This window comes from Capra hircus, chromosome 26 (assembly GCF_001704415.2).
Source record: "Capra hircus breed San Clemente chromosome 26, ASM170441v1, whole genome shotgun sequence".
NCBI classification, from domain to species: domain Eukaryota; kingdom Metazoa; phylum Chordata; class Mammalia; order Artiodactyla; family Bovidae; genus Capra; species Capra hircus.
This window is the reverse complement of record NC_030833.1, coordinates 47,165,194-47,309,372: the sequence shown is the minus strand read 5'-3', so window position 1 is coordinate 47,309,372 and position 144,179 is coordinate 47,165,194. Positions and strand designations below refer to the sequence as shown.

Here is a 144,179-nt window from a genome sequence, read left to right as displayed (position 1 = left end):
CTGCTCCAAAGAGGCAGGGGTGGAGGGAGCTGGGGTAGGGCTAGGATGGGGAATGTCAGCACATATGTAATTTTGGTAAAGGGAGAAATACATGTAATCAAGCACACATTTTTGCCGAAATTTTCTGCTGGTCTCCTGAAGCTCCTGATGTCACAAGGAATAGTCATCACTATGAAGGATTTTAGTGCTTTTCTAAATACAAGAAGATACAAGAACTGGGCTCATAAAATTGGCTCCTGAAATCTCTAACCATCTGAAAACTTGTCTTGGCAGTCCTTTGCCCCCACACTCTGATGAGTGCAGAGTGCCTCATTTCTGCTCTCCACCCTGAACTCCTTTCAGGGTCAGCGGCAACGCACCTGATTTAATCCTTCTAGAGGTAGATAGCAAGTGTCTATGGAAAGTATCAGTTTGCAGTTGACAATGATGAACAAATATAAATTATCAAATCTTTGACTTTCTTCTCTAGACTATTAACTTGTAATTGAGAAATTCTTTCCCTAAAAATTTCAAGGTAAGCCCAAAATAAATAAGCCCAGTGCAATCTTTTATATTAAATTGTGTTAATATTTCAATTCAAATAATTTCACAGACACTACCCTTTGTTCCTTTATGTAGAGAATTTCTTCATGAAAATATTTCATGTAACAAAATTCAATATATATTATCTGTTTATGTGAGTTTATTGAATATTTTGCCAAACTTAGGAGCTGGAGAAAATAAGAACACTTGTAAAGTTGTTTTTTTTTTTTTTTTCTATTTGGTACAGAAAACATTTTATCCAATTGAAAAATCGGAGCTCAAGCAAAAGATTTTTTTCTATAAGTTATTCTGAAGAGTTCATCTAGAATTTCAAAATAAAATTTTACTCTTTTCACTTTATCTTTTAGCTTGTTCAATCCCCTAATAATTTTGTAGGGCTGTATTTATATATATTTTTCCTCTATGTAGTCTTTATTTGTAATAATTATAATTCACTAGAAACTCCAAAATTGATATTTTTTGGTGGTGTACTCACTGAATTATTTTATTGAGGATTCCAAGGTTATATTTTTTAAACAAAATTCAACCGTATTTTGAACACTAGTTTGTAGAAAGATTATTTTAAGACCCTAAATGGGTCATCAAAGGCTCTATTTCTAACATTTATTTAATGAAAGTGAAAGTGTTAGTCTCTCTGTCATGTCTGATTCTTTGTGACCCCATGGACTATAGCCCGCCAGACACCCCTGTTCGTGGAAGTTTCTAGGTAAGAATATCAGAGTGGGCTGCCATTTCCTTGTCCAGGGTATGTTCCCAACCTACAGAAGGAACACATGTTCCTTATGTCTCCTGCATTGACAGACGGGTTCTTTATCACTAGTACCACGTGGGAAGCCCTGAATAATGAAAGCACACTGCAAAAGAGTGTGCTTAAACATGTTTAGCTTCAAAAATGTGTAGGTAACCTCACTTTGAATGGAATACAATATTGCACTCCATGAGTTACATGTAACTACCTTACGCACGTTTTATGCAGCTGCATGTGTTAAATATTTGTTTGAGGGCATAGTCTTAGTAGTGTAACTAGTCACGTCTATGATTGGTGCTACTGCTACGTTAGCAATTTTATCTTCTACTTTGCATGTGGTCAATGATAAAATTACAGTAAATGACAACAAATATTACATGTGAATACCAATTTTCTCGAGAATTGCAAGTTTTAGTTTTTACTTTTGCAGTGTATGTGTACTTTTGGGGGGGTCAGCTGTTCATTGCTGTAGAAAGGGTTTATGGTTAAAATTAAATAAGCACTAAAATACTAAATCAATAAATTAATATTCATTATAGATTATACCAAAGAATAAATGGCAAGTGCTGTGTTATAAGAAGTGTCAGGCTATTCTATATGCTCTATAGCAGGATTGTTGGATCTGTATTTCCTATACTTATTTTACATCCACCCAAACTGTAATTCTCTCATTTTCACAATAACCCCACCTGCTACCATCTGTGCCTTGCGATTTCAAGTATCTCACAGACTATGGCAGAGACTATGACCCCATCTGCCTGGTCAGCTAAGTGGGCAGTCTTAGATGATGGCTTTGAATACTTCAATCACTATGTTCTTTTTAAACAGTGGAGGGCTGTATGTGCTGTCTATGAAATACTGCTGGAGTTACCTTGTCTAGAAGGGATCAGGAAAAGAGATGTGTCTTCTAGCTTATTTATTACTTATTTAACCATAAGGTGAGAAAATTGTTTTTCACCCATTTGTGTTTTCACAACTGGAGTTACAAAGTGGAGATCTAGCAAAATAATCCTGATGTGTTTTTATCTGTCTACTAATAGTAACATTTTGTTAATTATTGAGAAATCTGAGGCAAAAGCTAAACAAAAAGTGACATCAGAAATATAAGGGACTAGGACTGTGCAGGACAAAAAAAATGTGTGATCTTCCCAGATGCAATATACTTCACTCAATGCCAAGAATGTCTTAACCATTCATTTAATAATATATACCACATTTTTTCCAATTAATAAAATAAAAATAAAAATTTGGATTTTGCTATTGTACCTTTTTTTTCCCCTCAAAGAGAGAGATGTAAAAGTTTGATTCAGTGTTAATTTTTAAGTTTAATTCCTTTTCTTTAGCTAATTTGTAAGTGTTCATAGCACTTTCTTTTAAAACCTACGTGGAGTTTTTAAACAGTCTGGAATCTGTGGAAGCCTGGGGAAGCTGCCCAAGTTTGAGAAAGGGAAATTGTTCAGAACGCATCTGCTTCCACCACCTCAGTTTCAACTGAGGAGACGAAAAAGGCCAAGAAGAAGGGACAAGCCTAAAGTCTCAACCAAAAAAGAGCCCAGAGCTGTTCACCCACAGTGCCCCAGCTTTCCCATTTTCAGAGGAGCAAGTGGCCTTTGAATTCTACCCGTGGTGACATGGGTCTCCGACTCTTCTAGGGAGTCCAGATCTACTACTACCTTCCCCCACCCACAGGGAATGCATTGGAGAGTTATGGATGGACCCATTCTCCCTGACCATTAGCACCATCCTAAAAGCCTGCCCTTGGAAAGGGGGCTGAAAGTTGGCTCTGAAAATTCCTCCCAGAAGAGGTCAGCTTTTAGCTGCCTGCTCCATCTGGAGAGGTCCTAGCATTCGGACCTGAGGCTATGGCAGGATCGCTTCAGAGCTGGTGGTTAGGGGAACAACCAAGCTGAGACAGGACAGGTCCAAGCAATCCGGGCTGGGCAGGGGTTTTTCTCAGGGCGTATTCCTAGCTGCTTTACCTGTCAGCTGGTTCTGGACAATACGAGTGGCACTTGGTAGAGTCTTGGGCCCTCTTCTGCTCTCTCTGACTTGGAGAAGCATGACAGGTATGCACTCTGTCCCTCCGTGAGGATGCTGAGCTCGTTGCAGCCAGTGGCTCAGGGTTCTTGGCATCATGCTTCAGGTACTCTTCAGCCTCCTGGGCATGCCTCACAGCGTGTTCCTGTTCACTTTGCCTTTCAAGTCACAAAAAACTTAATGCTTGTCCTCTCTCTCTTCCTGTCTTATCGGCTTTTTGTCACGCACTCTTGCTGCCTGATTTTCCTAACTTTCCTAACGTAGCAGTACATTTCTACAAACAAAATTTAAATCATTCTTGTCTTCCCAGCAAAACCCCAGTTATCTTCTATTTTCTCTCCTGAGAATTTTTCTGCTGCTATATATTCAAAGAGTAGTGGTAATGATATCATTTAACATTTGCTTAGAGATTACTATTTATGAAGCACCATTCTAGGTGATTTCCATACACTGATTCACTTAGTTCTATAGCAATGTGGATTGTACAGCTCTACAGACATGTTTATGAATGATGAAAGTGAAGACAGAGAGGATAAATGACCTGCCCAAGTTTGCAGATATTCAGGGACAGAACCAAGATTTATTCCACATACTCTGATTGAAGAATCTGTTATTAAGCAATGTATGTTGTGTGCTTGTGTAAAGCTACGTACATATGAGGGTGTGTGTGTATGTGTGTTTAGGTGGTAAGTGTATATGTATATCTTGATGCTGAATACAAAGAAGTAGAGCAAAAGGTAATTTTACATTCTAAGTCAGGTTAAGTTTTTTTCAATTTTTTTATTTGCTTGTTATTGGTATAAATTTGTTTCGTTTCTAAATATGTAACAATAAAATGTCTCACACATCAGGGTTACTCAATCTCCTTAGAGCCTACATATGAGTACCACCATGCTAGAGAAACACTTGAACTTCATAATGACAAAGATTATCCGTTTTTTACCAGATTGGGTGTTACACAAGGTCCACTTGATCAGACCAAAACTCTGGGCCCTCCCTTCATTCACCAAAGAACTCTGAGGAAAGGATAATCCTGCCAAAGAAAGTAACATGACAATAGACTTAAGTCCAGTAAGGAGTGAGGGGCAGATGGCATACATGCAATAATACTGCTTCAAAAATTGTATTATGACATCCGAAATTTGTAAATGATAGAATACTATTTAAATATCTATTTATTTTTAAAAAATTCATATGAAAAGAGACTTCAAAATAATATTTAGGTTCAAAACTTGTAATTTTTAAACTAAATTTCATCCAACCTTGTCCTTAAATGGTTCAACATGAAATGCAGTATAAAGTTTTTTTATAATGCCCCATATACATTTATAACACACAATAACATTTAGATTCATGTAGGATGTCCCTGGCGGCTCGGTGGGTAAGAATCCATCTGCAATGCAGGAGACCTGGATTCGATCCCTGGGTTAGGAAGATCCCCTCAAGGAGGGCATGGCAACCAACTCCAGTGTTCTTGCCTGCAGAATCCCCATGGGCAGACGAGCCTGGTGGGCTGCAGTCTATGGGGTCGCAAAGTGTCAAACATGACTGAGCAGCTAAGCACAGCACACACAGCGCCCTTAAATTTTAGCCTGTTACCTTAAATGGTTCTAAAATTTTAAAAATATTTGTATTCTCAGATAATTAATGTCAATAAACTTAGTCCTTGAATACTGACACATATAAAAGGTTAATGATTAAGTTCCTGTCAACCAGGATTTATATACAGACAAATGCATTAGTCTGATATAATTATGATTCAAGGTGCCAGTTTTGCCCTAACACATAACTAAGATGTATAATACAGTAACACCATAAATAGAAAAGAATCAACTAGTATGTTTTAATAAAAGCCTGTAAATTAACCACAGTTTAAAGGGAACTCAGTAAATTACTTCAGAAAACCCATTTGTTTAATGATCATGAGCTAGAATCTGATTAACCCAGTATGTCAACTATTAATATCTTACATATGCAAAATTGATGTAACTAGAATAGAAATAGAATAACTAGAATAGAAAATGAATAACTAGAATAGAAACGTGTTATATATGTTAGGAAACATAAAACACATGAACTATAAAGAAAACCTGAAATATATGTTATAATTTTTGTTTTCTGTCTCATTTTTAGAAATACATTTTTAGAAGCCGTGTCTTATCAGGTTTCTATTTCAAAGACTATAGCTGTGAAGAGGCTAGGATGTAAAACTCTTTTTGAAACCATTCCTTCAAAATGATTAAAACATTTCAGTATTAAAAATAAAAGCAAACGGTTATTTTAATGTACTTACCAAAATTCAATGAATCATAAAGCATAGCATTTGAGACAGTTTTATTTTTTTACAGCATGGTTTTACCTTGTCTTATTCAGGTTGCCTGAACTGGTTGTTGCTCAAATGTCTATCATCTTCACATGCTTTAGACTTCAGTTTAAATATCATTTCACCAGATCACTCTGTCTTGTCATACTGTCTGAAGTAAGTGCCATTTCCCAGAGTTGTTATCTTAGGCTCTGACACAATCTCTTAAAAGTCAATTTCCTTGCAAGTTTATAAATAGTTTTTTCTCACTGTGTTTCCCCTTACTAGAATGTAACTACTTGAGAATAGTTACACAATAATGTTTCATTGACATCCAAGTAACAGAAAGTTTCCCATGGGCTAACATAAATTTAGCAAAGAATAATTGCTATATGAATTGTTGTTGTTGTTCAGGCACTAAGTCTTGTCTGACTTTTTGTGACCCCCAAGAGCTGCAATACCTCAGGCTCCTTTGTCCTCCACTATCTCCTAGAGTTTGCTCAAATTCACGTCAATTTGCTCAAACTGAGTCAGTGATGTTACCTAACCATCTCATCCTCTGCTGCTCCCTTCTTTTGCCTTCAATCTTTCCCATCATCAGGCTCTTTCCCAGTGTGCCAGTTCTTCACATAAGATGGCCAAATTATTGGAGCTTTAGCTTCAACATCAGTCCTTCCAAAAAATATTCAGGGTTGATTTTTTCTAATATGAATGTTTACCAAAAACAAACAAAAAAGTTAAGTACCCAGAAAGGGTGGAGAGGGGCATTATATCAATACTATAAGACAGAGTGAGAAAAACTTGAATAATTGCCCATGTGTTTATGACATAGTCTTATTCATCCATGGGGATTATTGATATTTTTGTAAAATGAAGCCTGGAACTGAAAAATTAGTTGTACATATTTTTTCAGCATGGAATTTGATTTACTTTCAAGATGTTTTACTATGAAACTAATTTTATAAATGTGTACCCACATTTACAGTCTACTGTTTTATGGTTTATTTGTGTTTTTGTTATTGTTGTTGTCATATTAGAAAAATATCTTCACATCTCATGCATCACAGATAAATCTTACCATGTTATTGTAGTCTATTAATTTCTGTGGGTGCAAACTCAGAACAATGCTTGGTTCACAGCAGGTACTTATAAATCGCTGCTGAATGGGTAAAAAAGTAAGTGCATGATTGAATGCAATTGTCTCCTACTGTCATCCCCTTTAATAATGAATTTGTGCTAATAGCTTAATTTCCTGGATTAATGCTTACCTATCTCCTATTGGAAACTATCAACTTAACATCTTTTGTCTCAAAATTATAGTATCCAGGCTCTTGGGGCATTGCAGGTAGGCCTTTCACAATCTGTCCCCCAATTTTTCTACACCTTGTACAACTGAAGAGAAACCACATTGTTAGTAGGGCTCATATTTCCCTGCTTTGGGTATATATTAATTCTGATTCCCTCTTTTTTCACTTTTTACTTCTCTTGTGAAATTTATCAACTGCCAGAGCCCTATCGAAGATCTCAGTGGTCTTTGAAGATGTCTCAGGACTTCTTCCTGTCTTTTCCGCTCCCTGATTCTCTTCAGTGGTTGACACAGTTCTGATAATTTATTATAGTCTGCCTTAAATTATAATTATTAATACACGTGGGCAAAAACCTACTGATCTCAACTGGTAAACTTTCCAAGAACAGGGATTTGCATCTCTGATTCTTTGTGTCTTCCACACAACTTACCTGAGATTTAGATATTTTAAAGATTTTGACTGGCAGTATTTAATTCAAATTGTTAGCACCTTTCACATCTATATACCAAGCTGAAAGTACTCTGTAAAAATTATAATAAAAAATATCAATTTTATAGTAGATTTAATGTCATTGTAGTTAAGAGTAGTTACACAGTAATATTCCATTAGTAAAGATCTGAGAATAAAATTCTACTTTTCAAACAAAGATCAAAATATGTATCTGTAAAATTAGATGTTAAGGTTTCCATGATGAGTTTGCAAACTATATGGCAAAGTGTGAAGTAAAATTTTGAATGTAACAATTCATACTTTTGGACCCATTAACACTTTATATCAGAATCAATTTCAGGTGAATTAGACAATTTGGTTTAAATTTTCTAATTTAAAAATAAATAGAAGTGAACATCAGATGTCTGTACTAAATACATTTTCAGTTTAAAGGAATAAAAATAAATGCAAGTATTTTCAGTGTATAATAATTTAATAATTATGTCAAATGGTATAAGATGAAAGTGTATGGGGAGGCAAATTTTTGCATCTGTCCTCTTAGGGGTTTTCTCCTGCACAAATTTCACATGCCTTTATAGAGGTTTGAACAAAGAGAAACATATGTGAAAAAGTAACTTAGCCATTTTGTTGTTTCATCACTAAGTCATGTCTGATGCTTTTGTGAGCCCATTGACTATAGCCTGCCAGGCTCCTCTGTCTATGACACTACCTAGGCAAGAATACTGGAGTGGGTTGCCATTTCCTTCTGCAGGGGATCTTCTTGACCCAGAGATAGAATCCGCATCTTCTGCGTTGCAGATGGATTCTTACCCTGAGCCACCTAAACCGTGTTGAGAGGCTAAATGAAGATAAAAATTTCTTTTTCAAATTATAAACTTTACTTTTTTCTGGATTATTTGGCAGCTTTAATTTTTTTAATTTTATATTAGAGTTGATATACAGTGTTATGTTAGTTTTGGTTGTAACAGAAAATTGATTCATTTTTTCAGATTCTTTTCCCATGTAGATTACTACAGGATGTTGAATAGAGTTCCCTATGCCATATAGTAGGTCCTTGTTATCTATATTATATATAGTCGTATGTCTGTGTTAATCTCAAATTCATAATTTAGAGGATAAGAATTATTCTAACAAAGTCACCTTATAGAGAATTTCCTTGGTTTCAGTTTTCTTTCCTGTTGATATTAATATTAAGAATATTATGTTTCTCCTGGAACAGGGAGACTATTTTTCACATGGAAATTTCATCTCCTACTTTTTAGAAAAAGAAGAAAGTTTAGAGTGTTCTTTGTATATTTGTAGTTTTTATTTTGTGTGTGACTTCAGCTCAAAAGTGACATGTTTTGAGGCATTCTGCAACCTCCAAAGGCATGCTATGAGCTGAGAAAGCAAATTTACAAAAAAATGCAACCAATACAATATTGTTAACATGTAAAACATTATAGAATAGATAAAAGTTGGGATTTTCCCAACCTAGGGATCAAACACCAGTCTCCTGTATTGCAGGCACATTGTTTAATGTTAAGATAACCATAAAGGATGGTTATCATAATCCTTTAAGAAGGATATTCATATATACAGTCACATCCTTACATACACATCCTGCACCCACATTCTTACATGTACATAGACATACACATTTTTGTTGTTCAGTTGCCAAGCGGTGTCCGACTCTTTGTGACCCCGTTGACTGCAGCACACATGGATAGAAAACAATAGGAATACCAAGCTTATTAGAACCTTCAACTACTTACCTATTTCAAAAATACAAATTTTAAAATGTCATGTGAGGTTTTAAAAAGATAAAACAACAGATAATAAAATTTTTTAAAGTTTATTTGAGCATTCGTTGATTCAAACAGGGCAAGACCAAACTGGAAATTCTTAGGAACATTCCACTAACAGGAGTTTGAAGAGAGAATTTTATGGAGAAAAGACATATTCAAAGTAAGGACTTTATTGACTAGCTATAGCTCAAAGCTTCATTGGCTGTTTGTGACTGGTTATCCTTGGGTTTGATTTCATAACCTCAGGGCATTCACAGAAGTAGATTTTGTTTTGCTTATAGGCAGCCTCAGAGTCAGAGCAGTATCAGTCTCAGTTTAACATCCTCCTTATTTAATTAGTTTAATGATTTTTACCTATGAATTTAGCTATGCTTTTCTGTGAGACTAGCTAAATCTCGGAAAGTTGGAGAGCAATGGATGGCATTGTTAGTCATTAGGATAGTATATATCCCAATATACTAAAATATATCCTAAGGTGGAAGGGTTAGTCACTCAGCTGTGTACTACTCTTTGTGACCCCATGGACCATAGCCCACCAGTCTCTACTGTCCATGAAATTCTCCAGGCAAGCATACTGGAGTGGGTTGCCATTCCTTTCTCCAGGGGATCTTCCCAACCCAGGGATCAAACACCAGTCTCCTGTATTGTAGGCCTATTCTTTACTATTAAGATAACCATAAGGATGGTTATCATAATCCTTAGGAAAGATATCCATATATGCAGTCCCCTTCACCCACATCCTTACATACACGTAGACGTACACATTGTCGTTTAGTTGCCAAGTGGTGTCCGACTCTTTGTGACCCTGTGGAGGGCAGCACACCAGGCTTCCCTGTCCGTCACCATTTCCTGGCGTTTACCCGAGTTCATGTCCATTGAATCAGTGATGCCATCCAACCATCTCATGTTCTGTTGCCCCCTTCTCCTCTGCCCTCAGTCTTTCCCAGCATCAGGGTCTTTTCCAATGAGCTGGCTGTCTGCATCAGAAAGAAAATATGCTTGATGATGTGTATGACACCTTAAAAAGTAGAGAGTCTCATTCATGTAGTCAAACATATTTTCTTTTTAACAGAGAAGCAAAGTTGATTCCACTTTTGTCATTTTACCCCCATTATATACTAAGGTTTTACTTGGGCTTTGCCAATTTAAATGCAGAGATTCATTGAACCACTGGAGGTAAAGAAAAACCTTAAAAAAGTATGTAAGAATTCTACAGTATTTTTTAATTGCCAATTACAAAGCATAATCTGTTATCTACAGGAATTCTTACATTTCCTCAGAATTTGTTAAATGTAATATGGCTGTTTTTCTGAGAAAGTATGCAATAAAGTCTGAGTAATCTCTGAAATATACCTCAGCTGACTTTCACTTAAGTTTGCATAAGATAAATCATTTTTGTAGATCTTTGTATTTAAAAGGCTTTTAGAACTTGTGAAGCAGTTTCCATCTTGCAAAAAACAATAATTTTTTCTAATAAATGCTCTCTCATGCAAAGACAATCTAAAAGAAAAATGTCTAATAGTATACATGTTTAAATCCTGCCTTTATTTTAATATACATAAACTCCATCTCTCCTTTTTTTGCACCTTTGAATTTTTGTTATGTTCTAACAATACCATAAATATCCTATAAAATGTAATTTAAAAAAATGATGTGTTCTATGTGAGCTTTCTCAGTAGGAAAAAGTAATGATGAGATGTGCACTCTTGAACTATGCCAAAAATAATTTCATGGACTTATTGTAGCATGCTGAGTATTAGAAGGCCTTTTAGATTTCAAACTGGTATTGTAATGATTTATAATATCCAAATACTCTGAAGTGGCCATTCATTGAGCATCTTGTTATGCAAAATAGTCACTAACCTTTCTGCAAAGTCATATATTAATCGCTTTGTTCACAAACAAAGCCCTGTTCACTTAACAGCTTTTTCTAGAAATTTATGCCTATCTTTGACTAAGTTAAAACTATTTAAAAAAAATCAAAGACCATTCCTTAATTTAAACATGTTTTTTGCTTTATCTTGAAAAAAAAATCATAATATTTTGGTTAGATGTTTACCTAGGTTTAAAAATGACCTTGATAAATATAGTGACTAAGAATTTCTTTTCATAAAAAATGTATTTTCTTTTGGTCTATTCAACTTCTCTATTATATACTAGAGTTTTTGCTTGAAATATAAACTTATTCTTCTGATTAACAATAACTATTACGTATTTCTTTGTTTGTTGTTTTTTAGTCTCTAAGTTGTGTCTGACTCTTTGTGGAGTCAGAGTGGACTGTAGCCCATTAGGCTACTCTCTCCTAGAAAACAGTACTGGAGTGGGTTGTAGTTCCCTTCCCCAGGGGATCTTCTCTGACCTAGGGATTGAACCCCAGTCTGCCACACTGAAGGCAGATTCCGTATCACTGAGCCACCAGGGAAGTCTGGTGGTTTATATTTCTTATGTCACTAAAACTACAATTTTAAGGGCTTTTAAGAAAAATGAATGCAATATAAAACTTTCGATTTTTTTTTTTTTTTTAGAATCTCTGGGTTTTTATGCAGATAAATGGTCATGAAATCTATTTCATGACAACCAGGAGGAATTTATGTTATCTTCTCTAAAAGGTTTGAAGTGAAATATTCAAAACAGTTTTCCAATTTAAATGGTTTTATCACTTAAATTCAAGGAGGTATTTTCTATCACTGAAAGAGTCTTACTTTAACTCCTTTCTGGTTAAATCCACTTATGATATGACAGTTTTGTGACACAGATCACCGCTACTCAGCCATCCCACATCCTGAACACAGCATCCTTTCCCAGACCAGTAATCAAATCCTCATTCACATAAATGTTCACTATCAAATGACTGCTGTTAACTCTTGAGTTGAAGCCAGTGTCCACTTCTGTTTTAAAACTACATGGTCTTGAATCACAGATCTGTAAGACATATTAGAAATGGTCAGGTACAACATACTGACTTTATAAATCAATAAATAAGAGCATAGTTTGATAGAGAACTTTGTCAAATGCCAAACAGTAAAGTGGGCTGACAACGCTCCTTCCACGGTATGATTCTGCTTTACTATATCATGACTTAAAACGTGAAGGGATTTTATGAAACTGGATGGAGTAGTTGTGATGATTATTAAAAAAATGAAATAATCGCAATGCACACTGTTGTATTTTTATCAATTTTAACTTCTTTAGTGTTTATATTGGATTCAGAATTCAAAGTGTCACTCTATTATGAATGGAGTTTTCAGAGATTGAAATTCCATTCTTGAAACATAACAATCTTTTACCTTAATAAATATCAAACAGCTTTCTTATTCAGGTATTGTCAAGGTAGAGTGGTTGTTTAATTAGATCACACCATAAATGTGTCTATGGTTGTGCATTTATTTACTGGCACTGTTTAGGAGCTGAAATGCAGTTAAACTATCTCATTGATTGAATACTGCATTACTACATCCCAGGTATTACAGAGGTCAACCAAGAATAAGACTTTAAAAAGCAAACAGTTTTCATAGTTAGTAATTCTAGTATTAGTTTGTGTTCATTAGATAACATGTTTCCAAAGAGCTGTGTGACGTTGTGTGTGTGCCTGGAGTGCTGCAGTCCATGGTGTTGCAGAGTCAGACATGACTGAGTGGCTGAATTGAACTGAACTGAACATAGACCTCTAGGGGAGGTATTATCAAAGTATCAATCTAGAAAATTAGGTTTTAAATTTTTTTTATAGTCATGATAAATGAACTACCTCAGGAGCTGGTACTAACCTTAGATGTCACTTTTATTCTACCCCTTAATTTTAATAAATGTAGAAATTATTTTTTTTAAAACTGCACTCTGGATATAAGCTCTGATTTATAACTTCTCAAAACTAGGACTGATGATGTAAGTATTAAATTGAAATTTTAAGTAATTATTTGACCTTTGAAAGTATAATGATAACATATAGGCACAATCAAACAAAACTGAATTTTTTATATATAATTTATATTTGCTAAAATTGTTCAAATTTTCCATTTCATTCAACTGTTGTCTCCATGTCTGGAGGTATTCAATACCTTAAATATTAATTTTTAAACCTTCTTCACTTTCTTTTATATTTTATAATGTATAATCATTACTCAGAAACCCCTGAGCAACACCACTGTATTGCCAAATAGACCCAAAGTACAGTGAAATGTGATTTATTTAGATTGGAATTAATTGAGGGTTTAGCGTTATTCAGAAGTGAATAGCAACTTTCTAGGGAAAACCTGAGTCATTTTTCATCTATGGCAGTGTACTCAGAGCCTATGTACATTAAGGAAATCACTATAATATTTGTCCTTTTAGTACAATCATTGTTGATTAAAAAAGATAAAGTGGCATATCCTTTTTAGAGCTTTTATTAAAGTCTGTTACGAAATTATCTATGTCAGGAGTTTCCAAAATACATTCCATGAGGCCATAGAGCTATACAGAAATATCACAGATACTGCCAAGGAACCAAAGTGGGCTTGGCAGGTGCAGGTATAAATATTGAAGACCATAACAAGCCCCATCTATAATCTCACTACAAAGATTCAACTGATATATTTTATATACTGATGTTAAGCTTATATTTATTGTGAAAAAATAGATTAACATACTGCTTAATTTAAAAAAAAGGAAACTGTCCTAATTTATTTTTTCCTTAAAGTTATATATTCCCTCGTTCCTAAAGATGTATAAAATTCACTTTTATGCATTCTTAATTTTTATTTTATATACAAATCTTAATATGTTCAAGTAAACACAATATTTTTAAAATTTCAATTGTGTGCTCTAAATTTTTATAAAAAATTATGTCCTTTTGCATGTTATTTACCTTCTGCTATTTAATGTAGATCATTTTAGAAGTACTATTTCAAAATGTAATTTTTATGCATTTATCTCTACTTATTCAGTAGTTTACAAGCAAAGTTTAGTTTTGAGAAACAAATCATTATTTTTGTGCTTTATAAACGAAGAGCATTTGTCAACCTCAGATCTACTTCAGAATTTCAAGGGAACATGTTTAGGTGTTTCAAACAAACTATAGCTGTTTCCATTTATGTGCGTCTGTATTTCCTCCTATATATATATACATACATACATCAATGCAGTGCTAATAGAACTGTAAGAACTATGAATAATTAAAACAAAGTTTTCAATTTTGAAGAAGATTAAAATTTAGTAGCAGTAATGACACTAGCTAAAATGTCTTAGGAGTTTTCATTACATTAACATAAATCATCCATTTCATCTTTCATAAAGCATAGGTACAAAATTTGTGAACCTAAAGGAAATAACAGTATTCTTTAACATTCTGAAAACTAAAATTGCTATAGACCCAGAAGTAATCTTCAATCTATATAGTTGTTCTTAATTGTCCTGCATCTATTTACCATACTATAAAAACCATATTTTTAGTGTCACTAAAGGAGAATTTATACTGTGCTTCCTTATTAGGACTCTGGTCACATGGCATAAAATTTGCAGATGAGAGTGAAATTTTGTTTTTCATGTAAAGAACATTTATGGAGCATTTGTGTTGGTATGCATTCTGAGAGTTAAGTTTTCAATCAGAAATGTGACGCTTCCAAAACTTAAGTTGCTGTTGCTGCTAAGTCGCTTCAGTCGTGTCTGACTCTGTGCGACGCCATACACGGCAGCCCATGAGGCTCCCCCGTCCCTGGGATTCTCCAGGCAAGAACACTGGAGTGGGTTGCTTTCCTTCTCCAATGCATGAAAGTGAAAAGTGAAAGCGAAGTCGCTCAGTGGTGTCCGATTCTTAGCGACCGCATGGACTGCGGCCCACCAGGCTCCTTCGTCCGTGGGATTTTCCAGGCAAGAGTGCTAGAGTGGGGTGCCATTGCCTTCTCCGAAACTTAAGTTATGACTGCACAATTTACTTGTCAGAATTTGCATTAATTCATTGTAAACCTAAGTATAATCTATTAGAAAATGAACTGCTCCTATGTTCTGTATCTGAATAAAGTCTTTGCTTTGATGTGTCATTGATCAATAACTCTGTCCTATAGGAAAATGGAAGCATTATTCACTAGACACAATTGAAGTTGCCAGGATCACTGGATGAGGGAAAGACAAGACACAAGGGTGAGTAATGTTTATGTTTTTTCTTAAAATTTCATAATATTTTCCTTCTCTTTTGGAGAAGGACAATACATAGCAGCTATATTTTAAGTTTATTATCTATATACAGAGTTTAACTTTTAGGCATTATCTGAGTCATCAAAGCCAGAAAGAGAGAAACAAGTTAATCACAGAATTTATAAAACTCTTTCCCCAGAGGAAGTGAAAGACCAGTATTTTTCTTTTAATTCATTTAAAACAAGCAAGCATTCAGCCCATTTAGATTTTTTTTCTTCATTGATTGTCTCATTCTCTTGGAGGACATTCTGGCAGTACGGTCGTAGACACATTGAATCCATCATCATGTGTCAAAGGGCCATCAGGTCGATGGCTCGTTTTGAACTTTACTGTTTCAGAAAACCATAGCAGAGTATTATAGGCAGAAGTTTGACATTTTCAGGATGAAAATCAATTTTCTTTTATGTATTTTTGAAGTGAAGCTTGTGCTTTGATTGTAGAAGAAATAGCTTTTGGAAGTTTAGAGTAACAAAATAGGAATTAAGATATAATTTGGCTAATAATAGCTTCAGTGAAAGCAAAGAGAAGTGTATTTTGTGCTCTAATAATATTTTAAATCTGTGGAAATAGAACCAAAGATAGAAACTTATGGAAATAGGTAAAGAAATAGACAATTTCTTTCAAATTGAGATAGCAATGGATGAAACTTACATTTAAAGACCTCAATTAAAAGTAGAATATGATGATTTAGAAAAACAAGTGTTTTTAAAGAAGAAATACATGAATCTGCAATTCATGAAAAAAAATTGTCTGTATACACATGCCTGTTTATTATTGAAATCCTCTCACTCCTAGCAGAATGTGGGTTACTGAAAGATAGAGAGCCTGTCTCTCTTGTCCACCACTGTATTTATAGCATCTATCTTATTGCTGGGGTGTAGTAGGTACTTCATGAATGTCTGCTACATCAATATTTTAAAAGATTAACAATAGCAACAAATTTGCAATGTTATAATTTTACTATAAAATTATAAATGTGACATTAAAAGCCATTTAGTGAGAGAATTTATAGAATTTTGAAAATAGAGAGTTGAAGTAATTTTCTCTTGTCAGTAATTATGAATTCATTTTTAAGATAATCTTTAGTTTTAAAAGTGCTGCTTTAGGTGTATACATAAGATATGTCTGTAAGTATATTTAAATGTACATGAGACCTTATAATTCCAACAATAGCATTGTTCCTCATATAGGTATATTTAAATTTCTGTTGAACCATATATTTCAGATGATACACTTTCACATTAAAAAAAATTAATTTTCATTTTGTTAATGACTTCATAAAATCTTGAAAATAATCATTAGAAAGACTACTTTCCGGTCCTAAAGTTTCTTGCTATTCGTAGTCCACGATAAATTCCAGTGAATTTTCTCTCTGACTATTCCAAGAAAATGTGTGTATAGCTTATTATTTCAATTATTAGCATATATTAACGTACAAAGTCATGTGTTTGCATATGTGCGTAGGTAGAGGTAGGCGGGTATTCTTAGAGCAGGTTTAGTTTCTAGCACAAACACTGTCATATGTAATCACTCTTAGTTCTCTGCCTTTCAGTATAATAAATTCCATGAGGCATGAGAATAAGTATTTTTCATGTGCCTCTCTCTACCTAACTTGTATGGTAGAAGTCTGTTCAAATATTGAATAATAAGGATGAGGCTATTATAGTTCTGTTTATATATAAAAAGATTATCCTTAAAATATAGAACATATTTTAATTTTCCCTTTTTGAGATTTTAGGGAAATTCTTTGTGTGTGTGTTCGTGTGTGTGCGTGTGAGTGTGTGTGTGCGTGCACGTGTGTGTCTGTGTGTGCGTGCACATGCATGCATCCTGACTTTAGTGTAAAGAATATTTGTTTATTTCCTTGGGTAACTGGTAACACTTTTGGCACTCCTCTGCAACAAATTACCAGGGATATAATCAAGTTTGAAAAGGACTTTAGTAATTTTGCAAAAGCTTCCTCAATATGTATTTCAACTACTTGTTTGATAAGCTGTTACCTTCCCTATGCTCAGATTTTATTATTTATTTTTTATCTTAAAGCACTGTGTATATCTTATTTATATATTACAAATAATTTTATAATTATTAAATAAATATGCTTAGCAGGTAAGGTATTCAAGGACATATTCCATTTATAGGTATTACTAATAGTGTTTTCAATTGTACTAATAGGACAAGGAAACAAACTTGGAACACAGAGAATATTTTAGAGACCATCAATGAAGGAACTTTATGAGAAATAGGTGAAATCTGTACCACTGCCAAATTGTGGGATAAAGTTCCCTGTGTACTTCATTTAGTACCAAGGGCCAAAGTACTCAGGCTTCACTTGTCAGAAGACTTTTGCCCACTTAAAAAATGAAGTTGGAAGAACAAAAGACAAAGTTTTAAACTGGAGTCTGACTCCAAAATCATAATAGGTTCTACTACACTGTGCTGTCTCTCCTCTTAACGATCGCAAGTCATTTGGGGTTATAGTAAATGAGTTGCATGATTTATAAATCTGAGGCTACGGATCTTTACATACTGAATTTACCTTTGTAAGATAATCCTAGATAGTCTCTTTGGATTATGCGTGTGTTAAATTAATTATAATTTTGTTTGTATCACGTATTAGGTTAAATGAATGAAATAACAAAGTAAACTTCACATTTTTAAGCCTTTGGGAAAATAATATATTTTGAGTTAGCACCTTTTTACATGATCAACATGTTTACTTACGTTGAAGGAAAAATGTCTAAAAGAATATAAATGAAGCAAACTGTATTTTTTTAAGGGAAGAACTGAACAAAGCAGTAATGTAAGAACTAATCAGAAAATATAGGAATTAGTTTCTACATCTAAATGGGTTATTAATTGTGCAATAAATCATATTAATGTGCCTAAACCTGGTATTACGTATTACTGGCTCAATTTATATTAGATTTTTTTTTTTGCTCACAGTGTCCATTTTTTAAAAATTAATTTATTTTTTAGTGTAAGGAAAATTATTTTACAGAATTTTGTTGTTTTCTGTCAAATCTTAACATGAATCAGCCATAGGTATACATATATCCCCTCTCTTTTGAACCAACCTCCCTTCTCCCTTTAAGTAATTGGGCTTCCCTGGTGACTCAGACAGCGTAGCATCTACCTTCAATGCAGGAGACCTGGGTTCAACCCCTGGGTCAGGAAGATCCTCTGTAGGAGAAAATGGCAATCCACTCCAGTATTTCTCCCTGGGAAATTCTACGGATAGTGGAGCCTGGCAGGCACCAGACCATTAGGTTGCAAAGAGGCATGGGTAAGCAACTAACACACACAAGTAATTTTAAATGTCTGATTGTAAATTTTCCCCTCAAGTACATTTGCTGTTGTTTTGATGCTAATTACCCACATCACTGAGATAATTACTGCCTTACTTGTTTATAGTACATGGTACATTGCTACTTTTACCTGAAGGAAGATTAAGTGGTCCTTTTACCATGGGTCAGTTTGCTAAGGGGCTTAATTGTATAAGAGAAAATCACTAGAATAATATGTCAATTCACAGAGAGTTAAACATTATCAAAAGAGGGCAGTACTTTAAAGGAGAAACTGCAATTCATTTTTTTTTTTTTTCCACACACTTCACTAAAGCAACAATTGGCCAACCTGGTGATCCTCGGGTAACTAGGCATGAAATGCAGCCCATTAAAAATTTCCAGTGATCAAGAATATTGGGGAACATGAAAATTAGTAATACATAATAGGAATGCATGTAATAGGAATCACAGGCTCTGAGGAGGTCTGTCTTAAGAAAATTATTTAATTTTATTTCTCTAACTTATTTGACCTAACAATTTGAATAACTGTTGTTTTGACCAATTTAATAACAAGATTTAGTAAGCTTTTCAAAGGGCCAGATACTAAATATCTGTGACTTTGTGGGATACGTATGTATATGTGTGTGTGTGTGTGTGTGTGTGTGTGTGTGTACACACACACAGTCGCTCAATCGTGTCTGACTCTTTGCAACCCCATGGACTGTAGCCTACCAGGCTCCTTTGTCCATGGGATTTTCCAGGCAAGAGTACTGGAGTGGGTTGTTATTTCCTTCTCCAGGGGATCTTTCTGACCCAGGGATCGAACCTGGGTCTCCTACATTGTAGGCAGATGCTTTACCATCTGAGCCACCAGAGAAGTCACCAATATATATATTAGTCTCAAGGGTAATTACTCAGTCTTTGTAGTACAACAGTGGCCTTCAGTTCAGTTCAGTTCAGTCGCTCAGTCGTATCCGACTCTTTGCGACCCCATGAATCGCAGCACACCAGGCCTCCCTGTCCATCACCAGCTCCCGGAGTTCACTCAGACTCACGTCCATCGAGTCAGTGATGCCATCCAGCCATCTCATCCTCTGTCGTCTCCTTCTCCTCCTGTCCCCAATCCCTCCCAGCATCAGAGTCTTTTCCAATGAGTCAACTCTACGCATAAGGTGTCCAAAGTACTGGAGTTTCAGCTTTAGCATCATTCCTTCCAAAGAAATCCCAGGGCTGATCTTCTTCAGAATGGACTGGTTGGATCTCCTTGCAGTCCAAGGGACTCTCAAGAGCCTTCTCTAACACCACGGTTCAAATGCATCAATTCTTTGGCACTCAGCCTTCTTCACAGTCCAACTCTCATATCCATACATGACCACAGGAAAAACCATAGCCTGGACTAGGCAGACCTTAGTCGGCAAAGTAATGTCTCTGCTTTTCAATATGCTGTCTAGGTTGGTCATAACCTTTCCTCCGAGGAGTAAACGTCTTTTAATTTCATGGCTTTAGTCACCATCTGCAGTGATTTTGGAGCCAAAAAAATAAAGTCTGACACTGTTTCTACTGTTTCCCCAATGCCATGATCTTCGTTTTCTGAATGTTGAGCTTTAAGCCAACTTTTTCACTCTCCACTTTCACTTTCATCAAGAGGCTTTTTAACTCCTCTGCACTTTCTGCCATAAGGGTGGTGTCATCTGTATATCTGAGGTTATTGATATTTCTCCTGGCAATCTTAATTCCAGCTTGTGTTTCTTCCAGTCCAGCATTCCTCATGATGTACTCTGGATATAAGTTAAATAAGCGGGGTGACAATATACAGCCTTGACGTACTCCTTTTCCTATTTGGAACCAGTCTGTTGTTCCATGTCCAGTTTTAACTGTTGCTTCCTGAATAGTGGCCTTAGATCATACATAAACTGCATGTGTTCCAGTACCTCTTTGCCAACAGAGCCAGTGGGCTAGATTTGGCCTGTGTGCAGTAGTTTGTTAACCCTGTTAATGATATGCATGGGTGCTTTCTGGAAATCTTTATTCTTGAGATCCTTTTATATTCATAAAGACCAACTCTCTAAAAGTTAAGATTCAAGGAGATAACTCATCCTCTTTTCTGACTATAATTTTTGACAAGTATGTAGCAGTATAGAAGGACACAATGAAGGCAATTATTTTTTACAGCAAAATCACCTTATCAACTGTGGTACTCATGGCTATCACACCAATATCACTCCAATATCAGGATCTGTTCTATGCACTGGGCAGCTAAAGAAAATCACATTATTAATTAAAAATGACCACATACTCTTTCTTCCCCCTTGTAGCTTTGTGCTCTACTGGAAGTGATGGTGATAATTTTGCAGAGGGCAGGAAATAGAGCTAGTACACCCACAAAAATTAAAATATGTGATACAAATGCTTCATGAGCAGTGAAACAAGGAGATTCAAAGGAGAAAATGGTTTGGTCACAGATATCAGGAAAGCATCTGTATAAGAGACACTGTTTCAGTTAAGGTTGAAGGATTATACCTAGACTTCAACAGAGAGTGTTACAGAAGATAAGGTAATGAGAAAGCAATGTTGCTAGATGCAAGGGCGGAAACAAGGGAAAGGTCATGGCACTGGGAAAAGCAAGTTGCTTTTGCAGCAAATATTCAAGATAGGAATGTGTAAGACTGCAAAGTAAGTCTGCATCACCAAGACATTTAATCCAACAAAAATGCCCTGCCCCTGAAGGATATTAGCATTGTGAAAACACGTTTATTCCTTGATTAATGGAATTAATCTGCCCTCAGGTAAATGTGTATGATGCATATGCATATATTACCTAATGATGCTGTTGATATTATCTGTTCTAAGTTATGACATAAAGCACACTTAACATGCTTTAAGTTGTTTTAGGGGTTTCAGAGACTGGAAAAAAAGAAAAAAAGCATTATCTGGATATTTCAGAATTGATAACTGCTGCCTTTGACGCAATGGCACCCCACTCCAGCACTCTTGCCTGGAAAATCCCATGGACGGAGGAGCCTGGTGGGCTGCAGTCCATGGGGTCGCTAAGAGTCGGACATGACTGAGTGACTTTCACTTTTCACTTTCATATATTGGAGAAGGAGGTGGCAACCCACTCCAGTTTTCTTGCCTGGAGAATCCCAGGGATGGTGGAGCCTGGTGGGCTGCCATCTATGGGGTCGCACAGAGTCGGACACGACTGAAGTGACTTAGCAGCAGCAGCCTTTGCTGATGTTGTGCCCAAGCTTAAAGCAAGAAGAGAAAAAGATGCACCAAACGTAGTGACTCTTTACTGGGGGAAAGCCAAACTTACCAGAACCATATATTTCCAGAATCAAACTTTCCACCAATCAGGTGTTTCCATTTATATTTTGTGACACACAAATAGATTAAATGGCCACTGCTTTTTCTAGAGTACATAGGGAAAATAGCTATTTGGCTTTTCTCCCTTTCATGTAGGAAGTGAAGGGGTACCAGAGGATTTAGAGAAGTTTTAAAGATTCACACAGAAACAACTATAGGAATTCTTAAGTATTTTATAAGAATTTTCAAAAGATGATTTTAGCCAAATTATAATTTATTTTATTTCCAATAATAATAAATCTGATAACTTTATTGAGAAAATATTTTCTGAAATAAAGTAAATAGATATATCAGAGCCAAGCAATATGGCTGGAATGTGTTAGACTAGGATGTGACCAAATATTCAAAGCTTTTCTGTTTGAAATTATATTAGCATCTACTTAGACTGAATACTTATTTGTGATTTATGAGTAGCATATTATAGTGTGAAATTGGTATAAAACTTCTGAGGAGTTGCAGTCAGAAGATCTGAAATATAATCTAAAGCCCACTGTTTACTAGCTGTTTAGCCTTACTAAAGTCATTTAGCCACACAGGACATCAGCCTACCTTTCATCATTTCTAAAATGAGGGTGATAATAATTGCCCTTCACTATGTGTGGGTTTGTCGCAAGACCAAAATGAGGTGATATTTTTTAAATTGTTTCATCAACAGCAAAACACTCTAATGCTTCTCTCCCTTGCTCGCTTTCTCTTTTTTTTTTTTTCTTTCCTGCTCATATATTTCACACATAAACTCTCCCTCTCAAAATCTTGTGATTATGAAAGTCATCATAGTGATTATATTCAGTGCCTCTCCAATAGCTTCTGTCACTGTTTGTATTTTTTTCTTCATAGACCAAACTGAATCATGCTATTAGGTTCTCCTTCTTTAATGATTATATCTATTTCTCACTTCAAATGCTTTTATCTCTGACCCCTAGCTCCTCTGAAAGCTTTTCAGATATAGAGTTGTTCTGCTGTTTGTTTGGACATTGAGATTCATGTATCAAGAATAGGGAGGCTGGTAGAGGAGGCACTTCTGTCTTGGAATATAATTAATGGCCGGCATGACTTTTGCTTCATTAAGAACGAGGAAGGTTTCCTCTTCTTCAAGGAAACTGAGGAGCTGTGAGTCTTTGAACCATGCAAGATCAATATAGTTCCTCTTCTCTTCAATTACTAGCACTCATCACCACTAGGTGTATTAAAAATTTTAAATATTGTTGAGCTTATTCTCTGGAAGAAGACGATAAATTCATATACATATTTATATGTGATTTTGAATATAAACACTTTTAAAATAAAAGAAAATGATTAATTTACCAAAAATTTGAATAATATGCAATCTTTATGTGTGATGTTTTTAATGATTATCTATAAACACATTCCTATCTATAATTATGAGTACCTTCACATACGTTTTAAGAGTCATTAAGTGAAAGTAACAGAAAATACAACTCAAATTAGTATAAACAAAGTAAGTTTATTGACTTATGAATCTGACTTATCTAAATTTATAAGTTTAATTACAGATGAATCTAAAAGTCTAGAATTCCTCTTTAGGCTTCAGGAAAGGATTGATCCAAGGGCTTAGTGATTTTACAACCTGCCAGCTTTGATTTCATTGGTGATAGCTATATTTTAAGGCAGGCTTCCCTCATGATCTCAGTCTACGCTATCTACTCTACATGTTCCATATGGCTCTAAATTAATATTCATAGCATTTCCCTAAAAGTCCCTAATCCCGTCTGTTTAGACCATCTGTATCACATGCCTGTCTCTGAGCCAACAAATCACCATGGCCAGTACTGACTTAGCTTAGGTTATAAACTCCACCTCTGGAGACTGAAGCTCTTGAAAACAAAATGAAGTATGCCAGAATGCCAATAATCAAAGTGCACTCTATTTCCATGATAAAAAAGAATCAATTTTATGTGCGTATGTAGGTACACTTAGTATCTGGATTCTAACTTCTGATATAAAGAATAAAGACAGGCATTCTCCCAGGAACACAGGAAATAATTGTGTTGTCATGAACTATTAATATTCAGTTGAACTCCATAAAATACCCACTTGCAGGGGTCAGAATAGTAAATACTGCTGATTTCATATAGGTTAACAAATAGCAGCATTAATGGTAAACTGGGAATGATTGATTCAGCTATTCCAAAGATCATAATCATCAGTCAGTACATAGAATATCTTCCAGCATTTAACTAGCTTATTTAATATATCTTTGCGCTGATGAATCTCATTAATTTTTCTAGAAGTATGCATTTTCTTCTTTGGAGATTTCAGCAAAACTTCAACTTCTTAAGGTTAGATGGTCATTGGATACTTTATTAGAATATTTGAAGCTCAAAACAGACCTGTAGTATAATTATCCTTAAATATGTATCCAAGATACAAAAGATTTAGTATTTATGGATTGGAGTATGCATCCCTGGTCTTCTATTATTATCTGTATTAAATAGATCACTTTATTTATGGGAAAACATTTGATCTCCTCATGGATTTCTTGGGTTTGTATGTTTTTGATATCTATGCATGAGTCCTCTCTGGACACTTCTTGATGAGTCATTCCTGACTTTGTTTAGATTGACTGCTAAATCATGCAGTTGGGGCTTTAGCGAAAAATACCTATGTTCAAATCCTCTTCAGAAAACAGTAATATTTGATCTTTATTCAGAAATACATATTAAAATTTGGTTTTACAAAACTTTCTTTAAGGACTTTTGCCTTTTCATTGTATAGGCATGTTCACAGTGGCATCAGCTCATGTCCTTAGGGAATTGGTGGGAATTACCACATCTGTGGAGTAGCAACTCATGGAAAAGTTCTTGAAGAAAAAAGCAGTCATGTTACTTTCTAACAAAGGAAAGTTGTTAAAAAGATTTATTATATTACAACCTTGAATGACCTAATTGAGAAATATTTTTCTTTGTCTTGTGAGGCCTAAAATAGGTTTTGACTTTCTGATCAGTGATTGTCTTGAATATTAAATAAACATAACTAAAATTATTACATTTTTTTCCCCTTTGCTAGTGGCTAGAAACCCAGAGACAGATCTGTGGCACTCTTAGAATGGCAAGTAACACTTTTGGTGTTCATTTAATTTTGCCTATCCTTCTCCACCCTCTTCCTATGTTTTTGGTCAAAATAACACTTTTCTTAAAAAGCAAGAAGATAACTAAAAAGAACATGAAAAGCAATACCATTTGTATTGAAAGAAAGACATGATTAAAAAATAAATAGCGACAACTTCTATAGTCATACTCCACTAAAATAACCACTGTTAACATTCTAGGCATATATTCTGTAATATCTCACTAATGATTTTAATACTCATTTACAAACCGAACGCTGTCTCTCTAAGCTTCCTAAAATCTTCCTTGGAAAAACATGACACCTATTTATACTTTTACATTCATCATTATCTATATGTTGGCACTCCATCTTCTGCTCTGTACTGCCTGGAGAAGTCTTGTCCCTCCTTGGGTGGCTGTAAGAAATAAAGATGGATGTGTTACAGCAGCAGGCAGTCACTATCACAATAGGCTCAATTCAAATCCTAAGCACATCAAGAAAGTGAAGTCCCTCATTGTGCAATCTGAGAGCTGCTTCATCAATGATACTGATCGGCATAGGAGGTGGCAAAGCAGCTATTACCAGTAGCTCAGGCACCTTAACTAAATCAAACCTGGGTCTCCTGCATTGCAGGTGGATTCTTTACCAACTGAGCAATGAGGGAAGCCTTATTTAGATTTACTGGAGGAGAATTGATCAAAAGCAGAAAGATGTCCATGATATCCAAGCAGTTATTAATGCTTTTGCTTCAATTCCTATACTTATATGGGATGAAAAGTTCCTCCTTTCTATATTTCCTTTTATGACTCTTCAATTCAATTCAGTTCAGTCGCCCAGTCATGTCCTACTCTTTGTGACCCCATGAATCACAGCACACCAGGCCTCTCTGTCCATTACCAACTCCCAGAGTTTACACAAACTCATGTCCATTGAGTTGGTGATGTCATCTAGCCAACTCATCCTCTGTCATCCCCTTCTCCTCCTGTCCCCAATCCCTCCCAGCATCAGAGTCTTTTCCAATGAGTCAACTCTCACATGAGGTGGCCAAAGTATTGGAGTTTCAGCTTTAGCATCAGTCCTTCCAAAGAACACTCAGGACTGATCTCATTCAGAATGGACTGGTTGGATCTCCTTGCAGTCCAAGGGACTCTCAAGAGTCTCCTCCAACACCACAGTTCAAAAGAATCAATTCTTCGGTGCTCAGCCTTCTTCACAGTCCAGCTCTCACATCCATACATGACCACAGGAAAAACCATAGTCTTGACTAGATGGACCTTTGCTGACAAAGTAATGTCTCTACTTTTAAATATGCTGTTTAGGTTGGTCATAATTTTCCTTCCAAGGAGTAAGTGTCTTTTAATGTCATGGCTGCAATCACCATCTGCAGTGATTTTGGAGCCCCAAAAAATAAAGTCTGACACCGCTTCCATCCACTAAATACCTTCCTCGTATTGGTCTACAGCAATTGCTCAGGGATTTCCGAGTGCTGCTTTCTTCCTAAAAGGTGGGGAGTACTGTGGTATTCTATACCTTCTATTTGAAGCTGCTGACTCTTCCTTAAGTAATAATGTTAATAGTGTTCATTTATTTTGAACCAAGTGCTGAATATTTTAAACTTCTATAATCCAAATTTTGTAAAAAGAGATAAAAAATTACACAGATATTTAATTATTTTAAATTAAAAATCTATTTTTTGTGTGTGTGAAACTACTTCTCCTAGTTTTCTAAAAACTTACTTCCAAGGTCCCCTGGAGAAGGGAAAGGCTACCCACTCCAGTATTCTGACCGAGAAAGTTCCATATACCCCATGTATAGTCCATGGGGTCACAAAGAGTCGGACATGACTGAGCAACTTTCACAAGGTACCCTTAGTCTCTTTGTATATTTTATTATTTATTTTCCTCCTCATATTCTTCGTATGTATATTTACATATTTATATAATGGACTTCCCTAGTGGCTCAGCTGGTAAAGAAACCGCCTGCAGTGCAGGAGACCTGAATTCAATCCCTGGGCTGGGAAGACCCCTGGAGAAGAAAATGGCTACCTTCTCCAATATTCTGGCCTGGAGAATTTGATGGACTACATAGTCCGTGGGGGTCACAAAGTGTCGGACACGACTGAGCAACTGTCACTTTCACAGACCTTTATATATACATAAAAGTTCACATAGAACTTTACAATTGTATATTTTTAAAGTTGATTTTCTTCAACTAATATTATACTTGCTTTCTCTCTAATGTGAAATATACATATGTGTATCTGTCTCTCACCAGAGGGTTTCTAGTTTGAACCACTAAAGCTTAATAAGTTTTCATAGTTATTAAAAATAACTCATTTAGCAAATCAAAGAAAACCTATAAGATCTTATATTTCATAGACATTCTAATTTTAAATTAACTTCTACAGTCTAAAAATAAAATTTATATTTTCTTATGTATTTAAATGATATTAAAATTTTCTTTATAATAACACTTCAATTTAACTACTTGTGGTCTGAATTTTTTCTGAACATATATTGCAAATAGTGTACTTCAAACCCAAGCTAGAAATTAGACTGTATTAGAGGAAAATGTATATAGTAATGACCCATGTAATAAGCTTTTACTTTATTAAATTCTCACTCTGTGTGTACAAATTGAGTTTTAGGTTTAGTCATTTTCAGAACGTAATTCAGTTTGTAAATGTTTAAATATGCTTCTCTCCATAAGAATTTGGCAATTTCTGACTTAAGTCCATAGTCACAGTAGTTCTTTTAATGACTTGTTGGAAAAGAACCTAACTCTCTGTCTTCAATAAATGTGTATCTTGCCTAAGGCAACACTTAGGCTATAATGGCTATCATGTGGCAGAACCAGAGATGTTTATGTTCTGGAACCTCAAGAACCAATGCCCACGCAGGGTTTACTACATGAAATCAGTTATGTGGAAGACAAATGAGAAAGGAGAGTTCCTGTTATAGTTAAACCTGTTAAGATGATAAGCAAGTGAAAGGTGGTTTAGCAGAAGGCTGACTCTAGCTACTGGCACAGAGTTGCCTTCGATAATTCATAAAAGAACCTTTTCTGAGAAGAAAACCTTAATTCCGCTCATCCCAATGATGATTACAAAAATTAAGTCACTATGCAGAAAACAATTTACAGAGGTTAATTCTTACTCTAGACAGATGTAGGCCATATCAAACTATGCAGCTTGAAGAAGGAAAAAGCAGACTGGATTTCAAACTTCCGCTTGAGTTCTGATGGGCAGGATGCAATCGGGGCAGCCTTAGGATAACCAGTGCATTTGGTTCAATGTCACTCTAAATCTGGACTAATTTTGTTTTTACTGATAATCATTTCAGATATATGAAACATGTATGAGAGTAATCGATAAAATATATTGGTTGGGTGATACAAATGAACGATGATGTTCCTTTCAAAATAAGGTATTGAAATAATTGATTGTTTTGGATTTTAATCTTATGTTGTAATTTTTTAAAAAAATCACTTGCATTTTGACCCTCACTATATGCTCCTCTAATCATAAGTTTAAATATTTCAACTGAAATGAGATAATCATGGTGGTGGGAAGAAAGTGTATAACTCTAGCCCTAAACAACTCACTGAATTTATATAAGTATATTGAGGGGCTTTCCTCAAAACTCAGTTGGTAAAGACTCCACCTGTAATACATGCAAACCTGGTTAGATCCTTGGGTTAGGAAGGTCCGCTGCAAAGATGGTAACACACTTCAGCATCCTTAAATCCCATAGACAGAGGAGCCTGGCGGGCTACAGTCCATGCGGTAGCAGGAGTTGGACACAACTTAGTGACTATACAACCACCATCATAGAAATATCGCGTCCATATATATGCACATGTACACAGAAATATGCATACACTCTACACACACACACACATAATTAGGATGTATGCTTTTTATTTTATGATATAGTCCTTTAAGTTAAAATATCCAAATATTTTTCCTGTTCAAATACTAAGCGCTTTCTTAGGGCAAGCGTGAATTGTTCTTCACATGTCTGATTAAGATATTCAACTCTTCTTATTTCTTTGAACCTGTGTTCTCTATCATATTTCAAGTTTTCCTCATCTTTGGTTGGAATTGTTCCCCGTAAATATCTTTCAGTTTTCAGGTAGTCCTTCATGTACGGCCAGTATAATTTATCAGGGTAAGTGGATCTGAATGTTAATCTCACTTATTTTCAAATCTTGGCTCTAATGTGTATGAGCTTCATAATCTCTAACCTCTGCTACACTCTCCAATTTACCTGTTGTAATTTCCTCTTTATTCCTTAATAAATTATTACCAATTAGACATGAACTGAAGAATTACAAATAGGAAAAGGAGTACATCAAGGCTGAATATGGTCACCCTGCTTATTTAACTTCTATGCAGAGGACATCATGAGAAACACTGGAATGGAAGAAACGCAAGCTGGAATCAAGATTGCCGGCAGAAATATCAATAACCTCAGATATGCAGATGACACCACCCTTATGGCAGAAAGTGAAGAGGAACTGAAAAGCCTCTTGATGAAAGTGAAAGAGGAGAGTGAAAAAGTTGGCTTAAAGCTCAACATTCAGAAAATGAAGATCATGACATCCGGTCCCATCACTTTATGGGAAATAGACGGGAAACAGTGGAAAGAGTGTCAGACTTTATTTTTGGGGGCTCCAAAATCACTGCAGATGGTGACTGCAGCCATGAAATTAAAAGACACTTATTCCTTGGAAGAAAAGTTATGACCAACCTAGATAGCATATTCAAAAGCAGAGACATTACTTTGCTGACTAAGGTGTGAGAGTTGGACTGTGAAGAAGGCTGAGCACCGAAGAATTGATGCTTTTGAACTGTGATGTTGGAAAAGACTCTTGAGAGTCTCTTGGACTGCAAGGACATCCAACCAGTCCATTCTGAAGGAGATCAGCCCTGGGATTTCTTTGGAAGGAATGATGCTAAAGCTGAAGCGCCAGTACTTTGGCCACCTCATGCGAAGAGTTGACTCATTGGAAAAGACTCTGATGCTGGGAGGGATTGGGGGCAGGAGGAGAAGGGGACGACAGAGTATGAGATGGCTGGATGGCATCACGGACTCGATGGCCGTGAGTCTGAGTGAACTCTGGGAGTTGGTGATGGACAGGGAGGCCTGATGTGCTGCAATTCTTGGGGTTGCAAAGAGTCGGACATGACTGAGCAACTGAACTGAAGAATTACAAGTGTACAGTCCCTTATTTACCATTTTAAAAATTCCTGAACAATTTATTTCTTGTAATTCATCAGGTAGCAAAACTGATCCTGACCTATTGGGAGACTCATATTGACTCTATATACCCAATTAATGTACAAATATATGTTTCCCTGTAGAAATTTGTGTTTTGTTTTTTTTTTTGATTATGAGAGGCAGCCCCAAACCCTAGTGAGATGTTCTGTAATCTTCTGTATATGGACAAAATTCTTGTTGTGTAGTCACTAAGTTGTATCCAACTCTTTGTGACCCTGTGTACTATAGCCCAGCAGGTTCCTCTGTCCTTGGGATTTTCCAGGCAAAAATACTGGAGCAGGTTGCTATTTCTTTCTCCAGGGAAAATTCTGGCATTTTGACACTCACTTGTTGGCAAGATTTTCAGAAAAAAGTTTGTGAATTTATAATGGAAACAAAAGCTGATATAGCCAAACCTCTGTGTACTTGTTCATATTGAAATGCCACAACTGCATCCTAATGTCCAATTGACCCTTGAACTAAACAGTCTGAATTGTGTGAGTCAACTTATACATGTTTTCTTTCAATAAATACACTGAAACATTCTTTTGAGATTTCCAACAATTTGGAAAATAAAACTTGCAAGTGAACCACGTAGTCTAGACATATTGACAAAATTTTAAAAAATTAAGGATGTGATACACGCACAAAATATATGTAGATACTAATCTGTTTTTATATTGGCATATAATGAGTGATATTCAATATAAAATTAATAATGTGTTTTCTTACTGTTTTATTACTTTTCAAAGGATTACAATAGTATACAGTATGCTTCTCATAACTGGATAAATTCCATATCAGTCTATCATCACAGATAAGTGGTTTTAAAAAAGATAACAGTTTCAAATACTGCATTATGAATATGATGTTAATACTATATGAAACAAACATTTTTAAAAATATTTATTTATTCGGCTGTACAGGATCTTAGTTGTAGCATGTGGGATCTAGTTCCCTGACCAGGGCTCAAACCCAAGCCCCTGCTTTGGGAGCATAGGTTCTTAGCCACTGGACCACCAGGGAAGTTCCCATAAACACTTTTATAATGATTTATTTACTAATGTATAGGTGAAGCTATCGGGAAGCAATCATTGGATTACACTAGGTATCATAAAGCAATTGTATTTCTTTTTCCCTGTTGTCAATGCATAGATTAGACCTGTTAACAAGCCAGAATTTCTTTTTAATATTTATTTATTTATTTGACAATGCTAGATCTTACAGCATGTGGGATTTTTAATTGTGGCATGTGGGATCTAGTTCTCTAACCAGAATCAAACCTGGGCCCCCTGCAATGGGAAGGCGGAGTCTTAGTCACTGGACCATCAGGATAGTCCCATGAATTTCATTTGCCACATTATCTTATTGTTTATAACCAGAATTAACAATATGTATAACATCTATGGTGTTTTGTATTATATAAGACAATACTGATATAAGTATTAATAAACCATCCTATACAGATGGTGTAAACTAACATTATTGTTAAATATGGTACAGTACTATAAATGTATTTTTCTCATGATTTTTTCAATAATATTGTCTTCTTTCTAGCTCACTTTTTTGTGAGAATATAGTATGGACTACATATGTTAATTGACTTTATACTAATAGTAAGGCTTCCATTCAGCGGTAGCCTATTAATGGCTAAGGTTTGGGAGTCAAAAGTTAGACTCAGGGACTTCTCTGGCACTCCAGTGGTTAAAACACTGCCCTTCAGTTGCAGGGGTGCACAAGTTCAATCCTTGGTTGAAAAACTAAGATCTCTCAAGTTACACTGTGTGGCCAAGGGGGGGAAAAAAAGAAGGCTCAGATTTTTAACTCCATGGGATTAAGAGCCCCTAAAGGCAATGGCACCCCACTCCAGCACTCTTGCCTGGAAAATCCCATGGATGAAGGAGCCTGGTGGGCTGCAGTCTATGGGGTCGCCAAGAGTCGGACATGACTGAGCAACTTCACTTTCACTTTTCACTTTCATGCATTGGAGAAGGAAATGGCAACCCACACCAGTGTTCTTGCCTGGAGAATCCCAGGGACGGGGAGCCTCATGGGCTGCCATCTATGGGGTCGCACAGAGTCGGACATGACTGAAGCAACTTAGCAGCAGCAGCAGTAGCAGCCTCCACATTGTTTAAGAAACAGTTGCAATTCTGTCTCATCCTTTTACAAAAATCCCATATATCTGTCAATATCCATCTCAGTCCTTTCCCTGAGCCTGCTAGGATCTAAAAGAAAGCCCCAAAGTATGCTACGGGGCTTCACATATCAAGCGATAAATACCCAGTAGGGGAACTGTGGTCCCCTCCTCAGATCCTAACTGGAATTATAATGACCCTGAGCACATCTGAGAAAGAGATCATTTTCTGATCTATGTGAAGGCAGGACTGCAAACAGCCCAGCAAAAAGTAATCTGCTATGTCCAGTCTCAGCAATACCTCAGGAGTCCAATGAGAGCCCCATTGCCTTTCTCAAAAGGCTATAAGAGGCCCTTGAAAAGCTTTCCAGTCTGAACTTATAATCTTATGAGGAACAGGTGATTTTTAAAGGACAAATTCCTGTCTCAATGTGCATCAGACATCAGGATGAAGTTACAACAGCTACAGCAGCAAGATGCTACTGCCTCTTTAGATGAGATGGTCCAGACAGCCACCAATACTTTTTATAACAGAGGACAGGAGAGGAAGGCCAAGGCCAAGGAAAGGGAGAAAAGGAAAGAGATAAGACATGCCCAGATGCTTTCAGCCCTCCAGGGAAGCCCTGTAGCAAATGCTGAGTCCTTGAAGGACAAGGCATGAGGCAAATGCTTAATCTGTAGACAGGCGGGCATTGGGCCAAAGAGTGTTCAAACCATGACAAGTCTCCTAAAACAGCTTGCTACAGATGCCAACTATTGGGACATTGGGTGGCACTCTGCCCTCCAGACACGAGAGCCCCAAGGTCAAGTGCCAAGCCTTCCTTCACAGTAGTTCAACAGAACTGAAACAACCTATTCCAGCCAGCCCACCTGTCACAGATAACTATCATGGGACTGGAGCCAAGGATGTAACTGGATGTGGCAAGTAGGTCCAATAATTTCTTGGTCAACACAGGGTCAACATACTCTGTCCTGATCTCCTACTCCAGAGACTTTCCTCCCAAACCTGTACCATTTTGGGTATGACAGGAGAAACAACTACAAAAAGATTCACCTGAGCAAATCTTTGTTGCTGGGATGGACAAATATTTTCCCCTCAGTTTCTGGTGGTCCCTGAGTATTCTGTTCCCTTATTGAGAAGAGATCTTTCCATGCCTTCAAAATCTTGCAGTTATTGCAATCCTGATAGAAGATGCTTTAAAACTCTTCTCTTGGGGGCAAACTATTTTTATCAGCCACCAAGTGAAACAACTCCTGAATTGGAGAAGCCATCTATGGATGTCTGATCAAAGAATCCTCAGATATCAAGTAATGCTGATGGATAATCCAAGCCTGACTATATCCGCTTGTGAGGTTCTTAACCAAGCCACCCTCCTGCCTACCCCCGAGGATTCTCTCCCCTTTCACTCTTGCCTAGAAACCTTGGACCACTGGACAAAACCCCAAGATGGATTGTCAGAAGATCCTCTGACCAATCTTGAGGAAATCTGGTATACTGATGGAAGAAGCTTTGTCTTGGATGGAAAAACAGCCAGATATGCAGTAGTCTCAATTTTGAGACCATAGAGGATAAACCTTTGCCACAAGGTACTTCAGCCCAATTAACTGAGCTCATAGCCCTGACTCAAGCTTTAGAGCTGGGAAAAGGAAAAAGTCATTTCCACTGACTCCAAGTATGCCTTTCTGGTGTTACGTGCACATGCTGCTATTCGGAAAGAAAGAGGACACTTGACCACTCCAGTGTCCCCAGTCAAATACAGTGATCAAATCCTTAGGCTTTTGGAGACAGTTCATCTGCCCACTGAAGTTTCAGTCTCCCACTGTAAAGGACACCAAAAAGGGAGCACGGAAGTGGTATGAAAGGACCAGGCAGCCGATCAAGCAGCTAGGAAAGCAGCATTACAGAACAATGACCTAATAGGAGTGGCCACCTTTGTTCCACAGACTAATTTGCCAGAAACTCCTTCATATACTGAAGGTGAGACTCTTAAAGCTAAGAGCGAGGGCTTTCAAGAAGATCATATGGGGTGGTTCCACAAGGAGGGACTCCTTTTTCTGCCTGGGAACCTCCAATGGAAGTTGGTTAACTCCTTACATACAACCATTCATTTAGGGGAAAAGCCCCTTCAAAGATTACTAGAAAGATCCTTCAAAGAAGCAGGCCTCCAAACGATTATAAGGCAAGTGGTCTTCTCTTGTCCAACTTGCCAATTAAACAACCCCCAAGAAGCTTGAAGACTGCAGCTGAACCAGGAAGAGGTGGTAAAAAAAAAAAAAAAAAACTGCTCCGTGAAATCATTGTGAGATTTGGTCTGCCCAGGTCATTGCAAAGGGACAATGGGACATCATTTACTTCTAAGGTCACCCAAGGGGTCTTTAAAGCATTGGGGATTACTTATTATCTCCATTGTGCCTGGAGGCCTAAGTCTTCAGGAAAAGTAGAAAGAGCCAACCAATTCTTAAAATCAGTGATTGAAAAAAAAAAAAAAAAAAAAAGACAACCCAGGAGACCTCCCTGGGATGAAAAGAGGCTTTACCAGTAGGTCTCCTCCACATCTGTATTGCTTTGTTTCCTCCAAGGAACAGGATGGTCTTAGTCCCTATGAGATGCTATATGGGAGACCTTTTGTTTATGTCAGTGACCTCTACTTAGATCCAGAGGTTCAGACCCTCCAGTCATACCATGGCCATTGGGCAATTCCGACAGGATATACGCTGTGGGGGTGTCAATCAGGACCCAAAAGATTCTAAAGAGTCTTCACTATAAGCTCCAGGGACACAAGTCCTAATTAAAGTCTGGGAAGATGGGTCCCCAAAGACTCAACTTCAGCCCACATGGAAGAGCCCCTACCCTGTAATACTTTCTACCCCTACAACAGTAAAGATACCAGGACATAACTCCTGGATTCACTACTCATGAGTCAAGCCATGAAAGGAAATAGAAAAGGACTCTCAATATACCTGTGAGCCCCTGGAAGATCTCAGATACCTATTCAGAACTACAAATGAGTACCATCCTAATGAACACCCCCAAAATTAAGTTTCTGGGGATAGATTTATCAGGATAGCTCTAAAGAGTCAACACAGCTTGGCAGGAGCTGTACTCCAAAAGAGACAAGAGATAGATCTCCTGATACCTGAACAAGGAGGGACTTGAGCCATCTAGAACGAGACGTGTTGTTTCTGGGTAACTTAAGAAAGTCTAAGTTAAAGAAAGTCTCAGTCCTTAACAAAAACATTCAGACCCTATAGGATCTCAAAGAGTGAGCTGGAGAGTTCTCAGGTAGCTAAAATCTCTCTTTAGGGGATCCTTCTGGTGATGGGAAATTTGGAGTTGGCTAATGCCCCTACTAGTCCCTTTTATCACCATATTGATGCTGCTTATGATTGCTCCATATATTATCAATTGCCTAGCTGGTTTTGTCTCTGCCCAGGTCAACAAGCTACAACATCCAGTGCCAGTTCAACAAGGATATATAAAACTACAGCTGAACACAGAAAATATCACTCACTCTTAGAAGGACACTGTTATAAGGACTCTGAGGCTTGAGACTGTCAAGAGGGGAGGCCCAGTGGCCCTCATTGTCCCACTTCAGCAGGAAGTAGCCAGAGAGAACTCAATGCCCCTATTGCCAAAAAATTGGGCCTCCCATCTCTTGAGGTGGGAAAGTTAGGTAGTTTGAATAGGAAAAAGGAGTTCAAAATGGCGGTGGTTAAGAGACAAGGATGGAGAAAGCCCCTAAAAATAAAACAAAGGAAGGTCCAAGAACCAGAGTGAGAATCTCAGGTTAAAAAAACAAAAAACAAAAAAACAAACAAAAAAAAAACAGCCCTCCTGTTTGGCAGGCTCAGGGGTAGGAGAAAAAAATCACAAAAAAGAGAAGCCAAAATTGGGCCAGGGCTGTCTCTTCTCTCTGTGTCTTTTGTGTTAGCCCACCCTCGTGCATCAAGGATGTATTTTCTTTTACTTTCTAAATAAAACTAAGTTGTAACACGGGGCTGTAACACTGGTTCCTCTGAGGAAATTACACAGGGCTGTAACACTGGTCTGTCTGAGGGCTGCAACACTGGTTTGTCCGTCACTTCAAATTTTTGTTGTAACAAGACAGAATCAAGGAAGTTACAAACTCCCCTGACATTTATATTATTGTTTCCTACCATTATCTCAGTAAATATTAAGGACTTAATAAATGTCGGGTTTGGATCAGACCAGTTGCTCAGTCATGTCCGACTCTTTGTAACCCCATGAATCACAGCATGCCAGGCCTCCCTGTCCATCACCATCTCCCGGAGTTCACTCAAACTCACGTCCATAGAGTTGGTGATGCCATCCAGCCATTTCATCCTCTGTCGTCTCCTTCTCCTCCTGCCCCCAATCCCTCCCAACATCAGTCTTTTTCAATAAGTCAACTCTTTGCATGAGGTGGCCAAAGTATTGGAGTTTCAGCTTTAGCATCAGTGCTTCCAATGAATATTCAGAGTTGATTTCCTTTAGGATGGACTGGTTGGATCTCCTTGCAGTCCAAGGGACTCTCAAGAGTCTTCTCCAACACCAAACACAGTTCAAACGCATCAATTCTTCAGCACTCAGCTTTCTTCACAGTCCAACTCTCACATCCATACATGACCACTAGAAAAACCATAGCCTTGACTAGATGGACCTTTGTTGGCAAAGTAATGTCTCTGCTTTTCAATATGCTATCTAGGTTGGTCATCACTTTTCTTCCAAAGAGTAAGCGTCTTTTAATTTCATGGCTACAGTCATCATCTGCAGTGATTTTGGAGCCCCCCCAAAAAAAGTCTGATACCGTTTCCACTGTTTCCCCATCTATTTCCCATGAAGTGATGGGACCAGATGCCATGATCTTCGTTTTCTGAATATTGAGCTTTAAGCCAACTTTTTCGCTCTCATCTTTCACTGTTATCAATAGGCTTTTTAATTCCTCTTCACTTTCTGCCATAAGGGTGGTGTCATCTGCATATCTGAGGTTATTGAGATTTCTCCTGGCAATCTTGATTCCAGCTTGTGCTTCTTCCAGCCCAGCATGTTGGGTTAATGCTTATCTAAAAATATGGGAAATAATCCTAGCAAGAACAAAAGATTTATTTTTCCCCAATATTAAGCCACATTGTCATCTGAGAGAAAGTTTTGTGGGGTCACTATCAAAGTTTCACTGCAGGCTATCTCAGAATAAATTTGGAACATTCTTGAATGAATGAATGAAAATGTGAAAGTATTAGTTGCTCAAATGTGTCCAATTCTTTGTGATCCCATGGACTGGATCCCATCAGGCTCCTCTGTCCATGGAATTCTCCAGGCCAGAATACTCAAATGGGTAGCTATTCCCTTTTTCAGAGGATCTTCCCAACCCAGGAATCGAATCCTGGTCTCCTGCATTGCAGGCAGATTCTTTATGGTCTGAGCCACCAGGCAAACCCGAAACAATCTTGTTGCATGCCTAATTGCTACTTAACTGACCAGCATGGAAAGCGTTAATGACTATTATTCATATCCTTATTTATGATAACTAGTACTTATTAGTCATAGCAACAATATGGACAAGACACTAAATTTGGGGGACTTTCCTGATAGTCCAGTGGTTGAGACTCTGCATTGCTATTGCAGGGCATGTGGGTTTGATCCTTGGTCAATCAGGAGCTAAGATCCTTCAGACCACGCAGCCAAAAACAAAAACAAAGACAAAAACAGAAGAAGAAGGAAAAAAAGACGACTGAAGTTTTAATATTTTCTCATTAAAATCATTTAACAGAACACTTACTCTCACATCTCCATCTTATATGTTTTTAATCTTGAATACTTAGTGTACTCAACATTTTTGAAGAAAGTAGTCAATTGCATTTTTCTGTCACTTGAAGGAAAAAAATGCCACCATGCTTAAGTTATTTAAATGCAAATTATCAGTAGTATCAAAGTGTATCTCTTCTGGATTTGCTATATGATAGGAATTACTCTTCCATGTAAGGGAACTGAGAGAGAAAAAACTCTGCTCAATTTGACTTTTGTTTTCCCTTCTGATTTTATCTACTTAAAAAAAATATGCTGAGATCTTATGGAAGGCAAAATGACATGTATATCTTTGCTGAAAAGACAGATGTTTGGCTTTGTTCAAAACCACTGTCTTACTATTAGCTGTGATATTCAATTTATCTCCTTCAGATGGATGAAGAGATAAATTGACTGCAAATGTAAAATTGTGATTCTGAAGAGCCTCAGTTACCATCCAAACATGCATTGCACTTGATTTGCTTATTTTAATATTCAACAGCTTCAAAATATAACTGAGCACTCTTGGCTTTTTATTCCTGCTATGTGAAGCATTAACAATATTGCATTCAATGCTTGTATTACTTTCTCAGCAACTACTAGTACAACTTGAATATCAGTGATAGTTAACATTTTAAAAGATGTTTTTCTAGTTAAGTAGTTAACCTATTTAAATGAAATATCATGACATTCTCATTGCGTGGTTATGTAAGCAAGTTAGCAAACTAATCTTCCCAATTTGTGATATCATGTAAAGTATATAGCTTTGTTATGTGCGTTAACTGAATCATTTGCCTGTGGCATGTTTTGATGTAAATAGAGTTTAACTATAAGTTGCAGTGTATCTTTATTCTGAAATTTAAATGACTGAGTTTTCAGCTACTTTTTATCTTGTGGCTGCTGCCAAAAAACAAGCAACTTAAAAATTAGAGGTTATAGTTAAAAATATTTTAACTTTCAGAAATTTTAACTTTTCTGAACTTTCAGAAATTTTGTTTTAGCAGCCTGTGTATCATGAGTAAAATTATGTAAAATTCCAATAACTAAAAATTTTTTGTCATTAATTTACTTTTTTGTTCTTCCAGATGCCTGTGGATTGGCAGGTATTAGTAAATACCTGTAGCCTCTCCAGCATCCATTAGCCCCTTTTCTGTCTTTGTTCATCTCTCCTGCTTGGCCCAAATTGAACTCAGTTTATCCAGCTTGTACTGGATTTTGTTCAGAATGCTCCCAGAGTTTTGAGTGGGTCCTGAGTAGTTTAACCACTTGTATAATTCAATATGTGCCTAAGATTCTATTGGCCATAGTTCAAGAATGAAAACATAATGCCTTTCAGGTCAGTCAGAACATACTGGTCAACTGGTCCCAGTTCTGGAGCTTTGAATCTAGAAAAGATTGTAAAAGTACTTCAGGGAACTGTCAGAGTCCTGTTGGATGTTAATACTACAGAAATAGATCTGAGAAAACTGGGCATACACACCAAGGTAACCAGAATTGAAAGAGACATGTGTACCCCAATGTTCATCACAGCACTGTTTATAATAGCCAGGACATGGAAGCAACCTAGATGTCCATCAGCAGATGAATGGATAAGAAAGCTGTGGTACATATACACAATGGAGTATTACTCAGCCATTAAAACGAATACATTTGAATCAGTTCTAATGAGGTGGATGAAACTGGAGCCGATTATACAGAGTGAAGTAATCCAGAAAGGAAAACACCAATACAGTATACTAATGCATATATATAGAATTTAGAAAGATGGTAATGATAACCCTGTATGTGAGACAGCAAAAGAGACACAGATGTATAGAACAGTATTGTGGGCTCTGTGGGAGAGGGTGAGGGTGGGATGATTTGGGAGAATGGCATTGAAACATATATAATACCATATATGAAACAAATTGCCAGTCCAGGTTTGATGCATGATACTGGATGCTTGGGGCTGGTGCACTGGGACGACCCAGAGGGATGGTACGGGGAGGAAGGAGGGAGGGGGGGTTCAGGATGGGGAACATGTGTATACCTGTGGCTGATTCATGTTGATGTATGGCAAAACCAATACAATATTGTAAAGTAATTAACATCCAATTAAAATAAATAAATTTATATTAAAAAAATAAAGAAGCAAATTATCTTAATTAAAAAAGAAAGAAAGAAAGAAAAGAAAAGAAAGGGACTTTGCCCTGGTCACAATTGAAACTATCAGTTCAGTTCAGTTGCCCAGCTTTGTCTGACTCTTTGTGACCCTGTGGACTGCAGCACGCCAGGCTTCCCTGTCCATCACCAACTCCTGGAGCTTGCTCAATCTCATGTCTATTGAGTCAGTGATTCCATCCAACCATCTCATCCTCTGTTATCCCCTTCTCCTCCCACCTTCAATCTTTCCCAGCATCAGGGTATTTTCCAATGAGTCACTTCTTTGCATCAGGTGGCCAAAGTATTGTAGTTTCAGCTTTAGCATCAGTGCTTCCAATGAGGAAACTGAAACTAAACTTGATAAATATTTATCTGATAACTTGTATCTTGAATTTATTTAGTTAAATAAATAAAATTATTTAAATAAAGTTAAATAAATTTATTTGGTTAAAGAAACTGCAATATAAATGACTGACCAAATGAATTTGAATTGTTGCTTTCTGTCACTTTCAATATGAATTTCTATATATTGCAGATGGAATTGAGCATTCATTGCCTAATAATTTTCTTATCAGAAAATATTCATTATTTTATCTTATGTCTATACTTTGTAACTTCTGCTGATAATCTGAGAATTGATATTATATGTGTGAACCTGTGGATATGTTATATCATGTCTAGAACCAGGATTTTAAGACTTTGAAAGAAAGTGAAAGTGTTAATGGCTCAATTGTGTCTGACTGTGATCCCATTTCAGGCAGATTATTTACCATCTGAACCACCTCCATATAAACCAAATTTTACATGAAAATTATTGAATAAATGTTGCAGGAAGGGAAACCCCATTCCAGGGCCTAAGACTGGGCTCTTAATCCAATACTTATAAAATAAATTGTCTGCGGAGACATACATGCTGACAATGCGAGACTTTATTGAGAATGGACACCTGGGTAGAGAACAGCATAGCAAGGTGCCAACTAATAAATATAGTCACAACCTGGAAATAGAGAGTCATTTTATTTGGTGAGGATGTTTATGAATCTGAGCTCAGGTGAAAGCATCTCCGTAGCTCTGAGAAAACTGCTCCAAGGAGGCAGGAGGGGAAGTCAGGCAACATGCAAGTTTGCAGCAAGGGGAGTGGGCAGGTTGAACATCAAAGGTTAGGTTAAGGAATGTGTCATTCTCTGTATGGGAGGATGCCAGTCTCTGGGCTCACCATGTTCATGCTTTCATATGCCCCTGAGCTCTCTAGCACCAATCTTGTTTCCTTGTTCATCTTAAAGAGTGGCCCACGGCTGCTTCCTGTATTCCCGCCGCTCCTCAGCAGTTACCTTGAGGGGCGGCAGCATCCACTGGATCACAGTGTGGGGAGCCTTCACTCACATTTGGAGGCCAGAAATTCCTGATGGCTATGACATTTCTTATTTATTGATATGGCGTGAAATATCTTCATCATTTCACAAAAGGAAGCCCGGTGAACGTCTCTGCCACTGGTTCACAGTCTTGGGTTTTATGGGAATGGGGTTAGTTTGATTGCCTCTGGACAATCATTCTGAATCACGGTCCTTGCTGTGTTACACACATATCACTCAGCCAAGACGGATTCCAGTGAGAAGGATTCTGGGAGGTTGTTAGGACATATGGGCTGGCATTGATTCTCTCCTTTTGACCTTTCCAGTTGGTGGTAGCTTGTTAGTTACAGGTTCCTTATAAGGACTTCTTGTTGTAAGATAACTTATGCAAATGGTTACTATTTTGCCTGGCCAGGTTGGGTAGTTTCATCAGTGGTTCCCCTAACATAAGTACCAGAGTTATTTTTAGTATTTTTGAATTTATTTACATTTAGTTTCAATCAATTAAGAAATACTCTTGAAAAACTGCTTCATTTTAATACTTACAAATGATCATGAGGTTTCTGCCACTTAAATTACTATAAATTAATTAAATTCAGTAAAATATATTTAAGCAATATTGCCTGTTTTTTGACCATTATGTTTTATATTTGTACCAATTATTTCTAGTCTGAGAGAATCAAGGTCAAAAATTGAAATAAATTCTGTATTCCCATCAAGAGATAAAAAGCTCATATTGATGTGATGGTAAAATACCTATCCTTAAATTATATTCTTATTTAGTTTCTAAAATTTAATTAAAACTTATCTTAAAATTCTGTCATTAACTGCACTTGAGCTTCCTTTCAAGAATTCTTGCTGAGAACCCATTGTATGTCTTAGTAGAAACTTACTGAAATAGGCTTCTTTGTAAAGATTCAGTTCAGTTCAGTTCAGTTGCTCAGTCGTGTCCGACTCTTTGCGACCCCATGAATCGCAGCACGCCAGGCCTCCCTGTCCATCACCATCTCCCGGAGTTCACTCAGATTCACGTCCATCGAGTCCATGATGCCATCCAGCCATCTCATCCTTGGTCATCCCCTTCTCCTCCTGCCTCCAATCCCTCCCAGCATCAGAGTCTTTACCAATGAGTCAACTCTTCGCATGAGGTGGCCAAAGTACTGGTGTATATTATGACTTTTGAAGAGTTAAGAAAAATAAAGTTTAAGGTAATAGAGGGAATATTATTTTTCTGTGTTTCAGACAGTTTTCTGAAATGGATTTTTCTATAAAATACTGAAAGACATTTGCAGTGGTGAAACTTTTTATGCTAATCAAATTTAAGGGCTGTAACTTACTTTCAATTATAAATCTGAAAGGTTAAATTTTAATACTAATCTTAAACAGTTACTATGAAATCATGAGGTTGATCCTGTCAAGGTGGTCAATTTTTCCCTGGGTTATAAATTCAGATGTTCTCCATTAATTTAAATGAGTTAATATGATGTTATATCTCTCTTGAGTAATGGATAGATCCTATAGGATCTAGTTCACCATGTCTGAAAAATATTAATACTTTTGTTACTGTGATTTATTCTTTATTTGATTAGGTACTTCATTTTTGGGTTCATTTGTGATTAATGTTTTCTGGGTCAGTTCATGAATGTTCTTACCACATTTTAACATAATTTGTTCACCTCAAACAAATCGTTCTCATTACTTTCCTAAAATTTAGTAACGAATTTTGTTTGGGAGGATGTTGAAGACAAAGACATAGGGATAATAATTAGCACTTTCAATAATATCTGAAGATTGAGAGTGGAAATGTCCATCATTATCTGTAAGAAGCAGAGTATAATTTCTGTCAAGATGTTTTCTTTAGCTTTAAATATTTTTAAGGAACAAGATTAAATGGAACAAAAGAGGACACAGGTGGAGTTAGAGGAGAAATATTTTCTCCCCTTTGGGAAATTATATATCAGAATGCAGGAATTAGTTTATTACCTCTGTGTTATTAAGGGAGAAGCAAATTAGATATGAAAATCTCTTTAGAATTAAAGAACATCTCATGAAAGGGAGAGAGGAAAAAGAAAGACACAGAAAGAGAAAAAAGGAGTAAGAGGAGGGGAAAGAAAATGAGAAGGAAAAGAGAGATGAAGAAGAAAGGGAGGTTAGGCAAAGGGGACAAAGAGAAGATGGAGGAAATGAAGAAGAAGTATATGAGTTTATTTAAATCTGTCTCCATCATCCAGAAACAACTTTTTCTAGCACTTTGTATTTTCTAGCTTAATGCAAAATATTTTGTATCTCTAACATAAAGTTATTTTATTTTAAAATTACATGCTATTTAAAATTAAAGAAAATGAAACATTTAACATCTGTACACTTGATTCACTTTATTATAATTAATATTTTATTGTTTATTTTTCCTGTTATACAGTTGTATATAACATAATCTCAAGACTTTGTAAGAGTTATCATGAAAATTCTTAATTTTACTTTTCTTCATCATTTTCTTTATTTGTCAAAATAATAGGACATGGATTACTTATCCTCAATTGATAGCAAACCAAAGAGGTGCAAATTACAACTGTTTATTCAAAAATTATAGACATATCAATCATATAATCTGCTACTTTTTTCCTTTGAATTCTATACTTCATTTTATTTTCATTTAAATTGATAATAAAAAGATTGCTTTAAACTCTACTATTATGTAAGAATATTTTATTAGAAGTTTCTCCTAGTATTTCAGATAACAACCTTATGAGTCTTAGTTTATAGCATTTGAATACCCAAGCACAAATGGTTTATAAGAATCTTGGTTTAAAAGGCATTTGTGTGTGTGTGTATAAATGATGAGAGGAAAAAAAAAATACAGTGAATTGAGCTTTTCCTTGAATGCTATTTACTTAAGTTGGGTATAAACTTTATTATAAGCTATTGTTTATTATGTGCTTTCCAAAATGATTTTTCTTTTTACCAAAAAACCTCTTCAATGTTTTGGCTTTATTAATATATAATAAATATTAAATGAGAAATATGCATCTAATTTGAAATGATGTAACTAGACCAGTTATTAACTTTCTCTCATATATATTTAGTAGACATCTTTTCAAATGTTTTCTTATTCTTACAATATATTTTTAAAATTTTACTTAGATTTTAGATAATTAAGTGTTACATATCACTAGGCCAAGGGCTTCCCTAGTGGCTCAGTCAGGATAGAATCCACCTGCAGTGTGGGAGACCTGTGTTTGATCCCTGAGTTGGGAAGATCCCTTGGAGGAGTATACAGCAACCTACTCCAGTAATCTTGGCTGGACAATCCCCATGGACAGAGGAGCCTGGAGGGCTACAGTCCATGGGGTCACAAAGCTAGACATGACTGAGTGCTAAGCACAGCACATCATTAGACCAAAGTAATTTACATTGTTTATTGTGATTCAAATAATGCCCATGAGTAAAAATAGACCAGAGATGGAGAAGGTGTTTAACAAATCATTTGAGACAAGAATAGTTACTTGGAGTAGAGGAGAAAGTATCAAGAAAAAATAAGGTAATTGAATTCAATAATCTATTTCTAACTGGAAACGGTAGACAAAGTGGACCAAGTTCGTTAAAATGTCATATTTTGTTTATATGTGGGATTTAAATACATGTGGAATAAGAAATAAATTTGCTTAAAGGTACTAACTTCTAATTATAAAATTAATAATTCATTATTGTCCTTGTCATTGTTCAGTCACTAAGTCATGTCCAACTCTTTGCAACCCCATGGACTGTAGCATGCCAAACTCCTTTCTCCTTCACATATCCACTACCTTGTTCTTGTGACAAAACTTAGTCATTGTCTGGCTTCATTTTGTACTCCAAGGCCAAATATGTCTGCTATTTCTGTTATCACTTGACTTCCTAATTTTCAGTTTCAATCTGCTATGATAAAATGTGCATCTATTTTTGGTGTTCTAGAAAATTTTGTAATTCTTCTCGTAGAACTGGTCAACTTCTGCTTCTTTGACATTAATGGTTGGAGCATACCCTTGGATTACTGTGATGTTGAACAGTTTGTCTTGGAAACAAACTGAGATCATTATGACATTTTTGAGGTTTCACCAAGTACTGCATTTTGAACTCTTGTTGACTATGAGGGCTACTTTGTTTCTTCTAAGGGATTCTGGCCCACCATAGTAGATATAATGGTCGTCTAAATTAAATTTTCTCATTCCTGTCCATTTTTCATTTACTGATTAGTAAATTGTCAGTGTTCAGTATTGCCATCTCCTACTTTACCATGGCCAGTTTACTTTGATTCATGGACCTAACATTCTAGGGTTCCTGTGTAATATTGTTCTTTACAGCAGTGGACATTTCTCTTACCACCAGACACATCCACAACTAAGTGTTTCTGCTTTTGCTTCATTCTTTCTAGAGCTATTAGTAGTTGCCCACTGGTCTTCCCCAGTAGCATACTTGACAGCTTACAACCTGGGGGGCTCAACTTCCAATATCATATCTTTTTTTGCCTTTTCATACCGTCCATGCGGTTCTCAGGTAAGAATATTGGAGTGCGTTTCCATTTCCTCCTCCAGTGGACCATGTTTTGTTACAACTCTTCACTATGACCTGTCCATCTTGGGTAGTCTTGCAAGGCATGGCTCATAGCTTCATTGAGTTACACAAACCCTTTCACCATGACAAGACTGTGATCCCTGAAGGGGAATATACAACATGGTAACTATAGTTAATAATACTGTATTGCATATTTGAAAGTTGCTAAGAGAGTAGATTGTAAAAGTTTTCATTATATACACATACAGTTTTTGCAACTATGTATGGTGGCAAATGCTAACTAGACTTATTTTGTTGATCATTTCACAATATCTACAAATATTGCATCATTATGTTTTATATCCTAAACTATTACAGTGTTATAAATCAAACACTTGAGTAAAAGTTTATGTACTTGCTTCAATGTAGAATTAAAAAACAGAAATATTTTTTAAAGTAAAGATTACAAAATGTATTGTGATAAATATCCATCTATAAATCTACTATAAATGTTTTTCCAAAAAAATGATTGACTTTTATAGCTATACTTTTGATTTTAATCCATTCTGATATGTAGATATGACAACATAGGTTAGTCATATTTTTGAAAATAGATATAATTCTAGACTTTAAAAAAGGTGTATGATTTCAGAGTTTATTTCTGCTCTTTTTAGTTTCCATATCTTGCAGGTGAATCTTGAGCAAATGTGACTGACAGAGTCACACCCTCAGGTAGTTGTAGAATTAGGTAGGACTTCAGTTCAAAACTACTGACTTTGAACTAATTACCTCCCAGTGACTAGACTGATGTAGTCATTGAGTTATATATTTGACTGCTATCACCAAACTTTAGACTTATATATAAATGTTTAATTAATAATTATACTTTTCACTTTTTCAAAGAATTGTTGGAGATAATACTATAAATATTTTTAAATACTGATCATATTTAATCTTTAGTCTCTTGATATTTAATGACATACATTTTAATAAATATTTAAAGAAAGTAATCTTTAGTGTAATTTAGCTTCTTGTGACAGTTAAATTTTGCATATTCAGACAGATATGTATAACTATATAAATGGTTAAATATTTGCATTAAGATAGAGAGCTATATGAACTAGTCTCCCCTTATTTGTGGTTTCAGTTACTAATAGTCAGTCATGATCTAGAGATATTGAATGGAAAGTTGCAGAAACAATCAGCTCCTAAGTTTTAAACTGAGCACTGTTCTAGGTAGCATGATGAAATCTCCTGCTGTCTAGGAATGTGAATCATTCCTTTGTCCATCCAATCCAGTCTATATACACTACCAACACAGTAGTCACTTAGTAGCCATATTGGTTTTTAGATCAACTGCCATGATATTGCAGTGCTTGTGTTCAAGTAATACTTGTTTACTTAACAATGCCCTAAAGTACAAGAGTGGTGATGCTGGCGATTCGCTTATGCCAAACAGCAGCAGTGAAGTTCTCCCTTTATGTGAAAGGTGATAGTTCTCAAGAAGGAAAAAAAACATTGTTTCTTTTGCTATCACATAAAATGCATACACTATAGCCATAGTGGATGATGAATGCTTAGTTAAAATGGAAGAAAAAAAAAGTGACATTTGTGAGTGGGAATCACAAACAGAAAACATACTCTGATTGACAATGAAGTGTTGTGCCAGAAAGAACTGAGCTATAGACTGCTTCAGCAAGGCAACCCTAAGCCATTTATTGCAAACTGTATCATAGGTATGTATGTATAGAATAAAACATAATATGCATAGGGTTTGGTACTATGCAGTTTCAAAGCATCTACTGGGAGTCCTGAAATTTATCCCCTGTGGATAAGAGGAGGCTATTGTCTATGTGTGTGTGTATGCATATATCTTCTGGAGAATATACACATTCTTCTGGGGGAGACTCACTGAGATAAGGAAATAAATGGTTCAGTAGGATTTTGAAATCTCCTCCCAATGTATAATGCTTAGGATGGGGTAGTTTTCCGTCACTGAAATGCGTTGGTAGAAGTAATGGTGCCACACCATATCAGTTTGGATCATTGCATCAGCCATGTAACTCATAGCATTACCACGATATGTAGGACATTTCCTTGTCAATCCTCTTCCCTGGCAGGTGACACTTTCCAACTAACTCGTCATCTTGTATGAATTTTGCTTGTATTATATTGAAATATACTAATATGAGTCTAACATATATCACTCAGCATATTTTTGAGGTTAATTAATCTTGCTTCATGTATCAGTTATCACTTCCTTTTAATTGCTGTGTGTTATTTCCATTGTATCAATATACCACAATTTGTTTCTGTATCATCAGGTTAACTGATGTTATGGTTTTTCCATTTTGAGAGTGTTATAAATGTTTGTAAACTGTTCCACACAAATATGGAATAATCATGAATAAACGCTCGTGGTGGTGGTTTAGTCACTAAGTCGTGTCCGACTCTTGCGACCCCATGGACTGTAGCCTGCCAGACTTCTGTGTCCATGGGATTCTCCAGGTAAGAATACTGGAGTGGGTTGCTATTTCCTTCTCCAGGGAATCTTCCTGACCGAGGGATCGAATCCTGGTCTCCTGCATGGCAGGCAGATTATTTACTAACTAAGCTACAAGGGAAGTCCAAATAAACCCTTAGATGATTAACTTTTTTCTCTTGAATTGCTGTGTCATAAGGTATGTTTACATTTATAAAAATGATTGAATTTCCAGAGTGTTCATATAGTTCTCTATTGCCATTAGAAATATATGAAAAAATTGAAAGAAATGGACAAATAGATCAAAAAGCTGAGCATTCAGGACAGAGGAGCCTGGTGGGCCTTAGTCCAAGAGGTCGGAGAGTTGGGCAAAAATGTTGAGTTCAGTTTGCTGTGTATCTCTGCCAGAAAATTAATTTGGTCAATGTTTTTAATTGTAGCTGTTCTAATGACTGTGTAGTGTAATTGCGTTATGTTTATAATTTGCATTTCCCTGATGACTAAAAATATTGACTACTTCTTCATGATTATTAATCTCTAATATGTATTCTTTTGTGTTAAGCCCCCACTCATTTCTAATTGCTTTATTTTGTTTTTTATTATTGATTTGAATTGGTTGTATACATAACCTTGATAGGAATCTTTGGTCAGGTATGTGTGCTAAAAGAATTTTCTCCTAGTTTGTGTCTTGCTTGTGCATATTTTCAAATTTTCTCCTTGAGTAGTTTCCTTCTGCCTTATTTGTGCAGATTTCAGTCACCTCCTCTGAGAACCCTAATTCCTACTTCGTCAACCTACCAAGACCCTCTCCACTGTGCTTTGAGCACTCTCTATTTGTGCCCCATTTTGGAATATACCTTCAGGCAGAACGTTAAGCTTATGTGGAGCTCATCTCAATTTTCCTTTTCTTAGTGCTCACAATATGTGCTGCTGCCTCCTCTTGCCTTTCATTGAGAAACAGTCATTCAACATTTTTTCCTTGTTTTATAGTTGTCTATGGCAGACACACTGTGTGGCATGAGTTTCCCCTTAATGACTAAAAGCAGAAATTAACTTTTCTTTTTTTACAAAAAGGTTTTTATGCTGGTAAATTTTAGTAGATTAATTTTAAAAGTGATTTCATGAAGGAATTAACTGAGTCAGTGTTTCTAAAGAACTCTAATTACTTTAAAATCTGCATGTTGTTCAAGTGCAGATTTAATTAGTGATTCAGAATGTTTTCATGTTTTAATACTTGGGAATTGTTTAGAATTACTATGAAGATCATTTTAAGCATCAACAAATCACAGGAAATATTAACATTCTATGGACTTTACAGACTTATACTGTGAATAAAAATTGAAAAGATAAAATAATTTATCTTGTCCAATTTTTATGACAGAATTATGCCAATAATTTCATTTGAAATACTTAGCTCAGTCTATTTATAGATTCTCTGGTTGAATGATTTCCAAATAGATTTTACAGATAGACTTTAATGACACTGAGAAAAATGTTAGGATTTTAAACATTACATAGTTTACTGGAATAACTGAATATAATTGGAATGTTTGATATTTAAAATGTATTGACACTTTATTTGATTCATATTTGTCATAGAATAATTTAAATTCTAAATATTATAGTAGAACTGCTATTTGAACTTTTAGTAAAGAAAAATAAATTTTATTTTCAAAGTAAAAAATATTTAAAATGTTCTTCACAGACAGTACATGACTTTATTATAAGTACATTATCTTATATTATTACTTTATGGCTATAATTATATTTAAACTATTGAAGATGAAAGATTTTTAAGATAACAGAATAAATGCTTTTTAAAAAAGATATTCTTTTTTTATCTTGGACTTCTGTTCCCCTTCAAGCTGCTTGGAAGAATGACTTTAAAATCCTATTAAAATGCTGTCTTTGTCATCTTCTAATTATATTGAACATTTGCAATAATGAGTTCACGATCTGAGGTACAGTCAGCTCCCTGTCTTCTTTTTGCTCACTGGATAGAACTTCTCTATCTTCGGCTGCAAAGAATATAATCAGTCTGATTTTGGTATTGACCATCTAGTGATGTCCATGTGTGTTGTCTCTTGTGCTGTTGGAGGAGGGTGTTTGCAATGACCAGTGCGTTCTCTTGGCAAAACTATGTCGGCCTTTGCCCTGCTTAATTTTGTACTCCAAGGCCAAATTTCCTGTTACTCCAGGTATCTCTTGACCTCCTACTTTTGCATTCCAGTCCCCTATGATGAAAAATACATCTTTTTCTTTTTTTGGCACTAGTTCTAGAAGGTCTTGTAGGTCATTATAGAACCATTCAGCTTCAGCTTCTTTTGACATTAGTGGTTGGGGCATAGACTTAGATTACTGTGGTATTGAATAGCTTGCCTTGGAAATGACAAGATCATTCTGCCATTTTTGAGATTGCACCCAAGTACTGCATTTTGGACTCTTTTGTTGACTATGAGGGCTATTCCATTTCATCTAACAGATTCTTGACCACAGTAGTAGATATAATGGTCATCTGAATTAAATTCTCTCATTCTGGTACATTTAGTTCACTAATTCCTAAAATGTTGATGTTCACTCTTGTCATCTCCTGTCTGACCATTTCAATTTACCTTGATTCATGGACCTAACATTCCAGTTCCTAGTCCCTTGGACTGCAAGGAGATCCAACCAGTCCATTCTGAAGGAGATCAGCCCTGGGATTTTTTTGGAAGGAATGATGTTAAAGCTGAAACTCCAGTACTTTGGCCACCTCATGAGAAGAGTTGACTCGTTGGAAAAAACTCTGATGCTGGGAGGGATTGGGGGCAGGAGGAGAAGGGGGCGACCAAAGATCAGATGGCTGGATGGCATCACGGACTCGATGGACATGAGTCTGAGTGAACTCTGGGAGATGGTGATAACAGGGAGGCCTGGCATGCTGCGATTCATGGGGTCGCAAGGAGTCGGACACGACTGAGCGACTGAACTGAACTGAAGTGATACAATATTGTTCTTTACTGAATTTGCCTTTACTTCATCACCAGTCACATCCACAGCTGGGCATTGTTTTTGCTTTGGCTCCATCTCTTCATCATTTCTGGAGTTATTTCTCCACTGTTCTCCAATACCACACTGGGCACCTACCGACCTGGAGAGTTCATCTTTCAGTGTCATTCAAGGGATTATATCTGGTAGAGTGTGTGAAGGACTATGGACAGAAGTTTGTAACATTGTACAGGAGGTGGTGATAAAAACCATCCCCAAGAAAAAGAAATGCAAAAAGGCAAAATGGTTGTTTAAGTAGGCCTTACAAATATCTAAGAAAAGAAGAGACATGAAAGGCAAAGGAGAGAAGGAAAGATATATCCATCTGAATGCAGAGTTCCAAAGAAAGCAAGAGAGATAAGAGAGCCTTCCTAAGTGATCAATGAAAAGAAATAGAGGGAAAAAACTGAATGTGAAAGACTAGAGATCTCTTCAAAAAAATTAGAGATACCAAGGGAACATTTCATGCAAAGATGGACACAATAAAGGACAAAAAGTGTATGGACCTAACAGAAGCAGAAGATATTAAAAAGAGCTGGCAAAAATGCACAAAGAACTGTACAAAAAAGACCTTAATGACCCAGATAACCATGATGGGGGTATCACTCACCTAAAGTCAGACATCCTGGAGTGTGTAGTCAAGTGGGCCTTAGGAAGCGTCATTACAAACAAAGCTAGTGAAGGTGACTGAATTCCAGGTGTGAAAGTGCTGCACTCAATGTGCCAGCAAATTTGGAAAACTGAGCAGTTGCCACAGGACTGGAAAAGGTCAGTTTCCATTTCAATCCCAAAGAAAGGCAATGACAAAAAATGTTGAAACTGCCTCAAAACTGCTCTCATCTCACACACTAGCAAAGTAATGCTCAAAATTTTTCAAGCTGTGTGAACCAAGAACTTCCAGATGTTCAAGCTGGATTCAGAAAAGGCAGAGGAACTAGAGATTGACTTGCCAACATCCATTGGATCATAGAAAAAGCAAGAGAAAATTCCAGAAAAACATCTACTTCTGCTTCATTGACTATGCCAAATCCTTTGACTGCGTGAATCACAACAAACTGGAAAATTCTTGAAGAGATGGGAATACCAGACTACCTTACCTGGCTACTGAGAAATCTGTATGCAGTTCAAGAAGCAAGTTAGAACCACACATGGAACAAAAGACTGGTTACAAATTGGGAAAGGAATATGTCAAGGCTGTATATTGTCACTCTGCTTATTTAACTTATATGCAGAGTACATCATGCAAAATGCTAGGCTGGATCATGCACAAGCTGGAGAAATATCATTAATGTCAGATATGCAGATGATACCACCTTACAGCAGAAAGTGAAAAGGAACTAAAAAGTCTCTTGATGGAAATGAAAGGGAAGAGTGAAAAAGCTGGCTTAAAACTCAACATTCAAAAAACTAGTATCATGGTATCCAGTCCCATCACTTCATGGCAAATAAACGGGAAACAATGGAAACTTTGTTTTCTTGGGCTCTAAAATCACTGCAGATGGTGACTGCAGCCATGAAATTAAAAGAAGCTTGCTCTTGGGAAGAAAGACTGTGATAAATCTAGACAGCATATTAAAAAGCGGAGACATTACTTTGCTAACAAAAGTCTGTCTAGTCAAAGCTATGGTTTTTCCAGTAGTCATGTATGAATGTGAGAGTTGGTCCATAAAGAAAGCTGAACACCAAATAATTGATGCTTTTGAACTGTGGTGTTGGAGAATACTCTTCAGAATCCCTTGGAGTGCAAGGAGATCAAAGCAGTCAGCATTAAAGGAAATCAGTCCTGAATATTCATTGGAAGGACTGATGCTCAATTTAAAGTTCCAATACTTTGGCCACCTGATGAGAATAACAGACTCATTGGAAAAGACCCTGATGATGGGAAAGACTGAAGGCAGGAGGAAAAGGGGTCGGCATAGGATAAGATTGTTGGATGGCATCACCAACTCGAAAGACGTGAGTTTGAGCAAGCTCTGGTGTTTGAGCAAGCTTGGTGTTGGACAGGGAAACCTGGTGAGCTGTAGCCCCTGGGGTCACAAAGGGACAGACACAACTGAGCATCTGAACTGAACTGAATTATAATTAGTAAAAGTACATATGAAATCTTACTCCTTTGGGATAGTTGCTTATTTGTAATTTTCTTTTTTTAGCTACTGATAAATTACTTAGAATATTTATACATCATATAAACACAGCATCAAATTTGGTAAAATATGGCTTTATTTTAGTAACAGTTGGTTATGATCCTTTCATTATAATAAAAATATATACAGAAATCATAGTGTATTTTGACCATTATGCTATATTATTGGGGTATCTTTCTGTGGATTTACATTTCTTTAAACTTTCATTGTAGCATTTACATATCTTCTTTGATGTCTTGCCTAACTCAAATATTTTGATAATTAATAATTTCTCAAGATTTTTAATGCATAATTTAATAAAAAATATTACTCTGTTAAAAGTATTATTACAAATTACATTTGTGTTACAGAAGACTGTAACAGAACTCTATTTACAGGGATTAAACTGAGAAATTTTTTACTCCTAATGTAGTTGGCCATTGAGAACCCAGATTCCTCTGTGTTGGCTCTCCCACTGTTAGTGTATAACTTTCTTTAAATTTGAAGAGATGCAAAAACAGAAAGGCAAAATCTTCCTGCCAGTTGAGCTCTTCTCTTTTATACAAAGACAACCATGTTCAAAGGGACTTCTGCTTAGAAATCATTGACTAGATATGTCTTTTGGCTAAACTAGTTGCCAGTAAGTCTAGTTTATTAGTGTTGCTACCCAAATGGGAACCATGTATAAAGGCAAGATTATGCTAATAAATACAAGTGGTATAATGAATAATGGTTAGAAAATAGTATGTCTGCCACACAGAAAGCCAAAGAGAAATTAACTTTTTGCTGTGGATCCTTGCTGTGTCAGTGGTTACACAGAGAAAGATGAGTTAGTTTGATATTTTATTTAGTGTGCTAAGGAAAATGAAAAAATATTCCTGTTTATGGTTTTATGATTTGTAGCTTCTTTTTATTTCTCTTTCATCTTTGGTCAATATGTTTTGTTTAGTCTATATCTTTTCATTTTGCTGTCTGATGATAGGGTGACTCAGACAATCTTAAGTTTTGTAAGACTGCATACTTCACCAGATTACTATTTTTTAAAAAACAATTGATTTCTTAAAATCTCAGTGGTTAATGTTATAAATAAAGTAGAAACATTGTATAATCTGTCCCTATTTAGATTATTGTTGATACCTTGGCTAAAATATTTTATCATTTTCTGGAATTGTATGTACTTTAGCAACTTTATTAAAGGAGATTACTAATGTAACTGTCTACCAGTACTTCAGGAGATAAGTATGTTGCTTCCAAAACACAAAATAATTTAGTTCCCCTTCAGCAAAGATGTATTTTTCTCTATATTTATACATTTGAGAGAGATTATAACCCCAAGATTATTGCTCTGCATACAGTTCTATCAAAATCAAAGTACATACTATAATATCTAATGCGCAGTTTCATAATGATTATGTTCCCTTCAATACCGTGAATGGGATACAAAATCACCTGTGAATTTTTTTTAGAACCTCTTTTTCCCTTTTATCCATTATATAAACTCCAACTGTTTCATTCAAAACTCCGAAGTAAAGTTCTTCATGATCCCTAGCCTGCTTACCTCAGGGGTACCCTCTCCCTTTCTTCCTGAGTCTGCATCTGCTCCTCTGAATATTCAATGAGAGACCTGCCATTTCTCTGAGAGAATGATGGCAGATGGTGTTTTCAGGTAGGGATTAGAGAAGGGCCCGAATATAAATGTTTTACATGTCCAAGAGAGGAAATTAGTCAAGTATGGTCATGTTAAAATGTCTTAGTGTATTATAATTTGTTCATTTTTTTGTAACTCTTCACAAAGAGATGCTATTTATATGTGCCTTTTCAAAATGGGATTCTTCTACTTTTAATCAAACACATTTTTTTAATTTTTCTTCTTTTACTAAGAATAAATGGGTCTAATTTTTCTCACATGCCTCTGAATATACTTTTGAGGAAAAAAGAAATGTTGTCTATTATGTGCTCTTCTAGAACTTGGAGTATTGTAATGAATGCCCAAAATAAATGCTACTTATAATTGATATGAATTGTGGCAAATAAAAAAATGTTTGAGGCAAGTACCTGTTCATATATCCTTCTTTGTCAAAATTAAAGCACAAAAGAATGTTGACAACCTCCCACAGATTTGTATCTTGTCATATTAATAGTATTATCTGAAAAAAGACAATGACTGATTAATCATTGACTATAGCAGTTGGTCTTGATCTGTATTAAAAATCTTATCCCCAAAACCTATCCTGGTCCTAACCCTCTTCTCCAAGTATACTGATTCAAGGAGAAGAGCCATATCTGCAATAAGCCTACTTTTCCCCCCTCTGGAAAGGTAGGAGACTTTTGAGACTCCCTTGGAGTGCAAAGAGATCCAACCAGTACATTCTAAAGGAAATCAGTCCTGAGTGTTCATTGGAAGGACTGATGTTGAAGCTGAAACTCCAATACTTTGGCCATCTGATACAAAGAACTGACTCACTGGAAAAGACCCTGCTGCTGGGAAAGATTGAAGATGGGAGGAGAAGGAGATGACAGAGGATGAAATGGTTGGATAGCATCACTGAATCGATGGACATGAGTTTGAGTAACTTCTGGGAGTTGGTGATGGACAGGGAGGCCTGGTGTGCTGCAGTCCATGGGGTCACAAAGAGTCGGACATGACTGAGCAACTGAACTGAACTGAACTGAGAAATGTAGGAATCTCATTAGGTACTCCTGTGGAATAATGGATTCATCCTCATCTTAAACTTAGTCCCAATAAGACTTCCGATTAATGAGACTGAAGAGTAGCAAAAATTTCACTAGTATTTACTAGTTCTTGATTTTATATGATTCTCATTCAGACAAAGTTTGGATGCTTTCCAGCCTTAAGGATTTATTATGTGATTTTTCTTCACATAATGTATGTTGTAATAGATTTTTTTTTTTCCTGGCCACAGTAAAAAAAAAAAAAGTAGAATTCACCATGTTAAATGTTAGTTGTTTCCCAAGTTTGTATCTATTTTTTCTTGGGTTGTGAGTCAGTCCAATACAGGAAAAAAAAAAAAAATCAGATATTTTTTCTTTCACTACCTTCAGATGGATACTTGAAAATTGTCTTATGCCTAGAAACATTTCTTGGCCTATGCATGTGCACATATATTTATCATCCCCATGTAATGTTCCATCTGCAACACAGAGGTTTGGTTGTTTTTTTTTTTTTCCTTCCTACTTTGAAGACACAACCCTGGGCAATTTTTCTAGCTTCTAGTGAAAATTTGGTAATGGTTCAAATATATGTTTTACTTCATCATTGATAAGCCCTGCATTCTCAACACTAGATTCCGTTTGTGAAATTTGACAAATTTTTGAGTGAATTTCAACATCTGAAATAGTATCTACTCGCCTACCCACTAGACATGACTTTACATTTTTGACAAATTGGTTTTGATTCAAGATTAAAAAGAAATACCCAGCTAAAATTTTTAGTGATGTGATTATAGACTAAAGTTAGTGAACTCCAAAATCCCATGTAATTACTGTTTTTTGTCTGAAACACATAGCCCTCACATCTATCACCTCCTCCAAAACAGAATTCCAATATCAATGTGATCTCTATATTGTCTCTTTGCCAATGAATTTTTATTTTAAAATATCATGATAAATTACCTGTCATGGTGAAAATGAATTCCCAATACAAAAGTAAAGTGACAATGCTAATAGAAATACTTGGATGAGTCATGGTATTATTTGAGTATATTAAGAAAAAAAGTTCAGTAAGCAAAAACTAACTCATGTTATTCAGTAATCTTAAATCGTTCATGTTTGAAAAAAAATCAATACCATGAAATTAGAACTTCATTTCTAATGTCTTTAAATCATTCTTTTGCTCTTCTATCAATCATGCTATGTATCTGCATTTTCACTCTCCTCTTGCATTTCTTCCTTCTCAGTGACGCTCTCACATTCTCGTCTTTCTCCCATATACACAGAAAATTTGGCATATTAACAAACCAAAAGTAGGCAAGATGTTTCTCAGATGATTGATATAGCAAGAGATTTGAGTAGGCCATTTAAGTCCCATACATTGAGCAAATTGAGGAAAAGCTCTACAAACTTACATGTTGACTTACATAAAGTTATCTTTTGTCTTTTTACTGATACATTTATGTATTATCACTTAGATAACTATTAAACTAAGTATCTATAAAGCTACAAATATATAAATATTACTATATGTGCACAATGTAAACATCTAAAAAACTATGTGCTGTGAGGTGCTTAGTCGCTCAGTCATGTCTGACTCTGTGACACCATGGACTGCAGTCTGCCAGGCTCCTCTGTCCATAGGAATTCTCCATGCAAGAATAATAGAATAGGCTGTCATGCCCTCCTCCAGAGGATCTTCCCAACCCAGGGTTCAAACCCAAGTCTCCCACATTGCAGGTGAATTCTTTACCAACTGAGCCACCAGGAAAGATAGGGAAGCCCTATAACTCTATAAAATTACATCATCATTTAAAATAACTGCTGAGAATATCTGTACATACATTTAACTTACAGGTGCATGCATCCTCATCTATATTGCTATCCATGTACATATTTATTTATTAATAATTACAATAGAGGATGGATTCTGCATTTCTTAAAGTCTAACATTTTTTTACTAGGAAGATTATTTCAACTATGAATGTTATTCAGTGCTAGCAATGACTCTTGATAATTAGTAGATTTAATAGTACTTGTTCTTCACATTTCTAGAGTAAGATAGAACAACAGAAGCATGAGAAGTAGATGAGATGGTGAATGAATCAGTAGGTGCTAAGACAGAAATAATGAGACAAAGATAATTGCTTTTCCAGTGGTTTATTTTAGCCATCACTATTCTGGACATAGTCACAACAAGTGTTTCCAAACAATGATCTCATTCTTTTAACTTAACAAAAACGATATGCCACTTCTCATGTTTGCATGAAGTTTTAGGTTAATGTGCATAGAGTAAGTCCTGTGAATACAATAAAAGGTCACAATGTGACCTACTTGAGTAATTGTGTCCCTGTGTTATTAAAACTGAATTTGTTATTTACAAAAAGACTTGTCCTGAAAAAATGTTAGAGAATATAAAGAAACCGTAGACCTTTTGCTATGAATAGCAGGTTTCTCCTCTAAGTTGAATACAGCTTTTTCTTTTAATGAGCTTAGTTTTGCTCAAGGCATTCTTTTTCTTCCAATTTACATAAACATTTATTTTTCCCTTTTAATGTTGAATGACTTACAGGAAATTAATCCAGCAGATTAACAGTTAGAGCTTCCCCATTGGCTCAGACATACAAATGCCACCTGCAATGCAGGAGTCGCAGCAGGAGTCATGGGTTTGAACCCTGGTCAGGAAGATCCTCTGGAGAAGGAAATGGCAACCCACTCCAGTGTTCTTACCAGGAAAATCTCAAGGACAGAGTAGCCTGGAGGGCTACAGTCCATGTGGTTGCAGAGAGTTGGACATGATTTAGCAACTAAACAACAGCAGTTAAGGTGTACTTACTTTATTAATTGTTTTATTTTTAGAATCTGTATTAAAGTAAAGAAGTCATTTCACTAGCTTATACTGGAAGAATTTTTTAAACTTTCCATATAAATGACAATGACATCTAGCATTGTCATTTGAACTTCTTTTAATGAGTATTATAAAACACTAATATATATATTATATATAATGCACATATGCCAAAGCTGAGTTCTAAAAAAGCCACATTGGAAGAAAGAAATCTTCTACATCACTTCCTAGGTTTTTTTTTTTTTTTTTAATAAAAAGGTCACCTCTTGAGGTTTTTTAAGAAAATGATTTGGCCCTAATTTGTTTCTTTTTGTTTATCTGTTTGCCTTCTTGGGTCCTAGCTTTTGTTTTCATTTGGCACTATTCTACAGGCAGTTCTAATGTCATTCAGCTGTTCATAAAAGTCACATTTTAGCATTAGAAAAATATTTATAAACATGAGAAAACTAAATAAAGCTTCACTTCAGAAGTTGAATCCCTATGTTTCAGCAATAGTCTTTCTTTTTAAAAATTTTTACTTAGTATAAAGCCTGACTTTAACATTTGACTGGTTTATCAGAATAGGAATAGGAAGAATTAAGAGACCTCTGTATATTTATTTTAATAAATATTCCAACTAGAGTACATTATAAAGAAATTCAGAATCCAGAATATGAAGCAAAAATCTTTATTAAATAATTTCATGAGGTTGTCTTTCATCCTATCAAAGCTTCAACCATATTAAAAAAAAAAGGGAAATCATGCCATATATATTGACAGGGTGGCTCTTGAAGGCAATATACTTAGTCAGACAAAATATGATCTCACAAAAAATACTGTATGATCTCACTTATATGTGGGATTAGACATACCGTACTCAAAGAAGCAGGTAAGATTTGTAGTTACTGGAGGTAGGGAGTGGACAGAATGGGTGAGGGTGGTCAAAAGGTACAAACTTCAGTTATGAGTTCTGGATGTATAATGTACAGCATGATCACTATTGTTGACAATACTGTATTGTATATTTGAAAGTTGCTAAGAGTTGATTTTATAAGATCCCATAATGAGGAAGAAATCTTGTTACTCTGAGAGGTGATAGATGTAAACTAATACTGTAGTAACTATTTTGTAACAAATGTATATGTTCAATCATTATGCAAGACCCCTTAAACCTATACAAGGTACTATGTCAGTTGTATCTCAGTAAAATTGGAAAAAAAATTATCAGAAACATGCAAAAGGCCCATGGCCATCCTTCATAGATCATATCTTCTCATCTTCCCTCTATGATCTAGAATTTCTATTTCCCTTTATGATTGTGACCTTTAACTAATCACCCTTTTATTCTATGACTTGCATTATCTTCTTTATATCAGACTGGCACCATCTTCCATCAGTGGGTCCTTGAATTATTGAAAGTGAAGGAAATAAAGCTGATTAATATTAACTATTGAGTTAATTTGAGTTAATAATTGCTAACTCATAATGGAGCATGGACTATATAACCTATACAAGATTAATACCTAGAGTATACTAAAAACCTCTCAAAACTCAAGTTAAAAATAAACATTCCGATTAACTAATAAAAATTCTAATTAAATAATGAGGAAAATATGCAAAGAGGCATTTCACTGAAAAAAATACTTGGATGACAAGAACACAAGAAGGTATTGTCAGGGCAGTGTGTAATTTCCTCAATGCTGTCTCACCACAGCAAAAATTGGAAATGACAGACGGACCAGTTTTACAGACCCCTGTCAATTTCCTCAGTCACAGCAAAAAATTGAAGTGATGGATGGACCAGTGTTACAGCTTCTTGTTACAGCTCAATTTTTAGTTAGAAAGTGAAGGAAAATACATCCTCCAGGCATGAGGGCGGGTCAACCCAAAAGACGGGAGGAGAGGAGAAGCCCCTCCCCTCAATTGTGGCACCTCTTTTTGTATGTTTTTTTTTCTCCCCCGAGCCTGCACTATGTAAATTGGGCTAGCCAAGAGGGCTGCTTGTTTTACTTGAGGTCCTCACTCCGGTCCTCGGATCACCCTTTGTTCTATTTTCACAGGCTTTTCCCTTCTTTGTCTTTTAGCCACCGCCATTTGGAACTTTTTTTCCTATCCTAACTACCTAACAATATTCAACACCATGAGCCACTAGGAAAATGCAAACTATAATCACAATCAAATATTAATACATATTTACCGAATAGCTAAAATTAAATATATATATATAATATTAAATGTTCTGAGGATACAGAGAAATTGGAACACTTGTTTCTTACTGATGAGAATGTTAAATGGAACAGCCACTCTGGGTAATGGTTTAACTGTTAAAAACAAAAAACAGCTAAACCTATAATGATACTATGACCCAGAAATTGTACTGTTTTATATTTATCACAGATAAATGAAAGCCTATGTTCACATAAAAACTTGAAGATACATTTTTATAGAAAGTCTGTTCATAAAAGCAACCAAGATCCCTTTTAATAAGTGGTTGGTTACACAAACTATGGTATATCCATTGTAAGGAAGATTACTCTGCAATGAAAAGGAATGGACTATTGACATGCACAATGACCTGGATGAATCTCCAAATTCACTGAGTGGAAAAAAAAATCAATATTGAAAATTACACTGTAGAATTGCATTTAAACATTCTTGAAATAATAAAATAAGAGCAAGTGAGGAGAGAATAGTATTTGCTAGGATGGGTAAGGGACAAAATCAAAGTGAATATATCTATAAAAGAGCAAGATAAGGGATCTTTGTAGGGATGGAAATGGTTTCTCCCCACTTAGAATAAAATTTAGAATTTTTCTAGGCCTAAAGACGGATGTTATATGCCCTTGATTCCCTCAGCCACTTCATTTATTGCAACCTTCACCTTCTCCTCTCTTCTTTTAGCTCATGTTCTTCTTTCTTTGAACATATAAAACTTGTTTGTGACTCAGGGTATTCTCACTTGGTCTTCTTTCAGTGAGTAATATATATATATATATATATATATATATATATATTTATATTTAACACATAAAGCCACATTTGACCTGTGTAAGCTAATTAGTACATGCTTGTTGATTAACTGTATCAATTTTTCCAGTTTCCTTAGAAATTCTCATTAGTGACTAACCCTAAAAGTCCCTGAATTCATTAATTATAAAATTAACTTTAAAAATGTCTCTGGGTTTTGAGAGTAGTTTTTAACAAGAAGCAAAGTTTTGTTTCTTGTCTTCGTATTTTCTGAAAGACTTTGAGAACTAAATATAGAAATTATTAAGGTTTCAGCCAAAGTTGTGTATTAATTCTTGCAAATAGAGTCAAAGCTGCAAGTTAATTCACTTTATTTCTTAGACCATACTGACTTAAAAAAATTTTTTTTTTAAGATTTGAGGGGTTTTGCATAAGTTCATGAAGAAAAGGGAGTCTCTGATCTTCTTCTTCAGTTTTCTTATTAAATGCTCATTTGTTTAATTTAGCTTATAGAAAGCTTTCTGTAAAGAAAGATGTGGCTTGTTGAGTTGCTTATAATTTTTCTTAAAATCATTATAATTTTCTTCCAATGTTTTGCCTTTATATCAAAATATTTGCTAGTCACAGAGCAAGTGACAGAGTTTTTCACAATATTGGACTTACAAGATTAACTAAAACACTGTTAAAATTTACATTCCTCCTCAAAATTTTTAGTCTGAATGCCAACCAGGAACTTGTTTATCTCACTTATTCCCTGTACTCACTTTTGATTTGTTGTGTATCCAGCTTAATCTGGTTCAATAACATATTAAACTATCTATTTTGTATTATAGATCACACATCTTTCTCCTTTGGAAAGGAAATACTACCCTTATTTTAAAAAAATTATTGAAGTATAGTTGATTTACAATGTTGTGCTAGTTTCAGGTGTACAGCAAAAGTACATCACTTATACATATGCAAATATCCACTAATTTGTAGGTTATTTTCCCATACAGACTATTGACTAGAGTTCCCTGGGCTATGCAATAGGTTCTTATTAGTTATCTATCTTATATATAGTAATGTATATATATCAAACCCAATCTTCCAATTTATCTCTCCCCTTCCATCCTCTGGTAACTATAAGTTTGTTTTCTACATCTGTGACTCTACTTCTGTTGTGTAACTAACTTCATTTGTATCTTAATTTTTTTATTTTTTTAGATTCCACGCATAAGCCATATGTGTCTTGCTTACTTCACTCAATATGATAATCTCTATGTCCACACATTCTGCTGCAAATGGCATTATTTTGTTCTTTATTATAGCTGAGTAATATTCCATTGTATATTTGATGGACATTTAGGCTGCTTCCATGTCCAGGCTATTGTAAAATGTGCTACAGTGAACACTAGGATGCATGTATCTTTTCAAATTATGGTTTTCTCCAAGTATCTGCCTAAGGGTGGGATTGCCATGTCATATGGTACTTTTATTTTTAGCTTTTTAAGGGAATTCCATTCTGTTCACCATAGTGGCTGTACCAATTTGGATTCCCAAGAGTGTAGGAGGGTTCCCTTTTCTCCACATCCTTTCCAACATTTATTGTTTGCATCAACAAAATGGCCATTTTGATGATGGCCATTCTGACATGAATCTCTTGACTTCCCACTTTTGCCTTCCAATCCCCTATGATGAATAGGACATCTTTTTTTTTTTTTTTTAATGTTAGTTCTAAAAAACCTTGGAGGTCTTCACCGAATTGTTCAGCTTCAGCTTCTTCAGCCTTAGTGGTTGGGGCATAGATTTGGATTACTGTGATGTTGAATGATTTGCCTTGGAAATGAACTGAGATCATTCTATTGTTTTTGAGTTTGTACCCAAGTACTGCATTTCAGACTCTCTTGTTGAGTCTTTCTATAAGGATTACTCCATTTCTTCTAAGGGATTCTTGCCCATGGAAGTAAATTTAATGGTTATCTGAATTCAATTCTTCCATTCCTATCCATCCTGAAATATTGATGTACACTCTTACACATCTTCTGCTTGACCACATCTGATTTACCTTGATCCATGGACCTAACATTCCAGGTTTCTATACAGTACTGTTCTTGAAAACATCAGACTTTACTTTCACAACCAGAAACATCCACAATTAGACATTGTTTCCACTTGGCTTATCTTCTTCATTCTGGAGCTATTTTTCCACTCTTCTCCAGTGCATACTGACATGGGGGGCTCATCTTTCAGTGTCATATCTTTTTGCTTTTTCATACTGTTCATGGGGTTCTCAAGGCAAAAATGCTGAAGTTGTTTGCCATTCCTTCTTCAGTGGACCATGTTTGGTGGGAGATGATACCTCATTGTAGCTTTGATTTGGATTTCTAATGATTAGTGATGCTGAGCATATTTCCATGTATTTTCTGGCCATCTGTATGGTTTCTTTGGAGAAATATCTATTTAGATCTTCCACCCATTTTTCAATTCAATTTTTGGATAATGAGCTGTATGATCTGTTTGTATATTTTGGTGATGAATCCCTTCCTGATTGGTTTGTTTGCAACATCCTCATTCTTTTGTTGTTTCTCAATATCATGGCCAAGAGTATTTTCATTGTTAGTACTGCGAGTTTTTTTTTTTTTTTTTTAAGAATTCTCCTTGAAAATAATAGGCAAATTTACAAATCATAAGATTGAAAAGAAATATGGTGCTATTTCAATTTCTTGTTTAATAGAAATTGGAACATTTGCTAGAATATGTAGTAACTTGCCCCAAATAACATAACTATTTAGTTGATAGGCTTAGTTTTTTTTTTTTTTTTTACTTACAGCCTATTGATCCTTCTAGTATGTCAACATGATGTTAATTTATTATATTTATGTAAATATATTCATGAGTTGTTGTTAGCGCTAAGTTGTGTCCAACTCTTGGCAACCCCATGGACTGTAGCCCACCAGGCTTCTCTGTCCATGGGATTTCCCAGGTAAGAACACTGGAGTGGATAGCCATTTCCTTCTGCAGAGAATTTTCCTGACTCAGGGATCAAACCCATGCCTTCTGCTTGACAGGCAGATTCTTTAACATTGAGCCACCTGGGAAGTCCATTTATGTGTTAATATGCTTCCCTGGTGGCTCAGACAGTAAAGCATCTACCTGCAATGTGGGAGACCCGGTTTTGATTCCTGGGTCAGGAATATCCCCTGGAGAAGGAAATGGCAATCTACTCCAGCACTCTTGCCTGGAAAATCCCACCGACTGAGAAGCCTGATAGGCTACAGTCCATGGGGTCGTAAAGAGTCGGACACGACTGAGTGACTTCACTTTTGGACTTCCCTGGTGGCTCAGATGGTAAAGTGTCTGTCTACAATGTGGGAGACCCGGGTTTGATCCCTGGGTCAGGAAGATCCGCTGGAGAAGGAAATGGCAATCCACTCCAGTACTATTGCCTGGAAAATCCCATAGACAGAGGAGCCTAGTAGGCTACAGTCCATGGGGTCACAAAGAGTTGGACACAACTGAGCAACTTCACTTACTCACTTTATGTTATAATTATTAGTTTCATGTCACTGTTATTTATGTTTTTTTGCTCTGTGGATATCACTAGCTTAAAAGCTCAGATATGAATTTCATTGAGAGCATTTTCTTGTACTTCATTGTTCTTCAATTTGTCTCCTTGTTGTGGTCATGCTGTGATAAAGGAATGGGTTTGTAATCCCCTACCCCAATTTTGTTTAGATTTGGAGATGTCACACATTTAATATGAAAATTATGAAAAATATTTATTAATAGCACACACAAAAAAAGATTTTGGGGAGAACAAGGCAGCCTTCCAAGCAGGTTTGAAAATGGCTTGAGAGAACAGGGCAAAAAGACTGACTTTGTTTTTACTGTGTTTTGGGAAGGAACTGGGGTAAGGATTCCTAACTTCATGTGGGCTGGGGCTTTCATAGTTTGAAATTAATACCAGCTATAGTAAGACTTACCAAGATATAAGGCAGAAATGAAAGATAGGGGGAGAGTATGGAAGTTAGAAAGTGGTTAGCAATGAAACCGGGGAAGGCAATGGCACCCCACCCCAGTACTCTTGCGTGGAAAATCCAATGGATGGAGGAGCCTGGTAGGCTGCAGTCCATGGGGTCGCTAAGAGTCGGACACGACTGAGCGACTTCACTTTCATTTTTCACTTTCATGCATTAGAGAAGGAAGTGGCAACCCACTCCAGTATTCTTGCCTGGAGAATCCCAGGGATGGGGGAGCCTGGATGGCTGCCGTCTATGGGGTCACACAGAGTCGGACATGACTGGAGTGACTTAGCAGTAGCAGTAGTAATGAAATATCCTTTATTAAACTTCTGATTATTTTCTTTATAATCATTAATATTATGGTACTAGATGTTCAATCTTTAACAGTATTTAATGGGTATTTTAATAAGTCCCTTGTACTGCAAGGAGATCCAACCAGTCCATTCTGAAGGATATCAGCCCTGGGATTTCTTTGGAAGGAATGATGCTAAAGCTGAAACTCCAGTACTTTGGCCACCTCATGCGAAGAGTTGACTCATTGGAAAAGACTCTGATGCTGGGAGGGATTGAGGGCAGGATGAGAAGGGGACGAAAGAGGATGAGATGGCTGAATGGCATCACTGACTCGATGGACATGAGTCTGAGTGAACTCCGGGAGTTGGTGATGGACAGGGAGGCCTGATGTGCTGTGATTCATGGGGTCGCAAAGAGTCGGACACGACTGAGCGACTGAACTGAGCTGAACTGAATAAGGTTTCAAAAAGTAAATTAGGCTACAAAGGATAAAACTCAATGGTTGTTTAGTATATCAGTTGTTTATAAAAATAATTGCTAATGTCTTTTTTTATATGACAAGTTATTATATATACTGTATATTTAAGCATAGTTTATATTTCTAAAACTTTGAATACCTCCATTGTAGATTTTAGCTAATATTTTTCTGGTTTCTAAATACTTTATTGTCAAACAATAAAATGATGACATTAATATTAAAAATAATTCCCATATTAAAATGACTATTTTAAATATGGTATATTTTATTTTTTCCTAGAGATCAGGAGCTTTATTATAGAAGAACAAGCAACAAAGACTACTTCATATTCTTGTCAATTTGCCTTGTCCACAAGACAATGAGTTGTTGTTAGTGTGTTAAATCTAAAAGAGCAAAAAGCAAAATTTCCTAATGGCACTTAGGAGGGGCCACATAAATAACTACTGTACTAAGCTAAGATCTTGTCCTTTAATTAAAAACATGTAAGAGCTCATATTCTTATTAGGTTTTTTAAAGAGTCTGGTAAACATGCTAAACCTGCTCTCCTTAAGATTCTGTAATTTTATAAGCTTCAGAGGTTCTACCTGTGGTCTTGTCAGCACAAGTTACATGCCAAGGGTGACTATTCTAAGATTAAAAATGAGAACAAAAAATGAACAATATATTTAGAAAAATGAGCACAGATAGAAACAGTCTCTCAATCACTGGGCTGATCATGGTAATCTGTTTTGAACTGCTTAGTTAAGTCTAGCTATCTTTAAATTCTCACAAAGCATAAATATCAAATGATAACCTACCTAATATTACCTCTAAATTAAACATAATACTAAATCAGAGGACAGAAGATGGCCAAGAACCAGAGAATCAATATACATTTTTAAAGTAATGTTAATCTTAGAGAGTATGTTCTGAGATCCCAGGTGTATAATGGCTGAAAAATAAGTAGGCACAATATTCGGAGTCTGAAACAACAAATATCTCCTTTCTACAGTGATGACAGATATCACTAGTATTTTTTCCTTTGAAAGCATGATTTGGTACCTCATCAGTAAATGATCTATAGTGAGGTAAATGTTTTGAAAAGGAACAGAGTAAAGCAGAATATATAAGATCTGGTATAGGAAGGCGGAGGGTAGAGATGATTCATTTGTGTCATTAAGTAATTAACATTTAAGCCAAGACTTGAAGGGATGGAGGGGATTAGCTGTACACCTATATGGAAAAGGACCTCCAGTAAGAGTGAACAACCAGTTCAACATCTCTGATGTTGGAATGTGGATTAGTGTTTTAGAGGACTGTTAGAAGGCCCTACAGTGGAGTATTTTAAGTGTCTGGGATAGTAACAGAGGAAAGACAGAAGGGAGTGGGAGAAAGTATCATGTAGGGAATTATGGGCCATTAATGGAATTTATTCTTACTGAAATGGATAGGTGGTTGTAGAGGTAAAGAACTCTCCTGATAATGCAGGAGACTTAAGACACATGGGCTCGATTCCTGGGTTAGGATGATCCCTTGGAGGAGGGCATGGCAACTACTCCAGTCTTCTTACCTAGAGAATCCCATGGACAGAGGAACCTGATGGGCTGCATTCCATGGGTCGCACAGAGACCAACAGGACAGAAGCTACTTAGAAGCACATTCTTAAAGAAATGGGGATGCACTGCAGGATATAGAGTAGAGGACTGACATGCTATTATGTTGATTTTTAAAGCATTATTTTAATGGCTTTGATGGACTATAAAGAAAGCTGAGAATAATTGATGCTTTTGAACTATGGTGTTGGACAAGACTCTTGAGAGTCCCTTGGACTGCAAGGAAATCCAACAAGTCCATCCTAAAGTAGATCAGTCCTGGGTGTTCATTGAAAGGACTGATGTAGAAGCTGAAACTCCAATACTTTGGCCACCTGGTGCGAAGAGCTGACTCATTTGGAAAGACACTGATGCTGGGAAAGATTGAGGGCAGGAGGAGAAGGGGATGACAGAGGATGAGATGGTTAGATGGCATCACCGACTCAGTGGACGTTGGTTTGGATGGACTCTGGGAGTTGGTGATGGACAGGGAGGCCTGGCGTGCTGCGGTTCATGGAGTCGCAAAGAATCAGATACGACTGAGTGACTGAACTGAACTGAACTGATACTATACAAAGTGTTTGTAATATACTATAGGGAACCAGGGCATAGACAGGGAAAATTGATAAGATGTTAATGCTTAAATATACAGGAGCCATAATGCTGATTGGATAGGAGGTCAGCACTGGAGGGGCAGAAAAATGGTGAGATTCTACATAACTTTGGAGTTAGAGCCAGTGGGTGCTATCAGGATTTCTTGATTCATTAGATGTGGTATGTGAACAACTGAACTAAAAGCATAGATCTAATGTTTTGCATTGAGCAACTGAGAGATTGAAGTTGCCAAAACCAAGATGAGTAAGTCAGTAGCTGGAACACATTTGAGAGAAGAATATACATAATTCAGTTTTTAATAATTTTAAGTTTAAGCCACCTACTGGTTATCTATTAGACATCCAAGTGGACATGACTAAAAGGTAGTGTTATGTATGGATCTAGATTTGGGGGAAGAAGTCAGCACTGAAAATATAAATTTAGGGTTCATCAGCATAGACCTGTGAATGCAGACAGAGAATAGAAGAGAAATTCCCTTATCAGGGAGACAAAATACCAGAAAATAAGTTTTAGAAGGAGTGATCAGCTAAATAGGGGAAAACAAAGAGAATATAGGGTCTTGGAATCTGAATAAAGAAAAAGTTTCACAGAAACAGAAGTAATCAATTCTGTCAAAAGTCACTGATACTTCAAATACAATGAAGACTGAGAATTTACCCTTGCATTTGGCAACATGAAAGCAATTGATGACCTTGACAAGAAAAGTGACCTTGACAAGAGGTAATTTTCTACTTTTCTATACATTACCTCATTTAATCTTTCTAACAATTGTTATTGGTAATTCAACTTAAACTCCAGTGGCTTAAGGTTTTTTGTTTTTTTTCTTTCAAGGCTACAGAGTGATTAAATGAATAAGCATCAATTTAATCCAGACCTGAGTGTTCCTAAAGCATATACTTTTCTCTTATGCCAAAATCTCTCATAAGAATAGCAGAGTATTTTATATCTCATTTTTCCCAAATATGTTTTTATAATACATTGCTTGTCAACACTTGGCTTAAAGCCAAACAATGATGAAACAATAAAATCAGCAAAGATTTATTGAAAAGTATCTTGTAGCCTTTCTCCAGGCAGCATTAACTCCCCTGGCCTTACTCTGGAAAGTAAATGCTTACAGTCTTAACCTAATTACATGTAAAATGAAGATAACTAGAATTTGTCAGAGCATTATTCATTAGTAGAATTCAGTGTAACTATCTGCTTCAGCGTAACTAGGAAACAATTTGCATGGATATATTGTCATATATATTCAGTCACTATGAATTTTTATATGAAACACTATAATGACCCAAATTTCGATTTTATTTCTGTTTATTTTTGTAGTGTCTTTCTATTTAACAAAAACGTTAAAAATATTGACCTTTTCAAACTGGAGTAGAAATGTATAAATATAAACTTGTAGACACAAATGCTTTAGAGTTCCAGGATATGTAAGAGAATGGTTTTGTAGTAAAGTGCCTAAGTGTGCTGTTATATTAATCATTAGGCATTATGTGATTTTTTTTCTTTAAAATTTAAAATGCCACTACTCTCTTACATTAGGCAATGGTAGAAATTACTCTCTACAGAAAGCAGAATGATGTTGCTTTTGGTGGCACTTCACCTACTTGCTTATATTTACCAAGGGATATAATGTTCTTCCCTGACAATTTTTCCAAACATGTATTGCAGAAAATCAGTTTTATGTATATGTCTTGCAATAGAGCCCCTTTGGATGTTCTAGAAACACGTAAGGGTAAAAATTTTGTCAGATACAAAAATCAAGAAATTGGGGTATTTTTGGAATTTACCCTATGAGTGGAAAACTTATGGCCGCACAGAAACCTTCACATGAATGATTATAGCAGCTTTATCCATAATTGCCCAAGCTTGAAACTAACCAAGGTATCCTTTGGTAGGTGAATGGACAAATAAACCATGATACATCCATAAAATGGGATACTATTCAGTGCTAAAAACAAATGAGTTATCAAGTCATGAAAAACATGGAGAAGCCCTAAATGCATATTATTAATTGAAAGAAACCAAACTGGAAAGGCTAAGTACTGGATGACTCCAACTATATAATCTTTTAGAAAAGGCAAAACTGTGATGGCAATAAAAAGATCAATTGTTGCTGGGAATTAGAGAAGAGCGAGAATGGAAAGGCAGAATACTGAAGATTTTTAGGGCAGTGAAACTCTTCTGTGTGCTATACTGTAATAGTGGATATATTTCCTTATACATTTGTCAATATGATAGAACATACATCATCAAAAATGACCCCTAATTTACACTAGAGATTTGGGGTAATTAAAAAAAGTCAAGAGACAAGGCAGTTGTTGTAAATTAACTTTCTCATAGCTGTCTTTCAAAGAATAATTATGACTTTTATTTGAAGATTTGAATTCGCTTAGGCTGGTCCATACAAGATCTATACTTAAAAGTGAGTTAAAATTTCTTTATAATCATTCCTTCTCCTCTCCCATCAATAATGACTCTATTTTTAAACTCTTTTATTGACTAGTGTGAACCATATGAAATGCCTGTCAGTGAGTACAGTTTTATCTATGAAACACTTAGATTAATATATAGAGAAATTGAAGTATAGTTGATTTATAATATTGTACAGTTTTACATATACAGAAAGGTGATTCAGTTACATGTATATGTATAACTTTTTTCAAGTTATGTTCCATTATAAGTTATTACTAGATATTGACTGTAGCTCCCTGTTATATACAGTAAATTATTGTTGCTTATCAATTTTATGTATAGTAGTTAGTGCCTATTAATCTCAGATAGCTGATTTATACCTTTCTTTTTTCTCTTTTTTCTTTGGTCACCATGAGTCTATTTTCTATGGCTGTGAGATTGTTTCTGTTTTGTATATACATTCATTTATATCACACATAAGTGATATCATATTTTATCTTTCTCAGGCTGACTTCACTTAGTATAATATTCTCTAGGTTTATACATGTTGATTCAAGTGACAATATTTCATTCTTTTTATGGCTGATAAATATTATATTATATCTATAGATCACAATCTTTTGCTAGTCATATGTTGATGGACACTGGGGTTGTTCCCTTGTCTTGGCTATGGTAAATAGTGTTGCTACTACTGTTTTCCTAACCTTAAAGTTTAAAAACTTGAACCTATAAACACACCATATGTAGGGAAATCTTTATATTTTCATATTTGCATTTGATTTGTAAAGGTACTGATGCAAAATGTTTTTACCAAATTCTAGAAGATCCTTCATGAAGGAGACGTAGATTAGAACCCTGGGTCAGAAAGATCCCCTGGAGAAGGGCAACCCACTCCAGTATTCTTGCCTGGAGAATCTCATGGACAGAGGAGCCTGGTGAGCTATAGTCCACAGGGTTGCAGAGTCAGACACTCCTGAAGTGACTTAGCACAACACAGTGCAAATGTCCTTCAGGATCTGGTATTGGATATTAGTTTGCATAACTTTTATTGAGTCTGTATATATCACAACCAAGATGTGAATCAACTTAATCATCTCAATTAATTTAATCCTCTCAAAAAAGTACACTTATTTAGGTACTTTTATTATGTCCATCTTGCATGTGAGGATATCATGTCACAAAAATGTTATTTTCCCAATAGTATGCTCTATATTATGACAAAGCTGTGTTTTCCCTCCGAGCAGTCTATCTCCTCAAGTTGTCACTACCAATCAATACAGTTTCACGTGACTCACACTTTTATCTTGTTTTCTGAGTCATAACTAGCCACAATGGCATCTATGCTCTTTCTGATATATTTCTAGCAACCTTCGTGTTAGAGGCTTTGCTTTCACTATTTGCCTTAGGCCTTGACCACTCCTTTACAGATTTGAGCATGACTGGCACAATTATATTTTTTAAGAATTCTCTTTGAATGTCATGTTTCTCCTGACCACTTACCTCAAGTAACACACTTCCCCATCCTAGATCTTAGATCCAAGTTGGATACATAAATATCTGTTAAATGAATGCATATTTATTATATAAATAAATAAACAGTATGAAAGAAAATCAGAGCACCGTTGGCATTAGTCTTTCTTTAAAAATATCAGATATGACAATACTTAAACATCTGAATTTGGGGGAGACAGTGAAATATGTTATGAGGCTTTAGTAGGAAGGGTACGATGAAAATAAACTCAGTTTGAAAAAAAAAGTAAACTTTAGTCTCAGAAGTGGGAAGAATTGACTGCAGATTTTCTGCCTTTGATTGGTCAAACTGGATTTTATCAGGAGCGATGAGAGGATGTGTTAGAAGGAAAAGTCATTGCAGGAGGAATTTGGGGAAGAGCTGAAATGATAGGGATATGTGGAGATCACCATGGAAAATTCTCAGCTCTTCATTGTCTCTTTTATAGTCCTTTATTTGATTCTCAGGGAAAGTGAGTCTCATTATGTGACCTCTATCTTAATTTACTCAGTTCTCTAACTCTATACCTCTCATAACTGTGAAGAGACAATTCTTCATGGGTTTGTCTTTCTTCTGTACATCTTACAACTCTGATGTTGAAGGCATTTGTTTTAAACAATCTTTTGAACAATGTCTGTGCAGAAAATAGCATGAGAAGAGAGGTCTAGTATTTCCTTTTGGAGCAAAGAACAAACAAGCACGCTTACCACCCATTTCTAAAGGATGAGGACTCCTTACTATGATGTTTCTTTTCCTGGAGTGGAACTGTTAATTGTACAGACTTCCATCTTATTCCATCTGCCTTGATCTCACAGGACTTGAGGCAAGAGGCACTAACTCAAATATCCTGATATACAGACTACTGCTAGTGCTTTGAGTGATAAACTGTCCATTCTTCCTGATTCAGGAGTTTTCTATTTCCTGTTATCATTTTCTTGACACTGTGACAGGCTAACTTATAAGCTTATAAATAGGGTAAATTCTCATACCCTTCAAAAATTCTTGAAAGCATTGGTTTCAGTCTTGGAAACTTTAGTGATAACGTCCACCACAGCATCCCATGAATTTTGCCTTTCTAACTATTTTTATATGATTTGTGAAGTAAGTAGCTCTACTCATACATTTACAATTCTATAGCCAATAGATTGTCTATAGGAGGACAAAATGAGAGAAGGAAAATTCTGTATTAAGTGTAGGACAATCATTGAGGTATCCTTCTTTGGGGAAAGGAAGAAAAATAGCAGTTTAAGATATTGCAATGATAGAAATATGCATGAGTGAAAAGAGAAGTATTTCATAGAAGGTCCTTTTAGAAGCATAACAATGGTAGATGTTTTTAGTCAAAAGTAAAGGTCTAACCCACATGCGGGACTTTGAGGTTAAGCAGGAATTAAGCACAGAGGCTTCAGCTAACTCTGCTGCTGCTATGGCTGTTGCCCCTGATAGCAGACAAATAATACAGGCTTTTATTTCAGGTTCAGATGAAAGATGGACCCCTAAGTGTTGGATCCGTAATGACCACTGAGCTGTTGAGTTACAGTCCCCAAAGCTTGTCCCAATCTTAAATATCTTTTGATATTTTTTAACAACTTGGGAAGTAGGTACTCCTGCCTTCCCACACAGCAAAAAACTCATTCTCAGTGAATAACTTTTGACTCATCTAAAATTTAACTACTAATAGCCTACTATTGACCAGAAGCCTTACCAATAACATGAACAATCAATTAATATATGTTTGTGTGTTATATGAGTCACATACTATATTCTTAAAGTAAGCTAGAAAAAAATGTTATTAAGATACTTATAAATAAGTGACAATACACTTATAGTACTGTATTATATTTATTGATATCCTAAGTGTGTGTTGTCTGTTTATAAGATAAGTTGTCTGTCAGTACGTATATAATTATATGATACAAAACACTGTAGATGTTATATGTGTTACTAACACTAAACATCAAAAATGACAAGATACTGTGGAGAGAAATTATTATTTACAAGTATAATGATTCATGCTTTAATAATAAAGAAGCAGTATTTCCACTGCTTTATGGTACCCTACCCTATACTCAAATGAATGAATCATTTTAAAAATTTTATGGCATACTGTATTATAGTTATATTAATAATAAAGTATTGAAAACATTGTTGCATTAAAAAAAAAAAACTTGTCATGACAGGCTGATATGTAGTTTCTCCAATTATAAGAGAGACATACTATATGGTAATGTAATTCTTTGAAAGCAAAGTTTTAAAACAGTAAGAAAACAAAAACATTATTCATTTTGGATTTACTATCTCTCCCCTTATACCTATGAAAGGAGAGATTTGTATCTACATATATTTTGCATGTATATGACATGTCTAACACTTCTTAATTTTTTGATACTTTTAGGCTACATAATCCATATGCCAGCTTTTTTAGATTGTCACAAATATCAAAAAATGTTTCAAATGTGTTTATTTTAAAAATATCTGTGTGTAAATGAATATGCATAGTTCAAACTATTGTTATTCAGGGTCAAAAATATAAATAGAAAGAAAGGTGGATAGTACTTAGAGAGTCTAAATATGTGGTACGGGGTGAGGGTTGAAGGAGGCAGCTTTAAGTTCAGAAGACAGTTAGTGCATCTGTTAAGGGCAAGGTTTAAGTAAGAAAGGTTTAGTAAGATCATAACAAAGTGGCATCCAGTTTGAAGACTTTAGGAATCCAAGGTCTACAGTGTCCTATGGGACCAAGAAATTGACTGTGTTGTCCTCTGCTCATTGGTTAGGGTAAGTCGTGAATAGTCTGTCCAATATTTGAGGAGAAAGGTTTTCCATTTTATGTGATTTTATGGTCTGTAAAATGCACTTGGGCATGATAAAATTGAAATACATCTTTAGAGATTTTCTGTTCTTTGTATGTTAATTTTGTCAGCAAATAGAGGGAATCAAGTCTGCAAGATTCTCAGACTGGAGAATATACTGGGAGACCATTATAAGACCTGACAATTGGCTTTTCTTTTGGTAATGCAAGTGCCTGATTTAAACTTTGGCTTCCCAGGTACCTACTTCAAAGATGGGTGTCTCTGGTAAATACACTGCCAGCCATAGACTCCGTGAAGAGCCAAGCTTCATCCTTTCACCACCAGACTCCTTAGTTTTAGAGATCTTGATCCATTTTGATAAATCTGAGGGCTACTTTTTTTTCCCCTCTCTCTCTCTTTCCACACTTTGAATTCCCATTGTTGTATCTGAAATTCTCAATTCGAGAGTTGTGCTTTTATTGAGATCCTCACTCTAGACCTCAATAAAAGCAGAACTTGGGGCCTGCATGCCCCCACACCCCCACCACATAAGACCAAAGTATGTCATATAATTTCTAGGACCTCTTAAGTAATAAACTATTTTTTCTTTTTAAGTTTCCTGATGGCTATTGCTGAGGTTGTCTTGCAGTCACAGTAAGAATCATAAGGGCCTGTCTAGCCACAGCACTGGCTATCGTTAGGCTCATATTGGCACAAAGCAGTCACCCATGTATTGTATAAGGTAGAAGTCCTAAACAACAGATTTAATGTTTCTAAGGCCATAGTCAAATAATTACAAGAAGTTAGAGGACATTTTTGTAAAACTTTAAGGGCATAAGAGCTTCCCTGGTGGCTCACTGGTAATGAATCTGCCTGCCAATGCAGGAGATGCAGATTTAATCCCTGGGTTTAGGGCATCCCTTGGAGAAGGAAATGGTAACCCACTCCAGTAGTCTTGCCTGGAAAATCCCATGGACAGAGGAACCTGGTGAGCTACCATCCATGGGGTCCCAAAAGAGTCAGACACGACTTAGAGACTAAACAACAACAAAGGGCATGAATGGCACTTTGATTTTCTTAAGTGTTAGTGTTAGTCACTCAGTCGTGCCCGACTCTTTGCAACCCCATGGACTGCAGCCCACCAGGCTCCTCTGTCCATGAGATTTTCCAGGCAAGGATACTGGAGTGGGTTGCCATTTCCTTCCCCGGGGGATCTTCCCAACCCAGGGATTGAACCCGGGTCTCCCACACTGCAGGCAGATTCTTTACTGACTGAGCTACAAGGGAAGCCCAATTGAAGACAAATAGGTTTTTCAGAGAAAATAGAGCATGCAGATCTGCTATTTCTGAGAATGGAGATAGGATGCTATTAGGATGAGGGCTACAGGGAAATGAGGAAGAGTAGTCTTTCAAATGGATCTTAAATTTTGTACAAAGCAGTCACCCAGTCATGTCCAACTCTTTGTGACCCTTATGGACTGTAGCAGGCCAGGCCTACTTGTCCCTCACCATCTCCTGGAGTTTGCCCAAGTTCATGTTCACTGCATTGGTGATGCTGTCCAGCCATCTCACTCTGTGATGCCCTCTTCTCTTTCTGCCTTCAATTTTTCCCAGCATCAGGGACTTTTCCAATGAGTCATCCATTCTCATTAGATGACCAAAACACTGGAGCTTCAGCTTCAGCATCAGTTCTTTCAGTGAATATTCAGGGTTAGTCTCTCTTAACATTAACTGGTTTGATCTCCTTGCTGTCCAAGTTACTTTCAGAGGCTTCTCTAGCACCACAGTTTGAAAGCATCATTTAGTAGTAGTAACTACTTGTCTTTTTGATGGGTAGAAGTGTGTTCCAGTCAGTCAATAGGGGATAATGATTGCATTTGAAGTTATGTAAGTATGTTGTATCAGTTTTTTTTTTAAACTAATTTTTCTTGGATTTGGGGATATTTATAATGAGATCATACCCAGTCAACTGGGTTCAGTCTCCACCACGTGTCCCATATCTGAAATATATTCTACCCAGAGCAGACAAGAAGCAGCTACAAGATCTAAAATGTTAATAGGGGAAACATAAGATAGCAGTTAATTAATCTAAAAAGAAAAGAGGTGAAAATGTTAGTTGCTCAGTCATGTCTGACTCATTGTGACTCCATGGACTGCAGCCCTACAGGCTGATCTGTCCATGGGATTTTCCAGGCAAGAATACAGGAGTGGGTTGCTCTTTCCTTTTCCATGAGATTGTCCCAACCCAGGGATCAAGACAATGTCTCCTGTATTGCAGGTGGATTTTCCCAGGGAAATCCAATTAATCTATGCCATCATCAAATTATCATTTCTTCTAGGAGTGCAAGAAACAGCATGTTCTGACACATCTAATATTGGCATACCATTCTCCAGGTTTATCTTGCTTCAATTAATTCCCTGGAATGGGAAAAACAAGCAGAAAAGCATGTGAATGAGAGTGTTGACTAGTGATAATGAAGCTAAGTTAGAGGCAGAGTCAGTGGCATTAAAAATGCTTACCACTTAATTTTTTGATGCCTGAACGGAGGAAAGAATGATGAATAGGCATTAGAGTTTAGAGTTGGAAGTGTAGCTTTGATATCAACTAGAAATTTGTTATTTGCAGTTACATGAACATCTCTTTTTTGTGCTTAGGGAAATTTCAGGAAAACCATAGTGGATAGATTTATACAGAAGGATGCTATGCTATGTAAAGTTTGCCTTTTGTGTTTTAGATGATATATTTTCTAAATGAAAAAAGAGTAATTATTCCAATTTTCCTTTTCACCAGTATCAACAGGTGTCTTTGTCTAGACATGCTGTTACTCTTTAAGTTGAACTTATTTTGTGTAATCTAAAGAGCAATTCATTTGATCCATTTTTTTAAATTATTGAGTCTAAGTATCTTCCATTTTCTCAGCAAGATCTTCAAATTTCAAGGGTCCTTAGTCTATCACTCTTTCCCATGTTCTAAACAAATGTGTAACTTTACATTTAAGACCGTCAATAGAGGAGGAAAAAAGACAGTGGTATCTTAATGTGTATGGGATCTGAGTATTTTTGGAAGGTTTTAGTTAAGCAGTCTCTGCAATCAGTGATGGAATGGCTTTTTCTTTTTCCTGTTTACAACATTGGATTCCTCACCAATCAATCTTAAAGAAAAGTCTTCAGGGATAGCTGCTGAGAAATCTTACTATTATACTTGTCCTTTATGCAACTCTAATCTTGGCCAAGATTTATAACTAATAAAACCATTAGGTTGTTCATCATTACTACATACTTTGCAAAACTACCTATTTTATAAACTATATTTTATCCAATGAGGGGGATGTGTTTAGGATAGGATGGAGGGATGAAAAGAAAGAGGGTCCTGTGAAGTGGCAATAGGAGAGGGATTAGAGCAGGAGAAAGAGAAAGTCAAGGTCAAACAGACTAGAATAGAAATTGATACTATCATGTAAGAATCGAATCGCCAGTCTATGTCCGACGCAGGATACAGCATGCTTGGGGCTGGTGCATGGGGATGACCCAGAGAGATGTTATGGGGAGGAAGATGGGAGGGGGGGTTCATGTTTGGGAACGCACGTAAGAATTAAAGATTTAAAAAAATAATAAAAAAAATAAAAAAAGAAAAAAAGAAAAAAAGAAATTGATAGGGAAAGGGAAAGAGATAAAAAAATGGGGAACACATGTACACCTGTGGCAGATTCATGTTGATGTATGGCAAAAGCAATACAATATTGTAAAGTAATTAACCTCCAATTAAAATAAATAATTTTATTTTAAAAAAAGAAAAAGTAAATAACAATAATAATAATATTTTAATAGAGGCAAAGATAACTGTTTAGAATACAAGGATTTCACTAGGATACTTCTTCCCTTGCTCAAAAGTCTTGGTCATGGAAAAAACACTTCAACTCAGTAAATAAATAACCTCCAAGTATATTAGTGAATTGAGATTTGGGTCAGTCTACTAGGTAAAGAATGCCTTCTAGCCAAGGTACTAGTCCAGGTTAAGAGGAACAGGGGATATGTGGTAGGATATGGAAACTATCTTCCATTCTTCTCAAGGGGCTAATTTGTATGGGTTGCATCATTGGGTTCCCTTACCTCCTGACTTTCACCTGTGTTGAAAATTAGAAGACTTCACAGGTGATTAGAGGAAAGAAGTAGAACTTACTGAGAAACTTTTAATTGAGTACTTTCCTGAGGAGGGGATGCCATCATTGCCTGATGTGTGAATCTATCCAGCTAATATTCTAATGCTTCACATATTCTCTGTTTAGCGTTTCCAGTAGTTATTACCTTTAACAATTTCAGGTATATGTTTTTGTTGTTTTGGGTACTATATTATTTCTTGTGGATTATGATATCTTGCCTAACACACCCTTTTAAAATGATTCCATAAAATTTTTTTGAAAAAGTATACTAGTCTGATTTTGTGATCTGTTTCTTGCTGAGAAATTGGCTGATACGGTTATAGCCATAGCTATGTCTAAAGTTAGTTCTCTTAGTCTCACTTCTAGAATCTGTCAGTTATTTGAAACAGTAATTCCCTTTCCTATGTTAAGGATTTTAAGTAGACTTTTGTATCATGTGCAACCCTGGAGTCCTAATTCAAAGAACTTATAAGGAAGATATCTGAATTATTTTAGAGTTCAGTCTTACATTGCACTCTGTTATCTTTTGACCAGTCATTCAATCTCTGTAAACCTGTTTCTTCATCTGCAAACTGACATAATTGAAATACATCCTATCCAAGGATAGGTACAGTTTTATCAGTGATTTACCTTGTTATGCATTATGAAGCAGATAAAATAAACTGAAAGTTGCTCTAAATTCTTTAGACTATTATGTCTAATAGTATTTAAGGTCCGCCACATAGCTACTATTTCTAATACATTTTTGCCCTAAATATGAGGGGAGGGCTGCTGACAGAAAAGAATGTGATGGTCCAATGAAAACAACCTATGTCTTTTGAAAGTTTAAGCAAAATAGGTAAAGGACCAGAATTGAAAGAGAAAAATTATCAGTGTCAAAAGTCCTTATAAGAACTAACAATGTAAGTAAGTGCTATGAGTTTAGCTCTGTTGTATTAAATGAAAACAATTTAATACATAAATATGTGCATTTAACATAATTCAAAATAATTATTTTACTGTGTAGATCTTTACTTTAAAGATCATTAAGACTGTATCTTAACAGAACCTGTGAATTGCTATCATATCCATCTTAGTTTAGTAGGTAGGCTCCAGAACTCTTAAGTAATCTGTGACCAGCAGAGGCATTATAATCCTGCACCTTTAATTAAACTGCTCTTTTGAGTAAAGGACAGAATATAAAAGAGCCATTTCAAAATACATCACATTCTATTAAATGTCAAATTCTATTAAAATGTCTATTTTTATATGTTTAATTTACATATTTGGATTCATCTTTGGAAATGTTAGCTAATAATAGTCCCCAATTATGATTTGTATCATTATCATCAGGGATTAAAGAAACACCAATCATGACAAGTTTGTGCGAGAGGTACAACTATCATCTCTTATCCTAGACACTGCTATGGTCATATGTTCTGTAATCTCCAGTCAGTACTATGCTACCTGCCTTTCTCCTTGATCAGGGCTTCTCTATGATGCCCAAAAGAAACTCACATTTGGGGATGTCAATTTCATACATAGAGGTCAGAAGTCTAAAATCTATTGAATGAAATTTTGACCAATGAAGATCAGGAGTTGACAGATAATTGTTCCTCCCTTGATTTCCCCAGGAAGATTCTGAAACATATTCATCTGACTCTGTGTTCTGTGAGATTGAACTAGCAGTCCGTCTTATTGTCATCCAACTCAGTAATGCAACTTTGATTGTCTCCCCTCCTTCTCTGCTTAGCTCTCCATCCTCCACTCCTCCTTTCAGAATCCTATTCCACAAAAATAAAACATTAGCCATTCAGTAATTATCTCAGTTTATAAGGAAGGGGACTTTAAAGTTACCCATGTATAAAATCTCATCTTTATAGCATAATGATATAAAATGGGGTTAAACATATATACTTAGAATATTCTGTTCAGCTGGTAGGGAAACATTTTCTACAAGAACAGATTTGAACTTTAGTTAAAACATTTTCTCAGTGTATGACATATTCTATTTTAAAGTTAAATCACATTCTAAAATTCAAATTCAGGTGAGAGGAAACCCCCTTAAATAAAAGAAATGTTAAGAAGTAATGAAAAATATATATATAATTTTAACTATTTATTTATTTGGGGCTTCCCTGGTCACTAAGTTGGTAAATAATCTGCCTACAATACAGGAGACTTAAGTTCAATCCCTGGGTTTGGAAAGTCCCCTGGAGAAGGAAATGGCAACCCACTCCAGTAAGCTTTCCTTGGAAATCTCCTGGACAGAGGAGTCTGGTGGGCTACAGTTCATAGCGTTGCAAAAGTCAAACATGACTTAGCCTTAGCAACTACACCACCACCGTCACCACTACCATTTCTTTCTTCATTTTGGCTGGGCTGGATCTTCATTGTGTGTGGTCTTACTCTAGTTGCAACAAGCTGGAGCTACTCTTTACCTAGCCTTCTCAATGCAGTGGCTTCTCTTGTTCAATTGTTGTGAAGTATGGTTTCTAGGACATGCGGGCTTCAGTAGTTGTAGCATGCAGGCTTAGTAGTTGCGGCCCATGGGTTTAGTATCCAGGTATGCAGGGATGGAACCTGTGTCTCTTGAATTGGCAAACACATTCTTAACCACTGGACCAACAGGGAAGTCCAAGAAAAATGAATATACAATAATTCCTATTATTGCTATAAATATGATGAATGCTTATAATTTGAATACTATGAAATATAAGGAAGGAAACATTTCTATTTCAGCCAAAGATAAGGTATAGTTAATTTTATACTTTAATTTAAATGTATTTTTTTTAATGAAACATAGTTTTTGACCTGATAGATATCTTGCTTTTTTTCTTTCCATATTCCATGCCATGAGCATTTTATCCTTTGGTAAAATAGTATAGAAAACTGTGTATTAAAAAAAAAATAGTAGCAAATTATATGATTTTATCAAGCTTTCTTTCTTCTTCTTTTTTTTTTTTTCATTAGTTCACTCTTGATGAATATTTAAGTTTATCTTTATGTGCTTTTCTAGATATTTTCTTATACTTTTCTGGAAGTTGTACTACTCTACCAAGGTCTAAGCGTCTTTTATTTTGTATGCATGTGTATTTCTCCTTGTGGCTCAGATGTAAAGAATCTGCCTGCAGTGCGGGAGACCTGGGTTTGACCTGGATTAGGAAGATCCCTTGAGAAGGAAATGGTAACTCACTCCAGATTTCTTGGCAGGAGACTACCAGACAGAGGAACCTGGTGGGCTACAGTCCATAGGGTCACAGAGAGTTGGTCATGACTGAGCAACTAACACACCCATTCTTTTTCAAAAATCATAGCTTCTCTTTGAATTCCCTTAAGATTTTTTTCAGCTACCAGTATCCTATTGCTATCATCTACCTAAATTGCATGATTCTACTTGTTCATGTGTAATTTTAACGCATGACACTCTCCCTTTATTTTCACCATTTTCCCAATCATTGACATTATTGATTTCAACATTCCTGTAGATCACACATGCGTAAACTGATCCTATCAATTCAAGCAATATTTATTCTCATTCTCACCTCACCTACTCAGTCCTACATAATGACCTTCAACTCTCAATTCTATATTTAACACTGAAATCCAGTGCAATCAATTCACCCAGTTATATTTTTATATTCAGTAACCCTCATCATACCTGCACTTCCCTCCTTACCCAGATTTAGATTTCTATTCCATAATTAAAATCTGCTTTGAAGAAACCTAAACTTTTTTCATGATTACTTCTCTATAACATACTTCTAGAAAAATCTCTCACCTTGTTAACCCAAATATTGGTGGGTTGCGCCTGAGCACATTTGGAGGGAAAACTCACTGTTATATTGTCTGGTCTCACTTCAGTTTAAGGTCATAAATGCAAATTGGGCACTCAGTAGGGCCCAACAGTTTAATATATATTTACAATATGCTTTAATATTCTCCAAAATGACAATTTCAAGTCTTGTCCTGTCACCCACTTCTTCACAATCTCTTCCCTCTCCCCTTCCCCTGATAATTATCTTGCCTTATATTTAATTGAGAAAATAAAAGCCATCATCCTCCTTTATTTTAAGACATCAAAAGTGAAGACCATGGAGTATCTGTGCTTGCACTCAGATTGGTTACTTGTCCCTGCTATAAAAATGGGCAACTCTTTGGTATGAATCTCTCATTACTTTCCTACACACATCTTCTCTACATCCTCTTGAATCATCAGTTCCTCTTTCTCTGCTTGATGAATCATTTATATCTACATTCATATAAGCTCTAGTATTTCCCTCTAATAAGACAGCTCAAGCTGACTTCACACCCCTCTTAAAATTACTGCTCTCTCTCATGGTTTTTATCTCTTTATTTAACGTGTCCTTCACGTACTCCATTTGGTTTTCTGTAGCCAGCTCTTTGAGGGTTGCTGTAATCAAGATTTCCTATGATGTCTGTGTTGGCAAGAATAGCAATCATTTCTCTGTTTTTATTTTATTTGACCTATCACATTTGACATATGATACTTTCTCTCTAAAAATAGATTCTTCTCTTAATATCTGTGTTGCAACATCCTTTGAATTGTTTCATATGTTGCTCCCTACTTCTTAATCACCATTGCACATTTTCTTAAGTTACATTTGCTTTGTAGAGTGTAAGACAGGATAAGGAGACTTGGGACAGATTCAACATTGTCTATCTAAAGTACTCAAATATTTCACTTAAACTTTTTTTCTATTTGGAATTTTGTCCTGCAGTCAGCCATGTTGCTAATCTTCGTCTAGTTTCTCTGTGCTCCGGTCTTAAGATGACACTTTTCAATCTGACAGTTTTCTTTACCTTCTGATCTCAGAAAATGGGGGCTGAAGTATTAGTTTCTTCCTTTCCAGAAGGTGGTAATCTTCAGTTCTCCATTAACCATCCCATTTAGTGAAGTTACTTGAACATCAGAATTTCTTATACCACCTTCTCTCAGAAAGTGGACTTCACAAGGACTATATACTCATAACTGGAGGAAACTACAAACGGCATTTTTTTCCCCAGCCTTAAGAAATACTGGGGAAATGGGCTGCAAAGTGATTTTTCTGTTCCTTCTTAGACATAGATTCAGTTGAACACTTATCCTACCAGATGAGACAAAAAATCAAAGTTGACCTCTGCAGAGTAACTCATTTATGGCACCCTGCTATAGTATTTTCATCCTTCTTCAGCTTTTGATGCCCTATCCAATTTAGTTTGTTTTTCTCTATTTGTTAGGTTCTATTGCCTAACAGCCTTTACAAATTAGCTTCTTTATCTCCGCAGAAGCTCTTTTCGTGTCAAGTACTGATGTTTGTTCCAGACTGATTCTTGAGTCTGAATGGTGCAAAAGACTTTTTCTTTCCCTCCAGATATTGAGGTTCAAATAAGGACACTGCAAGAATGCAATTGAATGAATAAACTGTTCACATATTCCAGGAAATGAGAGAACTTTGCTTTTTTTTAAATTTAAATTTATTTATTTTAATTGGAGGCTAATTACTTTACCATGTTATATTGGTTTTGCCATGAAAGTGAAAGTGAACTCGCTCAGTCGCGTCCGACTTTGCAATCCCATGGACTGTAGTCTACCAGGCTTCTCTGTCCGTGAGATTTTCCAGGCAAGAGTACTGGAATGGGTTTCCATTTCCTTCTCTACATTTGTGTTGATGTATGGTTTTGCCATACATCAACATAAATCTGCAACAGGTATACACATGTTCCCCATCCTGAACCCCCTCTCACATCTTTCCCCGTACCATCCCTCTGGGTCATGGAGCCTAGAAGACAGTACCTCTGTGCCACACTAATTGCTCTATACCTACAAGAACCCTTGTTTTTCTTTGTCCTTTACAGCATAACATTGTGTATTTTGGTTGACAAATTGAGGCTAATAGCTTTTGCCTGTTTAAAAAAAAAAAAAAAAATCCAGATACTGTTAAATATTTCTGGGACTTAGATGTTGCTTCTACTGGACTAAAATAGAAGGCAGGATTACCTGCAGATTCACCACAATAACAATAATAATTTTATATTAAATTAAGGAGAGCCTGAATTTTTGTCTTCCACACTGAAGAACCTGAAGTAGAACAGTTCTATGAAGACCTACAAGACCTTCTAGAACTAACACCCAAAAAAGATGTCCTTTTTGTTATAGGGGACTGGAATGCAAAAGTAGGAAGTCAAGAAACACTTTGAGTAACAGGCAAATTTGGCCTTGGAGTACAGAATGAAGCAGAGCAAAGGCTAATAGAGTTCTGCCAAGAGAACACACTGGTTATAGCAAACACCCTCTTCCAACAACACAAGGGAAGACTCTACACATGGACATCACCAGACGGTTGACACCGAAATCAGATTGATTATATTCTTTGCAGCCAAAGATGGAGAAGTTCTATACAGTCAGCAAAAATAAGACCAGGGGCTGAGTGTGGCTCAGATCATGAACTCCTTATTGCCAAATTCAGGCTGAAATTGAAGAAAGTGGAGAAAACCACTAGGCCATTCAGGTATGACCTAAATCAAATCCCTTATGACTATACAGAGGAACTGAGAAATAGATTTAAGGGCCTAGATCTGATAGACAAAGTGTCTGATGAATGATGTGTGGAGGTTCATGACATTGTATAGGAGACAGGAATCAAGACCATCTCCAAGAAAAAGAAATGCAAAAAAACAAAATGGCTTTTTGAGGAGGCGTTACAAATAGCTGTGAAAAGAAGGGAAGTGAACAGCAAAGAAGAAAGGAAAGATATACCCATTTGAATGCAGAGTTCCAAAGAATAGCAAAGAGATTAAAAAAAAAAAAAAAAAAAAAAGCCTTCCTCAGCAATCAATGCAAAGAAATAGAGGAAAACAATAGAATGGGAAAGACTAGAGATCTCTTCAAGAAAATTAGAGATACCAAGGGAACATTTCACGCAAAGATGAGCTCAATAAAGGACAGAAATGGTAGGGACCTAACAGAAACAGAAGATGTTAAGAAGTGGTGGAAAGAATACACAGAACTGTACAAAAAAGATCTTCATGACCAAGATAATCACGATGGTGTGATCACTCACCTAGAGCCAGACATCCTGGAATGTGAAGTCAAATGGTCCTTAGAAAGCATCACTATGATCAAAGCTAGTGGAGGTGATGGAATTCCAGTTGAGCTATTTCAAATCCTGAAAGATGATGCTGTGAAAGTGCTGCACTCAATATGCCAGCAAATTTGGAAAACTCAGCAGCGGCCACAAGGCTGGAAAAGGTCAGTTTTCATTCCAATTCCAAAGAAAGGCAATGCCAAAGATTGTTCAAACTATTGCACAATTGCATTCATCTCACACGCTAATAAAGTAATGCTCAAAATTCTCCAAGCCAGGCTTCAGCAATACATGAATCCTGAACTTCCAGATGTTCAAGCTGGTTTTAGAAAAGGCAGAGGAACCAGAGATCAAATTGCCAACATCCATTGGATCATGGAAAAAGCAAGAGAGTTCCAGAAAAACCTCTATTTCTGCTGTATTGACTATGCTAAAGCCTTTGATTGTGTGGATCACAATTAACTGTGGAAAATTCCTCAATGTATGGGACTACCAGACCGCCTGATGGGCTTCTTGAGAAATCTGTATGCAGGTCAGGAAGCAACAGTTAGAACTGAACATGGAAAAACAGACTTGTTCTAAATAGGAAAAGGATTATGTCAAGGCTGTATATTGTCACCTTACTTATTTAACTTATATGCAGAGTACATCATGAGAAATGCTGGGCTGGAGGAAGCACAAGCTGGAATCAAGTTTGCTGGGAGAAATATCAATAACTTCAGATATGCAGATGACACCACCCTTATGGCAGAAATAGAAGAGGAACTAAAGAGCCTCTTGATGACAGTGAAAGAGGAGAGTGAAAAATTTGGCTTAAAGCTCAACATTCAGAAAACGAAGACCATGGCATCTGGTCCCATCACTTCATGGGAAATAGATGGGGAAACAGTGGAAACAGTGTCAGACTTTATTTTTTGGGGCTTCAAAATCACTGCAGATGGTGACCGCAGCCATGAAATTAAAAGAACGCTTACTCCTTGGAAGAAAAGTTATGACCAACCTAGATAGCATATTCAAAAGCAGAGACATTACTTTGCTGACTAAGGTCCGTCTAGTCAAGACTATGGTTTTTCCTGTGGTCATGTTGGATGTGAGAAATGGACTGTGAAGAGGCTGAGCATCGAAGAATTAATGCTTTTGAACTGTGGTGTTGGAGAAAACTCTTGAGAGTCCCTTGGACTGCAAGGAGATCCAACCAGTCCATCCTAAGGGAGATCAGTCCTGGGTGTTCATTGGAATGACTGATGTTGAAGCTGAAACTCCAGTACTTTGTCCACCTGATGTGATGAGCTGACTCATTGAAAAAGACCCTGATACTGGGAAAGACTGAGGGTAGGAGAAGAAGGGGACGACAGGGGATGAGATGGTTGGATGGCATCACCGACTCAATGGAAATTGATTTGGGTGGATTCCAGGAGCTGGTGATGGACAGGGAGGCCTGACATGCTGTGGTTCATGAGTTTGCAAAGAGTCGGACACGACTGAGCAACTGAATTGAACTGAACTAAATTCTATTTTGAGAGCTAGACAGAACATTAACTCTCTATTATATTCCAGCAGCATAATTAATACATCATATATTAGATCTGTACTATGCCTCTCTGTTCACACTAATTCTTTTTCATCATCACCTGACTTTTACCCTTTCCTGATGCATGGATTTCTACTTTTCTCCTGAACTTTGGGTACTGAATCCTTTCAGTGTACCAATAGACAATTAAATCCATTAGAATAAATTTAGAGATCAGAAGAGAAAGAAGATTTTGCTTACATGTTAGATTGACTTACATGAAACTCCTAGTATTTGAATATTTTTGGTATTCAAAAATATCATTTAAGTAATGAACCAAATAAGCAAACAAATGAGTAGCATACTCTTTGTATCATAAAGAATCTTAAAAGATTTTAGCTACTGAGTCAATGATAATTAAAACATTACTTCTTGTTAAATAAAATAATCATATATGACATTATCTATGTATCTTAATCATTTGGTTATATTTTGGCTCACAGTCTTATAGCTACTTCATTCATCTATCATATTTTTTTATTATCTTTTCATTAAGTCACTGATCCTGACCAATAAAATTATTTAGATTACAACTTTTGCTAATTATATTTTAACAGGGCAGAAGTTAGGGTACTATAGGCTTAGTGGTGTAAATAAATAAATACATACAGACATGCACATATTTGTCTGCCAATGTAGCTGACTCAAGAGACACGGGTTCAGTTCCTGGGTTGGGAAGATCCTCTGGAGGAGCAAATGGCAACCCACTCCAGTCTTCTTGTCTGGAGAATCCCATGGACAGAGGAACCTGGTGGCTTACAGTCTATAGGGTCACAAAGAGTTAGATGTTTGAGAGACTGAGTACAATGAACATAATAGGGTACTATATCTGGCACTGGATACTTTCTAAGTTGAATGGAAATTATTACTGTTACTTGGTAAGAATCATTTCTGAGACTCTCAGTGCATTTGGGAATATGAATTGGATATGGGAGCTAATAAAAGTTAGGCTACTTTGCATATACTTGAGCTTAAAGGAAGAATAGATTTGTTGGATTTAGACCTCTTAGTCTACTACATGATCCCTTTTTTAATTCCCATAACTCTTTAAAAATTAGATAAAACTCAAAAAATATAATTGGACTGCTTTTGGAAACTAGAAAAAGAGGTGATATTCCTGGTATGGTGACATGACAGACGGAAGATTAAGCCATAGAAGCAGAGTGGTCTCAGTATTACGTATGCCTAGATACAAGTAGGTCATGGGGAAGGCTTTGCACAGGTAATAGGACTGACTTTCCAATTCAGTTTAGCTAGCTCACTGAGGAGTAGGAACCCCCAAACATGAGTTACACCACCCATTAAGTTGCCTCAGGGATGATACTACTATGAAACTGAAGAAGAATTTTTGAGTGATTCAACTGCAATACACAGTAAAAATACACAGTCTATCAAAGTTATGCACTAAAACACCCCTCCTTTTTATGTTCATTGTTCCAAGGCTGAATGGTTTCAACTATTCCTGTACATGTGAAAAATAAGCATTTAATGAAATAACAGGAGATTTTTATTCCAGATAGCATAGATTCTTTGAGTTTTTAAGTTATTTTCTTCTTAGTGTATTTCTTGTTTTGATATATTTTTTTTTCTAAGTCTCTTTTGCTTTAGGGAAATAATGGCTAGAGGCAGGTACTTTCAAATTAATTCGAAAATTCAAGGCATTTTTGGAATCCCCTTCAAAATTAATCTTTATTTTATACATTTACAGTTAACAGTAACAGAAAGTTAGAAATAATTCAAGTAATCATTCAAGTAAAAACTTCCTCACATGCAGCAATAGAAATATGAAGTTATACATAAAATTAAATTTATTTTTCAAAGCTTTTCAGTTGAGCACTCCAAAATAAGTTATATTGTTATAACTTAACATTATCTGTTTCATCTTCAGCAATATTCTAATACTTTCAAATTTAAGCTTTTCCATTTCTATGTTAGAAATTTGAATTTCTAACCATTTCTTTTTGTACTGCATCAGTTATGGTAGATGGTAAATTATTGTGACAGAGACTCAAGGTTGTAAGGGTGTTAGTAGTATCCAAGTTTGCTTCTTTCCTTTCAAATGGCACAGAGGTGAGTTGTATAGGGCAGAGGAAATAATAAATTCCACTTCATGAATTTATTGAGAAATCAAACCCCTTGCATCCTGTGCCTATTTCATCTCCCAGATTTGTGGCCTTCATATTGAATGCAATGAGTGAGCTCATTAGGCCATGGAGAGGAGAAGGAATACACCTAAGCAGGAATTCGAAGGAGGTGTCTTGGAATTTACTTCAGCATTACTTTCTTTCACATAATGTTGGCCTGACTTAGTCATGTTGCCTTACCTAGCTGCAAGAGGGCTGGAAAATTCAGACCCTAGCTAGGTATCAGTGTGTTCTGCTAAAATTCGATGTATTTTCTTATTGCTCCTGCTGCTGCTGCTGCATCGCTTCAGTCGTGTCCAACTCTGTGTGACCCCAAAGACGGTGGCCCACCAGGCTCCCCTGTCCCTGGGATTCTCCAGGCAAGAACACTGGAGTGGGTTGCCATTTCCTTCTCCAATGCATGAAAGTGAAAAGTGAAAGTGAAGTCACTCAGTCATAGTGACCCCATGGACTGCAGCCTACCATGCTCCTCCATCCATGGGATTTTCCAGGCAAGAGTACTGGAGTGGGGTGCCATCGCCTTCTCCGATTTTCTTACTATAAGGATGGAAAAAATGTAATTGAGAGACAACTAGTGGCTGTTGCCACTCTAATCATTCTTCCTTACTTTTTAGAAGTATTAGTATATTAGCTTGAGATTGTGGGGGCAGCCTTCTTCCATATCTTTCAGTTAGTTTGTATAGGAAAAGAGAGTATAAACATTCTTTTTTTTTTTTTTTTTTTTTAGCATAGAACTCACATGTAAAACACGGGGCCTTAAAAATGAATGTATATCACAGGCAAGAGGAGCCTAAGGAGATGTGTTGACTAAATATAAGAAATACCTTGAATGTAATCCAGGAAGAGAAAAAGGACAATAGGAACTATAGCAAAAAATAGGGAAAGTGTAGAAACTATGGATAATATAGACTTTAGTTAATAATGGTGTACAATATTAGTTCATTAATTATGACAAATGTATGATACTGAATGACTAAGATGTCAATAGTAAGGCAAACAGAGTATGTGGTAATGCAGTTAACATCTGTACTATCTTTGCATTACTCTGTAAATCTCAAATGTTCTAAAATAAAATTTATTAATAGAAATAAATGTGTGCTATTGCATATTAAATTAATTGCATTAATTAAATAATTTATCAAATGTAAGACATAAACACAGGTAATAGTGAAACAGCAATTTGAGAAAAAAATCTAGTATTAGATAATATTCCTCGAATCCAAATAGAGTTAAGCATAAAAAATTAAAGGATAAAATAAAATGAGGACTTCATATAATGATGGAATACCATTGATTATTAGATTGAGTTTTCCCTTCAAATTAGTTTGATTTATTCACCTAAGCTGCCATGAGGAAAGAGCTTTATTTTGCTCATTCATGTTAATAATACATCCTTATTTAAAAGTTGTATGGTTAAAATGGGCTTTCCTGGTAGCTCAGCTGGTAAAGAATCTGCTTACAATGCAGGAGACACCAGTTCAATTCCTTGGTTGGGAAGATCTCTTGGAGAAGGGATAGGCTATCTACTCCAGTATTTTGGGGCTTCCCTAGTGGCTCAGACGGTAAAGAATCCACCTGTGATATGGGAGACCTGGGTTCGATCCCTGGCTTTCGAAGACTCCCTGGAGGGAAGGGCATGGCAGCCCAATCCAATATTCTTGCTTGGAGAATCCCCATAGAAAGAGGAGTCTAGTGGGCTACAATCCATGGGGTTGCAACTCAGTGACTAAGTGTGCATGTACCATACACACACACGCACACACGTTTGAAATACACTTTCTTCATTCTTTCATTAAATTAGATGTAAATGATTAATTTGTTATGATATTTCTGTTTTAACTGGAATTGAAGTTTTCTGTAATAACTATTAATTCAACTCTATCACCTTCTAAGATGAGTATTGAGTCACACATATATGAAGGAAAAAATTGCCAAAGTGCTCAGTTACTTGTTATTCTAGATCTGGATCGAGGGCAATTTCAAATGTTGCTTATTAGGAGCAAGATATGATTTTTTAAAATTATTTTAATAATGAGACTGTTTTGCATTAATTTTATTACCCTATTTAAGATTTAAAAAAATGAATCCATTTAAATTTCAGTTCTATTTAGATTTAAATCTAATCATCTTTTAAAAAAAAAAGGAAAGTAACTTTTCTGAGATCAAGAGGATATGGAGTGGGTTACATTAAATAAATATCTTTCCTGGTGGCTCAGATGGTAAAGTGTTGAAAGGTTGTTGTTCAATCACGATGCCGGGATTCTTGGCCCCCAGAGGAGAAGAATTCAATCCGGGGCCAGAGATGAGGCTTGATCGCTCAGAGCTTTTGTGTAATAAAGTTTTATTAAATTATAAAGGAGATAGAGAAAGCTTCTGACATAGGCATCAGAAGGGGAGAGAAAGAGTACCCCCTGCTAGTCTTCAGCTGGATGTTATAGAGTCACTAGCAGTCTGTTAACGAAAGAAAGCAATGTCTCAAAACTCAGTATGGCACCAGGCCCCTCACCTATAAGATGCATTTTGGGATAATCTTGGCACCAAATGGTTCATCTTGGGCCATAAAATGATTAACTTGAATCTTGAAGAAGGGCAGATCACCATACAAATAGTTTCATTTACATAGATTAGAGGAACAATATCTGAGTATAACATACTGGTTTATCAAGTAGGTTCTGAGCCAAAAGGCAGAACCTACTTGAAGACAGAGTTTGGGGTAAATGCATAGTATATTAACATAGCTTAAGATAAACATTTCCATAAGAAAAAGGCATTGGTTATCTCTAGGTTTGAGAATAGTTAACTTCAGGTGAAACCAGGTGTCATGGCAACACAGAATTTTAAGAAGAACCTCCTTTTAAATTTGTATAAAGAAGGAAAAAAATATTGCTAGTTTGTTTCTTCCTGCTGCTTAAGAGAGATAAAAATGTCTGACACTTGCAAGCTATTTCTTCCATTTGGAGACCCCTGGCCTTCCTGCCTGTTACCCTCTCATCCCCCCCTTTTCTTTTAGGAGAATTATGTTGCCTAGGGAAAAGGGGCATCATTTTCATTCCATAACTGTTTCTGAGCTGAGAAGGGGCGTTGTCCCTAAATTGGCGAGGCAACATATTCTCCTAACCTTCATATTGAGGATGTCTGATCCAGGGGCCCCAAATAGTAGTTGGAGGAATTTGCAGCAGTAGCAGGTGTTTGAGCAACCATTTGTACCTTAAAAGATTTCATGCGGCTAGAAGCAAATCCAGTTATGCAATTACAGATGCAGGGAGCAAACAGTAAAAACAAAACAATCAGAATTATTGTAATTAAGATAGTTGTCCACCATGGGGAACTAGTTAACGTCTCCCAAAGTGAGGCAATTCAGAAGTATCCATGGCCCCAATCATCTTGTTCGTGTGTTTAGTAAAATGAGTAACATTCGTGCTCATATCAGGTATATATGTACAGCATTGGGTATGAATAATAGCACACGTTCCTCCTTGCGCAGCTGTCAGAATATCTAAAGCCAATCTGTTTTATAAGATCACCTTTCTAATTTGTGCTTGTTCAGCATTAAGGGCTGAAATAGCCTTTTGAGAATCTTGTAATGCCTGTTGAGTAAAATTAGTCAAAGCATCCACTCGTAGCATAACATCTGTAGTTCCCAAAGAGGGAAAAAACACTGCAGCCAAATAATCATACCAGTGAAATACAAACCTTGCCCACCGAGTTTTAAGGTGAGGTAAATTAGCAGGCTTTTCTGGAAGCTATGAAAATATAAAGCCGTGAGTAAAGGCTAGACCCAGGGTGCATCGCCCTATCCAACCAGGGGGAAGCCATGCCCATAGGTAAGAGCCACCTATCCAATAAGTCCCATTTGGAGCAATCCAGCATGACTGAGATATCCAGTCCCAATTAGTGCCTGGCCAGACAAAGGGAGGACCTGAACTGGGGTTGGAAAACACGGGAATGATTATGTTGCATATTTCCTGCGGCAAAAATCCCAATTGTTTCCAATCATTGTAATTAAGTTGTTGACTAACTTTTGGGGATGACTCTGTTTGTCCCAGCATATAGGGGCAGTAGATATTAAACGTCCTTTTTCAGGAGTTAGCCATATAACCTCATCCCATATTTGATAAATGTCAGGTAAAAAACCATTAGATCTAGACCTATTTGCCTTATGTGTAGCAAAATAGTCATTGAACCGAGACAATGCATAATCAAAATTAAAAGTCACATTATGTCCAAAGTATTGCATCAGTCCATTTTAGGGTTGGTAGATGTCATCAGATGAAGAAGAGGCATTACATGTAGGTATTCACAGACTTGGAGAAAGTATTTTCCTTGAAGTGGAGATGTCCACCACAGGAAGCCTTCCACTGATAAAAAGGGGAGTACTACGCAGACCCAGCAGTTAGACCGATTGTGGAATGCAGTATAGGAGTGAGCCCAGGACAGGAAGGCATTGTCTTGAGGATCAAACGGCAGACTCAGGATATTTGGAGTCAGCAGAAGTAAGCTCACATTGGTTATCAGGCCCATCTGAAAAGTACAAAGTCAGAGCATAGAAAGCAAAGACATAAAAAGACATGTCACTTAGTTTTGGTGAGGGTGCCACCTCTTAACTCGAGTGTGATGTACACACGAATCAATTCCTGGCACTTTGACGGCTGTGGGAGAAGAAAGAATAACCTGGTAAGGGCCTTCCCAGAGGGGCTAGAGGGATGGGCCCCTAGATCCCAATGTTTTTATGAGGACCTCAGTTCCTGGCTCAAATAGAGGGTTGCTTGACTCAGAGGCGGGGTCAGGAGTTGTCTCCTGAAGTCTGTTAATGCCTGTTGAAAAGCTGAGAGCTGAGTTACATAACTAGTTGATTCCAAGGCTTCAGGGTCTATAACAATGTCTGTGCATAAGAAAGGCCTTCCATAAATACATTCAAAGGGGGACAGTCCCTCCTTTTTTGGGGGCAGTTCGAGCCCTCATTAAAGCTATGGGTAGGACTTTAATCCAATTGTCCTGCATCTGAGTTAATTTGCACAGATGTCTTTTGATAATGTCATTAGCTTTTTCAACCTTTCCTGAGGATTTGGGGTCTCCAGGAACAGTGTAAGTGATATTCTATTCCTAGAGCTTTAGATGAGTTACAACAGCTTTAAAGGCAGAGCCATTGTCAGTCTGAAGGCTCCGTGGCAGCCCAAACCTGGGAATAATTTCATGGATTAAAATCTTTATAACCTCCTTAGCCTGTTCACTACGACAGGGAAAAGCCTCAATCCATCCAGTAAAAGTATCTACCCCAACTTGTAAACAAGAATATCCATTAGCTTTTGGCATATGAGTAAAATCAATTTCCCAGTCCTCTCCAGGATACTTCCCACTTCGTTTTAATCCAAATTTTGCTAGCTTTTCAGTCTTTGGGTTATTTTTCTGACAAAGCTCACACCTATTGATAATATTCTTTACAGTTTTCATTACATTTTTACCTTCAAACAAACGAGAAGCCATCTGGTAAGTACTCTCTGCACCCAAATGAAAACTCTGGTGTAAACCCTGAAGAATTTTCCATTGAGCAGTTCCAGGAATTATTGATCATCCATCTTCGGACTGCAACCGTCCTTTATCAGTAATCTTTGCTCTTCTTTTTCAATATCTTTCTAATTCTTCCTCAGTATATTGTGTTTTTTCCTGTTTCACAGGGCCTGTCCACATCAAAGGCATCTGCAGTGAAGGGGTTTCTTAAAGTGCCGCTTTTCTGGCTTGACAGTCAGCCAGTTGATTACCTTTGGCTACTTTACTCCCATCCCTGCTGTGCCCTTTGCAATGCATAACAGCTACTTCTTTAGGACAATATATAGCAGTTAAAAGTCTCTGTCTCTGAAATGTTTAATAGGTTCTCCTGTTGCCCTTTTAAACTGTCTTTCTTTCCATATTGCAGCATGATCATGTAAAGTCAAATAAACATATTTAGAATCCGTGTAGATATTTACCCGCTGCCCTTTGCTTAACTCTAGAGCTCGGGTCAGAGCAACAAGCTCTGCTAACTGAGCACTGGTTCCCTGGGGGAGAGGTGTTGCTTCCAAAACCTGTTCAGCAGTCACCAGGGCATAACCTGCTTTACGCTTTCCATCCCGAACAAAAGAACTGCCATCTGTAAATATCTCCATGTCAAGATTGTCTAATGGGGTATCCATTAGATCTTCCTGAGCTGCATAGTTTAAAGTTAGGAATTGAGAACAATCATGATCAGGTGTTTCATTTTCCTTCTCAGGAAGGAAAGTATCAGGATTTAAATTTCCACAAACTTTAAGCTTAGTTACTGGTCCTTCTAACAACAATGACTGGTATTTAAGAAGCCTACTGTCTGTCATCCAAATATTAACCTTAGAATTTAAGATTCCATTCACATCATGAGAAGTCAATACAGTAAGATTTTGTCCATTAATTATTTTTAAAGCTTCAAGTGCTAATAAAGCCGCTGCCCCAATTACTCTTAGGCAATGGGGCCACCCACGTGAAATTATATCTAATTCTCTGCTTAGAAAGCAATAGGTTGCTGGTGAGACCCGCGGGGTTGTGTCAAAATTCCTAAGGCCATGCCTTTCCTTTCAGTGACAAACAAATTAAATTCTGACCCTGTGGGCAAGCTCAGAGCTGGGGCTTGCAGGAGAGCAGTCTGAAGAACCTTAAAAGCCTTTTGAGTTTCTGGAGACCAAACCAGTTTGTCAGTTTGGGCCTGGACTGAAGCGACTTAGCAGCAGCAGCAGAGTTTCAGCTATAAGTTTATATAAAGGCTGGGCAAGTTCCCCATAACCCGGAATCCAAAGGCGACAGTAACCTGTGATTCCCCAAAATCCTCTCATTTGTCTTAAAGTCATAGGTAGGGGATGATTTAGTATAGGTTTAATTCTCTCAGGGCCTATGGCCCTAGTCCCTTCTGATGTGATTAGGCCCAGATATCTAATCGATTGTTGACAAAGCTGAGCCATTTCTCTTGATACCTTGTAACCACAGCCTGCCAGAAAGTTTAAGAAATCTCTGAGGCTCACGAACAAGCTTCCTCTGTCTCAGCACAGAGCAAAATATCATCTACATATAGTAACACCACCGCTTCAGAGCTATTAAATTTTGTAGATCCCGTGACAAACTTTGTCCAAATAAATGAGGACTGTCACGGAATCCCTGGAGCAAAACTGTCCAGGTTAACTGAGAAGCTAGCTGCATAGGGTCTTCAAAGGCAAATAGAAATTGACTTTCCTCCGCCCAAGGCACTGAATAGAAGCCATCTTTTAAATCAATTACTGAGAAATATTTGGCTCATTCAGGAATTTCAGACAATAGAGTATAAGGATTAGGCACCACGGGTGTAAAGGAACTGCAGCCTCATTTATTATACGTAAATCTTGAACTAGTCTCCATTTGCCATTTGATTTCTTTATACCCAAAATAGGACTGTTGCAAGGACTGTTACAGGGAATTAATAGTCCCTGCTCCTTTAAATTTTCGATGATGGGTTTTAACCCTTCCTTAAACTCAGGTTTCAGTGGATACAGCTTCTTATGTGGAAATAAGTGCGGGTCTTTGAGCTTGACAACTACAGAAATAGCATTTTGTGCTCGACCCACATATTTTCCATCAGCCCATACTCTAGGATTTATATTTTGTTCTCTCTCTCTCTAAAGGGAGAGAAAGTGAGGGCTCTATATTCATAAAAACAGAGGCATGGACCTTGCTCAGTATATCCCTCCCCAAAAGGGGTGAGGGAGATTCTGGCATGATCAGAAACTCGTGTGAAAATAGCACAGAATCCCAGTTGCAACATAAATAATAACTGAAATAATACCTTTTGGCTCATTCAGACAGTCCCATTATGGAAGCAGATCTGGAAGAAAGTGGGCCAGGGGCCAGTAAGCACAGTGTAAGTTGCCCCAGTATCTAAAAGGAAATCGACGGATTGGCCCCCCACAATTATTAATACCTGGGGTTTCTCAGGTGTAATTAGGACGGGAGCTTGTGTGGGGACCCCCTGGCACCTTCAGTCTTGATTGTCTTGAGACTCCAACCCCGGAGACCTACACCTCTGAGGGCAGTCTCTCTTCCAGTGTGGTCCTTTGCAGACTGGACATGAAGCCTGGGTTAGCTTAGATGCCTGAGGGCAATCCCGATTGAGGTGCCCCTCCTTTCCACAGTAATAGCAAGCCCATCCCTTTTCACCTGGGTCCCTCTGGGCATCTTTCTCAGGCTGTTTAAGAAAGTTTTTCATAGCCATTGCGAAGGCTTCCACCTTTTCCTTTGTCTTTTTTTGCCTTTCTTTCTTTTCCTCATATTCCATACCGTAATAGACCATCTGAGCCAGTTATAATAGAGTATCTAAAGACTGATTTGGTCCAGACACCCGTTCTTGTAGCTTACGGCGGATAGCTGGAGCTGACTGAGAAATCTATCTTTTAAGATCACTTTTCCCTCTTCACTTTCGGGATCAATCTCAGTGAATCTGTGAAGGGCTTCTCTCAGTCTATCTAGGAATTTACCAGGAGCTTCTGTCTCCTCCTGGTCTATGTCTGCCAATTTGCCCTAGTTTAAAGGCTTAGAACGCATCTGCCTGAGTCCTTCAAGAATACATCTGACAAAATGACTCTGATCCCATCTTCCTAACAGAACCGGTCTAATTGTAAAACAGTATTATATTTAAGAGACCCTCCAACTGGCCACTGTTCACTGTCCTCCAGTGTATACCGTGGCCATGCAGTATCGCATAGGAGACCACGTGTGCCTTCTTTAAGCCTTGGGGATCAAATCTATCCCAGTTTTTCAGGACACAGTTCAAAGGAGTGAGGCTGGAATTGTTAGCTCCCATCTGTAAGAGAGGAGAAAAAAGCTACCAGTGCCATTTTTCTGCCGGAGGTGTCCCTCCCTGCTCTAGACGGGGGTGTAGACAGACTTTATACCAAAAGCTTTTCCTTCCTGGTTGGACTTAGTCTGTCCCTTACCGACACAGGCGCCGTCTTCGACCCTCCCGGTTCTACCACTGAGATGGGGTGAGGATGTACCAGGGTTAGACCTGATAGCATGTCTACCTGATGTCCAGCTCTTCACCTTTAACCTTGCTTGCCTCTGATGCTACCTGGGGTGCAATCAGAGTAACCTTCCAGAATGCCTCCCAAGCTAAGACTGCTGGGGAACACATTCATCACCTAAGTGCCTGTGCATGACCCTGAGTATATTCTTGACCACAATAAGACCAATATGAACATAAAGCTGAGGCGTTCTTTTCAAGCATCACCACACCAGTATAAGAGCCTCCTCTGGTCCACTAAGAGCCAGCATTACCAAAGGAAAAAAAAACCCATTGCAGTCTTAATCTGAGTAACCTTTAACCTCAGAGATGTTCTTGGGGCTAGAGCTCCATCTAGCTTCCAAACTTCCGATTCTTAGCTAGGCTAGGCACTTTCTTGACTATCAATCCAAGTTTGGGACCTAAGCCACAGTACACAGTAACAGTATAGATCACAAGCCCCTTGAAAGTCTATGATCCGATAGGTTAAGTTAGTACTTATAATTCCCAAGGAGTTATGAAATGGTCAGAGACTGAAAAGTTTGACCGAGAAAGGAGAGTTCAGTCCACATGTTTTGCCCATTTCTGGTCGGTTTCCGAAGGAGACATTGGGTGCCTCTTGGCATTGGCAGGTCGGTATAAACCCCCGAAAGGTTTCTGCCATAAGCCATATGAGATCACTGTGGAACTGCAGAGCAGGGCTCCTCACTTGCTTCGCCCAGGGCATGTCATTCATTCACACAAGCACACCATAGACTTAGTAAAGCACAGCAGAAAACGTGTTCACTAAGAGAACAAAGAACTAGAGCTCCAAGCATCCTTACCTTGTCCTGAAGGTTCCCAGATGAGCCCCTAAGATGAAAGGTTGTTGAATCATGACACTGGGATTCTTGGCCCCCAGAAGAAAAGAATTCAATCTGGGGTCAGAGACGAGGCTTGATTGCTCAGAGCTTTTGTGTAATAAAGTTTTATTAAATTATAAAGGAGATAGAGAAAGCTTCTGACATAGGCATCAGAAGGGGAGAGAAAGAGTACCCCCTGCTAGTCTTCAGCTGGATGTTATAGAGTCACTAGCAGTCTGTTAATGAAAGAAAGCAATGTCTCAAAACTCAGTATGGCACCAGGCCCCTCACCCATAAGATGCATTTTGGGATAATCTTGGCACCAAATGGTTCATCTTGGGCCATAAAATGATTAACTTAAATCTTGAAGAAGGGCAGATCACCATACAAATAGTTTCATTTACATAGATTAGAGGAACAATATCTGAGTATAACATACTGGTTTATCAAGTAGGTTCTGAGCCAAAAGGCAGAACCCACTTGAAGACAGAGTTTGGGGTAAATGCATAGTACGTTAGCATAGTTTAAGATAAACATTTCCATAAGAAAAAGGCATTGGTTATCTCTAGGTTTGAGAATAGTTAACTTCAGGTGAAACCAGGTGTCATGGCAACACAGAATTTTAAGAGGAACCTCCTTTTAAATTGGTATAAAGAAGGAAAAAATATTGCTAGTTTGTTTCTTCCTGCTGCTTAAGAGAGATAAAAATGTCTGACACGTGCAAGCTATTTCCTCCTTTTGGAGACCCCTGGCCTTTCTGCCTGTTACCCTCTCACTGTCTGCCTGCAATGCGGGAGACCCGGGTTCGATCCCTGGGTTGGGAAGATCCCCTGGAGAAGGAAATGGCAACCCACTCCAGTACTCTTGCCTGGAAAATTCCATGGACTGAGGAGCCTGGTAAGCTACAGTCCATGGGGTCACAAAAGTCAGACACGACTTAATACTGGCAACAACACTCTCATAATTAGAAAGGGAATTTCTGACATAATTTGTGTATTCTCTATATTCCGTTCATTTACTTTTCTAAGTCATTCTTTCTTGATTTTTGGAGCAACTTTTTTTTTCACATGAATGAAATCATATCCTCACTCTTTTTAGGTGAAGATTACATTTTGGTTTAGCTGTTTTTGGTCTTAAGAAACAGAAACTCTTTAATATTATCTTCTTTAATTGAGGGTATATTGATAGATATATTCTTGACCTCACACAAGAGCAACTAACTTGACCATTCAAAGTTCAGAACCATAGATAGATCTAATTGTTAAGAAATTAAAACTGTTTGCAGGTGATCCTTAGAATCAAGTTATAAGGGACTTACTGCTAGCAAACGTGCACTCATGCATTTAGGTCTTTATATTATGTCACTCTCACTCATACCACAAGCTATCCTCTGTTGGTTCTTAATATTAAGAGCTATCATGTATAAAATGCTCACAATGTGCCAGACTCTAATACACACTATCTCATCAGACCACCTGATCTGCCTCTTGAGAAATCTGTATGCAGGTCAGGAAGCAACAGTTAGAACTGAATGTGGAACAACAGACTAGTTCCAAATAGGAAAAAGAGTACAAGGCTGTACAATGTCACCCTGCTTATTTAACTTATATGAAGAATACATCATGAGAAATTCTGGGCTGAATGAAGCACAAGCTGGATTCAAGATTGCTGGGAGAAATATCAATAACCTCAGATATGCAGATGACACCACCCTTATGGAAGAAAGCAAAGAACTAAAGAGCCTCTTGATGAAATTGAAAGAGGAGAGTGAAAAAGTTGGCTTAAAGTTCAACATTCAGAAAATGAAGATCATGTCATTCGGTCCCATGACTTCATGGCAAATAGATGGGAAACAGTGGAAACAGTGGCAGACTTTATTTTTCTAGGCTCCAAAATCACTGCAGATGGTGACTGAAGCGATGAAATTAAAAGACTCTTGCTCCTTGGAAGAAAAGCTGTTAAAACCTAGACAGTGTATTAAAAAGCACAGACATTACTTTGCCAACAAAGGTCTGTCCCATCAAGGCTATGGTTTTTCCAGTAGTAATGTATGGATGTGAGAGTTGGACTATAAAGAAAGCTGAGAGCCAAAGATTTGATGCTTTTGAACTGTGGTGTTGGAGAAGATCTTGAGAGTCCCTTGGATTGCAAGGGGATCCAACCAATCCATCCTAAAGGAGAGCAGTCCTGGGTGTTCATTGGAAGGACTGATGTTGAAGTTGAAACTCCAATACTTTGGCCACCTGATGTGAAGAGCTGACTCAATGAAAAAGACCCTAATGCTGGAAAAGATTGAAGGTGGTAGAAGGGGACAACAGAGGATGAGATGGTTGGATGGCATCACCGACTCAATGGAGATGAGTTTGGGTAAACCCCGGAAGTGGGTGATGGACAGGAAAGCCTGGTGTGCTGTAGTCCATGGGGTCCCAAAGAGTCTGACATGACTGAGGGACTGAACTGAACTGATACACTGTAATTAACTTGCCTGAGGCAACTGAGTATGAAAGGAGGAAGAGCCAAGATAAAAAAGCGTAAAATTTTTATTCTCTACACTCTTCTGGTCCCTTAAGCAATTAAGTGGTTTTTGTTATTGTTCACTCACTAAGTCATGTCTGACTCTTTGTGTCCCCATGGACTACAGCACACCAGGCTTCCCTGCCTTCACTGTCTCCTGGAGTTTCCTCAAATTCCTGTCCATTGAATCTGAGATGCCATCCAACCATCTCATCCTCTGCTGCCCTCTTTTCCTTTTGCCTTCAATCTTTTCCAGCATCAGGACCTTTTCCAATCAGGGTCTTTTCCTAGGCTGTTCACATCATGTGGCCAGAGTATTGGAGTTTTAGCATCAGTCCCTCCAATGAAACTTCAGGGTTGACTTCCTTCAGGATTGGATAATTGGGATCAATATCTTGTAATATTATGTGGCACTGAAAAATTTTTTAAGTACTTAGTGACAGAAAATGAATGCTATAATGCTAATGAAGAAGTAATTATTGCTATTATACAATTAATACATTGAATATGTTCATCTATATGCATAGATTAAATGCACGAAAGACCTGCATTAAGTGTTTACAATGCTTATGTCTTAATAGTTGACTTGAAAGCCCTACTATTTTTTCTGCTTATTTGATTTTGGTGGAATTTTTATTCTTTATATTAAGTATGTAATTTTGTAAAATTTGAAAAAGTATTATAAATATAAAAACACAATCTGTTAAATTTTTTTTGAAATATACTTGATGTACAATATTATGTAAGTGGGTTTTCCCTTGTGGATCAGTGGTAAAGAAGCTGCCTGCCAACGCAGAAGACATGGGTTCCATCCCTGGGTCAGGAAGATCCCCTGGAAAAGGTAATGGTAACCCACTTCAGTTTTCTTGCTGGGAAATCCCACGGAAATAGGAGCCTGGTGGGCTACAGCCCATGGGATCACAAAAGAGTCAGATAAAACTTAGCAATTAAACAATGACAATGAATTATGTAAGTCACAGGTTTACAGTATAGTGATTCACAATTTTAAAAGGTTATACTCCAGTTATAGATATTATAAAATATTGGCTATATTCCCTGTGGTTTACAATATATTCTTGTACCTTATTTTATACATAATAGTTTGCATCTACTAATCCCCTACCACTATATTGCCTGTCCCCCTTTCCCTCTCCCCTCTGGTAATTGCTAGTTTGTTCTCTTTATCTGTGAATCTGTTTCATTTTTGTTATATTTGAAAAATATATTTTGTTGTGATTTTTAGTTTCCACCTATGAGTGATATCATACAGTATTTGTCTTTTTCTATCTTACATTTTTCATTTAGCATAATACCCTCCAAGTCCATCCCAGTCTTTGCTATTTTTATGGATATATAGTTTTGGAGTATATTATGGAATACTCCATAAAATAAAATATTTTATGCCCGTACATATAGATAGATAGATAGATAGATAGATAGATAGATAGATAGATAGATAGATAGATAGATAATTATTGGAACTAACTATTCTCTTCAATATCTATACACCTGAATGCATCAAATATAGAAAGAACTTTAATAATTCTTTACTTTTAAGCAATGGCATTAACCTGGAAAGCTGAAGGAAATGGAAGACATGTATTTACTAGACAGTGAAAAATGGTTTAGATTTCCATCATCCTCATCACTTCTCACTGTTTGAGGTAGAATGTGGTTATTTTTGTAGTAGGATTGAGAGGAATGAACAACTTTGTGTCATTCCAGTAGGATATTTTTATTAATATTACCTCTTCTTTTTTTATACCTGAAAATTTAACTAATGGAGTTGAAACAATAATAATAATGGAGTTGAAAAAATAATATGGAATGTTTCCAATCATAATCATTAATAATGTTATTTTAGAATTAAATATAAGTCAGTTCAAGGTAATAATATGTGATTTATTGGATAAAATCAGACCCTGTTAAGAAGTTAAAAAGGTGAACTATTAATAAATAATGTTTAAGAATATAAGATATTTTCAAAGTAAATCTTCTGAAGACAAAACTATTTTTGCAAACTACATATTTTCTGATAAACTCTCTGAAGTAGCTGTGAATCTTAGTTCATGAGCACAGATTTTCAGTGAATAACACATTCATTTTTTAGAAGAAATTATTTAAATCTGAGCAAAGCTCACCATGACTCTGAGCTTATGGAAAATTCAGTCTCACTCTACACAGTACTGAATGAGGGCTCTGGATTGGTCTTTGTTTATTGGCTACTGATTAATATGCCAATCAGCATAGTCTGTTCATGTCAAGGATTCTGCTGCTTCCATGAAACACTTAAATATGGAAATGATCATCATAATAGGGACTGCTGTCTGACATCTAAAATCCATTATTTCCTCTATTCTAATAATGTAATTATAACTAGGCAGATTACAACATTTTTAGGCATTCTTGAAATACATGTGTCACTATAAGACTCAGTTGTCTTCAGTGATATGTGAAAGGAAGTAATATTTTAGTTCTGTACCTACAGCCTGATGATGATTTCTTGTTACTAAGATTTAGTTGTTATTTCAATATGAAGCTTAGCCAATTAAAAGTGGTTTGCTGAATGGTAGATATTCATGATGTGTGAAAGAGCATGATACATAACTACAGATCTTAATTACTTAAAAATGGATGCCTAGTTCTGAAAACACACAAATGAGTCCTAAAAGGTCATATCAGATGGTAAACTGCCTGTGATTATGAATGACTTTATTTTTTGCTGCTTGTGGATTTTGGTTTCCTATTATGCACATGTTAACTTTTAAGAAATAAATGCTGTTTTGAAAACCGTTAAAAGTGTTTTACATTTATCAGTCTATTAATTTGAAAAATATTGAAAAGTAAACTTTAGATATAGTTTATTAAGTTGGATTCTCAGTTTCTTTTGTTTAAAAAAATACAGTGCACCATAGTAAAGTATATTTTTAGAAGAAAAATCACACCTGATTGTAACACCATAATACTATTTTCAATATGGCAGTTTGTGTCCTTATTGAATAAATTAAATAAGAAAAATGTAAGAAAAGTGTAATCAGAAAGACAATTTCCTCCACATCACTGTGGGAAAACTTTTCTCTGTTTCTATGGATATTTGTCTTAAAAAGCCATAGTTTATCTGGTCTTACTCAAATATTGTAAAAAATTTCTCAGGTATGACTGACTTAATAAGTATCCTGATAAGCCTATTACCAGAGTTTCAGTCTCTATTCCAACACATGCCTTTTTCTGTCATCTAATCAACCATCAACAGACTGAAGTTTGACACTTAACTCTTAGAGAAACCAATACTGATAATTAGACCTGTATTTAATCAGCAATCAAGGAAATCTCCAGGCCTTCAAATTCATACTAACAACAAGTATACTTATTTCTAAAGGGCTGCCGCCTCTAAAAGATAATCCTTTCTTACACACCACAGAGAGGTGGCCATGGAATGTATCTGTAAAGGGTTATTTTTCTAGGGAGGAAACTTGAGTCAGTGACGTTGACTCAAAATTCTATGCAGAAGACAAGATAGGTGGTTTCTATGTTTAAAAGCAATCAATCTATCTTAAGACTGGAGATTATTCTATGTGATTTAACCTTCTCTTCTTTACCAAATGCACGTACTAATATTTTCTATTTCCCGCATCATCTTTATTGAATTTATTGGAGTAAATTAAATTGATCAATTAAGCATAATGAGCTAAATCCTTATCTGACCAAAAGGAATTCACAAAGAAATCCTAGCCTTGGATATAGATTAATAATAGGCGGAGACTCTGGGATGTTTTGATTTTGTGGAGGGAATTAGTATGGTTTTGTTGTACTTTCATCAATCACATTATAGTTGAGAAGGCTTTAACCAGAATTGAAAGAGACACATGTACCCCAATGTTCATCGCAGCACTGTTTATAATAGCCAGGACATGGAAACAACCTAGATGTCCATCAGCAGATGAATGGATAAGAAAGCTGTGGTACACATACACAGTGGAGTATTACTCAGCCGTTAAAAAGAATTCATTTGAATCAGCTCTGATGAGATGGATGAAACTGGAGCCGATTATACAGAGTGAAGTAAGCCAGAAAGAAAAACATCAATACAGTATACTAACACATATATATGGAATTTAGGAAGATGGCAATGACGACCCTGTATGCAAGACAGGAAAAAAAACACAGATGCATATAACGGACTTTTGGACTCAGAGGGAGAGGGAGAGGGTGGGATGATTTGGGAGAATGGCATTCTAACATGTATACTATCATGTAAGAATTGAATCGCCAGTCTATGTTCGACGCAGGATACAGCATGCTTGGGGCTGGTGCATGGGGACGACCCAGAGAGATGTTATGGGGAGGGAAGTGGGAGGGGGGTTCATGTTTGGGAATGCATATAAGGATTAAAGATTTTAAAATTTAAAAATAAAAAACTAAAAATAAAAAAAAATTTTGTGTAGAATATATGTTCATGTTTATACCAGGTCTCTTTATCAAATAGCTTGTTTGTAGTTTTTGGTAGTTTAATTTTTTGTCTGACAACAAAAATCTTTACTCTTTTCTGGGTTTTGTATGGACATATTAATCATCGGGGCTAGTCCTCATTTGTAGCAGTTAATGTTATACATGGTATAAATATTCCCACCATGGCTGATTTCAAACTAACCAGGTTTTAATACCAAACTTGCAGAATTCCTGAAAATTTACCAGCTTTTATGAATCAGCATTTACCCAGAGATCCTAGGATTTCCTATTTATATATCCTTTAGAGAATGTCCATTCAATAAAGTCATCTTTCAGGGGTTGATAGTATTTCAAGGGGAAAAAAAAAAAAAAAAGACAGACTGTTTCTTATTACCCAATATTAAATGTCCTGTTCCATGTGTAGATAAACATAAAACAAAAGAAGACCCCTATTCTGTTTAGTAGATTCTTAGTAGCTAATATGGACTTCCCTGGTGGCTCAGACGGTAAAGCATCTGCCTACAGTGCAGGAGACCTGGACTCAATCTCTGTGTTGGGAAGATCTCCTGGAGAAGGAAATGGCAACCCACTCCAGTATTCTTGCCTGGAAAATCCCATGGACTGAGGAGCTTGGTAGGCTACAGTCCATGGGGGTGCAAGAGTTGGACAGACTGAGCGACTTCACTTTCTTTTCTTTTAGTAGATAAAATATTCACAGGTAGTGGGCATTTTGTTATGAGCTTTGGAAAATAAAAATGTCTCCTGCTTAAAATTTCAGTGAAGTTTTCCTAAACAGCTAGATTGTCTGTAGAGAATTCATCCATCCTTTGTATGGAAAGTAGCAGATCAATACTAGTACTAAATACTTAAGTATTTAGGGCCACAAAAAGTATCCTACAACAAAAGCAAATGTGACATGATATTCATGGTGTTCATCTTAATATTTTATCAGTTAGTGTTTATTTGGTTTTTTTTTTCAACTTATGTATAATTTTTAAAGCTATTTTATAGCTTTTGCAAAATGTTGTTAATATTTTACAAAATATACAAAAATTTTGTAGCTTCATGTTGTACAATATTCTTGAATTGTTCTCTTCTATGGCTGAGTAGTATTCAATATTCTTTATCCATTAATGTATTGATGGACACTTAACTCATTTACATGTCTTGGCTATTGTAATTAATGCTGCTGTGAACACTGGGGTGTGTATATATTTTCAAATTAATATTTTTTTTTTGGATATATATACCCAGGAATGAAATTGCTGTGTCCTCTGTTAGTTCTGTTTTTAGTTTGGTTTTTTTTTTTAAGAAACCGCCACAATTTTCCACAATGGATGCATCAGTTCACATTACCACCACCATTGCATGAGGGTTTCATTTTCTCTACATGCTCACAGACATTTAGTCTTTTTCTCTCTCTCTCTTTTTTTTTTTTTTTCCTTAAATCATGATAGCTATTTTGACTGGTGTGTTATCTCATTGTGGTTTTGGATTGCATTTCTGTGATGATTAGGAATTTGTTGTTGTTCAGTCATTAAGTCATGTCTGACTCTGACCCCATCAACAGTAGCACACCAGGCTACCCTTCCTTCACTATCTCCCAGAGTTTGCTGAGATTCATTTCCATTGAGTCAGTGATGCCATCCAACTACCTCATCTGCCATCTCTTCTTGCTTTGCATTCAGTCTTTCCCAGCATCAGGGTCTTTTTCAGTAAATGGGTTCTTCTCATCAGGTCACCAAAATATTAGAGCTTCAGCTCCAGCATCAGTACCTCCAATGAATATTCAGGGTTGATTTGCTTTAAGGTCAACTGGTTTGATCCACTTGCAATCCAAGGGATTCTAAAGAGTCTTCTCTAGCACCATAATTAGGCATCAGTTTTTTAGAACTCAGCCTTCATTATGGTCAGCAACTTTTCATGTGCCTATTAGCTATCTGGATTTCCTCTTTGAGAAAAAGTCTACTCAATTCTACCCATTTTTTAAATTGGGTTATTTGTTTTATAAAATACCTTATTTTTAAGTAGTATTTACTATTAGAGAAAATTAATTCTTGGCCTATGGCATACAAATTCTAAAAATGACTTTTATATTTTTATTTTATTTTATATATTATATATAGAATATATAGTAATTTGATAAGTAAAAAAATAAAATGCAAAGTCAACAGCTAAGATATTCATAGTTGAGACAGATAATTTTAGTGAGCATTCAAGAAAAACAGATTGATTTTAGTTTAAATGTTTAAAGTAAAAAAATCTGAATATCCACATGAAACATAAATTGAATACAATTGTTGAATTGATAATGCAAACTCTCAAATAAAACTTCAAAAATGTATAGATTTAAATATAAATTATTTTGTGATTTATTTTTAAATATAAATTTATTTATTTTAATTGGAGGTTAATTACTTTACAACATTGTATTGGTTTTGCCACACATCAACATGAATCCACACGAGTGAACACATGTTCCCCATCCTGAACCCCCCTCACTCCTCCCTCCCCATACCATCCCTCTGGGTCATCCCAGGGCACCAGGCCTGATCATCCTGCATCATGCATCGAACCCAGACTGGCAATTCGTTTCACATATGATATTATACAAGTTTCAATGACATTCTCCCAATTCATTCCACCCTTGCCCTCTCCCACAGAATCCAAAAGACTGTTCTATACATCTGTGTCTCTTTTGCTGTCTCACATACAGGGTTATCATTTCCATCTTTCTAAATTCCATATATATGTGTTAGTATACTGTATTGGTGTTTTTCTTTCTGGCTTACTTCATTCTTATAATAGGCTTCAGTTTCATCCACCTCATTAGAACTGACTCAAATGCATTCTTTTTAATGGCTGAGTAATACTCCATTGTGTATATGTACCACAGCTTTCTTATCCATTCATCTGCTGATGGACATCTAGGTTATTTCCATGTCTTGGCTATTATAAACAGTGCTATGATGAACATTGGGGTACAAGTGCCTCTTTCAATTCTGGTTCCCTTGGTGTGCCTGCCCAGCAGTGGGATTGCTGGGTCATAAGGCAGTTCTATTTCCAGTTTTTTAAGGAATCTCTACACTGTTCTCCATAGTGGTTATACTAGTTTGCATTCCCACCAACAGTGTAAGAGGGTTCCCTTTTCTCTACACTCTCTCCAATATTTATTGCTTATAGACTTCTGGATCACAGCCATTCTGACTGGTGTGAAATAGTACCTCATTGTGGTTTTGATTTGCATTTCTCTGTTAATGAGTGATTTGAGCATCTTTTCGTGTGTTTCTTAGCCATCTGTATGTCTTCTTTGGACAAATGTCTGTTTAGTTCTTTGGCCCATTTTTTGATTGGGTCATTTATTTTTCTGGAATTGAACTGCAGGAATTGCTTGTATATTTTTGAGATTAATTCTTTGTCATTTGCTTCAACTGCTATTATTTTTTTCTATCTGAAGGCTGTATTTTCACCTTGCTTAGAGTTTCCTTTGTTGTGTAGAAGCTTTTAATTTTAATTAGGTCCCATTTTTTTATTTCTGCTTTTATTTCTAGTATTCTGGGTGGTGGGTCATAGAGGATCCTGCTGTGATTTATGTCGGAGAGTGTTTTGCCTATGTTCTCCTCTAGGAGTTTTATAGTTTCTGGTCTTACATTTAGATATTTAATCCATTTTGAGTTTGTTTTTTGTGTGTGGTGTTAGAAAGTGTTCTAGTTTCATTCTTTTACAAGTGGTTGACCAGTTTTCCCAGCATCACTTGTTAAAGAGATTGTCTTTACTCCATTGTATATTCTTGCCTCCTTTGTCAAAGATAAGGTGTCCATAGGTGTGTGGATTTATCTCTGGGCTTTCTATTTTGTTCCATTGATCTATATGTCTGTCTTTGTGCCAGTACCATACTATCTTGATGACTGTGGCTTTGTAGTAGAGCCTTAAGTCAGGCAGGTTGATTCCTCCAGTTCCATTCTTCTTTCTCAAGACTGTTTTGGCTATTCGAGGTATTTTGTATTTCCATACAAATTGTGAAATTATTTGTTCTAGCTCTGTGAAAAATGCCATTGGTAGCTTGATAGGGATTGCATTGAATCTATAGATTGCTTTGGGTAGTATCCTCATTTTCACTATATTGATTCTTCCAATCCATGGACACAGTATATTTCTCCACCTATTAGTGTCCTCTTTGATTTCTTTCAGCAATGTTTTATAGTTTTCTATATATAAGTCTTTTGTTTCTTTCAGTTCACTTCAGTTCAGTCGCTCAGTTGTGTCCGACTCTTTGCAACCCCGTGAATTGCAGCACGCCAGGCCTCCCTGTCCATCACCAACTCCCGGAGTTCACTCAAACTCACATCCATCGAGTCAGTGATGCCATTCAACCATCTCATCCTCTGTCGCCCCCTTCTTCTCCTGCCCCCAATCCCTCCCAGCATCAGAGAGTTTTCCAGTGAGTCAACTCTTCATATGAGGTGGCCAAAGTACTGGAGCTTCAGCTTTAGCATCATTTCCTCCAAAGAACACCCAGGGCTGATCTTCAGAATGGACCTGTTAGATCTCCTTGCAGTCCAAGGGACCCTCAGGAGTCTTCTCCAACACTACCGTTCAAAAGTATGAATTCTTCAGCGCTCAGCTTTCTTCACAGTCCAACGCTCACATCCACACATGACCACTGGAAAAACCATAGCCTTGACTAGATGGACCTTTGTTGGCAAAGTAATGTCTCTGCTTTTGAATATGCTATCTAGGTTGGTCATAGCTTTTCTTTCAAGGAGTAAGCGTCTTTTAATTTCATGGCTGCAGTCACCATCTGCAATGATTTTGGAGCCCCCCAAAAATAGGTAGATATATTCCTAATGTTTTATTCTTTTCATTGCAATGGTGAATGGGATTATTTCCTTGATTTCTCTTTCTATTTTCTCTTTATTAATGTATAGGAATGCAAGGGATTTATGTGTGTTGATTTTATATCCTGTCACTTTACTATATTTACTGATTAGCTCTAGTAATTTTCTGGTGGAGTCTTCAGGGTTTTCTATGTAGAGGGTCATGTCTTCTGCAAACAGTGAACGTTTTTCTTCTTCTTTTCCAGTTTGGATTCCTTTTATTTCTTTTTCTCCTCTGATTGCTCTGGCCAAAACTTTCAAAACTATGTTGAATAGTAATGGTGAAAGCAGGCACCGTTGTCTAGTTCCTGACTTTAGGGGAAATGCTTTCAATTTTTCACCATTGAGGATAATGTTTGCTGTGGGTTTGTCATATATAGCTTTTATTATGTTGAGGTATGTTCCTTCTATTCCTGCTTTCTGAAGAGTTTTTATCATAAATGGATATTGAATTTTGTCAAAGGCTTTCTCTGCATCTATTGAGATAATCATATGTCTTTTATTTTTCAATTTGTTAATGTGGTGTATTACATTGATTGATTTGCAGATATTGAAGAATCCTTGCATCCCTGGGATAAAGCCCACTTGGTCATGATGTTTGGTTGTTTTAATGTGCTGTTGGATGCTGATTGCTAGAATTTTGTTGAGGATTTTTGCATCTATGTTCATCAGTGATATTGGCCTATAGTTTTCTTTTTCTGTGACATCTTTGTCAGGTTTTGGTATTAGGGTGATGGTGGCCTCATAGAATGAGTTTGGAAGTTTACCTTCCTCTGCAATTTTCTGGAAGAGTTTGAGGAGGATAGTTGTTAGCTATTCTCTAAATTTTTGGTAGAATTCAGCTGTGAAGCCGTCTGCACCTGGGCTTTTGTTTGCTGGAAGATTTCTGATTACAGTTTCAATTTCCGTGCTTGTGATGAGTCTATTAAGATTTTCTCTGTCTTCCTGGTTCAGTTTTGGAATATTGTACTTTTCTAAGAATTTGTCCATTTCTTCCACGTTGTCCATTTTATTGGCATATAATTACTGACGGTAGTCTCTTATGATCCTTTGTATTTCTGTGTTGTCTATTGTGATCTCTCCATTTTCATTTCTAATTTTATTGATTTGATTTTTCTTCCTTTGTTTCTTGATGAGTCTGGCTAATGGTTTTTCAATTTTATTTATCCTCTCAAAGAACTAGTTTTTGGCTTTGTTGATTTTGCTATGGTCTCTTTTGTTTCTTTTGCATTTATTTCTGCCCTAATTTTTAAGATTTCTTTCCTTCTCCTAACCCTAGGGTTCTTCATTTCTTCCTTTTCTAGTTGCTTTAGGTGTAGAGTTAGGTTATTTATTTGACTTTTGTCTTGTTTCTTGAGGTATGCCTGTATTGCTATGAACCTTCCCCTTAGCTCTGCTTTTACAGTGTCCGACAGGTTTTGGGTTGTTGTGTTATCATTTTTGTTCGTTTCTATGCATATTTTGATTTCTTTTTTGATTTCTTCTGTGATTTGTTGGTTATTCAGCAGTGTGTTTTTCAGCCTCCATATATTGGAATTTTTAATCAGTTTTCTCCTGTAATTGAGATCTAATCTTACTGCACTGTGGTCAGAAAAGATGCTTGGAATGATTTAATTTTTTTTTTTTTTTAATTTACCAAGGCTAGATTTATGGTCCAGGATGTGATTTATCCTGAGGAAGGTTCTGTGTGTGCTTGAGAAAAAGGTGAAATTCATTGTTTTGGTGTGAAATATCTTATAGATATCAATTAGGTCTAACTGGTCTATTGTATGATTTAAAGTTTGTGTTTCCTTGTTAGTTTTCTGTTTAGCTGATCTATCCATAGGTGTGAGTGGGATATTAAAGTCTCCCACTATTGCAGCCATGAAATTAAAAGACGCTTACTCCTTGGAGGGAAGTTATGACCAAACTAGAAAGAATATTCAAATGCAGAGATATTTATTGCCAACAAAGGTCCATCTAGTCAAGGCTGTGGTTTTCCCAGTGGTCATGTATGGATGTGAGTGTTGGACTGTGAAGAAAGCTGAGCACCGAAGAATTGATGCTTTTGAACTGTGGTATTGGAGAGGACTCTTCAGAGTCCCTTGGACTGCAAGGAGATCCAACCAGTCCATCCTAAAGGAGATCAGTCCTGGGTGTTCATTGAAAGGACTGATGCTGAAGCTGAAACTCCAGTACTTTGGCCACCTCATGAGAAGAGTTGACTCATTGGAAAAGACCCTGATCCTGGGAGGGATTGGGGGCAGGAGGAGAAGGGGACGACAGAGGATGAGATGGCTGGATGGCATCACCGACTCAATGGACATGAGTTTGAGTGAACTCCGGGAGTTGGTGATGGACAGGGAGGCCTGGCGTGCTGCAATTCATGGGCTTGCAAAGAGTCAGACACGACTGAGCAACTGAACTGAACTGAACTATTATTGTGTTTCTGTTAATTTCCCCCTTCATACTTGTTAGCATTTGTCTTACATATTGAGGTGCTCCTGTGTTGGGTGCATATATATTTATAATTGTTATATCTTCTTCTTGGATTGATCCTTTGATCATTATGTAGTGTCCTTCTTTGCCTCTTTTCACAGCCTTTGTTTTGAAGTCTATTTTATCTGATATGAGTATTGCTACTCCTGCTTTCTTTTGGTCTCTATTTGCATGGAATCTCTTTTTCAGCCCTTCACTTTCAGTCTGTATGTGTCCCTTGTTTTTAGCTGGGTCTCTTTTAGACAACATATATAGGGATCTTGTTTTTGTATCCTTTCAGCCAGTCTTTGTCTTTTGGTTGGGGGCATTCAACCCATTTATGTTTAAGGTAATTATTGATAAGTATGATCCTGTTGCTATTTACTTTATTGTTTTGGCTTCGAGTTTATACATCCTTTTTTGTGTTTCCTGTCTAGAGAAGATCCTTTAGCATTTGTTGGAGAGCTGGTTTGGTGGTGCTGAATTCTCTCAGCTTTCGCTTGTCTGTGAAGCTTTTGATTTCTCCTTCATATTTGAATGAGATCCTTGCTGGGTATAGTAATGTGGATTGTAGGTTATTTTCTTTCATCACTTTAAGTATGTCCTGCCATTCCCTCCTGGCCTGAAAATTTTCTATTGAAAGATCAGCTGTTATCCTTATAGGAATCCCATTGTGTGTTAATGGAGAAGGCAATGGCAACCCACTCCAGTACTCTTACCTGGAAAAATCTCATGGATGGAGGAGCCTGGAAGGCTGCAGTCCACGGGATTGCTGAGGGTCGGACACGACTGAGTGACTTTACTTTCAATTTTCACTTTCATGCATTGGAGAAGGAAATGGCAACCCACTCCAGGGTTCTTGCCTGGAGAATCCCAGGGACAGGGTAGCCTGGTAGGTTGCTGTCTATGGGGTCGCACAGAGTCGGATACGACTGAAGTGACTTAGCAGCATTGTGTGTTATTTGTTGTTTTTCCTTTGCTGCTTTTAATATTTGTTCTTTGTGTTTGATCTTTGTTAATTCGATTAATATGTGTCTTGGGGTGTTTTGCCTTGGGTTTATCCTGTTTGAGACTCTCTGGATTTCTTGAACTTGGGTGATTATTTCCTTCCCCATTTTAGGGACGTCTTCAGCTATTATCTCCTCAAGTATTTTCTCATGGTCTTTCTTTTTGTCTTCTTCTTCTGGGACTCCTATTTTCTAATGTTGGAGAGTTTAACATTGTCCCAGAGGTCTTTGAGATTGTCCTCATTTCTTTTAATTCATTTGTCTTTTTTCCTCTCTGATTCGCTTATTTCTACCATTCAATCTTCTACCTCACTAATCCTATCTTCTGCCTCCATTATTCTACTATTTGTTCTCTCCAGAGTGTTTTTTATGTCACTTATTGAATTATTCATTATATATTGACTCTTTTTCATTTCTTCTAGGTCTTTGTTAAACCTTTGCTGCATCTTCTCAATCCTTGTCTCCAGGATATTTATCTGTGATTCCATTTTGTTTTCAAGATTTTGGATCATTTTCTCTATCATTATTCAGAATTCTTTTCCAGGTAGATTCCCTGTCTCTTCCTCTTTTGTTTGGTTTGGTGGGCATTTATCCTGTTCCTTTACCTGCTGGGTATTCCTCTGTCTCTTCATCTTGTTTATATTGCTGTGTTTGGAGTGGCCTTTCTATATTCTGTCAGTTTGTGGAGTTTTCTTTATTGTGGAGTTTTCTCACTGTGGATGGGGTTGTATGGGTCGCCTGTCAAGATTTCCTGGTTAGGGAAGCTTGTGTCATTTTTCTGGTTGTTGGAGCTGGATTTCTTCTCTCTAGAATGCAATGAAGTGTCCAGTAATGAATTATGAGATGTCAGTGGGTTTGGAGTGACTTTGGGCAGCCTGTATATTGAAGCTCAGGGCTATGGTCCTGTGTTGCTGGAGAATTTGCATGGTATGTCTTGCTCTGGAACTTGTTGGCCCTTGGGTGGTGCTTTGTTTCAATGTAGGTATGGAGGCATTTGATGAGCTCCTCTCAATTAATGTTCCCTGGAGTCAGGAGTTCTCTGGTGTTCTCAGGATTTGGACTTAAGCCTCCTGCTTCTGGTTTTCAGTCTGGTATTTACATAAGCCTCAAGACTTCTCCATCTATACAGCACCATTGATAAAACATCTAGGTTAAAGATGAAAAGTTTCTCTACAGTGAGGGACACCAGAGAGGTTCACAGAGTTACATGGAGATGAGAAGAGGGAGGAAAGAGATAGAGGTGACCAGAATGAGATGGGGTAAAATCAAAAGAGAAGAGAGCAAGCTAGCTAGTAATCACTTCCTTATGAGCACTCCACAGTCTGGACTGCTTAGAGATGTTCACAGAGTTATACAGAGAAGAGAAGAGGGAGGAAGGAGACAGAGGTGGCCAGGAGGATAAAGGGGGGGATCAAAAGGACAGAGACAGATCCTGCCAGTAATCAGTTCCCTAAGTGATCTTCACCATCCGGAACATACAAAGAGATTCACAGAGTTGGGTTGAGAAGAGAAGGGGGAAGGAAGAGATAGAGGCAACCTGGTGGAGAAAAAGGAGAGTCCAAAGGGGGAGAGAGCAGTCAAGCCAGTAATCTCACTCCCAGGTAAATTTGGGTACTGAAGATTGGATTCTCAAAGGTACAAAATTGATAACAAATACCAAAAAAGAAAGATTAAAAATCTAAAGTAGAAGTTGGATTTTCAAAATTTCAATATTAAAAAAAGTCACAAAAATTATAAAATATACATATATATGAAGTTTGCTTTAAAAAATAGGGTCGCTCTTTTTTCTTTCAAAGTAATAGTAGATTATAAAAATGAAAATTAAAGGAGTAATAGGTGAAGGTGAAGGTGAAGTCGCTCAGTCGTGTCCGACTCTTTGCGACCCCGTGGACTGTAACGTACTAGGCTTCTCCATCCATAGGATTCTCCAGGCAAGAATACTGGAGTGGATTGCCATTTCCTTCTCCAGGGGATCTTCCCGACACAGGGATTGAACCCGGGTCTCCCACATTGGAGGCAGACGCTTTAACCTCTGAGCCCCAGGGAAGCCCCAAAGGAGTAATAAAGGAGTAATAGAGGACTTAAAATGAAAAAAAAAAAATTAAAGAATGATAGTATACATATATCTATGACTTTCTCTGTTGTTGTTGTGGGCAGTGTGGGGTCAGTTCATTTTTGGATAGTTCCTTGATCTGGCTTAAATTTCTTAAGATCTATAGGCCCCTTCCTATGTAGCCGGTACTAACTACAGGGTTTTAATCCATTGCATTTGTCACTTCCAAGGAGGTTCCCTCTGTTTTAGCTTCTTCTGTTTGCTGGTCTCTTCAGTGTCTAATTTCCACCCTGACACAAGGGGGCGGTGATGGACACATTTTTAGGCTCACTTGTTCAGTCGTGCTGTGGGGAGGGAGGGACACCGCAAACAAATAACACTGGCGTGTGCTCCCATTTTCTCGGCTGCACTGGGTTTGCCCCTGCTCACGGCATGTGCGCTTTCCCTGTCTACACTGCTGAGGCTCTAGGTTGCTCTGCCGGGAACTGTCTGAGGCCAGCCTTGAGTTGTATGCGCTTCCCAGGTCTAAGCTGCTCCGGTTCAGGTGCTCGGGCACTCCTCAAAGGCACAGATTCGGTTGGGCCTGCGCTTTGTGCCCCTCCCAGGTCCGGGCAGCTCAGGTGACTAGGTGTTTGGTGAGTGCGGCCGCTGCGCCTTGTCGCCTCTCCCGTCCCTGCCGCTTGGTTTTCTGCATGTACAGCCGGCGCACCTTCTCAGGAGGATGCTGGCCGTCCAGAACCCCAAGCAGTCTTGGTCAGCAACAAAGCCTGCGTGCAGTTTGGTAGAGAATGCCTCTCTGGGGCCGAGATTACCCACTTCCAGCTCTGGCTGCCCTCGCCTGCCTGTCACTGGAGGGGGATGGGCTGGCTTGCAGCCGGCTAGCTGGGCTCAGTCCTTTGTTCTGTGATCTGGCCTGATGGTGTCTTAGGTTAGGGCTTTTTGCATGGTAGCTATCCCACCGTCTGGTTTGCTCTCCCAAGTTAGTTCACTCAGATCGCTCTAGGGGCATTCCGGCCCAGTCCTTACTCTAAGCAATGCAGCCCGCACCTCCCTGCCCATCCCCTGCTTGCTAGTGGGGGATGCAAGCCTCTCTGTGCTGCTTCTCCACTGGGGGGATTACCCTTGGGCACATAATCTGTGGGTTTTAATTATTTATTTATTTTTCCTCCCCGTTATGTTTCCCTCTGTGATTCCAAGGCTTGCCACAGACTTGGCAGTGAGAGTGTTTCCTGGTGTTTGGAAACTTCTCTCTTTTTAAAGACTCCCATTCAGGGATGGAGCTCTGTCCCTACCTCTTTTGTCTCTCTTTTTATCTTTTATATTTTTTCCTACCTCCTTTTGAAGGCAATGGGCTGCTTTTCTGGGCACCTGATGTCCTCGGCTGGCATTCAGAAGTTGTTTTGTGGAATTTACTCAGTGTTCAAATGTTCTTTTGATGAATTTGAGGGGGAGAAAGTGGTCTCCCTGTCCTATTCCTCCACCATCTTAGGACCGCGCCCCCCCCCCATTTTGTGATTTATAGTGATAGAAATTCGTTCTACAATGAAGAACATTGTAAAATGTTATGATGTACAAAATTCTATTAAGTAAAACATAAATAAAACTAACATTAAAAGGATATAAAAGTAACTAAGAAACTTCCTATTAGTAAATCGACTATATGAGAATAAATATATGTATATCATTTTATTGAAGGAGGGCATGGCAACCCACTTCAGTATTCTTGCCTGGAGAAACCCTTGGAGAGAGGAGCCTGATGGGCTATGGTCCACAGGGTTGCAAAGAGCTGGACATTACTGAAGAGACTTAGCATGCACATGTACCATTTTATATTATGTACTTAAAATGGAAATAGTATTTAACATTAACAAATCAAACTTATGTAGTATAAATAACTGCATAAGTAACTCTAAGACAAATGTAGATCTACTACAAAGATAGTGAGGACACATTTGGTATGGCTTTGTCAATGGAATAAAGTGTAAATACTAATAGAATAGAAAAATTATAAAATTATATAAACACTGTTATAGCACATTTTTTTTAACAGAAGAAACTCTGGTAATCAAACTTTATAAACAAGAGCTCAATTTTAATATCCATATGTTTTAAAACTTTTAAGATAGTGGTAAATACACCAATTCACAACCCCATATTTTTATATTAGGTTTGGTAGCAAAGACAGACTTTGCTATAGACTATTCTTTCCTTGTGTCACTGTAGAGGAGTGATATTTATTAAATACAAATGATGAATCTTACTGGATAAAAGGAATGACCTATAAGCACAATTGTAATCTCATTATTAGTCACCAATTAAAAAATTTAGAAAACTGAACAACAGTAATTAGCAAAGTACTCAAATTCTCAGGCTAAAGAGACTTTTAATTCTTAGGAAAAAGATACATAATACAACAATGACAGTAGGTAGTTTCTCTTTTATGAGTTGCCATGAATTATAGTTCTTTGTCCCACCTCCCTTACCCCAGATCTTGATTTCCTACTGCTTTTACAAAAGGGAAGAAACTTAAAGGCTGTGGATCCCAAGAGTATGATAATAACTGAATGAAAAACACCAAATCATATCTGTGAATAAACACTTAACACTCAATGTCTACATTTCCTAAAATATATACATAATATCTAAAATAAACTTATCAACTTGTTTGATAAATGAGGAAAAGTTGCTTCAAGAACTCTAAAACCTATGCCTAAGAAGTGACTAAAATTCTTTTGCATGAAAGTTTCTCATTTGAAACTACATATTGAATTAAACCATAAAATAGATCCTAATAAGATAAAAATTTCTTATGGAGTATAGTATCTGTTTATCATTGTATTTTATATATAAATGCTCCTAAATACTTATCTGGCATATAATAAATTTGGGGAAAATTGTATTGAATCTTAATTTTTTGCTGTTGTAAGTCATTAAGGACAGAAAACATTGCTCAAAGAGTTGTAAATTGAGGAATATGAATTTTACCTGGCAAGTCATTGCAGAATATTTATGGAAAATGATTAATTATCTTTGTTATTTGGTTTACATTTCATTTTGGATTCGTTCCTGAAGTGATTTGTGTATATCTACTGCAATGAGTAACTGAATGAAGTTGATAATGACAAAGGTAATAATAATCATCTGTATCTTTTAGCATTCACGTTTATTTTCCTTCTCCTGCTTCCCATTTTATCAGTAGGAAAAGAAACTTTTCTTATGGAAAAAATTTTCACAGTAAGCAAACCAATATTATGGATAGTACAAACCTGATTCTGTTAAGCTACATTAATATTACCAGGGGATATAAGTAAGATGTATTCTATTTTTTATATATTATAATAGAGATACATCATTCAAAAGTTGATGCCTTTTGTGATTGAATCATATTGAATCAAATGATGAATATATTGTAGTAATAATTCAATAAGTGATGAGGTATATTACAATTAAAATTCTTATTGTTTTCTTATCATTCTATCCATTTAGTTCAAAATTTTTGTAACTCTATGTTAGCATCAGCTGCTTATGATAGACAATCCAATTTCTCTGATCAGCACCGTTTCCCTAAATGTCTACAGATCTCCATAATAAACATTTTTCATTTGTGTGTGTTTTGGACAATCATGAATTTGAAATATGAGGAATGAGGAATACATACATAGATTTGTATAATGAATGGCCATTTATGTCAGGCTTTCTGTATAAAGAAGGGAGCATACAATAGCTGTTAAGAATTCTTGAAGTTGAATCTTGTTTCTAACACTTAACAGCATGTGGCATCCCACAAATTACATAAACTCTGTATCTCAATTTCCTCATCTGGAAATGAGGGTTATGATAACTTCCTGAGATTTGTGTGAAGGTTAAATTCATTATATGAGCTGTTCTTAATACAGTTGCTGTTTAGTCCCTCAGTCGTGTCTGACTTTTGCAACCCCAGGGACTGTAGCCCACCAGGCCCCTCTGTCCATGGGATTTCCCAGGCATGATTACTGGAATGGGTTGCCATTTCCTTTTTCAGGGGATATTCCCGACCCAGTGATCTAACACACATCTTCACATCTCCTTAATTTCAGGCTGATTCTTTACTACTAAGACACCAGGGAAGCCCAATGAATCTTACATATGCGTTTGTTAAGTAATACATACATGTGGTATCAGTGTAACCTATATATAAAAATCACGCAATGATTTTTCATTGCCTTCCAGTTCTTCCTCTTCGTAAAATCCTTTGTCATGAATCACTAGACAATGCCTCTATTATTTTCATAGCACTTCTTTTTTCCTCTTTAATCATCTTGCTTTGATTCTGATAGTGATGCTGAATAATCATCATATCTAGGATGTTGCAAGTTCACATATTACCAAGAGCTCTGTTTCTCGTAAAACAATGAAGATCAGTTTTTAAAGTATAGAGTGTCTGTATCAACTTTAAGTTCAAGAAACACTATTTTCTATTCAATATAATGTATAGCAGAAGAATTTTGGATGTGACTCTTCCATATCCTGCTCTACTTCATATCTTTTTAGAGACTACTCATCTTTTCTGCAGAGTGGAATGTGCTCTAGATTCTGTATTATGGAAAGACAGAGGATTTAGAATTCAGATTTGCTTTTTAAGCTATATCTGACATTAGAATTATTTCTTAAAGCATGGCATGTTTTCTTCCACTTTTCTGAAAGTTAAATGAATTTTCACAACTACCTCTTTACAGGAAGTTAGTAATAGGGTTCCTACAGAACCCTGAGAAGACTCAGGTTCACTATCCCTGAATATGTTAATGATTGTTAAAGCCACTGGTGTTATATGTGGGGAATGTATTTATTTATATGTAGCTAAGTCTATTTTTATTTTCTGAATGTGCAATCTCTTTTGGATTTAATATTAATGCAAGGAAAAATTATGCTACACTGGTTACACACATTCCCTTTTCAGTATCTGTGCTTTACCAGAAATGATATGCAATGGGAATTTTTATTTAACTGTAGTCTGATGAGTCATATTAAAACATAAAGCTTTAGAAATGGGGGAAGGTATAATGACATAAAATTATTTTCATGTTTTAGTATCAAATTATTACCTGATAAACTAAACTGAAACTTTGATTATGGCTTGTCTCTCATGCATTGACAATGACCCCTAGTGGTGAGATAGACTGTCCATTAGGCTTTCATTTCTCTTGCTCCTCGTTTCTTTGTTTCTTTGGTTTTTTTTTTAATACTGATTTGATTCATTATTTCAAGAGTAATAAGAAAATTAGGTAATTAAATGATAAAGTGAAACAAGAATTTTAAGAATTAAATTTGTTTTTGTTGCTTATTGCTGCTGCTGCTGCTAAGTCACTTCAGTCATGTCCGACTCTGTGACCCCATAGACGGCAGCCCACCAGGCTCCCCCATCCCTGGGATTCTCCAGGCAATAATACTGGAGTGGGTTCCATTTCCTTCTCCAATTTGCTGCTTATTATCTCTTAAGAAATATGTAGTAAAAGTAATTGACAAAATTCCTGAGTGAGTAAATCAGTCTGTGAGCCAGTACAAAAAGTAGCATAAATATTTCTTATAATTTCTTATTTCATATAAGTAGGGAAACTAAAAAATTCAGCACTTGAAGCTGTCATTTAAAATGAAGTTATGTTTGCTTTAGTAATTGTACCATTTGCAATTTATTTTAACTCTAAAGAATATGCATCACAGAGTGCTTAATCTGCTTAAGTCATTACCCATAAGGATTAATTTACTTTAGACCTCTATAGCATTAGCAGTTTTTAAAAGTGCATTGTAAGACTTTCTGTATGGGAGCACTATAGGAAATTGTATTAGATGTTATTAACAAACTATATAAAATGGAAAACTAAGCAATATTTTTTCCTGTCTGCTCCTCACTTTAATGACATCTTAGAATGTCTCCTTAGAATTACAATAACATAAGATCTGTCAGTATTCAATGCAATTAACAATATTCGTGTATATAAAATATAAGATCATTAATTATTTTTATCCATCTAAATTATGATCAGGGGTTAATATGTTTTATTACAATATCCTGTCCTGCTATGACTCTTTTTGAGGAAATATTTTAATACTATTTTATTCTTTAAAAGTAGCCACTGCAAGTGGCTATTTTCAAAAGTTATGAGACCATAGTAGAAAAAATTAATACTATACATTGTAAAGAAAATATCATCTATGTTTATCTCAGGAGTTATTCCATGGAAAGCTGCTGTGTATTGCTAGTAGGTATTTCCACTATAAAAGAGTATATTAGCCAAAAAAGAGAGAAAGATTTAAAATGAATGAAAAGGCTTCTTTATTATAGATGCTTTACAGAAGGACATGGCAACCCACTCCAGTATTCTCACCTGGAGAATCCCATGGACAGAGGAGTCTGGTGTGCTACAGTCCAGAACACTGCAAAGAGTTAGACATGACTGAAGCTGACTGAGCACACACTGTACCTTACTGTCTGACTATCTGAGAAAGGGTTATAGATGTAGTGTTTTCCAAAGTAATCTAATGCACAATTTTGCATGCAATATATAGTTGAAATAATGTAGAAAATACTGACCTCTGTGTTTCTTCAGATTCTTTGAATGTTTCATTCTCTGTGACTTCCACATTGTGTTTTGTTGATTGTTGCTGTTCAGTTGCTCAGTCGTGTCCAGCTCTTCGCAACCCCATGGACTGCAGCACACCAGGCTTCCCTGTTGTTCACCAGTTCCTGGTGAGCTCATGAACTCTTGCTCAGACTCATGTCCATTGAATCAGTGATGCCATCCAACCATCTCATCTTCTGTTGTCCCCTTCTTCTCCTGCCTTCAATCTTTCTCAGCATCGGGGTCTTTTCCAATAAGTCAGTTCTTTGCATCAGGTGGCCAAACTGGAGCTTCAGCTTCAGCATCAGTCCTTCCAATGACTATGCAGGATTGATTTCCTTTAGGATTGATTGATTTGATCTCCTTACAGTCCAAGGGACTCTCAAGAGTCTTCAACACCATGGCTCAAAAGTATCAATTCTGCAGCCATCAGCCTTCTTTATGGTCCAACTCTCATATCCATACATGACTACAGAAAAACCATAGCTTTGATAATATGGAACTTTGTTGGCAAAGTAATGTCCCTGCTTTTTAATATGCTGTGTAAGGTCAAAGACCTGGTTGTAGTAATGGAATAAGGAAGGACTCCCACCTCAAGTACATAAAAATAAGAGTCTCTCCTTGAAGGTGAATAGTTCTCAACTCCTACAGTTTATGGAAGGACATTTATATCACTTTAACGTGCCCCTTTAAGCTGTTACCTACAGTCACAACAATTTTACTCTTGTGTTTAAATAGAGATTCAGCTCCAGGGCAAATCTGAAGGACGCTGTGATCCTGGCCCTCTAGGACATAAGAAGTCATTCTTTTCTGTTAAGTGGCAACCAAAATGTATGACTTTATTATTACAGGAATTTACCCTTAACCTCTATTTTCTTCTAAAATGAATGTTGCCCTTCTTCTTTTTATTTATTTTTTTTAAGATGGGTACCCAGACTCCGACAACTGATAAAAAATTTTAAAAGCTGATGCTTTTCTATGGCAACTAATGAAAGATTTATCATTCCTGTAGCATTTGCTTTTTGTACTGGAAATATTTTTCAAATGAATTAAGCCAAAATAATTCAGAATATTATAGACCTCAGTGTTACTTACATAATCTGCTTGCAGAGATTATTAGTTATTTTTCTAAAATAAATTACTGATTTTTTAATGCCTTTAATAGCAATATACCCTTATGATTTTACCCTCTAATAAGTTAATGCCTTACATTATCAAATATAGGATTTACTCACTGCCCACCATTGAAACCCACTCCAGTATTCTTGCTAGGAGAATTTCTTCGACAGAGAAACATGGAGGGCTACAATCCATGGGGTCGCAAAAAGTATGACATGACTGAGCACATAACACTTTTTATTAAAACTTTGGATAGTTACTTTGACTCGTGCTGTGAAGAAAGAAATGTTTTATATTACATTTGTATAATCTGCTGTAATAACATTAAATTTCTGAGAAAAAAAATATACTTTCAGGGAACTGATCTCTTTTAAAGGCATGGGACATTCTTCGTTGATGAGCTAATAGCTTCTCCATTATAGACCAGCGCTCAGCTTGTAGTTCTGTTCTGCAGAATCTACAGTAAAATTACTGTGTTTTCCAAAGGCTTTGTTTGAATATTCTTTCATTGTTTTTTCACAGAAACCTAGTGAAGTTAGGTTGGTAGACTCCCACTTGTTTTCAATTTGGTGTTGTATATAATTATATAGTATATATAATACTATATTAATATATTCCAATTATATTTAAGGGATAGGATTTGTTTATTTTATTCAAAATCTTCAATCCTGTGAAAATACAAAAAAAAAAAAAGATTCTAGAGCCATAGGGTGATTTTCATATTTCAGATTGCAGCTGTATGTTTCACTTTGTTTTTAATTGTAACTTTTGCTAGACACTTGGAAAAAAATCAATGTGGTAACATTACTTCAGGTGAATATGAAGAAAATGTATTTTTTTCTTCTGTTTTGTTTTATTTATTAGGATAATTAGTGTCATTTAACCTACTGTTAATATTAAAAAATGACAAGAGTTGACTTTAAGTCTCATTGGGTAGTATCTGTTTCTCTTTCATGAATTATTTTTAATTAGGTTCAAATATTATTTAATTGATTATAGTTTCAAAATAATGTACTTTAATACTAAAACATTCAAATTTTATAAAATGAAGAGAGACTTTGGTCTTTGAAGAAGTCAACTAGAATTAAACTAAAAAAAGACCTGAGAATTAACATTTCAGTCATATAACCTTATCCAAGGTCCTTAATCTCTTTACATTTGTTTTCCTAGGACAAATATCTAATCAGAGTAAAATAATATTTTTTAACTGAAGAATCATCAATTCCCCTAAACATATTTTTCAAAACACAAGCTTAATAAATTATTTATGATTTGCATATATATTCAAAAATACATGTTTTATATATTTAAATATATAAAATTCAAACTGAAATGAATATTAACAAGTTGACTTCTAAATAGAAAGTCATTCCCTTTGAGATATTGGACAGAAAAAACATTAGAGTTCTTTTGGTCTATATATTATACATTTATGTGTGTATTCTTTAAGTTTCTTGTGTGTTTATATATTAAATACTATAGACATGTAACAAACATATAGTGGATTATATAAACATATACACCTGAATATGTCTATATATAAATTCCAATTTTATATTATTCCTATTTCATTGGTATCTTTTTCTTGAGTATCTCACTATCTACACAAAATCATTTCAAAATGCATGCTTCTGTAACAATTTTATTAATTTATGCCTAAGCATTTATTCATGTAATGATAATGAAATGTATCATTACAGTGAGCTGAAAGAGTTCGCATACATTCGTATATGTAGATACATGTACATCTTTTATTTCCTAAATTTAATCTAGTTAACTCATGTACTTTATCAGATTTTTAAAATTAGATATGGCAGGGGGAATTAATCCTGTCTTCATTTTTTCCTTTAACTGTAAAGATTTCTGGACTGATGGACTATATGCTGATTTCCAGGGCTTCAGATATCCTGTTGTGGTCTACTTACGCATGAGTTTAATCATCAGTATCTTCTAGTTGGGCCATTGTAGGATTGAAAATTTACCTTTTCTTTTCCCTTTGAGAGCCATTACCACCTGCTTTCATCTCCCTGATATCTACTTACCATAACTGGCTCTAACTGTCTCTGCATTAGTCAAGCTCACAATAATTCAAACAAGCCTACATGCAGCAGAATAAAAATGCCATTCCTTTACTAAAACATTTTCCAATTAGTAGTGTTCATACTCTGCATAAACAGTTCCTGTTCATCTCTCTCTTCCATTGTATCTCACTAAAAATAACCCCTGACAACTTAATATATCTCAGACTAACTCATCTAATTAGTCTGCCAAGAATCTGACATTTTTACCTTCTGTTCCTTTATTTATGCATATATATGTTCTTTCCCTCAAATTACCTTCAAGGCATTGATCAGCTAATTCCCATCAGAAAATCTGATTAACTGTCTTCACCTATTGTTCAGGACATTAAACCAGTGTATACTTTCATATGTATACAAAGTATTAATATTTTACTATTTTATAAATGAAGATACTACAGATCAAAGGAGAACACTAAAGGTATTCCTCCAAAGTCTCATGCACACTATCTAAAATAATTTGCATTCTTTTGATAAGTATATTTTAATGGAATTAGCACTCAAAGAATTTACTTACATATATTGCACGGGACCCCAAACAATATTTCAATCACTTGAAACAATAGCTTGTTTTTGGTTAGTTGTTGTCATTCAGTCACTCAGTTGTGTCTGACTCTACAGTCCTATGGACTGCAGCACACCAGGCTTTCCTGTCCTTAACTATCTCCCAGAATTTGCTCAAAGTCATGTCCATGGAGTCACTGATGCCATCCAACCATCTCATCCTCTGTTGCCCCCTTCTCCTCTTGCCTTCAATCTTTCCCAGCATTAGAATCTTTTCTAATGAGTTGGCTGTTTGCGTCATGTTGCCACAGTATTGGAGCTTCAACTTCAGCATCAGTTCTTCGAGTGAATATTCAGGGTTGATTTCCTTTAGAATTGACTCATTTGATCTCCTTGCTGTCCAAAAGACTCGAGAGTCTTCTCCAGCACCACAGTTCAAAAGCATTAGTTCTTCAGAACTCAGCCATTTTTATGGTCCAACTCTCATATCCATACAAGACTACTGGAAAACCACAGTGTGTTACTGATCCTGTTTCAGTGCCAATTGCCTGACTATATCTTTTGTGTGTACTGTTCATTGAACGCAAGGTAGGCAAGGCACTGGCTAAGAGGCTGGATGAAGACTTCAGGAGTTGTAGGAACTGCCAATACATTTATTCTTTCCTGGCTAGCATAGCAGCTATAACATGACCTCTCTCCTGGCTGATATAGCTGCTGTAGCAGCAGCAATAATATAGCCATAACATAGCCTCATATAACATATTCATGATGCTGTTCCAATGTAGCATCAATGTAGCAGCAGCAAGGGCTTTCATGGTGAAACTCATACAGGCATAACCCACAAAGTAGGCCATGATCAAGTGAGTTCTTCGTGATGCACACATGCAGTTCTGTAAATGATCTCAGACATTAAACAACCTTGCAAAATCATTGTTTACAACTTCCTTGGTGTCTCAGAGGTTAAAGCGTCTGCCTCCAATGCTGGAGACCCGAGTTCGAGCCCTGAGTCAGGAAGATCCCCTGGAGAAGGAAATGGCAATCCACTCCAGTATTCTTGCCTGGAGAATCCTATGGACGGAGAAGCCTAGTAGGTTACAGTCCACGGGGTTGTAAAGAGTCGGACATGACTGAGCGACTTCACCTTCAGAGCAAGAGGGCATGAGTGTGTGGAGCGAGAGAGCCTGACTGGTGCCATCTTGTTAATTTCCTCATACATAGCTTTGGGCAAATGGACCTTTTTCCACAAACAGTTTCTCTGCTTTTTAATATGCTGCCCATGTTTGTTATAGCTTTTCTTCCAATGAGCAAGCATCATTTAACTTCATGGCTTCAGTCACAATCCACAGTGATTTTGGAGCCCAAGAAAATAAAGTCTGCCACTGTTTCCATTTTTTCCCCACCTATTTGCCATGAAGTGATGGGACCAGATGCCATGACCTTAGTTTTTTAAATGTTGAGCTTTGAACCAGGTTTTACATTCTCTTCTCTCACCTTCATCAAGAGGCTTAATTCCTCTTCGCTATCTGCCATTATGTTTGTGTCTGCATATCTGAGTTTATTGATATTTCTCCTGGAAATTTTGATTCCAGCTTGTGTTTCATCTAGCCTGGCATTTCACATGTGTACTCTGCATATAAGTTAAATAAGCAGAGTGACCTGCATATAGGTTACACAGGAGGAAGGTATGATAGTCTAGTATTCCTATCTCTTGAAGAATTTTCCACAGTCTGTGGTGATCCACACAATCAAAGCCTTTAGACTAGTCAATGAGGCAGAAGTAGATCTTTTCTGGAATTCCCTTGCATTTTCTATGATCTAGAAGATTGGCAATTTGATCTCTGGCTCCTTTGCCTTTTCTGAATCCAGCTTGTACATCTGAAAGTTCTTGGTTCACATACTGTTGAAGCCTACCATGAAAGATTTTGAGCATTTTGGTTGGTAAAACCTTTAATTTACTAAATGATTTAAAACTACTTAGGAGTACACTTGGAATGGAAAGGACTGGATTCTGAAGATGACACGGCTCCGAAAAGCTTCCAAGAAGTGCGAAGGAAGCTTTGTGTAACTTTTGGCGGGAATCAAGGCTAGCAAAACCTCAGCAGTTTACTACTGCCAAGACTGCCGGGGCCGCCGCGCCCGCCCGCCCCGCCTTGAGCTAGAGTAGACGTCTCTATGGTCGAGTAAACGTAGAGAGGCGTCTCTCGGCCCTGGGGGTTGGAACTGCGCGTGAACCAAGAAGAAAGATCCCTTTGGTTCCAGAGAATCTCTTGAAAAAGAGGAAGGCTTATCAGGCCCTCAAAGCCACCCAGGCAAAACAGGCGCTTTTGCAAAGGAAGGAGCAGAGGAAAGGAAAACAAATCAAGTTTAAGCGACTAGAATGGTTTGTACATGATTCCTGGCAGCAACTACAGGACAGAGTGCGACTCAGATGGCTAAAAGTGAAACCGCATGGCTTGGAAGTGCCAGACAAACATTCCTTGGCCTTTGTTGTACGCATTGAAAGGATTAATGGGGTGAGTTCACTGGTGCAAAGGACCATTGCCAGACTTCGCCTGAATAAGATTTTCAGTGGTGTCTTTGTGAAAGTGACCCCTGAAACCATAAAGACGCTTCGTATCGTGGAACCTTATGTGACCTGGGGATTTCCAAATCTGAAGTCTGTTCGGGAACTCATCTTGAAACGTGGACAAGCCAAGGTCAAGAACAAGGTCATCCCTCTGACAGACAACACAGTTATTGAGGAGCACCTGGGAAAGTTTGATGTCATTTGCTTGGAAGACCTCATTCATGAAATTGCCTTCCCGGGGAAGAATTTCCTGGCAATCTCAAGGTTCCTATGCCCTTTCCAACTCTCAGTGGCCCGTCATGCTACCAAGAATAGAGTGGGCTTCCTCAAGGAAGTGGGCTCACCAGGCTATCGAGGTGAACGCATCAATCAGCTCATCCGGCAGCTGAACTAAACCCAGCGTACCTGAAAATAGTGCACTGGAAGCCTGTGTTGTTGTTTTATGGGCTTGTCACTCAGTATCTTCAGGGAAGATTGTTTTCTGCTAGAATATATCTTCAGAAACTGGAGGAAAGGGCCAGGGGAAAACACAGTGATGTTCCCAGCCTGCACTGCATCCCACCTCAGTTCCAAGGAAGAGTTCCTGTGATGACCACCGTCCACCTCTGAAACCAGCAAAGGCTCATGCCACGGAGGAGGAAGTCCTCTTCTATCACGTCTCTCCTGGGCTGTACTGTTGGTGACTGAACACTTACCTATGAGTACAAGACAGCATTGGACCAAGCCCAGGAGCATGTTGAACCTGGGGTTTCCTGGGGCCTTGTTTTTGGAAGAACTTGAAGTTAGAATTGAGTTAAGTTAGAACTTAAAATTAAAATTGAAAGCACACAAACGGTAAAAAAAAAAAACAAAAAACAAAACAACTACTTAAAACAGTGCAAAGAGCATCTTTCTTTAATGAACCATTTAAGAAGATATCATACAATGTTCCTTCACTCTAGAATAATTCAGAGAATATTTTTATAAACAATGTGTTCTTATACACAACTACCAAAAGATCCACTAAAACAAGAAATGAATACTGATATACTGCAACCATGTAAACATCAGACTTTTATTTATATGACCTCTGATGATTATTTTTCTAATTAAATTGTGACCTAGTCTTGTATTTACTGAGGATATTTTAGAGAAAGCCCTCTCCATCTTCACAGAATCTCTTTTGAGTCTAGCACTTTCAGTTGGCCTTAAAACAATTATTTTTTTGTATTTTTTCTCAGTGCTCTTTTACTTGGCAACAGCTTTTGAAGCCTCATTGCTCCATCACACAGTGAGTTTAGGGTTTGTATTGATTCTCTCAGTGGCAAATATGCCCATAGGCAGAGGTGTAGTTGAATAATTGTATCAAAATGTACAAGCTTAGGGGTGAAATGGAGAAGGGAAACTAAATTATTGGATGATGCTACCTTTGACTATGGTTGGATATTTCTGTAAGATGTTACAGAAAACCCAACAAATCTCTTGCCAAGCCCAAAATATGTTTAGTACTTCTGAATTTTGGTACTTGTTATTAATTGTCCCCAGATGGGGCTTTTCCTCATATACTAAGGCAATGGGAAATGTGCAGCTTAACATTTTATTCTCACATTTACATGCACACATATACATCCTCCTTTATTCTAGAGAGATTATACCTACTTATCCACTATCTACAAGATATTTAAAATATTTATCACAGAGAAAATGTCATAAAATTTAAAATAAACTAATAAATAAGAAACAAAAACTCATGAAATGTATAAAAGTTAAATGAAATTTAGTTTTAAGGAAAAAAGGAAAATCAAAAGATGAATACCAACATTTATAAAATGAAAGAGAGAACATTGCATAAGAAATTATGCATAGTGTTATCTCTAGTCAGAACATGCCTAATTTTAAAATAAAAACAAAATATATCCTACATGCATATGAAGAACTTAGAAAATATAAAATCAAAGATAACAGAGAAAAGTTTGGTTAAAAAAAAGAGAGAGGAATCCATTATGTAATTAGAAATGAAGAAAGCAGAAGTGAATAATCCAAGAAATGATGATTCAGTTAAAATTTAAAATCAAATGTCACACCTCTAGTCAGATCAAAGAAAGATATATTGAAGGACACTCTTAAGGAGAACATTTCTTTAAAATGATCTTCATGCTGATTCATAATAAAATGATGATTTTGTGATAGGTAAATTGCATATAAGTAAAACTTAAAAACTTTGCTGACAAATGTAAATGAAAACTGATATATCATTATAAATACTGTTTTTGAATAAGACTCATATGTGATTTTCAGGAGTGATCTTCCCTCCTGCAAAAAAATTAATAATATTTAATTATTAAATAAAAAGTAATATAAATTGAATAACAATTATAATAAGAATGTTTTAAACTTTAATTTGGTCAAGTTATTCTTAATCTGAAATAATATATGCTTGAGAATAATCTAGAGAATATAATGATTAAAAATAAAAGGAAAGGGCTGAAACAGCAATAGAAAACTAATTAGCCTAGACTATAAAGAAACTAATCCAAATGTTCTAATTAAGCTTCAATTTTTTTTGTTAAAAGCAGGCCAAGAATTTACTATTTTTTTATTTACTATTTTTGAGATACCTATAAGAACCAGGAACTCTTCTAGTTGCTAGACACAGAGGCTTTCTTGGGGTTTAAAAGACAATGGTGAAACAGCTAATAACGAACAGATACAGCAAGTAATCTTTTGAAAAAAGAAAAACCATAAGGATACATATTAGAGAATGTAATTGGAAAGCACTAGGGTTACCTTAGCATTGAGTATCACAGTGGCCTTTGTAAGAAAGTGATATTGGAGTTAAAATCTGGATGATTTGATGTCCGCCTTATCAAGACTTGGGAGAAAAATGGGCATTATGCTCTCCGGTCAGAGGCAAAGGGAAAATAATCTTGACATATTTGAGGGACAATTCAGGCCAATGTGGCTAGAGGTTAATGAAAATAGAGTTGGATGGCAGAAGAGGTGTTCAGAGTGGTAGAGAATTTTAGTAGTGGATATGGACAATCTGAATTTATTTAAATACAGCAAGAAAACAGAAATCAGGGGTATGACATAATCTGACTTACGTCTTAAAATTATTTTTCTTTTTTGATTGCTGTCTCCTACTTGTATCTATAGGGATACCCAGCTTTTGGGTTGCCTATGGGCAGCTGCTAAATATTAGGCTGCTAAATATTTTCATTTTTTATCGAGATATTTTGCCATTATGCAGGGAAAAGACTGATAACAGAGGAAAATATATCTTGAGATATTTTAAAAATTTCTGTTTATTGTGAGAATGATTTGAGAGCCTGTTAAAAAGTCATCCGAAAATAAGCAATGTGCTTGTGGTATCTCAAATGAGAATAATTTAGCACCTTTGTTATTTTTTTCTCACAGTTAAAATGTCTTTGTTTTCATTTGTTTCACAGATATAAATTGGTAGTATAAAAATTATCATAAATCTGTTAATGAATAGAATCAGAAGTAAATAAAAGCTCATAACTGTATTGTGCTTGATTTGCTTTTGACATCCCAGGTCTTTCAGATCATAGCATGTTTTGGAGAAAAATATGCTCTTAACAGCTTTAAGTTGTATTTTAATATTACTAGGTATTTATTCAGTGGGAAAGGTTCTATTTTAGGAAATAAACATTGAGAAACTAAGTACAAATTAACCAAATGATACTGAACTTAATTTTTTTCCCTCTGTTGTATGGTGAGGTTTATATGATTCAGCTGTGTGTGTGTGTACACACAGAGGTGATTCTGAATGTGCCTGTGTATGCTTGCAAACTTGATATTTGAAACAGACAATGCATTTGTCTACCCAACAGTAGGTAGTTTTGTAACTCTCAAAAGAAAGATTATCCCATTAAGTCCTTTTGAAAAATAAATACAATCATCTGAAGTTTTATTTTTTAATAACTCCCAGGTGACTACTCATGTTTCATGTCTTTGAAAGAGTCAAAAAGGATCTCTGATGGAGTCTCTCCTTTCAAGCATCGTTCTGTAATACACATGTGCATGTATACTGCGTAGCTTTAGTCATGTGCAACTGTGACTCGATGGTCTGTACCCCACCAGGCTCCTCTGACCATAGAATTTTCCCAGGCAAACACAGTGGAGGCGGTTGCCATTTTGTTCCCTTATATGTTTATGGTGCCCTACCATACTCTTAGTGTTTCCTCAAAGTGCACCTCTGCTTGCATCATACAGTTTCAGAAAGTTGGTAAGAGAGACTAGCACATGGTGTGGTCACCATGTTGCATGCCTTAAATCTGGATTTCATCACCTGAAATATGTGAAGCTTAAAATATTTAAATATTAAAACATCCTGACTTGTTTCTAGCAAAACATGAATTATTCAAATCAACAAATATTTTGTGTGTGAAAAATGCCTACTTTTATCAGTTCTTTATCTTCTAATATTTCTGAGATTCCAGAAACATGACTTTTTTATTTGAGTGACAGATTATGAAGTGTATGAGAATGTAGAAATAATTTGTGCAGCTTTATGGGGAGCTTGACTTGTGATGTTATAAAATTAAATAAACAAGTTCATTTTAACACTTTTTATGTGATTTATAATGTCTATACACATCTGTTGTTTCTGCTTTTCAGTAAACCTGCCAATTAATTTTTGAAATACAAGAAATATGCCCTCTTGAAGAGAAACATACACACCCATTTACATTTTACAGAAAAAGAGTAATCCTTTCTATCTTAATTCTTAGATGCTTTGCAACTAGTACAAGAGAAACATTGACACAATAAAATTCTATTGAGTACTGTTCTCAGTGTTGTTTTGAAATTATATTCTTACTACCAACATGACATGTTCAAATATATTGCATGAGTTGAAATGTGAAAGGAAGGGCTGGAAGAATTAGGAATGTTCAAACTGTGGTATCACTTACAATAATCAGTTTACGGACTAGGAGAAAGGACTGTATTCATAACACACCTAGATCTCTTGAGTTGTATAAAGTATTCTTCAGAAAAGTATTAGGATTGCATATTACTATAACTTCTTACTTAATAAAGAAATATATATACCAATATCAGTCAGCTCAGTTCAGTCGCTCAGTCTGTGTCCGACTCTTTGCGACCCCATGAATCGCAGCACGCCAGGCCTCCGTCCATCATCAACTCCCGGAGTTCACTCAGATTCATGTCCATCGAGTCAGTGATGCCATCCAGCCATCTCATCCTCTGTTGTCCCCTTCTCCTCCTGCCCCCAATCCCTCTCAGTATCAGAGTCTTTTCCAGTGAGTCAGCTCTTCACATGAGGCGGCCAAAGTACTGGAGTTTCAGCTTCAGCATCATTCCTTCCAAAGAAATCCCAGGGCTGATCTCCTTCAGAATGAACTGGTTTCATCTCCTTGCAGTCCAAGGGACTCTCAAGAGTCTTCTCCAACACCACAGTTCAAAAGCATCAACTCTTTGGCACTCAGCTTTCTTCACAGACCAACTCTCACATCCATACATGACCACTGGGAAAACCATAGCCTTGACTAGACGGACCTTTGTTGTCAAAGTAATGTCTCTGCTTTTGAATATGCAGTCTAGGTTGGTCATAACTTTTCTTCCAAGGAGTAAGTGTCTTTTAATTTCATGGCTGCAGTCACCATCTGCAGCGATTTTGAAAAATAAAGTCTGACACTGTTTCCACTGTTTGCCCATCTATTTCCCATGAAGGGATGGGACTAGATGCCATGATCTTCATTTTCTGAACGTTGAGCTTTAAGCCAACTTTTTCACTCTTCTTCACTTTCATCAAGAGGCTTTTTAGTTCCTCTTCACTTTCTGCCGTAAGGGTGGTGTCATCTGCCTTTCTGAGGTTATTGATATTTCTCCTGGCAATCTTGATTCCAGCTTGTGTTTCTTCCAGCCCAGCATTTCTCATGATGTACTCTGCATAGAAGTTAAATAAGCAGGGTGACAGTATACAGCTTGATGTACTCCTTTTTTCTATTTGGAACCAGTCTGTTGTTCCATGTCCAGTTCTAACTATTACTCCCTGACCTGCATATAGGTTTCTCAAGAGGCAGGTCAGGTGGTCTGGTGTTCCCATCTCTCTCAGAATTTTCCACAGTTTACTGTGATCGACACAGTCAAAGGCTTTACATTGTCAATAAAGCAGAAATAGATGTTTTTCTGGAACTCTCTTGCTTATTCAATGATCCAGAAGATGTTGGCAATTTGATCTGTGGTTCCTCTGCCTTTTTCTAAAACCAGCTTGAACATCTGGAAATTAGTAAATCATAAATGGACTACTGGACTTTGTTGTCACATAGACTAGTTTGAATTGGTGATTCTTTTCATATGCTCTTGGTCAATTTAAATAAATACTTTGAACCTTAGGTATTATAAAACTAATATGGGGCTCATAATTATGAGGTTCATGATAGTGGGTTTCACTAGGTTGTTTTAGGGATCACAGAGATTAGGCACATAAATATATTAGTACTTTGTCCACAAATATTGGCTATTGTTATTTTATTAAAGAAACAAAACCTGTTATTAAATATTCTTAGTCCATTAAAAAGCTCTTGGCTTCCAAAACCTTGTTTCTAAAAAGTTTTATCCCATAATTCCTTTTTTTTTTTTTACTTCCCCTATTTCCCATTTTTCTTTTCAAATTTATTCATTAAATACATTCTTGCTGGTATTTTTGTACAAATGTATGTGGAATTCAGAGAAATATAAATTATCTGTATTTTCTAAATTTTCATACTCTATTTTATCTGTACACATATCAAAATAATATTTAAGTAACAGTTGGTTCTTTTACAGCATTATCTCTTTGATCTTTAAATATAAACCTGAACGATATTTTGGTTTGCATTTCAGTTTACCAGTGTGGATAATATTGTCCTTGGTTATGCAGATAATAAGCAGCCCTTAATAAGGCTGGGCTTTCAGATTTCAAATCCAAGGGCTTTAGAACATTGCAAGCCAAGTCAGTATAGGAAAACTGCTATTTGAGTAATGAAATCAATAAATACTTGCACATACCTTGAATAGAGTAATATTCATAGATGCCAGTACTTATGTTACCTCTCCTTATGCAGATTGATTGACTGGGTATATTTAATGCTGTAATGGTTGAGAAAATTGAAAAGGAAATTTCCAAAAACTTGGTATCTCTAGTAATCAGATGAGACTATTAATGCTTCACTTTATGGGTATTCTATTTATTATTACATTAAACTCTGTGGTGATATAATGTGCAATAGAGCTAAAGACTGGAAATATGGAATAAATGAATACATTGTTCTAATTTACCTAATTCTTTTTCACTTTATTGTATGCTACTAAACTCAGAAAACATTTGCTTTACAGAATGAAATTTGAGCAATAGTTTCATGATTATTATTGCTCTCTTCTTTAATCTTCTTTTATTGTAGTTATCATTTCAAACTGCAAAATTACTTTAAATTCATATGCAATATTACCATTATAATTGTATGAACAAAAAATTAAATATCATTTATTAAGTGCTTGCAGTATATCCAAAAACATTTAGCAGACGTGTACATGTGAATAGCTAAGTGTTTCATATATTAATACATTCTTATATCCTCTGTATAGCCCTTTTAAATATAGAGTTGTATCATTTATTATTAAAAATACAAGAAAGAATTTGAGACCTAAGCAAATTATCTAATAGTTTCAAGGGTCTCACACAGCTGCTCAGAGACATAAACCCTCTATGTAACTTTGAATTTTTAATTTCAAATCATTCATCTCTTATATATGTGACCCCCTTCCTTTTTCATATCCTGTGCCTCGTTTAGGAGAGTTTGGTGCTGAGTAGGCAACTGTAGTTGATTAAAATTCAAATAATAGTGTACTATGATTCATTCATTTATCAGATGATAATTTAGCACCCACTATAATTTATGCATAGAATGAGTTCATGGCAGATAAAAATGAAACTACAAATGCTGTTTTTGAGAAACTTTTAGTATTAAAGCAAAAATAAAATATATACAGTAAGAGTGGCAATACAAAATTTATAATGGAAAATTACTTTACTATTATATGTGTGAATAGAAAGATTTCCAAAGTACTGTGGCCTCCTTCTACGAGTGTGCTTGCATTGCCTCCAGCCACACTTTTCAGAAGTCCCTGCACATAACTCTTAAGAGGCTTTTAACTTTGGGGAAATCCAGTGTTGTCTTTATGCCTATATTCCAATGACCTTTTGTCAGCAGTAGCCACAGAAAGCAATAATTTTCTGTAGCTCTAGCACATGGTTTCAAAGGGCAAGATTTAACTACCTTTTGGAAGCTCCTCTACTCTGTGGATTAGTGTGATTTATGTTCCCTAGCTCAAAAGTTCTCATAGGCTGTTCTAGGAGTCAAACATTTATTACAAAATTAATCTTGTATATAACTAGAGGAAAAAGCATGAACTTGTGTAAAACTGAGGATTTTGTGAGGTTAAATCCATCCAATATGGGGGTTGAAAGTGAAAGTGTTTGGCAATCAGTCATGTCCAACTCTTGCGACCCCATGGACTGTAGCCCACCAGGATCCTCTGTCCAGGAAAGAATACTGGAGTGAGTTTCCATTCCCTTCTCCAGGGGATCTTCCTGACCAAGGATCAAACCCAGGTCTCCTGCATAGAAGGCAGATTCTTTACAATCTGACCCACCAGGATAGCCCAATATGGTACTTAAAGAACATTAATCTCATGCTTCCCAAAATGAATTCAGGTTCCCATGAATGACCTTTCTAAAACATACTTATGAGAGCAATACAATGTAGGAGATAAGCTCTTCATTTTCACATTTGTGTGATAATACTTTGTGATAAAATTAATAACCATGTGATAAAATGAGTATTTGTTTCAAATATATATAACTAAACAACAAGGATATATAAAAATATATATCATCTGTGAATGTGTACTATTTGAGCTTTGTGTGTGTGCATGTATAAGTTGGAATATATAGGATATATTGGAATAAAAAGAGCGATAAGTGGATGGTCAAAGCTTAAAATAGACTATAAAGAATATGACAGGATAAAAGACAATTATTGTTAAAGGATAAAATTATACCCACAGGTATTTGAATAAATATAAAACTATATATATATTTTAGATACAGATATCCATATCTGTATGTATGGATATACAGTTTTCTGACATAACTCTGTTTTTTATAAATATTAATGTGTTTGAATAAAATATTGAAATGTCTAGAACACAAACAAATTTAAAACATATTATTATTATAAAGGAGATATAATATTCAAGTTAATAAATCATCTAAAACTCAATATTATATTTAAAATTTAAAGTTCAAGAATATTTAGGTAATGAGATACATAAATGTATAAATGTTAAAAAATGAAAGATCATTTAAAAATGGAATGAAAATAAGAATAAAGTAGGATTAAAATAAGATAAGGAATATATATATATATAACTAGTGGATACAATTTTAGTTCTTTTGGCTTGAGTATCTCCATTAGGAGCACTGGAAAATAAAAGGATAATATACGTAAGTTAGCCTGGGGAGGAAGGACAAGGCTTTAACTTCATGACTGGAGGAAAAGGGAGTGGAGGAAAAAGGAAATCTAGCCCTTGGGAAGATGGGAATAGTTAGGAAGATAAAGAATTTCAAGCCTAAGAACCTGTCTACCTTCCTCTTGATATCCTAGCCTTCATTTTCCCACAAATGCTCTTCAAGTCAGCTGTCAGGAACTGTGGAAGAAAATCAGGGCTCACCTTATCTATTGGGTAAAACCAAATTCCTAACAAATAAAGGAATAACTGTTCAGCTTATTTAATGACTTGAAAAATGCAAATAAAAATAATGACAAAATTCAGATCTAACCTCAAGTAGTAGTATTATAAGTACAAAAATACCCGTGTTTGGTGGTTATTTGAGGGTATTGTTTATTTATTTATATGGTTACTATCAATTTCATGGCATACCACAATACAGAAATAATGGAAAGGGAATTGCAATATCTAAAGAAAGTTAACGGTTCATGGGTTAGAGACTAAATGGTGAATTACAACAAGTATGATCTGGGACCTTGATTGGAACCAGAACTCTTCACAATGTAGGACTTTATCCAAAGATAACGCAGGGAAGAGAACAATATAATCTGTTTATTCTTTGCTCATCTCTGTCAGATCAATTTTTTTTTAAATTTGTTGCTTTTTTTCATTTGTTTGACAATTTATTAATTGATCCTTACTGAACAACTGTGTGGCTTCCCTGATGGCTCAGACAGTAAAGAATCCACTGACAATGCAGGAGACCTGAGTTCGATCCCTGAGTTGGGAAGATTCCCGGAGGAGGGCGTGGCAACCCACTCCAGTATTCTTGCTGGGAGAATCCCCATGGACAGAGCATCTGGGCAGGCTACAGTCCATGGGGTTGCAAAGAGTTGGGCATGACTGAGTGACTAAGAACAACTGTGATCAAGTAGTGTGGTGAAAACAAGGAATCAAGTGATAACATGTTCCTGTATAGTTATGATCATTTCACATAGTGATGCAAACAAGAACGCAAAGCAGAATCTTTCTGGATTGTACAGGGAAGGGAAAATTACATTATAAAGTCAGGAAATTTTCTATGAGGGTCCCTTACTTAAACTGCTAAATGATGATTAGGAGTCAACCATGGGAATGTGGGGAGGAGTGGAGATTTTATTGCATTGCATAGAAAAGTGTACAGGCTTAGAAGCTGGTTTGAGGAATGGAAAGGCCTGTTTGAATTATAGTGATTAGAAGGGGAATGTAATAAACTAGGAGGAGAGCAGTATGAGATCAATCAAACAGAAAGGGATTGATACCAATAGGAAAACCTATAACTTAGAATTGTCTATAGTGTCATTATTGAAAGAAAAATGTACTTATTACTCAATCTCCTTTCATGCAAGCATATGACTGACTATAGAGTGTATTCTTCCAAAATGTATGCTAAAGATAAGCAGATAACTGTATAAAAGTTCTCATGTACTTCTGTTTCTGAACAGCAGAGGTCGGTCTTGTGTAAGTCCTCTCTGTGGTCCAGTGACCAGGCCTTCTCCAAGTGTACATTAGTTTGACTACTGACTTCCTCCTCCTACATATATCTCCTTGAACTGTGTTAGTGCTCCTGAGTCACCTAAAGTTTTATTTCTTTTTCCCCTCTCTGCTTGTTGTGTTTGATTTTCTCCCCTTTTCTCTAAAGATTAGGAGGAAAACACATACACACACTCAAAGTCAGTCAAATCGAAAAAGAACTTCTGAACAGAAACAGTGATTCTTCCTTTCACTTGAAATTGTTGAACACCTTTATCATAATACTTAACCTGTACTGAGCACCAACTGTTTGTGGAGCACTATGCATGTGTTTCTTGTTTAGCCCCCCATCAAATAATGAGGTGCTTATACCATTCTCACCTGTACTGTTCATGTAAAGAAACTGAGGCCAAGAGTAGATGAAAGCTTGTCAGTTGATCAAATACTTAATAAAAGAACCAAGATCTAAATGCAAATACACTGTAATAAATGTGAGAACTCTGTACTTTCAGTATTTATGACACAGTTTCTATCAATACACATGCATATGATCATAGCATTTCTCTTCCTTAATAAAGACATTTCTGTCCCTCACCTTATGTTAATGTTCAAGTGAAATGCGTTCCACAAATACTTTGAGCCAAACAGTGATTTCTCCTGTCAGAGGGGTTATTTGAATCCTGCTCATGTACTGTCTTAATGTAACTCTACTTCTGTCAGTGCTGGGTTAGTGTACTTTTATACAAGAGGAATTGAAAATGAAATGCTATGAAATTAATACTTGTACACCTTCTAGACCTTCTAAGCCTGGCTTTGTACTAAGATATCTATCAGATGAACTTCTATGGCAGTATCCAATCAGGGTGGCAGTCAAGTGTGAGCTCTTGAATAAAAAAATATGTTGAAAAGATTTTTCTTTTTCTCTGCTAGGTTATAGAGATCAGAAAGGTTTGGGATTTGTCACCCATTTATAATAGGATTATATTGTTCTTTCATGAGTGCTGTTTGAAAGCTGAGTTATCACCATGTACTGATAGAGATGAGTGTTTCCTTGTATCCTCTAACTAACTTGATAGTTTACATTTAAAGTATGTCAGGATTTATATATAGCGCTCTCCCTAAAATACTCAACTTAAATCTTTGCTATTTATAAGTTCATCCTTTGTCGGTTGAGAGTAGTCCAGGATCAAATGCTGTTTCTATTAAGGCAAATGCTCCCATAGTTACTCATGTTAAAAGAACTGTACTTTTTTCTGAAGTTTCTGAAGTCACTATAATTAAACAGGCTAAATGTTATTTGTGATGAACCGCTAAGGATGTTATCTTGGAAACATCTTTTTGTCAATGTATTTTGTAAACCCAGTTCATTATTTTGATAAAGTCACTACTTGCTTCTACAGTGACTTTTTTTCTCTTTTTTTTTTTTTACAGTGACTTTTCTTTTTTCTTATACTACAAATGTCCTCACATTCACTTTTCCCTTTGACCCTCTCTATCAATATAAATCTCTGAAGCAAACTGACTAAGGCAATAGGCTATTTCCTTAAGGCTAAAAAGATAATAGTAAACCAAATGAGTACTAGAACACAAGTATGCTGATTGTATGTTCATAGCTTAAATCCTTCTAATGGTTAAGGAAATGATCACAGCCAAGCTTAAAAAGTAAATATGTCTATAGGAAAAGCCTGGAGCTTTGTAGGCTTTTTGACTTTGGGCAAATCATTTCACATTTCTATGGCACTTATTTTCTCCTCTCTCAGAAGAAGCAGTTGGGAGTCAGAGATTGTTACAGTTTCTGTATGCTCTGAGGGGCTTGCCAGGAGGCACTAGTGGTTAAAAAAACAAAACAAAACAAAACAAAACCTGTCTGCCAATGCAGAAAGAGGTGGGTTTGATCCCTGGGTCTGGAAGATCTCCTGGAGGAGGAAATGGCAACCCACTCTAGTATTCTTATCTGGAAAATTCCATGGACAGAGGAGTCTGGTGGATTACAGTCCATAGGGTCACACAGAGTGAGACATAACTGAAGTGACTTAGCACAAATGTTCTAAAATTCTATGATTTTATTTCT

General features: G+C 36.4%; 1 protein-coding gene across 1 annotated transcript; it reads left to right on the top strand.

The window, feature by feature from the left end:
• Window positions 36,166-131,909, top strand: LOC102181467 (60S ribosomal protein L7-like 1). The gene is made up of 6 exons (XM_018041127.1): window positions 36,166-36,236; window positions 39,333-39,350; window positions 39,584-39,731; window positions 118,820-118,967; window positions 130,490-130,572; window positions 130,671-131,909. The coding sequence occupies exons 1-6, from the start codon at window positions 36,166-36,168 to the stop codon at window positions 131,469-131,471; spliced, it is 1,269 nt and encodes a 422-aa protein (XP_017896616.1). The 3' UTR covers window positions 131,472-131,909.

Coding starts and splice junctions, on each gene's coding strand:
- LOC102181467 (XM_018041127.1), top strand. CDS start 36,166: ATGGCGGTGGTTAAGAGACAAGGATGGAGAAAGCCCCTAAAAATAAAA. Junction 118,968..130,489: donor CAGAACCCCAAGCAGTCTTG/GTCAGCAACAAA, acceptor AAAACTACTTAG/GAGTACACTTGGAATGGAAA. Junction 130,573..130,670: donor AAGTGCGAAGGAAGCTTTGT/GTAACTTTTGGC, acceptor GCCTTGAGCTAG/AGTAGACGTCTCTATGGTCG.